This window comes from Anastrepha obliqua, chromosome 6 (assembly GCF_027943255.1).
Source record: "Anastrepha obliqua isolate idAnaObli1 chromosome 6, idAnaObli1_1.0, whole genome shotgun sequence".
In the NCBI taxonomy this organism is placed as follows: Eukaryota; Metazoa; Arthropoda; class Insecta; order Diptera; family Tephritidae; genus Anastrepha; species Anastrepha obliqua.
Genome location: NC_072897.1, coordinates 51,396,951 through 51,541,129, shown reverse-complemented (window position 1 = coordinate 51,541,129; position 144,179 = coordinate 51,396,951). Strand labels below are relative to the sequence as shown.

The window sequence follows — 144,179 nt, the reverse complement described above, 5'->3', positions numbered from 1 at the left end:
AGACCTTGATAAAATCACCACAAAAGAAGAAGTACGTGAGGTGATAACAAAACAGTTCAAGGAACTTCACGTACCTGCCTCAGCGATTCCGGGTCTACGAAAAGCATACGGAGGAACACAAACAGCCACACTAAGAGTAACGCCGGTGACCGCTACCAAGCTGCTTGAAGCAAACAAAATCCGAATAGGCCTTGTAATTTGTCGCATACGAGAGAAAATAGAACCGAAAAGATGCTTCAAATGTGTGGAGTATGGGCATGTGGCAGGAAGTTGCAAAAGCCCAGCTGACTACACTAGCGTCTGCTTTAAATGCGGCAACAAAGACCATCAGGCCAAAAACTGCACACAAGCAGCAAACTGCATAATATGCAAGAAGAAAAATGTAAGTGACACAGGACATGCGATGACCAGCAGTAAGTGCCCAGAATACCAGAGAGCTCTGAAAGAAATACGACAGATATGAAGATCTTACAACTAAACCTTAACCACTGCGAAAGCGCCCAAGACCTACCCATGCAGTCTATACGGGAACACAAAATAGACGTTGCTGTACTCAGTGAACCCTATAAACACCAAGAAGGCAATGGCTGGGCCTCTGATATTACTGGCAAGTCGTCAATCTGGAACTGTGGGACAAATAGCTCTCGACTTATGAGCGTGAAGGCAGCTCGCGGATTTTTACGAGCGCGTATTGGGGACACATACGTCTATAGCTACTACCTACCACCCAGCTTAACTCTGACTGAAGCTACCAGCATCCTAGAGAATCGCGCCCAAGATATTAAAGACCATACACCTGTGGTCGTAACTGGTGATTTTAACGCTTGGACTGTGAACTGAGGATGTCCGCGAACAAGTCCAAGAGGTCAAGCCCTATTGGAAGCTTTCGGCCCTGAAAAAAGCAATTAAAGGCAGTAAACGACAATGTTTCCTCCAACTATGTGACGAATTCCTTGGGGACTCGGGGATAGGCTAGTGATGAAAAAACTGAAAGTTTTCAAGCCACTCCCAACAACGTTCCCGGCCACACTGCGTAATGTAATTAGTTGAAACATTGTTCCCAGCACAAGATGCTCGCTGAGCCTAGGATTTGGAAAAATGTTTTGAGAGGAACCAAAATATGCAGTTGACAGACAAAGACGAGCTCCTGATGATCACTTAACGGATCGAAAACGATAAAGCTCCTGGCCCAGACGGAGTCCCCAACGAGGCACTAAAAGTGGCAATTCCAAGTCATACCAACATTTTTGTAGATCTCTACAATACATGCCTAAAAGAAGGCACATTTCCAACTCAATGGAAGTTACGGAAACTGGTGCTGATTCCAAAAGGATCTAAACCAGCGGAAGATCCTACAGGCTACCGCCCCCTTTGCATGCTCGACACCGCAGATAAAATCCTAGAACGGTTGATCGCTAATCGTCTGGAGGCTGTCATTGATGACGCAGGTGGTCTATCATCCTCGCAATTCGGATTCCGCAAGGCTCGCTCAACCACAGATGATGTGGCTGCGGTTAAAACCATTGCGCAGAAGGCAATCGAAGGAACTCGGTGGTTATAAGGTAGCAAGGAATACTGCCTAATGGCAACGCTAGACGTAAAGAATGCCTTCGCTACCGCGAACTGGAATCAGATCCTGATGGCGCTTGATTGCTTTCCAGGTTCCAACGTATAAACGCAAGATTATCCTCAGTCAGTTCACTGACAGAACCCTACGCTATAATACCGATGCGGGTTTTATGTAATATATAATAAATGACTGGCGGAGTTCCACAAGGCTCAGTCCTAGGCCCCTTGCTGTGGAATATTATGTATAACGGAGTCTAGGGTCGGAATCCAGGGTCAAAAATTCTAGGGTTTGCTGACGATATCGCTGTTATGGTCGTAGCTAAAGTGATCCACCAAGCTGAAGCAACCTGCAATCAGGCTGTCGGCATCGTAAAAGAATGGCTGCGCAAGAACGCTCTTACTCTTGCGGATCATAAGACCGAAGCAGTGCTCATTAGCAGCAGGAAGAAGGTGGAGTCGGCAAATATAGTGGTGGGCGAAAACACCATAGGATCGAAACCGTTCATTAAATACCTGGGCGTAATAATCGACCATAGGCTGAACTTCAGAGATCACCTATCATACGCAAGCAGCAAAACGGCAGAGGCAGTAACAGCGCTGACGCGCATAATGATGAACACTAGAGGCCCTAGGCAAAACCATAGGAGACTACTTAATACCGTGGTCTCATCAATTTTGCTGTATGCAGCTCCAGCATGGGCGGAAGCAACTAATTGCAGCTCATATGTGAGTTGTATGAAATCAGTGTATCGACTGAGTGCCCTCAGAGTGTGCTGCGCGTTTTGAACGGTATCAGAAGACGCCATTATGGTTATTGCAGGACTGCTCCCAATAAATTTAATGGCAAAAGAGTACGCTGAAGTTTACCAAAACAAAGCTACTTCAGAACGACAGACAATACGCAAGGAAGCAAGAGAACGTAGCTTGCGTTCATGGCAGGGAAATTGGAGTTCGTCCCTGAACGGACGCTGGACGGACCGTCTGATTCCCTTAATAGCCAAATGGGTTAACCGTAAGCATGGACAGTTAGACTATTATCTGACCCAAATACTAAGCATACTAAGGTTTAAGCACGAAGACGACCCGTACTGTTCTCATTGTGCACCAGCTGTAGAAGACGCAGAACATGTTTTCTTTGTCTGTCCGCGATTTGTGTTCGAAAGGGAGGAATTAGGCACTAGGGTGGGGAGGCCAATTTCGGCTGATAACCTAGTGGATATTATGTACAGTCAGAAGAACATTGGTCCGCTGTATGTAATATGGCAAAATAGTAATCTCCAAACTGCGTCGCGCTGAACAACAGGGCAGATCTTCATGAAGAGGCAATAGGCCGCTCCCCTTCCCGTCAAGTGATACTTGGCGGTTGACGTCGCTGAACAACACAGCGCAAATTTTCAAGAATTGGCAATATGCCGCTCCCCTTCCCGCAAAGTCATGCCTAACGGTTGTCCCGCGGTGGGAGGGAATCGGAGCTGGGGTGGGGAGGAATATAGCGGTCCTGAGGGGGGACCCAAAATAATACAAATGCAATGACAACAACAAAAACACCAATACCAACAGGAACAGGAACAACAATAACCAAAATAACAGGAGAGGGATAAGAGGGGGTTATCAATCCATTCGCCGGAAATGCGCTCACCCGATCACCCGACAAAACGACAAGTGCACACGATGCCACCAAAACCACAGCAACCCATCGCAGCAGCGCTGGCAAGCTACCTGGACACCAGTGACATAGTAAAGACCTCAATGTTCCTCCTAGGCAAACCGACGCTGCATGAAAAGGTGAAAGAGCTGGGTGTCAAGATTGACACACTCTTGGAGTTCTGGAAAGACAGACTGAATATGCACCACACAATTAAAAATATGGGCTTTGACATAAAGCATACGCACACGGAGGCGATGATAATACTGGATCAAATGGCAGCGGAACAGCTGTAAGCGAACCCAAGGCTACCCAGGCTCTGGAAGTGCAGAAAATTAAGGTCGGGTGGGTGTCGTCTGCGTAAAGTTTCGTCACCGAAGCTCTGTTTCCGCTGCTGGAGATACGATCATATGGCCACACGATGCACAGAAACCGACAGAACAAGCCTTTGCAGAAAGTATGGGGAAGCTGCGGCTTGTGCTTATAAAATGAAGTGCAGCAGGAAGTGCGAAGTGTCCCCAATAACAACAATACCAACAACTACAGCTGCCATTGCCGTTGCAGTTGCTAGAATTAATTCAATATATTTAAGAACTTTTGTATTTCTAAGATTAAGAGTAACATATATTTTTCAATAAAGCTAGTTAGATTCCAGCAGCCAACTTATGCAGTCTTCTAGTTACTCCCTTCTTGGGGCAGTTTATATTGGGATTGTATACGGAGAGCAGCCAGGGACTACTCAACTTATACGCATAATAACCCCCACGCCATCCTCCTTAGCATCAGAGTAGGCCGCGATCATAGACGGTTCAGAAAGCACAACAACGGGGATGGAGGCAACAGAAGTTTGATGAATCCATCTTTAGTTTGGTATGGGACGAAAGAAAGATTGCTCAAACTACAGCTGAACCTATGGCAGTCCAAATGATTGCTGAGTTGGTAAATGTGTGTGACGCATCAATGCCCAGAATACACAAAAGCATCAAAAGGGAGCCTGCATATTGGTGAAATGAACACATAGCGGCAGCTAAAGTCAAATGTCTGAAGCGCGGGGAAAGGTAAAGAAAGCTCGCAACCGATTGACCCTGGAGCCGAAACTAGCGGAGCTCCGGAAATGCAAAGGAGCATTTAAAGCAGCGGTAAGGAGAGTAAACGGAAATGCTTCAAAAACCTACGCGATAGCGCGGGCGAGGATCCCTGGGGTAAATCACACAGGACAGTAATGAAGACGGTCAAAGGAGCCAGTTCAGCACTTCCAACATGTCCAATGCTCATAAAAGCTGTAGTCAATACACTATTCCCTGCTCAAGAGGAACTGGTATGTGACATCAGAGAAGAAACTCAATCTATCCCACTGGTGAGCACGGAAGATTGCCCCACTCAGGACAATAAAGCCCCGGGATACCAAACATTAGCTTCAAAACAGCAGCCAAAATGGGACGTGACGTCTTTGCCAAGCTGTTTTACAACTGTCTCATGGAAGGAGTTCCCGTCATGTTGAAAACGCAGCGGTAAGTACTCTTTCTGAAGCTCGGGAAGCCACCCGATAAACCCTCACGGTACCGTTCACAGTGCATATTGGATACTATCGGTAAAATGCTAGAGCAAATAATCTGCATTAGACTACAGGTGCGCCTGGAGGAACCAGGTGTGCTCCCCCTTTACCAGATTGGGGTTCGAAAAGCTCGGTCGACGGTGAATACCATTAACTTGGTAATGGATATCGCACGCGAAGCCACAAGTGGTAAGAGGCGAAGGACTGGCAAACTGGGCACACATAATGGGTTCACTCTCAGAATTTAAGGTCCTTAGCTACTCACTCGTTCCCTACGTACCGCCGCCGAAGAAGAGTGCGAGGAGCTGGAGATGCTGGCCAAAATGAATAACGCCTGAAAATTCTACCAGAAAGTTCAGTGGCTTTCAGAAGGTTTTAAGACCGGGGCGTTTTCCTGTAAGAACAAAGACGGCGATCTGGCGGCTCACATCCAGAGCAATCTTAAATTATGGAGGGAACACTTCTCGAACCTGTTTAACAGTGACAGCTGCGCATGTCACAGAGAATGTGAAGATCTTGATACCCCAATCGTTGACGACGGAATTGTGGATCCGCTACCCGACCATGACGAGGTCAGAATAGCAATATCACGGCTTAAGAACAACAAAGGCGCGGGCGCCGACCGACTGCCGGCTGAGCTATTCAAACATGGCGGCGAGGAACTGGTAAGGTGCATGCACCAGCTTCTATGCAAATTATGGTCGGATGAAAACATGCCTGCCGATTGGAATTTAAGTGTGCTCTGTTCAATCCATAAGAAGAGCGATCCTGCAATCTGTGCCAACTACCGCGGGATTAGTTTTCTAAATATAAGGTTCTAGCGAGCGTATTGTGTGAAAGGCTGAAGCCCACCACCAACCAACTGATTGGACCTTACCAGTGTGACTTTAGACCTGGAAAGTCTACCATCGACCAAATATTCACAATACGCCAAATCTTGGAAAAGACCCATGAAAGGAGAATCGACACACACCATCTTTTCGTCGACTTCAAAGCTGCATTCGACAGTACGGAAAGGAGTTACCTGTATGCCGCTATGTCTGAATTTGGTATCCCCACAAAACTAATACGGCTATGCAAGATGACGTTGCTCAACACCAGTACAACGTCAGAATTAGGAAGGACCTCTCCGAGCCGTTTGATACCAAACGAGGTTTCAGACAGGGTGACTCGCTGTCGTGTGACTTCTTTATCCTGATGTTGGAGAGCATCGTACGAGCCACAGAACTTAATCGCTCAGGCACAATATTTTATAAGAGCGTACAATTGTTGGCGTATGCCGATGATATCGATATCATCGGCCTTAACAACCGCGCTGTTAGTTCTGCCTTTTCGAAACTATATAAAGAGGCAAAGCGAATGGATTTGGTGGTGAACGAGGATAGAACGAAGTACCTCCTGTCTTTAAACAAACAGTCGGCGCACTCGCGTATCGGCACCCACGTCACTATAGACAGTTATAATTTCGAGGTTGTAAAAGACTTCGTTTATTTAGGAACCAGCATTAACACCGATAACCGGTCAGCCTTGAAATCCAACGTAGAATCTCTCTTGCCAACAAGTGATGATGCAACGCGAGCCATGTGGGATCGCTACAGAGAGCTAAAAAAGGAAGAGAGGCGTATTATCCGAAAGAAGAAACGAGAGGCCGGAACACATGAGTGCGAAGAGCTTGAGATGCTGGCGAACAGGAACAACGCCCGAAAATTTTACCAGAAAGTTCGGCGGCTTAGAGAAGGTTTTAAGACCGGGGCGTTTTCCTGTAAGAACAAAGACGGCGAACTGGTGACTGACGTACAGAGCAATCCTAAATTATGAAGGGAACACTTCTCGAACCTGTTAAACAGTGACAGCTGCGCATGTCACAGAGAATGTGAAGATCCCGATACCCCAATCGTTGACGACGGAATTGTCGTTCCGTTACCCGACCATGACGAGGCTAAAGAACAACAAAGGCGCGGGCGCCGACGGACTACCGGCTGAGCTATTCAAACATGGCGGCGAGGAGCTTTAAAGGTGCATGCATCAGCTTCAGTGCAAAATATGGTCGGATGAAAGCATGCCTGCCGATTGGAATTTAAGTGTGTTCTGCCCAATCCATAAGAAGGGTGATCCTGCAATTTGTGCTAATTACCGCGGGATTAGTTTTCTAAATATCGCCTATAAGATTCTAGCGAGCGTATTGTGTGAAAGGCTGAAGCCCACCGTCAACCAACTGATTGGACCTTATCAATGTGGCTTTAGACGTGGAAAGTCTACCATCGACCAAATATTTAGAATACGCCAAGTCTTGGAAAAGACCCATGAAAGGGGAATCGACACACACCATCTTTTCGTCGATTTCAAAGCTGCATTCCACTGTACAGAAAGGAGTTACTTGTATGCCACGATGTCTGAATTTGGTATCCCCACAAAACTAATACGGCTATGTAAGATGACGTTGTTCAACACCAGTACAACGTCAGAATTGGGAAGGACCTCTCCGAGCCGTTTGATACCAAACGAGGTTTCAGACAGGGTGACTCGCTGTCGTGTGACTTCTTTAACCTGATGTTGGAGAGCATCGTACGAGCCACAGAACTTAATCGCTCAGGCACAATATTTTATACGAGCGTACAATTGTTGGCGTATGCCGATGATATCGATATGGATTTGGTGGTGGACGAGGACAGAATGAAGTACCTCCTGTCTTCAAACAAACAGTCGGCGCACTCGCGAATCAGCACCCACGCCACTGTTGACAGTTATAACTTCGAGGTTGTAAAAGACTTCGTTTATTTAGAAACCAGCATTAACACCGATAACAATGTCAGCCTAGAAATCCAATCTCTCTCTCTTGCCAACAAGAGCTATTTTGTACTAAGTAGGCAACTGAGCAGTAAAGTCCTCTCCTGACGAACAAAACTAACACTCTACAAGGGTCTCATCGTCCTGGCGTATGGCGCAGAAGCTTGGACGATGACAACATCCGATGAAGCGACGCTTGGAGGATTTGAGAGAAAGATTCTGCGTAAGATTTTTGTACCTTTGCACGTTGGCAACGGCGAATATCGCAGGCGATGGAACGATGAGATGTATGAGCTTTACGACGATATAGACATAGCGCAGCGAATAAAGATCCAGCGGCTACGTTGGCTGGGTCATGTCGTCCGAATGGGTACAAACGCTCCGGGTTTGAAAGTATTCGATGCGGTACCAGCTGGTGGTAGCAGAGGAAGAGGAAGGCCTCCTCTGCGTTGGAAAGATCAGGCGGAGAAGGACTTGGCTTCACTGGGTGCTTCCAATAGGCGCCGGTTAGCACGAGAAAGAAACGACTGGCGCGCTTTGTTAAACTCGGCCAAAATCGCGTAAGCGGTTTTCACACCAGTTAAGAAGAAGAAGAGCTACTTAATACGAATTATTGGCAACTAATTTAAAAAGAGGGTCCTGCTCTACGACACGCAAGATGGCATTAAACAGTATGAGGTAACAAGCGGCGTACCGAAAGTTCTGTACTGGACCGACTTTATCGAACGCCATGTACGACGGCGGGCTAAAAATTAGTCTTCTCACTTGTTGGTTATGCAGACGATATAGCGTTTGCGTTCGTTGACAAACGTCTCTAAGAATAAAATGCAATGATGCAATTTCGGTAATAGCTGGAATCAACAAAGATAGAGCTTGCAGTGCAGAAGACCGAAGTGGTCCTGCTTACCGCGATGAATACACGCGAGGAGGTGATCATCACCGTGGGCGAGTGCCACTTAAAATCGCAGGCTTACTTAAAGGATTTGGGAGTTGTCTTTGGCTCCCGAATTACTTTTAAGGATCATCTTACAGCAGTTAGCAAAAAAGTGTAACGAGTACATAGTGCCAAATATCGAAAGGTCACGCGAAGGAAAACGTCAGTTAGTCTCCTTAGTAACCATGTCTGTTACAATGTATGCAGCACCGATGTAGATCATCATCATCTTACAGCAGTTAGCAAAAAAGTGTAACGAGTACATAGTGCCAAATATCGAAAGGTCACGCGAAGGAAAACGTCAGTTAGTCTCCTTAGTAATCATGTCCGTTACAATGTATGCAGCACCGATGTAGATCGATGTGAAAAAATCGTTTATAAAGGAAGTGAAAGCGACACATAGATTTAGCGCGGTGAGAGTCGAGAAAAATACCGCTTGATCTGCTCATAAAGAAGCTGAAGAGGTTGTACAAGCCAACAGCATTAAAAAAGAGGAGCGACAGCATACCATTAGAGTATGGTAACAGCGCTGGGAGCATGCAACAAAGGGGTCGTGGGACCTATAATCTAATACCGGACTTTGCGGAGAGGCGGACTTTTATATAAAACAATTGCTGAGCGGCCATGGCTGTTTCAAAGAATATTTGCTCCGCTTTTATTTGGAAAACGACCCTTTTGTCCTGCCTGCCCTGACGCGCAAGAAAGTGGAAGACACATCCTATTTATTTACCCACGTTTTGACAACAACAACATTATCTCTTTAAGGCCTTCGGTGAATTCCCAACAGAAGGGAATCTAGTAGCGTAAATATGCTCGAGGAGGAATGGGCCCGAAAGGCGGACCTCAGACAACAACTGGCGCGGCGAGAATTTTTGTCATTTCGAATGGTCGCGACTCCGTATATGGATAAGTTTCCACCCATATATGTGTGTAAATATGTCTTCGAAATGCTCGACAGCCGCAGTTGTTGTACGTCAAGTGAGTGCATGAGCGTACAGTAAGATGCGGAAAACCGCAGCAAGTAGCTTATAAAAAAGTCTTGTCCCGGACATTTCGGTACTATAGAAAATTTCGAAACAATTACTTTTTTTTCTCTGATAGTAGGTAAGCACATAAGTAATTGGTATGTGACTTTACGTATGTAAAGGGTTTTTCAATAAGGACGGGTGGATGTTGACATCGTCAATCGTGGCGTTTGCTGTGTGGCACGTAGCGCCGTCCTGCTGGAACCACATGTTGTCTAGGTCCATATGGTTCAATATGGGCCATAAGAAATTGGTTATCATCGTTGTGTAGCGCTCGCTGTTGACGGTGACCGCCTCACCAACGTCGTTTTCAAAAAAGGACGGACCAATGACGCCGCCGGCCCAAAATCCACACCAAACGGCAACTTTTTGAGGATGCATTATCACCTGGTGAACCTCGTGTGGATTGCTGTCATCCCATATACGGCAATTTTGTTTGTTAACCCAGCCATTCATCCAAAAATGCACCTCGTCACTAAAGAAGATTTTTCGCCCAAAACTGGAGTTCTCTTCCAAACGATTCGAAGCCCAGTCAGCGAACAAACGGCGTTGTCTATGGTCATCAATTTTGAGCTCCTGGGTCAGTTGGATCTTGTACGGGTGTAGGCCCAAATCCCGACGCAAAAATCGCCAAGTTGAAGTCTGCGAAAGGCCAAGTTCTTGTGCACGGCGAGGAATAGACTGCCTCGGGTTCTGCTGTACACTTTCACGGACCGCGGCAATGTTCTCGGCTGATCTTGCGTTCCTTGAACGTACGGGTGTGGGCTGATTGTTTACTGACCCGGTCGTCTCAAATTTGGCCACCAAACGTTGAAGAGTCGACTTTGAAGGGCCACCACGTCTACCGAAAAATGGGCGCAATGCGCGCAACGTTGCGTTATGAACACTCATTTTGATAATAAAGTTTTATCATTTGAACGTGCTGTTCAATCGTGTAACTTGCCATGATGATTTGGCATAAACAACTGAATAATAAACAAAAGATTTGACAGATGTCACCAAAACAAAATGGCTGCCACAGGGAGCCAAAATCGACCCGCGCCAATTGAAAAACCCTTTAGTTCGGCAATAAAATGTGCACAAACATACTCTGAAACCGGAGTGCGGCTTATTTAGAGGTTACGGTACATTAGAGTGGGCCGAAAATTTTTTTTAGGATCGAATTCTAATAGTGCGGAGAAGTTGGACTGTTAGACTAATAAAGTGTGTGCCAAATTTCAGCCCAATCGAACGATATCTTCTGTCGCCAGCAGAGGCCTCAAATATTGAAATTTCAGTTGATAATCTGAAAAATTTTATTTTTTCAGGATATTTTTTTTTCTCTATGCAAACATTCCGGAGCACATTTCATACCACAAATAAAGATTATAAACTAATATGACATAAATTTATCCAAGATTAAGCACCTGTACACTATAAAATAATAACAAAACATTATTGATTGTGCAGCTTTTTGCCTGCCATTTATTGCGAAAATACTCGTACGAGTACATAAATATTTTTGCACTTTGGGCTCCTATTTTTTTTTGTGTTTTTTTTTCTTTTGTTTTGTTGTTTTTTTTAATCTTATTTTTTTTAATTTTTACTTTTTTTTAATTTTTATTATTTTTTATTTTATTTATTTATTTTTTAACTTTTTTTCTTTTTTTCGTGTTTTGTAATATTGTAAAAAAATAATAAAATAAAATGTATTTCAAGAAAAGACTGCGGTTTTTAAACTTAAAGCAATAATTCATTTCATGTTTACCAAAGTTTTTTCTTTTTGTCCACATTTTGTAATATTGATAAAAAATTATAAAATAAAAAGTATTTCAAGAAACTCTGCGTTTTTTTAAAGTAAAGTAATAGTCCATTTCATATTTATCAAATCAGAGGGAGTATTGTGCTTTGTTATCACACTGAGGCATAGTTTGACGGGATGCTAAAGTACATCGCTCCACCGAAAGTGTGTGGCATGGATATTTAGAGAACGCCCAATTCTCATACACATTGTTGGATGATAAAATCTCCGTGAGAATTTCATTTGTTACGTTCTTTAGAACGGGGGGAGAGATTATATTTACCAAAGACCAGTTTATCATTTTGTTGTAATCATCAGCGTCAAAATCGAGATTGGGTAGAGTGCGACAAGCATGTAGTAAACTATTTCGCGCTTGCAAAATTTTTGCGAGACCATCGCAGCGAATTTCTCGTCTCTTATCAGTCATCATTGTTAAAAGGATGTTTTCCGGAAGAGCAAAATATACGTTCCGAGTCCCTCTGATAGTTTTAAACGGGAGCCTTGACCCGTTTTCAAGAGAGCTTATATTTCGTATTTTAAACCACATTGGGACATAGACGATCAGTAAATATTTTACAAGATCTTTGAGCTTAGCTAAAGGTCGAACTGTTGAAATATACAAACGTAAAATTCTATTAGCACACGTAAGCCAGCGAGCGTGGTTGATTCGACCAGGATAACAAAATATAGGTTCCGAGGGGCAAGTACCTCTTTGAATCGCCTTTGATATTTTCAGCAAATACTTTTGATCTTTGCTGAGATCCATAGTTAAGATGTCGTGTAATTCACAATTAATAGGTGCATATTTCACCATTTCAAGGTTTTCGCAACCGTTTAGTTTTGAGCCAATTTGACCATTAAATGATTTCGGCCCAGAAGTAACACCATCTATGAACTGGAAAATACTTCGAAACGGTAGTTCATTGAAATTGAGGAGGCATATCAACCACTGAAACGAACGTCCCAGTTTATCTTCCGGACATCTTAAGATCCTTCCTTTTGGTCCGATATTAACTGTAGAACCACAGCCTACTATTGTTAATTCCTCGAAACCATCCCCTTTCATAACCGCTTCATAATTGCTGTCTGTAATATCCTCAGCGCTGCCTGATTTCGGTGTAACGTGAGCTAAATATTGCGATCCAGGCTCAGATAAAATCGAAATATGTTCTGCTTTTATCACCTGACGGTAAAATTTGTTTCCCCTTTTGACTTGAACATACGTGTCGTCTTTTCGACCATCAAAATATAGTGCCTTTGGAGCAACGGCATTGATGCGATCTTTGAGTTGTGTTTCCCACCGCACTAGGTTTTTCTCGCGTCTAATTTTGTTTTTATCTGTTATGAGGTTTCGTGATTCGGAAGAGATCAAACAAACATCTTTAAGTACTGAGTTAACAAGCATTGGCGTTCCCCTATCACCACCGCCATATCGCTGGCTTATAACTGTAGTTTCCTGTAATCTCATACGCATTCGAGAAGTAGAGGGGGAATCAAAACCAATGAATAAGTTGGGCTGACTAATAACAGAATTAGAGGTGTCACTTTCTGAACCATCATTCACTTATATATTCACTTATATCATTCACGATATATTCCAGCCGAACGTAGAGTAAAAGGGATAGTTTTTTGGACCACAGAATTTTTTATTAGTAATTTGCTTGGTCATCTCATCGCGGCGACGTTGTCTTTCTGTAAGTTTCTTTGTTTCAGGTATGTTCACTATTCCGATACGGCTTATACGAGCACATCTTTGGTCTAACAGAAAAGCTTGCTCTTTTTGAGGAACTTTTTTTTCTCTTGAGCATGGGCAAGTTGTAAAATCTTGACACTTACAAGCTAAAATAGCAAAAAGTCGGGAAGCATTCGCTTTAAAATCAGCAGCACGTTTTTCAAAGCAGGGCTTCTATGTGCCCTTTTAATTGCCTTTTTTAACTTCTCTGTACTTTTTACGATACTCATTTATCATGTATATTACGCGTGAATGTGAAATTGTGGGAATAGAAGCCTTGTTATAATACAAATGATTTTCTTGGCAACTTGTCTGGCTATGATCTGTTTCCTTCTGACTCTACTCGCAGTTCGCGCGAAAACCGCTTACGCGATTTTGGCCGAGTTTAACAAAGCGCGCCAGTCGTTTCTTTCTCGTGCTAACCGGCGCCAATTGGACACACCAAGTGAAGCCAAGTCCTTCTCCGCCTGATCTTTCCAACGCAGAGGAGGCCTTCCTCTTCCTCTGCTACCACCAGTTGGTACCACATCGAATACTTTCAAAGCCGGAGCGTTTGTATCCATTCGGACGAAATGAGCCAGCCAACGTAGCCGCTGGATCTTTATTCGCTGCGCTATGTCTATATCGTCGTAAAGCTCATACAGCTCATCGTTCCATCGTCTGCGATATTCGCCGTTGCCAACGTGCAAAGGTACAAAAATCTTACGCAGAATCTTTCTCTCGAACACTCCAAGCGTCGCTTCATCGGATGTTGTCATCGTCCAAGCTTCTGCACCATACGTTAGGACGGGCATGATGAGAGTCTTGTAGAGTGTTAGTTTTGTTCGTCAGGAAAGGACTTTACTGCTCAGTTTACAGTACTTAGTACAAAATAGCACTTGTTGGTAAGAGGGAGAGATTGGATTTCAAGGCTGACATTGTTATCGGTGTTAATGCTGGTTTCTAAATAAACGAAGTCTTTTACAACCTCGAAGTTATAACTGTCAACAGTGGCGTGGGTGTTGATTCGCGAGTGCGCCGACTGTTTGTTTGATGGCAAGAGGTACTTCGTTTTGTACTCGTTCATCACCAAACCCATTCGCTTTGCCTCTTTATCCAGTTTTGACAAGGCAAAACTAACAACACGGTTGTTAAGGCCGATGATGTCAATATCATCGGCATAAGCCAACAATTGTACGCTCTTATAAAATATTGTGCCTGAGCGATTAAGTTCTGTGGCTCGTACGATGCTCTCCAACATCAGGATAAAGAAGTCACACGACAGCGAGTCACCTTGTTTGAAGCCTCGCTTGGTATCAAACGGCTCGGAGAGGTCCTTCCTAATTCTGACGTTGTACTGGTGTTGAGCAATGCCATCTTGCATAGCCGTATTAGTTTTGTGAGGATACCAAATTCAGACATCGCGGCATATAGGTAAATCCTTTTTGTACTTTCGAATGCAGTATTGAAATCGACGAAACGATGGTGTGTGTTGATTCTCCTTTCATTCGTCTTTTCCAAGATTTGGCGTATTGTGAATATCTGATCGATTATTGACTTTCCAGGTCTAAAGTCACACTGGTAAGGTCCAATCAGTTGGTTGGTGGTGGGCTTCAGCCTTTCACACAATACACTCGCTAGAACCTTATAGGCGATATTTAGAAAACTAGTCCCGCGGTAGTTGGCACAGATTGCAGGATCGCCCTTCTTATGGATTGAGCAGAGCACACTTAAATTCCAATCGGCGGGCATGCTTTCATCCGACCATATTTTGCATTGAAGCTGTTGCATGTCCCTTTCCAGCTCCTCGCCGCCGTGTTTGAATAGCTCAGCCGGCAGTCCGTCGGCGCCCGCGCCTTTGTTGTTCTTTAGCCGTGATATTGCTATTCTCACCTCGTCATGGTCGGGTAGCGGATCGACAATTCCGTCGTCAACGATTGGGGTATCGGGATCTTCACATTCTCTGTGACATGCGCAGCTGTCACTGTTTAACAGGTTCGAGAAGTGTTCCCTTCATAATTTAGGATCGCTTTGTACGTCAGTCACCAGTTCGCCGTCTTTGTTCTTACAGGAAAACGCCCCGGTCCTAAAACCTTCTGAAAGCCACTGAACTTTCTGGTAAAATTTTCGGGCGTTGTTCCTGTTCGCCAGCATCTCAAGCTCTTCGCACTCATGTGTTCCGGCCTCTCGGTTCTTCTTTCGGATAATACGCCTCTCTTCCTTTTTTAGCTCTCTGTAGCGATCCCACATGGCTCGCGTTGCGCCCGTTCGCAGCGTGGCTCTATAGGCGGCATCCTTTCTTTCAGCGGCATCATGACATTCCTCGTCGTACCAACTCCTTTTTCGGGCTCGCCGGTATCCGATTTCTTCTTCGGCGGCGGTACGTAGGGAACGAGAAATGTTGCTCCATTGCTCGTGCATGCCGGTTTGTTGGGCAGTGCTCTCTGAGAGCAGGAGTGAGAATCGAGTGGCGAATCTTCTGGCTGTCTGTTGTGAGTGCAGCTTTTCGATGTTGAACATTCATTGCGTAGGTAGATGTACGTTTCTTGCTGCGCAGAGGCATGTGCGCAGTTTGGCTGCAACAAGATAATGATCCGAGTCGATGTTGGGTGCCCGGATCGTACTTACATCTAATACACTAGAAGCGTGTCTTCCATCTATCACAACATGATCGATCTGGTTTCGCATTTTTCGATCAGAAGACAGCCAGGTAGCTTGGTGTATCTTTTTATGCTGGAATCTGGTGCTGCAGACTACCATGTTTCGGGCCCCGCCGAAGTCGATCAGCCTCTGTCCGTTACCGGATGTTTCGTTGTGCAGGCTGAATTTTCCGACTGTGGGACCAAAAATTCCTTCCTTGCCCACCCTGGCGTTGAAGTCGCCAAGCACGATTTTTATGTCGTGGCGGGGGCAGCGCTCATAGGAACGTTCCAAGCGCTCATAGAGGGAATCTTTGGTCGCATCGTCCTTCTCTTCCGTCGGGGCGTGGGCACAAATTAGCGAGATGTTAAAAAATCACGCTTTGTTGCGGATTGCTGCGAGACGCTCATCCACCGGAGTGAACGACAGTACTTGGCGACGAAGTCTCTCTCCCACAACAAATCCGACACCGAATTTCCGCTCCTTGACATGGCAGCTGTAGTAGTGGGTTAGTGGCGGGTCCCAAACCCAGCGCACAACCAGCTATCCTGGAATGCTTCGCCTTCTCATGTTAATTTGTATGTATTTAATAATGTTAATTTTTGTATTTACAATATACCGGTATGTTAACAAATAGTATTTTCAAAAAAGTTAAAATTGTTCATGATTTAAACTGAAATTTCAAAATTTAAGGCCTCTGCTGGCGACAGAAGATATCGCTCAATTGGGCTGTAATTTGGCACACACTTTATTAGTCTAACAGTGCAACTTTTCCGCACTATTAGAATTCGATCCTAAACAAAAATATTTATTCGGCCCACTCTGCTGTACATACATTCAGCGCATGATGGAAATAATAATGAGATGGCGCCTATCGTGGTACCGTTATTTCGCTTTCAGTGAACTTGAAAATAAGTGACGTCATATTAGCACAATTGGTGACCAGTATGGCCAGATTACCATTATCGCAACTTGATTTAGCATTTGTTTGATATTTAGTCTCGGAGTTTTAGTTCTTTCTTCATGACATTTTTCTAGCCGGTTCTAATTACACTGTAATGTTTATAATTTTATAAAATATACATTTTTTTTTCAATTAGTTCAATAATTCCCTCAGTTTTATTTAGCTTTACTTTTTTTAACATCTGGTCACATTGCCCGCGACTGCGGTTGTTTTAGTGTTCTTCTTCTTCCAGCAGTCAAATCTGTCTCTCGCTACTACAGCGTTCCTTGCTGCTTTGGATATACAAACGCACTAAAATGCTCATTTCAAGAAAATAAAACACCAAATTTTTACTGAATTGTATGCGTGAAATGTTTTTAAAATATGCGTTTTTTTAATAAATGTGTTATGGTTATGCATAATTGAATTTGAGTTTTTTTGTCGTTATGGTTTCTTCAGTATTTTCTGATATTTTTTTTGCTTATTTTCACTATGAATACATCTCTCGATGCCCTATGTCCCACTAAGAATTCAGGACCGGAAGAAACGATTGCACTAATTTGCATTCAGTAAATTCAAACGCTTTTTCAAGAGTTTTCAATGTTTAAAAGAGTTAAGAGAAGAAGATTTAATGTTCTTGCGTAACCTTAAAAGGAGCAAAAAATTAAATTTGCACTTTCAGAATATCAAATTTTATAAAAATGAGCAAATTTTCATTAACACTAAAATCTTCTCAGAGTAACCTTCTTTTGTTTAATAATATAGCTTTTTTTAACTTACAGTTTCGATAGCTTTAAAAAAGGAAACAAACACCAAATTAAACAATTTTGGCATTTTGAGTATAAAAAAGCACTAAAGTTATTGCGAAGAGCAAATGGTTGCCAACACCGCACAACTCAGCTAATGTGGCGTCACGCACTCTCTGATTGGCGCAATCTTGTTTCCATCATTCTTGCATTCAGCCTTTGGATGAAGCCTGAAGTCCCAGCGCTGTTCATAACAGCAGGGGCCAAAGGGGCAAATTGGTAAAGTAATATTTTTCACTCATAAATAAAGTACTACTTCATAGTAAAGACATAAAAAGTTGTTGAAGTAAATAATGAAACAGATTTGGTAACACTTCATAATTCACAATTTTTGGCAAAATGCTATGAATTTGCGCTGGATTTCTTGAGAATTTTTTGCGAATCGTAATCCTTTTTTGTGGCAAGGGCACGCAGCAACATACTACGAGCCCAAACCACTATTAATTCGAACAGCATTTTTTTTTTCAGTGCGCAATGTTTAACACATTATATTATCAATACTACTAAATAAAGCGCATACCAATGTGTTTTGTCTTAAAGAGAATTTTATTCTCTTAACGATTGAAAAAAGAGATTTGTTCTATATCCAACAACAACAACAATATGAGTAATTTATTCAAACGGTAGACTTAAGAGATAAGAAAAAAATGACCACTATTAATTCGAACGCTGCGTAATATGATTGCTTATCGTACTTAATACATTAATTTAATTAACATTAGAATTGTGTAATGTCGCCTTTGGCTTGCATTACGCATTTAACCCGTTTTGGCATTGAATTTAACAAATTTTTGCAGTGTTCTTGAGAAATTGAGTCCTACATCTCCTGCAACTTCATTTTTAAGTCAGAAATATTCCTTTGTGGCTCATTTCGAAGCTTGCCCTTCATTAGCCACCAAATATTTTCAATTGGGCTTAGATCTGGGCTGTTTGATGGCCAGTCTAAAACCTCCATTTGATTATATTCCAGCCAATTTTTGGTTCGTTTGGCTGTGTGCGATGATGCTCCGTCCTGCTGAAAAGTGAATTCACCGCAATCTGCCAGTTTTGGTATTGATGACAGCAAACTATCTTCTAAAATATGCATGTATTTTTCAGCATTAAGCGTCCCTTCAATGAAATGCAGTTTTCCCAATCCTTTGGCAGACATACATCCCCATACCATAGTGCTTGCAGGAAACTTTACTGTTCTTTTAAGGCAGTCTTTATGGTATGTTTCTGCCCTCTTACGGATAACGCGTTTTCTCGAATCGCCGACACAAACATCAAATTTAGCTTCATCACTAAATATGATGGTATCCCATTGCCTTTGAGTCCAAGACATCCTTTCCCGAGCCCATTGCAAACGTTTCTTTTTTTGACGAAGCGTAAGCATGGGTTTTTCCTTGGCCTACGAGTAAGATAAGTTATTGAGTACGATGCATACATAGCTAATAACAAAACATACTTTAAGAAAACTATATCCAATATTTTTTAAATGTAGTCGCGTCCATTCTCGCTTTACAGTTTTGCCAATTTTCTGCGACCACTCAGAAGCCAAATTTCTCAAAGATTGGCGACGATCAGCCTTAACAATTTTGGCCAGTTGTCTTTTGTCGCGGGGTGTTATTGCTGATGTTCGGCCTCTATTTTCAATGTTATTTTCAATATTCCCAGTTTTTTTTTAATTTTTATCACTCCATGCACAGATGATTTAGATAAATTTAATTGCTTGCTGATCTCCGTAAGTGTCTTCCCAGATTTAAAATAATCTCTAATCAATACTCTGATTTCGTTGCAAATAGGCTTACCACGTACCATCGTTGCTAAACTTGCACTAAATTGCAGCAATTTTTAAATTTTTTGGATGCTGTATTGTGATATTATTTGCAGATTATAACTGTAGATAGCGATTCCGTTACATTGGTTGCTTTTGTTTTGCTCTTCTTTTGAGATAAAGGTGGGCTTACGCAGCGTTCGAATTAATAGTGGTCATTTTTTTCTTATCTCTTAAGGCTACCGTTTGAATAAATTACTCATATTGTTGTTGTTGTTGGATATAGAACAAATCTCTTTTTTCAATCGTTAAGAGAATAAAATTCTCTTTAAGACAAAATACATTGGTATGCGCTATATTTAGTAGTATTGATAATATAATGTGTTAAACATTGCGCACTGAAAAAAAAACATGCTGTTCGAATTAATAGTGGTTTGGGCTCGTAGTATGTATGTATGGGTTATTCAATAGGTGCGCTTCAACTTTTTTCCGATAGGGAGGGCGAACGACGCAATATTTTTTATTTTTCGCTTGTCATTTGTAAACTTCATTAGTATACATTTCATCATGGAACGCTACACACTTGAGCAACGATTGCAAATCGTGCAAATTTTTTACGAAAATAATCGTTCTGTTGCTGCTACTTTAAGAGCATTACGGCCATTTTACGGTCCATTTAACAAGTTATGTGAAGTCATTGGTCTACAGTAACAAGCCAGCGACAATTTGTGAGCTCAGAGCCAATATTGAACGCGAAATTGCTGGAATTTCGGCCGATTTATGCAAAAGAGTGGTTGAAAATTGGGTTCAACGATTGGACTTCGTAAAACGTATTCGCGGTGGTCATGCAAAAGAAATCGAATTTCATACTTAAATGTATATGTTCAAACTCGATAACAAAAAAAAAAATAGTTAAAAAAGTCAAACCGTTTGTGTTTTATTCAAAAAAGTTCAAAAGTTGAAGCGCTCTTACTGAAAATCCTATATATAAATTCACATATTTATATGTGCACGATATAACGATAATATAAAAAAAATTAGTTAAAAAAGTCAAACCGTTTGTGTTTTATTCAAAAAAGTTCAAAAGTTGAAGCGCTCTTACTGAAAATCCTATACAGTAGGTTCTGTTTTTATGCGGTAGATACGTTCCGCAAGAAACAGCATAAAAAAAAACAGCATAAAAAAAGCTACTAGTTCTATAGTAAAACTATAGATACGTTTCAAAAGTGCTAAAACCGCATAAATCTGAAATAATGTAATAAAATCGCATAAAAAAGGGCACTAGTCTCATATTATAACTATAGATACGTTCCATAGACCGCATGAATCTGAAATAATTAAATAAAATCGCATAAACAAAATATTGTATTTTTGAAAATTATATCTTTATTTAAGAAACGTCAGAATCGAAAAATAAATTTAAGTCAGAAATAGAATCAGACAATACCCATCAGACAATACCCATGTTGCGCATTCGTTTAGGATTTGGCCTAAAATCACTTTCGTCACTTGAGGAAATGTACACGTCTGATCTAGATGGTTATGCAGGCGGTTCCATACTTGTAGGGTTAGCATTTCTGATGTAATCTGTGATGAGTTTTTGCTTAGCTGGTTTAGAATCTTGTTTATATGTACAATTTCCGATAGGTCGACATGCATTTTGTAATTTAAAACCGCATAAAAAAAGCCGGATAAAAACAGAACCTACTGTATATAAATTCACATATTTATATGTGCACGATATAACGATCACGATACACGATTTATACAAAGGAAGAAAATTTAAAAATATTCGTAAAAAATAACATTTTTATTCAATATTTAAGGAAAAAAACTTACAAATTCATTTCTGGAATTGGAGAACTTGGGGTAATAACGAAATAAGGCACAATTTTATGCAAAAGTATTATTCGTATATACCCATATAAAGAATATTTTATCAAAAGAATGGAAGGAACGAGTATTCAGTACTTTTTTTGGCTACTTTTAACTCTAATAACTGTTTCCAAACCTCGATGCATACTTTTAACCAATACTTTGGTTTCATTAGCTGCAATTTTCTCCCACTCAACAATTAAATTTGCATTTAGCGACGTCTTTGATGTTATTTTGTGCTTTCTGATTCTCCTTTCTAAGAGCTCCCAGACATGCTCAGTTGAGTTCAGATCCGGTGATTGAGGTGGAGTTTTAAGCTGCTTACAGTGGTAAATAAGCCATTCTTGCGCGTGATATATTGAGTGTTTGGGTAATTGTCTTGTTAAAACAAGAAACCTTTAGAATCCAGTCCAAGTTTTAGGGCACTATCATTCAAATTACTCTTCAAAATGTTTAAATGCAGACGTTTGTCCACTTTAACATCAATAAAAACCCTTTTTGCTACTCCAGATACAGCTATACTCCCCCAAACCATTACATTTTCCTCCTCCATGCTTAACGGTAGGAATAAGATTTTTTCATTTAGTTCTGTATTTTCTTTCCGCTAAACTTATGGAGGGCCATCTGCTCCGAAAACATTAAATTTCGATTAATCACTGAATATTACGTTTTCCTAAAAAGAATCTGGCACATTTATATAGCGTTTGGCGAACTCCAATCGCTTCTTTCTGTTAATATCCGAAATGTAAGGCTTGCGGCGTACCACTCTGCTATAATAACCAGCATTTTGCAGACAATTACGGACTGTTTGTGGGCTTACTTTTTTATGAAAAGACTCTTGAATATTTCAGCATAATATCGTGGAGGTAGAGTCAATATTTCTCACCTTCCGGCTTGGTGGTGATTAGCTTCCAATTTACTAGTATTAACGTAATTAGCAATAACACTTTGTACCGTAGAATCTGATTTGCCAATTGTTTTGCCGGTTTCGCGCAGAGACTTGTTTTCCAAATACAATTTAATAACAATTTTACGCATTTCTCGTGGTAAATCCGCACTTCGTCCCATTTTGTCGCATTCAATCGAGATATTATGCCCAACTGAAAATGAATCGGCGATAAAAACTAAGAAAAACCAATCTTATTTCGTTTTCAGCAATATTAGTAAAAACACAATAGATTTTTACTGTTACTTTTACAGCAACAATAACATGAGCTGAAGTGTACGGATAAATGTGTTGCGGCATTTTGCTACGTCTGCCTGCTTTCCTTGGAACCCTTCAGTGGGAGTTGAAATAACGGAAGTTTTGAGGCAATTCATTCGGAAAGTGTGCATACGTACATACAAATACATACATATACAATACATTTGCATATGCAAAAGAGAATTGTTTTAGCATATTTTAGGCACGAATTCGATCATTCGGGTATTTACTACCTAATTATTGCATGTATAGTACATATTATATAATAAGGCGATGCCTCGCGAGGTAGGTCATGGTTGCTTCAGTGCATACGAGTGTGTACATATAATACATTTATTAAAGATGCAATTGAACTCAGGTGTCCCATATGTATATTCAAATAGGTTTCTTTTCATTTTTCTTTTATTTATTTTAAAATTCAAAGTTTTATACTATCTAAAAAATGCATGTCTATATCATTCCCTGTAATAAAACGTAAACTGAATAATATTTCGTTTACAAAGGAACAAATAAATGCACCTTCAAATGCCTTGCCAAATGCCGTCGGCAATTTGATTTCATACAGAAGCTAAAAATGTGCAGAACCAATGTACATACTTATACAGAATTAACTATAATCAGCTGTGTTAAGAACTTCCCACTGTCGTAAATAACTGAAGGTTTTAACAAGCCTGCTAAATAATTTCAAAAAACCTATTGAGAATTTATGTGAAAATTAATACAAATTAATACTAATCCCCACAAGTAACTGTACCTCCGTTTCAAACAACAAACATGCAGAATAAGCTTGCAAAGTGTAATAGCCCACAAAGCTAGCTCTTACGACTAGAAGAAAATATTTAAACGCACAAAGAGAGTATCTGTGAGTTATGGGTGCGAAGGTTCTGGGCAGTAGACCGCATGCATGATTTACTTACCACGTGATTTAGTCCTTAACAAACTGGTAAGCCGATTCGGTGGCATATTTTGCCCACCTTGATCCTTTACGAACTTAATATCATTCCGACTTCACTTCTTCAGCGATTGGCACAGAATAAGGAGGCCAGAGATCTAAGAGTGTGTTCAACGTAATGGTCAACATTTAGAGGAAATCATTTTTGAAAACTAAAATCCGCCTTTACCTTATTCGTAATAGTTATTGAAATAAAATTTTACCATTAGTACGAGGGGTGCCTTTTATATGTCGGGATTAGAGAACAAAAACAAATTTTAATCATCGAAAATCACTTTATTCTTTTTCAAAATATTCTCCATGAAGATCTACATACTTTTGCATGCGTTTGAACCAATTGTCGAAGCACTTTTGCCACTCTAAATGAGGTACCTCCAAAACATGCATTCTGAATGCCGCAACCGCTTCTTCAGGTGTCGAAAAACGTTCAGCTCTCAGTTTGTTTTTTAGGTACGGGAATAAAAAGAAATCATTCGGTGCCAAGTCAGGACTATACGGCGGATGACCCATTAATTCGATGTTTTGGGTGCTCAAAACTGCAGTTGTTTGAGCCGATGTGTGAGAGCTCGCATTGTACTGGTGAAGAGTGATCCGTCTTTGGCGATTGGTTTTCCTTATTTCTTCGGAGACAACTGGCAAACAAATGGTTGTGTACCACTCAGAATTTACTGTTCTGCGTTGTTCTAGTGGTACGGTTGCGACATGTCCAGTTTTTCCGAAAAAACAGGCGACCATTTGCTTGGAAGTGCTTCGTGCGCGAACAACTTTTGTTGTATTTGGTTCATCTTGAAACACCCATACAGTCGACTGCTGTTTACTTTCGGGCTCATACGCGTAAATCCATGATTCATCAACTGTCACGATGTCATAGACGTGTTTCGAAACCCCGCGATCGAATTTTTTGAGCATTTCCTTCGACCAATCGACACGAGTCTTTTTTTGAGCGATTGACAAATTGTGTGGGGTCCAACGCGAACAAATTTTTTTGACAGTCAAATGTTTATGCAATATTGAATGTATGCTGGTCCCACTAATGCCTAAGATTGTCTCAATCTCACGATAGGTCACATGACGATCTTGCAATATCAGTTCGCGCACAGCATCAATGGTTTTTGGAACAACAACTGATTTTGGACAACCTTCACGAAATTCGTCTTGGAGTGAACTACGACCATGATTGAATTCACCATACCATCGATAAACACCGGTCCTTGATGGAGCTTCATCGCCAAAAAATGAATTAAGTTCATCCATGCAATGTTGCTGAGTTAATCCACGTCGAAAGTTGTAAAAATAATCGCACGAAAATGTTCACGATTTAATTCTATTTTTGGACCGAGATGAATCTTTTAAGTTACCATAAACAACACAAATAGCGCTAGTATTTCAAAACGTTCTGAGTACGTAAAGGCCAAAAAATGTCAAACTTTGCGATACAGCTCTCAGTTGCCAGATTTCAACACCAGGGTTGCCAAATCCCGAAATATAAAAGGCACCCCTCGTAATTCCTTTTTAATTTAGCTTCTTATTCCTAAATCTCAACACCTTGTACAAAACTGCGTAATGGCGTCGAATTACTAAGTTTAGAAATCCGCGAATGTCAGAATACTGTGGTGTCCCCAGATCTCGTTATATGGGAAATACTCAACACAAAAAATGAGAAACTGACTGAATGTTTTGCTCAGCTCTGTCGCGCTGCGCTCCGCGCCCCAATCGCGAAATCTGCAGTTCGGCACTGAGCTAAGAAGACAAAAGCGGCTGACTTCTGTTTACTCCGTACGTGGGCATGGTATGTTCATTTGCAAACTAGGGATGTCAAATTGGAATCTCGCCATTTTTTGAACACCAAAAATCCCCGGACTAATCAGTCTGAATCTGAGGATCGGTGAGTAAAATTTTGATCAGAAAAATGTCTCCTTTTGAGGAAAGAAAATCTGTGATCGAGCATTAAACGTTGTTAGCAACACTTCATTATAAAGCAGCTGAGTTTCTGTTTGGTGAGGAATTGTGATTTTAAAGTAAAAAAACATTAACATCCCAAAATTACCTACACACACGGCAAGACACGTGTATTTATTTAAATTTATAGAATTTTTTTTAACATATATATATTGTATTTCTTAATATACTGGTTGGTCCCACCATCTTGTACCCAGAGACAAGAGGAATATTGCAAGATGTATAAGTATAAAGTGCAGCCAAATATTATTAACAAAAGAAATATCAACGAAAGGACTACATAACCATTTCAAAATATATAACCATTTCACATACGAACCCCGAAATATTGGAGAATCCTTGTAAGCAGGCAAAGCTGGCAGAATTTTTGAAAGCAACGTTGGCAAAAGTCTTTCAGGAGTTTTAGTGAAAATGACTGCCGTTGACGGCATTACTTTTTCTTATTTTGTAAAGCCCGCAGATATGCGTGCAATGATGAAAATGAGCGGGTATTACGTGCCAGAATAACCTGGTATCATAAGACACAAAGTATTAAATTACCATAAAAAATACGAGATAACCATATAGCTGAAATTGAAGTGCTGAAAAGGCAGGAAAAATGTTTGTTTGGAGTTTGACGTCTTCAAATAAACATTTTCTTAACAAAAAAAATAGGTTGTCTGTAAATTCGGTTTACTGACGATAGTTTAACGTGACAACGTCATAAGAAAATACTGATGGAATGGTTGCATTTTTCAAAAGAAAATTTTAATTTTATTTGTTTGATAGATATTTTGTATGGATATAGAGAAGAAGGTAAATGGAATCGCAATGGAATTGATCAAGTTACATTTACATAAACGTGAAAAATTACGAAACATTTATCAAATTCATGAAAGATATGTTCAATTTCGATTGTGCATCAGACGTTAATAAGTCAACAACCTTAAGAGGCACCATCATCGATTTGACTTTTTCAAAACACTTTACATTCGAAACACTCCCTTTCATTTCCTACTTTTCCTATCATCGCCGTATTTTCAACAGAGAAATGGTTCATTACCATGCACACAGGAAGAAGGCATATGCAAATACAAATGTGTGAATTTATATACATATGCGCATATATGTACATGCATATAAAGGGTCCGCCATATAACTTTACGGAATTAAAAATGCTATAAAAAGAAGCCACTCAATATTTTGTTTTTATTTTTTTGTTGTTTTTTTTTATTTTGAAGTACAATCCTTCCGGTTAATGATGGAACACAACTTCATTCATATGGCTGCTTCGGCTAGCCATGCACCATCCCATACGATCGGTCCAATTTTTCAACACATTTTCGATTGTATGCGGCTGTATTTCAGCTATGACATCGCGTATGCTGGTCTTCAGTGCATCAATTGTTGCTGGTTTGTTGGCATAACTCTGGTCTTTGACGGCACCCCAAAGATAATAATCCAATGGCGTCAAATCGCAGCTCCGAGGCGGCCAAACGATATCAGAATTTCGGCAGATAATGCGATCTTCGAAGACAGTAGCATTCGCTGTGTGGCAAGTAGCGCCATCTTGTTAGAACCAAATGCCACCAATATCCTCCTCTTCAATTTCTCGGAACAAAAATTCGTTCAACATGGCCCGGTAACGCTCTCCATTGGTTACGGCCACTCCTCGCTCATTTTCGAAGAAAAATGGACCAATGATGCCTCTCGACCAAAATCCGCACCAAACAGTGACTCGTTGTGAAAGCATCGGCTTTTCTTCGAGTGCGTGCGGGTTTTCTGAGCCCCAAATGCGGCAGTTTTGCTTGTTAACATATCCGCCAAGATGGAAATGAGCTTCATCCGAAAAGATGACTTTTCGGTAAAAGTCTTCATCTTCTTCAAGTCGATACCATGCCCATGAAGCGAAGCGAAAACGCATTGGGTGGTCGGTCCTTTGAGCGTTTACACAACCATTTTCGTTCAGCGAAAGAATAAAACTAATTTTCTGTAAAATCAGATGACAGCTAGGTGTTACCATTCTTTAATTAATACCTAGTTAAAATCCGTAACGATAGATGGCGGTCCCTGTATATGCTCACTCAAGTAGGAGAGAGCCAGATGTCGATTGTACCTCTTTCTCGTTCGTTCCGCGCTCTCACTTGCAGTTCAAGCAAGGTACATAAGCTTACATTTGCTTGCGTACAGAATAGATTCGTACATTTGATATGTCCATACTCGTATGATTTCTATGCATCTTTACATATAGATTTGTTCTTTTTGTTTGAAAATTGCGCGAAATTATATACATGTATGTTTATATGTATTGGCATAGGACATATGTACATTATATATATTTCCTGATTTTCAATTTATATTTTATATTTACTCAAAAACAAATAGAAAAACAAAAAATATTGTTTATGCCAGAGCGCTTGAAGAAATAAATAATATGAAAACCATATCTTTTCTGTTCTAAACCATATCTATTCTATTTTAGTGTGCTCAGCTTCAGTCGACGATGCCGCAGTCGAGTTTTGTTTCTTTGTATTCCAACAAATTCCAACTTTATATATTTCACCTGAATTTAAACTTTCATAGTCCAATTTATTTGAAAGTGGAGTATTAACTGGATTACAACCATTCATGCCAAATTTTTCCAAGACTTTATTGATATAAGCCGATTGACTAAGTTCAATTTTATTTTTTGTCTACTAACTTTTATTCCGCCCGAAAATTCTACCAGAAAGGAAGGTAGGTATGAAAATTACCCCATATTAAAGCACTTATGAACAGCTTTCATTTGATACCCATATTGTACATACACAACCAAACGTTACCCGGGTCCACGTTTTGACCTATGTCTCGAGACCCTAGTCACGGAGCGGCATGAAAAATACTTTGTACTAAAGCATTCACCAACAGCTTTCATTTGACACCCATATTGTACATACTCGTCCAAAGCTTACCCGGGTCCACGTTTTGACCTATATACCAATAGGTATCCAAACTATACGGAAACCATCTTCAATACCTACTTAACAATGTGTGTAAGTTTGGTTTAATTCGGTGCTAAGACACGGCGGGTCCACGTTTTGGCATATATTTCGAGACCCTAGTCATCAATAGGTATGAAAATGACCCCGTATTAAAGCACTTATAAACAGCTTTCATTTGATACCCATATTGTACATACACAACCAAAGGTTACCCGGGTCCACGTTTTGACCTATATCTCGAGACCCCAGTCACGGAGCGGCATGAAAAATACTCTGTACTAAAGCATTCACCAACAGCTTCAATTTGATATCCATATTGTACAAACACATTCTAGGCTCCACGTGTTGGTCTCTATCTCGAGACCCTAGTCACGGAGCGGCATGAAAAATACTCTGTATTAAAGCATTCACCAACAGCTTCAATTTGATATCCATATTGTACAAACACATTCTAGGGTCCACGCGTTGGTCTCTATCTCGAGACCCTAGTCACGGAGCGGCATGAAAAATACTCTGAACTAAAGCATTCACCAACAGCTTCAATTTAACATCCATATTGTACAAACACATTCTAGGGTCCACGTTTTGGTCTCTATCTCGAGACCCTAGTCACGGAGCGGCATGAAAAATACTCTGAACTAAAGCATTCACCAACAGCTTCCGTTTGATACAAATATAGTACATACACATCCGAAGGTTACCCGGGTCCACGTTTTGACCTATATCTCGAGCCCTATCCACCAATAGGCATCCAAACTATAGGTAAACCATCTTCAATACCCACTTAACAATGTGTGTAAGTTTGGTTTAATTCGGTGCAAAGACACGGCCGGTTAGCGAACACACGCAAAAAGTTGACTTTATTTTATATGTAAGATACTAGCAACCCGCCCAGCTTCGCACGGGTATAAAATATATACCCTATGTCACTCACTGAAAAAATGATTAAAATCGATCCAGTAGTTTTGGCTTATTCATTACTGCCCGTGGCCCGCACGCGTTAAATTTGGAGTAAGACAATTCCCCTTTCTTTATAGCATGAAGATTTCCTGCTATCTTTGGGATATCTAAATTCATACCCTACATTTTTGCATATTAACTTTTTGCATTTTTACATATGTATTTATTTTATTTTTACAACAATTACTATATTACAGAATGTCTTTATATACAACGTTCATAGCCTTCTTGTCATTAGACAATACACACATGTTTTCTTTAGAGGTTACTCTTGAAAGAGCGACATACAGTTGGTCATGTGAAAAACAGTCAACACTCAAATCTAAGCCTGCAACGTTGAAGGTTTGACCCTGAGATTTATTAATGGTCATTGCAAAACATGTCTTTACCGGAAATTGTAAGCGTTTAAATTGGAATGGTAGATCCGATGGTATCAGAGGGATTCGGGGAATCAATACATCTTCTCCGGTACCACATCCTGTGAGTATTGTGCACTCTATTATGAAAGTTTGCAGTGATTTTACCAGCAAACGCGTGTCATTGCAAAGTTTAGGTGGACTTAGGTTTCTTAATAAAATAACAGGACAACCTATTTTCAGCTCCATTTTGTGAGGAGGGAGCCCAGACGGGTTCAAAGAATTTAGAAATTCTGTAGGAAATTGAACAGCTTCTTCCAAATCGAGAACAGTATCGACCGAGTAGTATATTTTCGTCGGCGCATCAATCTTTGAAATAATCAAGTTATTTACTTTATCTACTTGTTCGTTAGTTGGTGACAGAATAGCTCTTTCTTTAAACCAAGATATTGTCTTATAACTTATGTTATCAATGTCAGGATAGACATTTTTGACTAACTCTTGGACGTTGTCTATCCTTCCCTCACTTTGTGTTAATTCTCCATTGCCAACTTTTAGCAGCATCTCTGGAAAGAGCATGTTCTCACGTGAAGATGACGAAACCCTCATATTAGTTTTAAGATCTAATTTATTGACATGCGACCAAAGGTGGGATCTTTTTAGCGAAGCATTTATTTCGTCAGCACGTGTTCCTCGAGTCACAACTGGTAGGATTTGACGGAAATCTCCTGAGAACAGAATTGTTCATCCACCCATAGGTGAATTTTTGTTGCGCAAATCGCGCATTGTCCTATCCAGTGCTTCCACAGACGTTTTGTTTGACATGGTAGCTTCGTCCCAGACTATTAATGAGCAGTCACGCATCAATTTTCCTGTATTGCTCTGTCTAGAAACACTACAGACGCTGTTATCATCATCGGTTGCGATTTTGATTGCTTGATTGTAGAGTGTGTGGTTCGGCCTCTTTCCAAAAGAGTAGCGGCAATGCCGGATGACGCAACAGCTAACGCAATTTTTCCGGTAGATCTCAATTACTAATTACTGATGTAATATCTTGAAAAATATTGTTTTTAATTATATGCTGTAAAGAGCCATATACATAGATCTATATGAAAACAACAATGTATTTAAGGTATTTAATTGGATAAGGATTAATGTTGTACCTATTTGTTGAAATCGCTTCGGAAATAAGCTATTAGTTGTCGTAAAAAGTAAATGACAAAAAATGTTATTGTATGGAATCGATAGCAAACTAAACGCGCTCCGAATCAATAAAAACTATTCAAAAACTGTATTTTAATTATGTGCGATTTACTAATATAGAACGTGAAAATAGCGTTTTATTTCGCTGTAAAATTATATGTACATATTATTACATGGAATTCAGTACATACATAGATACATATGTACATACGTCCGAAATGAAATAATGCGAGCGATTCGTAAATACATGCATACACACGTCACCATACGATGTTATTCAACATTAATGAGGTGTGGTGAGATTATCGCTTAACGCCTGTTGTTTCATTCGGTTGACAGCGAACAAACACACAAACAGCTTTTTTTGGAAAAAGAGCTGCTTTTGTTTAAACAATTTTGGTTAAATAACAAATAAATCAATTATTTTTTTTGATGCAGAACGAAAGTAAATATTTCAAAGTTAAACTTCAAGAAAGTTTCATTTTAATTGGTTGATTCGTTTATGATTTATGGCCGTGAAAACAAAAAATGTATGTTTTTTGCCACATTTTGACCGATTGCCACGCCCCCTTTATATATTTCTTCACATTATATAGATATAAACCTTCCTCTTCAATCAATCTATCTTTGAAAAAAAACCGCATCAAAATCCGTTGCGTAGTTTTAAAGATTTAAGCGTATAAGGGGACATAGGGACAGAAAAAGCGACTTTGTTTTATAATATTTAGTGATAAACTAATAATAAAAACATTAAAACATTAAAACATTAAAACAACAGGTATTATTAACAACTAGTCGTCACTAATTATAAATTCGGTAAGGATGATGATGATACACTTGGTTTTATTTTAAATTCTTCAAGTAAATCAAATTAATAATAATCAATAAGAAGGCATATGCAAATACAAATATGTGAATTTATATAATATACATATGCGCATATACATACATACATATATATGCTCACTCAAGGGGTTAGGTGGGTTTGAAAATTAAAAAAAATAGATTTTTTTTTTTGTCTTATTAAATAGTATAATATGTTTAAAATATTCTCCTAAAATTTCAAATTGATCCGAGTAAAATTCTACGAGAGAGACCCTTCAGAAGTTCCGCCCATCAGGCCATGTCAGTGCAGCGATTCGCAGGTATACGCGTTTATCTCAAAACTCCATTTTTTAAGTCGGTGGACACGATTTCTCGAAAAGTTATGAAGCGATTTTGTTCAAATTTTGCACACATCTTTGGAATAACATTATCAAGTTATTGAACGAAGGATTTTTTTTTTATTACAACTAATTTTTTCGAGCCAACACATGACGAAAATTTGACCAAAAAAGGTGTTTTTTTGTTCAAAGTCTGTCAAAAATTCAAATTAAATTTTTTTTTTCCTTCGTCCAGTAACGAGATTTATCCATGTACTAACGAAATATTTTTGGTTTTTTGATTTTAGATGAACCAATAATGAGTTATGCTGTCCACGGCAAGAGCATTTTTTTGTGAGACGTTAAGGGAGATGAGGTACCAACGGCTGAGTTTTCGGAATTTTTAAATAAAAATTTCACAAAATACTGTTTAAATATGTATCTTTGATATGCTGAATTGTTTAAATAAAATATATGATTGTATATATTAAAAAAAAATAGTAAAAATACCCTTTTTTTGAACCTCTGTAACTCACCTAACCCCTCAAGTGGGAGAGAGCCAGACGCAGGGACCGATTGTGCTCTTTGTCGTTCGTTCCGCACTCTCACTTGCAGTTCAAGCAAGGTAACGTCGCATTAGCAAGATAACGGCGCATTTTTTAGTGCGTGCAGGCGGCTACATCGAATTATAAGACGTTATCACGTCAAAAGCTATTTTCTGAAGCCAATTTGTGGAATTTAGGACAATACCGCTACAAAACATCGGTGCTGAAGTGTGTGTGAAAATTTAGGTTGAGAACTTAAAAGACATAAAGCTCAGCTTATCAAAAGGCATTGTCGCTATCACAAACTTTTTAGTAATTGTGTTTTGCACATGGCCTACAGTTAGCAGTTGTTGATGTTTTGTATAAAACTTTGGCAGTCATTCTCGTTATTTTACTCTCTGTTAATTTTTTATACTTCAAGTTTACATATTAAAATAACTTTCAGAAAATGACGATTTCGAAGACAATGAATCAGCAATCGAAAGCTTGGATGATGAAGAGTTAGAAAATAGTTCGTATGTTTAGTAAGCCGCCTAAAACAACGAAATGTTGCAATATTACCTTAAATTTACGTAATGGAAAGAGTTACGCATAATAAAGAGGTAATGTTTTTATTAGACTACAGAACAAGATCGAATAGGCTGCTAGACATGTTACAACGGCTTATTCTACTTGAAAACAGCATAAAAAAGGCTACAATTGATTTCTAAGCCACTTTGTTGCATGACCAAGATTATTAAAAGTAAATCTAATTTGTGCAATCATTTTGTTTTTTACAGTTTATTAGGGTTGTTCACTTTTTTAATTAATCCAAATAACATACAGTATGTCAATTAATTGTTTGCAACATGATAAAAGCTTCTTAAATATATTTTAATAACTTTATTTTACCAACTTAAATAACATTTTCGAAATTTTAAATACACATTATTTTTGTAACTTTTATTTTTAACATATTTATGGCAGCAAAACTCAAAACTTCAGGACAATAAGGAGAAAAAACATAAAAATCTGTAAAAAGGTTCATTCTGTGCTGTCAATTAATTGTTTACATTTTCAAATATTATGTGACTTTTGTAAGGAAAATAAAGGTGTGTGATTTTAGTATTTAGTGTGACGGCCTTCAGCTCCCATTACAGAATGCAGACGACGGGGCATGGAATGTATAAGGTTCTTTAGGTCGTAAGTCTCTGGTATTTTCTGCCATTCAACCTGAATTGCGTTGATGAGAGCGGTTTTATTAGATGGGCCGTGTTTGCTCACTTTCTTCTTTAAGTACGCCCACAAATTCTCTATTGGGTTCAAGTCGGGACTCTGGGCTGGAGTATCAATGACTTTACTGCAATTATAAAGCAGCCAGGTCCTGCAAAGCAACGACTTGTGTTTAGGGTCGTTATCCTGGTATAACTTGTACTTTAGTTTATTAGGGTTTTCTAGGTCAACAAATCCAAACTTCATCGCGCTTCTTGTCAACTCATTTTTGAGAATGTCAAGGTAATACTCCTTTGCCATTATATCATTAAAAATTCGCAGCTCATCCACACCATTCGACGAAATGCAACACCATACCATCACTGAAAGTTTGCCAAATTTTACTGTGGGTATTATATTTTTTTGTTGCAGAGCTGTACTTGGCTTTCTCCAAACTTTACTGGGTCCATCATGACTATACAGCATAATTTTTGTCTCGTCACAAAAAATTACGTCATCCCAATATTCCAATGGCTTGTCTATATGGGCAACAGAAAAACTAAGCCGCTTTTTTATATTTTTTCTGGCTATTTGCGAAGAATATTTGTGCAGTCTTAAAACTTTCCGGACAGTCTCATAACTTACAGTTTTTCCACAGTCATTTTTTATATCAGATGTCAACTGCCTCAGACTCATTTGAGGGGATTCGCTGATATTTTTTAAAATTTTTGAGTGATCTCGTCTAGAGAGCTTTGGTGGTCTGCCTCCTGAGTGCTTTAATTCAAGCCTGTTTTCTTTTTCTGCGCGTTCAATAATATTATAAATAGTTCTGAGCTTAATTGAAAACATTTCCGCCAACTCTTTAGCCGACTTCCTCTTATAATAGTTAAAATAAACTAACTCAATCACATTTTCATTAATTCGTTTGCCCGGCATTGCTCAACTGATTAAAATGTTCACTTTTTAAAAGCATAAGTCATACTAAATGTGCCTCCTGAGTGCTTTAATTCAAGCCTGTTTTCTTTTTCTGCGCGTTCAATAATATTATAAATAGTTCTGAGCTTAATTGAAAACATTTCCGCCAACTCTTTAGCCGACTTCCCCTTATAATAGTTAAAATAAACTAACTCAATCACATTTTCATTAATTCGTTTGCCCGGCATTGCTTAACTGATTAAAATGTTCACTTTTTAAAAGCATAAGTCATACTAAATGTGGGCTAACAATGAATGACTACGACACGCGTTTATTTGCGTTCAAAATAAAAGTACCGTTAGCTAGCTTCAGTTTAATTTCAAGTTGTTTTTGCATTTTGCAAAGAATTATTGACAACGCAATATTTGCCGAATTGTAATGCTGCTTGTTTATTTTACTGTTATATTTTGGTTTTTGTATATGTTGTACGTAAAACGGGTAACGAATATTGCCTTTATTAATATTGTAAAAAAATTGTCTAAGAAAAGACATTTTAGATGATAAGGAATAAGCCTAAATATGAGCTTATAGAATTTTTTTCATTTTGCAAACAATTTATTGACATACTGTATATGTTAAGCACACAAACAGCTGTGCACCTTACTGTGTTCATTGCGTTAGCTTATTCAAATTGTGTATTACTATTCATATGTAGACATATGTTACATACATAAATGCCTTTTATTGGTTAATAAAATCTCTTGTTGTTGTTGTTGTAGCAGCATAAACATTACCCGTGCATATACGAGGAAAGCTGTTGAAGTGACAGTCCTTGGCCGGATATAAATCCGGGTCGTTTCGATTCCGTAGAACCGACTGTCGTGGGAACGGAAAATCTCTCATTTCTGTTGCTTATATGAAAGCTAGACTTATATAATATTTTTTACTCTCAGCATGTTGTAGCACCATAAACATTACCCGTGCATATACGAGGAAAGCTGTTGAAGTGACAGTCCTTGGCCGGATATAAATCCGGGTCGTTTCGATTCCGTAGAACCGACTGTCGTGGGAACGGAAAATCTGTTGCTTATATGAAAGCTAGACTTATATAATATTTTTTACTCTCAGCTACAGGTTATGAGCCCAGCGCATGGGAAGTAAAATTAAAATTTTTCAATATTAATATAAATTTCTGGGATAATGGATGAAAGATGTCGCGAAGGCGCAGTAGGGAAGTTATATTATTATTTATATGGTCACTAGAAGAAAATTTGTTATCAAAGATACCGCCATGATCCTTAAACTCGCTAACGCACTGCAGGATACATGTCGAGATACTGTACTTACTGCACAAAATGTTAGATGTTTTCGAATAAAATATGATATTTGAAAGCACTTAGATAAGTTCAGCGAAAGACGTGAATTCTTCATCCTCTTGAGTCTTTATCGCTGAGACGATCTTAAGGTCATCAGCATAAAGCAAAAATTTAGCAAATGAGAAACAACCTTTGATGTCATTAATAAATAACACAAATAAAAGTGGTCCCAAGCTAAAAAACAGGAACACCAGAGGTGGCAGCAAAAGGAGTAGATGGAATACCATCAATTGTTACAACACAACGTCTATTGCTCAAATAAGAGTTTATCCATTGGAAAAATGCAGAATGAGAGCCAAAACAAGCTAATTTTTTAATAAAGATTCTATGAGAAACTGTGTAAATACAGTCGACCTGGAAACCAGCCAAGAAAAAATCAATGCCAGATTAGATACTGTAGATCTGTTAGCAACAAACCCATGCTGATTTGGGCAAATTAGAGATTTAACCGAAAAGCTCAGCTTTGCTTTGACCGCGTGCTCAAAAATTTTGGAAATAATCGATAGCTTTGAAATAGGCCTATAATTTTTAACGTCATTTTTATTTCCACTCTTAAAGAAGAGTGTAATGAAAGACAGCTTCCATGCGTCAATGAAACACTCCGACGATAAAGATTTGTTGAAAATAATTTTCAGGGGATAGACCAAGGCCAGAAAATTTGTTTATCAAAACTACTGAAAGTCCATCAGCATCAATTTGAGAGGATGATTTCAATTTAAATAAAGCATTACTTATATCCTCAGGAGAGAGGCAAAGAGCTCCAAAGTTCAGGGCATAAACTAAGTCAAAAGAAAAGTCGGACTGAAGATAAAGTTCTTCGTCAACAAAATTAGACACTACTCCTTACAGATTTTATGTATTTCCAAAAGGTTTCGGGGTTTGCTTTAATGTTCAACTCCTTGTTATTAATATAGATATTATAGAGAAATTTATTTAAATCCCTTCACGTTTGGTTACATATAACGAAATACAAATAATTCTTAGTAGATTCAATCTTCTTGAAATAATTATTTTTAAGATTTTGAAACACTCCGACGATAAAGATTTGTTGAAAATAATTTTCAGGGGATAGACCAAGGCCAGAAAATTTGTTTATCAAAACTACTGAAAGTCCATCAGCATCAATTTGAGAGGATGATTTCAATTTAAATAAAGCATTACTTATATCCTCAGGAGAGAGGCAAAGAGCTCCAAAGTTCAGGGCATAAACTAAGTCAAAAGAAAAGTCGGACTGAAGATAAAGTTCTTCGTCAACAAAATTAGACACTACTCCTTACAGATTTTATGTATTTCCAAAAGGTTTCGGGGTTTGCTTTAATGTTCAACTCCTTGTTATTAATATAGATATTATAGAGAGATTTATTTAAATCCCTTCACGTTTGGTTACATATAACGAAATACAAATAATTCTTAGTAGATTCAATCTTCTTGAAATAATTATTTTTAAGATTTTTAAGCTTTTTCAAAGTCTTAGAATACCAGGGTAATTTAGAAGATTTTTTTCTGAGAGGAATATTATCCAAACAGAGTTTAGACAAAATGGACTTAAAGGCAGAAAAACTACTAGATGTGTCAATTTCAGCACATAAATTTACCCAATTTTTTTTTCTTGTTCAGTCCTCTCGGGAGCATAGGGCCTCGACAAGACTTGTCTTGCGTTGGTTTCGTTAAAGTATTTCATTTCTGACAGAGTAGGTGAATAACCTGCTGCTATCAGTCCTAAGTAGCGGAAATGCCCATCTGTCATTGCTTAGAAACAACGCCTTCTTACAGCTTGGAGCGCCATCTGTGTGTCACATTTTTCTGGCAGAAAGATCGCACAGATGATTGAGGACTTCGGCCAAAGTGGTGTGTCTGCGCTATTACCGCAGCTGCCCACCTCCTCTTGCTGGCGCCACTTGATGCATGTGCAACTGTGTACTTTTTTTTGTTTTTAGCAGCCACAATGCAAATAATGCGCAGAGTATTGTGCGGGAGTAAGGAAGGAAAGAATAAGTTTTTTTTTTTGGGTTAGAGGAATGAGATGAGAAAAAGGAAAAGTAGGTCAATTTGTAAAAGTGCGACGACCGTGCTTTACGTGGGATTCGAACCCACAACCTCTGGGATGGAAGGCTAGTGCACTTATGCTAGACTACCGAGACCACAATTATCCCAATTAATGTTAAGTAATAAGTCATTGAAATTGGCAAAATCACATAATGAATAATTAAATAATAACCTGGCATCAGACGGAACAGTAGCAAAACAGTAAACGTCGAGTTTGACAACTAAGGGTAAATGAGGCTCATCTTAGGAGTTATGTTATCACTTCTATTCCTATGAAGCTTCTATTCAGAGATTAAGAAAATTATTAATTTGAAATAAATTAAGACTAAAAATTTACTTGGTGTGAGAAAGATTTCATTTTCCATTAAGGCATTTAACTTTTCAACCGTTTTCTTATTATCATTTTAGCAACAGCACCGACTAACTTTGCCATTACTGCGCTATTCTCCGAAAATTTTTTTAAATAACCGTATTTTATGGCTTTATACAGTTAGTAACAGAAGTAAGTATACACCGGACACGTTTTCAATTTTCCCCCAATCGATTCCTTCAAACAACCTAAGTTATAGCAAAACTGTGTTTTATTTACATGAAAGAAATACAAAAATCATATTTAATCGAAATAATGGGAACATTTTAAAAGGCAACAAAATTATAGCTTTTTATATTAAACTTTATAAAACTTCATGTCTCAAAAGTAAGTATACAGTTCATCATATTATTAATTTGTGAAATCAAAAACATAACTAAAATCAAATGCCAGTATTTGGTAGGATAACCATTAGACTTTACAATCGCTTTAAGTCGTGATGGCATTGATTTCACCAAGTTTCCAGTTACAGCTGGTGGTATTTTATTCCTCTTGAAGGACGTTTCTCAGTTGTTCCTTATTTCTAATCGGATGTTTACGTATTTGCCGCTTTAAATGTTCCTATAAATGGTTAATATCCGGGGACTGTGGGGGTGTTTTCAGCTGTTTTCGCACATTATATAAAGCCATTCTCGTATAATGTTGGATGTGTGCTTGGGGTCATTATCCTGCTGGAAGATAAACGTTCATCCAAGGCCCAATTTCGTAGCGTTTTCTTTTAAAATATTTTTCAAAATATTTAAGTAATATTTAAGTAACCATATCGGTCCATAATATTTTCGATAAATATGAAGTTTCCAACGCAACCATACATTCCTAAACCATCACAGAGCCCCTCCATGCTTCACAGTGCCGGGCATATTGTTTGGATCCAATTCCACGTTAACTTTTCTCCAAACTTTTTCACGGCCATCAGATCCTCAAATACTGAACTTACACTCATCAGAAAATATGACTTGGTTCCAAAACGTTTGGTAATATTTTTCATGATCTTTTGCGAATGAAATCCGTTTACTCCGATTAACACTACTCAAGGACTATTTCCTAACACTGCACCCATGATAACCAGCACTTTGCAAAACCCGGCGAATAGTTTGGGTGCTTAATTGTTTTCCAGTCTCATTTTCAACTTCAGATTTCAATTTGGGGGCACTTATATTGTGGTTTGTCCTGATTTTTCGTACGACTAAGCTTTTTTCTCTGGGACTTAAGAGCGGCGAACGCCCACAACGCTCTTTGTTAGTGGTGCTTCCCGCACTTTCATATTTATTCGCAATCCTTTGAACTGTATCAAAACTCATATCTACCAAACGACCGATTTCTCGCAATGATTTATGTTCCTTGTGATATTTTATAATCAGGTTTTTTAAATCATCAGAAAGCTTTTTTCCTCTTGGTGCCATTACTAAAAATGTCGCAAAAATTAATACAAAACCTACTTCCCTAAATTTATACATATATATACATATATATATATAATTGGCGCGTACACTCTTTTTGGGTGTTTGGCCGAGCTCCTCCTCCTATTTGTGGTGTGCTTGTCGATGTTGTTCCACAAATGGATTTTATACTCACTTTAATTATTTCCTTTTAATAGCTTTAACTTTTTTAATCAATACGTAAATGTAAATGTTATGCTAACTGAACAATCGTTTGCTGTATACTAACTTTTGTGACATAAATTTCGCTGGCATCAAAGACAAAGCGAAGCGTGGATAAAGGCACCTAAATCTTACAGCTAAATTAAGGGGTAACACCACTGTAGAAATTTCAAAAAATTGATTTTTTTTTATAAGCTTAAAAAATTCTTTGAACCTTTTAAAATACAGAACAAAAAGTTTTATACGTTACCGAAGTCTATTTCATAAATATTTTAAGCTTTTAACCAAGCGTTAGTGACTGCTACCTAACGACTTCTCCAAATTTCCAAACTTTAAGCGCGTTTTTCTTAAAACACGTTTTCTGAAATTGGCACGCAGCATAACTCAAACAATTTTAAATATTTTTAATCAGGTTTTTCACTACGTTTGTATAATAACCTTCTTAAGAGAAGAGCGTAGGGGATTTTCGATAGATTAATTTAAACGATTGTTATAATTATTTAAGTGCCGTTTTTTTAGTCCAAAATAGAGTTTTTTCCTTCAAATGCTTGCTAATTCCACAAAAATAAATATTTTTTAAATCCCCTACGTGTTTCTCTAGCTATTCTTATCTATATTAAGAAAAAAAATGTTTCTTTGTTCCAGATTAAAATTTGCACCCTCTGTGCTGCGTGCCGCGAAGCTCCTTCAAGAGAAACCACATTACAAAAATGTCTCCAATGCCACCATTTTGTAAATTTTTTCGATCAAGCTTTGTAGTTTTGTATTTTAGTATATAAGTAATAACTTCCCAAATCAGAGTGATTGTTTCCCCTTTCCTTCTATACAAAAAAATTCTTTAAAAATCGTGTTTATTTTACGCGTGTACAGTGGTGTTACCCCTTAAGGCGCATATGAAAGCTTATCCCAGTACACAATTATCATGTGTGAAATATTTTGATTACATATTAAGGAAAGTGTTAGCGTCAAACAAATGGCATGTGAAATGTTTTCATAATTTACTTAAGGGTTTCACATTTACGAAATGGGACGCTATACGCATAAACCAAATTGGGAAATATTGAAAACCTATTTCCAAAGTGGTGAGTCTTTTTCTTCTTTTCTGATTTTCACATCGGTGGCTACGTCAATAAGCAAAATTGTCGGATTTGGGGCTCAGAAAATCCACACGTTACTGTAGAGAAGCAAATGCATCCACAACGGTTCACTGTTTGGTGCGGTTTTTGGTCTGGCGGCATCATCGGGCCATTTTTTTCGAAAATGAGCGAGGAGCCGCGGTTACAGTAAATGGCGAGCGTTACCGTGACATGCTCAACGAGTTGTTTCCAAAAATTGAAGAGGATGACATGGACGATATTTGGTTTCAACAGGACGGTGCAACTTGTCACACTGCCAAAGTTACACTCGAACTTTTGGCTACCGTTTTCGAGAACCGAATAATCAGCCGAAATTCCGATATCAATTGGCCGCCTCGGAGCTGTGATTTGTGCCCGTTGGACTATTTTTTGTGGGGAGCCGTTAAGGACAAATGCTATGCGAACCATCCAGAGACGATTGATGCTTTAAAACACGAAATCGAAGTTGCCATTCATGAAATTGGAGCCCAAACAATCGAAAATGTGCTTAAAAATTGGGTTGATCGAATGGCCTACTGTAAAACCAGTCGTGGCAATCATTTCAACGATATTATTTTTCATTCATAAAAGACAATGTTCAATCTTCTAAATAAAAAAAAAGTTTGAAAAAATATTGATTAGTATTTTTTTATAGCCGAATCCAAAACAAATTTTACGTGGCCCACCCTGTAATTGGCGCGTACACTCTTTTCGGGTGTTTGGCCGAGCTCCTCCTCCTATTTGTGGTGTGCGTCTTGATGTTGTTCCACAAATGGCTTTACCAATTGAGATAAAAAATTTAGGTTAGTTCTGAAACATACCACACATTATGTAAAACTAAGTTTATGAAGTCCATTTTTAATCTCACTGTACCTATTCCTTCTAGGCTCAATGGCATTGTTTCAAACACATGTGTGAACTAGCACCACTATCTAAAATCCACGTGTACCGATCATTCTTCCGTTCTTCAAACAAACAACATGCCTTTTCATTTATATTTTCTTTATGCAATGAAACTATACACTGGGCAGGTATATGCCCCTTTTGACGCATTTAAAACACACTATTTTTGATCGACTATTTTCTACGATTCTCTTTGAACCGAACCCTTTGGACTTCTTTTCATAACGAGCTGAAAATTTTTTGCTTGGCGTATTTCACTCTCCAAAATCTTTGACACCAACGCATCGAGTTTCGACAAGGTATCCCGACTTTTAATAGCCACTATGAAACTTTCCATCTCATCAGAGAAACTACAGAGAAGGAAATTAAAGATGAAATCGTCTGGCACCATAATTCCGATTTCTCTAAGATCATCAAAAATTGAGCGAAACTCACTAACACGCGCTGCGAACTTGTCCTTTATGAAAATTTTGAAGCGCATTAACTTCTTAAATGGGGCAACCTCGGCCGGCACTGTCCGTGCAAAAAATTGAGCTTAGGACCCGTCTCGCTTCTTTCGAAGTTACATACATAACTTTTTGTGTGTCTTAATTCACTAGGTTTCACGCGCAACGTAAAAGCTCCTCAAAAGATCATTACCATTCGGAGTCGGCTTAAAACTGTAGGTTTCTCCAATATCAACAAACATCCCACAAATAGGAGGAGGAGCTCGGCCAAACACCTAACAGAAGTCTACGCGCCAATTATTTATTTATTTTTTATTCTTATTTCTGTCAGTTAAAAAAAATAAATTTTAATAGTATTTGGAAGTCCCCAAATCACCCAAAGCTTCCATGTATTGTACATAAAAAAAGCAATTATTAAGTTGCCATATTCCTTACTAGTCATTTGAACAGTAATATATTGTATAACAAAGTATGTTGCGCCAATTATATATATATGTATGTATTTTGATACATATGATATTAGGGTGGCCGTTATTATTAAAATTATTGATATCTTTCGGGACACCCTCTACAAATATAAAAACACATAAAATACTACCGAATATTAAATTTCAAGCCAATCTGAGTTGATTTAGAGGTTCCGACTTGAGCCTAAACTTAAGAAAATCGTCGATTTTCAAAAAGTACGATCACATAATATAAAAAAATTTGTTATATTTTTTTTTCATTTCAACCATCATTGCAATCATTCGATTAGATTTAAGTGTTTTTACAAACTACTGATGATCAGAATTGCTTGAAAATAATTATTTTATCACAGTATTGTGAAGGTTAAACATAAAAAAATTAAGCAAAGAGGAGCTAAGCTTTAATTCTCTAAAAATCAGTATCTTACATTAAAAAAATAAGTAAGTGTAAACACTTCAGTAAGTGCTCATATAACTTCTTGCAATGATTTAGTTTTCTGATATTGTTTGGCTATAACTAGGTTTTCCATTTATATTTTGTTTTTTTTGCAAAGTACAAGTGCGCACTCACAAACGAATCTTATTGTTTTGATTGTTCTTAAAAAAATGAAGTTCAAAACAAATTGTTTTTTTTTTGAAGTGAAAACTTCTTTAGAATCGTTGGGAGTGATTTGAGAAAAAGTGAAACGAAAAAGCGACACCAAAAAGAAGAAGAAAAAAGATATACGTATATATATGTATGTATAGAAAATGCTTCATTACCAGGCACACAGAAGGATGGCATAAGCAAATTTAAATTTGTGAATTTATATATGTATGTATATGTGCGGATATACATATGTATATATGTTGTGTATATGTATATATGTGCCTCGCCACAGCAAAACATACGGTAAAATTTCTCAAGAAATCCAGCGCGCATTCATAGGCACAGCGCACATTCATAGGCACAGCATTGCATGTACAGTAGGGCGGGTCGATTTAAAAATCGCTCATTGCTCTATCTAAATCGTATTCTAGGGATCAAAATAAGAAACTTTGCCGAATTAACCATACCTCTAAAACGAATTCTGATGTCCCCCAATTTCAAAATATCACCATTTTTAGCCTTTACATGAAGAAATCAGCTAAATGGCTATGTTTTTTCTTTATTTTTATTTATTTATAATATTATCTATTTTTTCTCTTAAGAAATTTATTTAGTCAGAACATATGTAAATGAATGAATGTGAATAGAAAGAAACTAAAAAGTTCGACCCATATTGGGGGACATCAGAAATCGTTTTAGAGGTATGGTTCCTTCGGCAAAATTTCTTATTCTGATCCCTAGAATATGATTTTCACAGAGCAATGGGCGATTTTTTTGCCTTCCCACAAATCGACCCGGCCTAATGTACAGTAACCTTGAACAGGCAGCTGCGGTTGTCGAGCATTTAGAAACATATATTTACATACATATATATATGGGTGCAAACATATTTACGGAGCCGCGGGCACTCGACTTGACAAAAATTCAAGATTTATCAAATATTGGCAAATAATTCTACGCGAAATATTCCAATATTGACTATTTTCGAATTGTCGAGAAAATTAGCATATGGGCGGCTCGTTTTATGAATAAAAGTACTTGCTCTTAGAACTATGAGCTCGAATTTATAAATCAATTTTTTGATGATGAGTTTTTGTTGCACAGTACAATAGTTGAAACTGTTCGGCGCCGCCGCGACTGCTCAGCGCTATGTCAACTAGGATGATGGCCGCTACGCCTGCGCCTATTAATGCATTTTGTTCTTGTAGTCGCTAGGCATAGAATTTTAGCTTTGGATGATATACGCATTTACAGGAATAAAGTGAGTGGCCTGTGTGTGAGGTTGTATGTAGATGCATATGTGTATAGTAATAAGCATTGTTTTGCTGGAAGTAAAGAACACAAATATGTATGTATGTACGTACATAGGCTAGGCCATAGTATAGCATACATACATATGTATAAAAAATTCAAACCAAGCGTCCTACGAATGTTTGTGTGTATGTTAGTACGTCTGTGTAATATACGCGCTACGACGCTCATAATAGCAACCACGTGTGCTGTATTGCGTCCGTATTTTTATATTCGTAAATATTTTCATTTTTAAATGTTTACCGCAATTATGCCGAAAAATAATGCAGAGAAGTGTCGTGAATATCGACAGAAAAAAACAACAATTGACACGGTATTTCAAAGATATGTTGACAACATCGAAACCAAAGCATTTGTATCATATTTTAGCTATCATAAGCCACTCATATCATTTGTTGAAATTGAAAACATTGAGGATGAATAAAATATGAACTTTACAGCAATATTATAATGAACCTATAATTATCCCGCTCCTAATACTGCCTTCGTCTCATTCTCTCTCAGTTTGTTTTACGGAAGGTTTCACTTCTATCGCGTCTAACCGTTAAACTGGTATTTTTTTTTTGTTTTTTGCAACTCTCTTAGCCTTAAGTGTTGCACTTTCTTAATATTGCTGTACGCTGATTACATTGATATCACTAAGCTGGATAGCTGGATGCTTGTGAAATTCGATCATTGGTCGGATACTTGATCGTTTCATTTTATTTTAAGTTAATTTCTTAATGAATGTTCGATTTTGATTATACTTTCCGGGTTTTTGTGGTTGTAGTTTGCAGGTATCGTCTGCAAACATAACATTTGTAAGCATTGAGTTCCGTGTTTTCACGTTCGCGGAATCGTTCATTGCTTTTTTCCACTGTTCTACTGACTGATTGTGTTTATAAAGTGCAATTTACGTTCTAATGTTTCTTGTGTTCTACTTAAAGCGGAAAATATAATTATTAAATGGCGCAGTTACGTTCTACTTTGGAAATTTATGTATTGAGATCCGAGAATCTACAAATACTTGGCTCCAAACTACCATCAAAAAAACCAACATTGTCCGTTTTTTTCCTCAATCATCGTACTGTAAAATTAACTATTCGTGCAAGTGCAAAGTTAGCTATAAAAGAAGTGTGCACATTTTGGGAAAAGGCACACATTCCAGATCGAAAAGAACAATATTTTATAGAAAAAGTGAAAAATCTTTATCAAGAATGTCAAAATCTTTGAAAGAATAAAAATAAAAATTTGGAGGTTTTTCGTAAAAGAGAGATGGAGTTTGTTAATGAACTGGATGATCTTTTCGATATCGCACACATTGATGCTCTAACTATGATGAAGGATGAAACTGATAAATCTTTTCTTCTTTCACAACGTGAGAAAGGGCGTCCAGGATGTATGCTCGGAATTAATAAAACAGCAATTCTAAAAGATGATGAAAGATGGCGGCCGCCGTAGCCGAATGGGTTGGTGCGTGATCACCATTCGGAATTCACTGAGAGGTCGTTGGTTCGAATCTCGGTGAAAGCAAAATTAATAAAAACATTTTTCTAATAGCGGTCGCCCCTCGGCAGGCAATGGCAAACCTCCGAGTGTATTTCTGCCATGAAAAAGCTCCTCATAAAAATATCTGCCGTTCGGAGTCGGCTTGAAACTGTAGGTCCCTCCATTTGTGGAACAACATCAAGACGCACACCACAAATAGGAGGAGGAGCTCGGCCAAACACCTAACAGAAGTGTACGCGCCAATTATTTATTTTTTTAATTCTAAAAGATAAACAAAATTTAGATCGATTGAATGCAGAAGAAAGCCGGAAGCGAAAGCATATTGATGAAAATAATAAGTCAATAGGAATCAGTTTTCCAGGTTTGAAAAATTAGTATTTAATTTAATTTCCTAAATTTAATGTTAAAAGTAAATTTTGATTAGATCAAGAAATTTTTCCTTCATCGGAAAGTGATATCGGAACACAAGATAATCCGAAACTTGAAATGATGGATGCGAAAGTACTAAGGCCATTGAGAAGAGGCAAAAATAAATTCCTTACGCCGCGACTTCTTGAAGCTTTGGACAAGTAGAAAATTTCTGATAGGTCGGCTATTCATTTAATTGTTGCAGTCGCAGAAGCACTTGGACATCCCGTTGATACAGTTGTAATAAATCGCACAACATTACAGGAGGAACGTAAAAAAAACCGATTGAAAATATCTACATGTGTTGAAAATAATTTCAAGGTATGGAAGAATTGAATTTTTAAATTGTTTGTATTTTGTATTATTCAATTTAAAAAAATATTTTTTTTTTATAGGTTGCAGCTGGAGTAATACACAGGGATGGGAAAATGCTTCCAGAATTAACAGGACTAGAGAAAGTAAATCGTTTATCAGTCATTATCTCTCATGCAAATGGTGAACAACTATTAGAAGTTCCAAAATTAATTACTTCAACTGGCCTAGAAATTGCCGAGGTTCACGAACTGTTGGTTGATTGGAATGTTGAAAAAACAATTGTCGCGGCCTGCTTTGATACGACCTCTGCAAATACTAAAAGAGTGCAAGGAGCTGCTACTTTATTAGAGAATATGCTAGATGTCGAACCATGCAAACGTATACAATTGAAAGTGACTGATGTTGGGACATTTGTGAAAAAACAATTTTCAGATTTTATAACGCCACATACTTGGAGTTTTTTTGAACGTTTCGGTATTTCCCAAGAGTTTTTAAAGAATGATCCAGATTTTTGGGACCTGGACGAGAATTTCAAAAAAGGATTGGAAATTATTAGCAAAATTAAAGTTGTTAATGACACTGCTGAGCGTGGTGTTAAACTTATTCAAACGTACAATAAAAAACTTACGAAAAATGAAGAAGATCTACAAAACTTACTGCAAGGCGAGAAAATTGTTATTGAAACATAATATTTGTTTACTTTTTTTAATTTTTAGATTACTATAAAATCATTATTCCTTAGAAACTAACATAGTTTTAAGAACACAATATTTTAATTCTACAAGTGCAATATTTCGAATAGTAAATACACATAAACTATTTTTATTTTACTTAACTTGAGAATAATTTAAAAAAATACCAATTTTTCTTTATTTTTCAACTTTAGGCTCTAGTCGAAACTTCTCAATTTTTTTCGATTGGCTCGATGATCTCATAATTTGCAGTTTTTTAGGTAACCTCACATTTCTAGAGGGTGTCCCGCAAAAAATAAAGGTGTTTTATTTTTTCCACATGAATAACGGTCACCCTAATGTACAATTTTGCTTTATTTTTCAACTTTAGGCTCTAGTCGAAACTTCTAAATTTTTTTCGATTGGCTTAAGATCTCATAATTTGCAGTTTTTTAGGTAACCTCACATTTCTAGAGGGTGTCCCGCAAAAAATAAAGGTGTTTTATTTTTTCCACATGAATAACGGTCACCCTAATGTACATATATAGGTATAGCTGCAATTGAATAATATTTCAAATGGCGTTACGATTTTATTTTAATGAAAAAATTATATTTTATAACAAAATTTAATTAGAGGTTAAATATGGGTATCAAACCAAATGTTAAAAAATAAAAAAAATTAAGTTAAATATAGGGTTTTTCAGTAAGAGCGCTTCAACTTTTGAACTTTTTTGAATAAAACACAAACGGTTTGACTTTTTTAACTAATTTTTTTTTATTATCGAGTTTGAACATATACATTTAAGTATGAAATTCGATTTCTTTTGCATGACCACCGCGTGCACGTTTTACGAAGTCCAATTGTTGAACCCAATTTGCGACCACTCTTTTGCATAAATCGGCCGAAATTCCAGCAATTTCGCGTTCAATATTGGCTCTGAGCTCACAAATTGTCGCCGGCTTGTTACTGTAGACCAATGACTTCACATAACCCCAAAACGGGACGGCTTGTTAAATGGACCGTAAAATGACCGTAATGCTCTTAAAGTAGCAGCAACAGAACGATTATTTTCGTAAAAAATTTGCACGATTTGCAATCGTTGCTCAAGTGTGTAGCGTTCCATGATGAAATGTATACTAATGAAGTTTACAAACGACAAAGTCTACAAACGACGTTCACCCTCCCTATCGGAAAAAAGTTGAAGCGCACCTATTGAACGCCTCAGCCGAGCTCCTGCTCAATATAGAGGGAGTCGGCTACGATGTGGCTCTAGTCCAGGAACCATGGATAGCATCGGGCAACATAGTCTCCGGTCTAAGGTCACACAACTACAACACATACATCCCGATTGTAAAAAATAAGGTGAGAACAGTTATAATGGTCAAAAGAAGTATATGTTCTTATAATGATCATAATCTCTCTTCAGACGATCTGACAGTGGTGGCGCTGGAGGGCTGGAAGGATGAGACACTACTCTTTGGGTCCTGCTATATGCCACATGATGAAGAAGCACCACAGACGGAACTTCGGAAGCTGGTAAAAACAGCTGCCAGAAAAAAGCATGCTCTGGTGGTAGGAACGGACGCAAACGCACATCACACGGTCTGGGGAAGTGCAGACATAAACGACCGAAGTGAGTCACTATTTACCTATATTCTTCAGAGTAGCCTAGAAATAGCGAATAGAGGTGAAGAACCAACATATGTGGGACCAACCTCGAAGAATGTACTCAATATATCACTCTACACAAGCAGGCATGTTATGGTTCAGGAATGGGAAGTGTTGAGTAGGCCCTCATTCTCTGATCACAGATACATAAGCTTTCAGGTTATATTCCGCTCAAAAAACAAGCTTACATCCTTTAGAAAACCTAAGAATACGAACTGGGACTTGTATAGGGATATACTATCAAGAACACCAATGATACCCCGGAACTACAAGTCACACGTCGCACTTGAGAAAGGGGTTGAACTGTTTGCAACTACTCTTGTCAAAGCCTTTAAAAGATCCTGCCCTCCAACACGTAATAGACGCAAGGTGAAGCCTCCTTAGTGGAACAGGGAATTAGGAGCACAAAGACGTAGAGTACATGAATTCTATAGGTTAGCCAAAGTTGCTGACAATGAGTTCTGTTGAAATGAGTATAAGGATCTACTAAAAGTATACAAGAAAGAGATACGTAAAGCCAAGAGAGAATCTTGGAAAGACTTCTGTAGTATGGAAGACACTAACGATGTGGCTAGACTCAGGAAACTGCTATCCAGGAATCCGTCTATGCCAAGAACAATACGAAAAATTAACGGGGAGTGGGCTGACAGCTGTGAGGACTCTCTAGAAGACCTAGTCGGTACACACAGTGCGGACACTGCAGATCTCGAACCTAGAGTAGATATTGTGCACGTAATCCCGACGAACTTAATTACAACCAACAAGATAGAATGGGCTATACAAAGTTTCGACCCATATAAATCGCCAGGACTGGATGGAATCTTTCCAGCCATGCTCCAAAAGGTAAGCCATCTTGTGGTACCATGGTTAAGAACGATATTCAGGGGATACCAGAGGTTCAGCTATGTTCCTGTATTGTGGAGAGAAGCGTGAGTTGTGTTTATTCCAAAAGCAGGAAAAGGCAACCCTCTATACTCAAAAGAATACAGGCCTATTAGTTTGACTTCATTTCTCCTGAAAACGTTAGAGAAGATTCTAGATACATACATTAGAGACACAATTGCGCCGGACGAATTATCCAAGGCGCAGCATGCTTACACTAAAGGCAGATCCACTGAAACTGCACTTCACTCACTTGTACTAAACATAGAAAAGGCGTTAGAATATAAGGATTATGCTCTAGGAGTATTTCTAGATATATCAGGGGCCTTTAACAACGTGACAAAAGATGCTATTTTAAATAGCATAGAGTCACTTAATGTGCAACCCGCGGTTTATCTATGGATAAGGCAGCTATTAGCTAGCAGAAAGATAAGAGCGGAGTGGAACATTGCGAGCGTCACCAAATATGCACGCAGAGGTACTCCGCAAGGTGGGGTACTATCGCCGCTATTATAGTTACTTGTAGCAAATGAAATTCTTAAGAAACTTGACAGAAGGGCACCTAAACTAGTGGCATATGCCGATGACATAGCTATAGTAGTTACGGGAAAGTACCTAGACACCATCAGTAATGTGATGAAAAACACTCTCAAAGCGATACACTAATGGGCATCTCGCGCAGGGCTAGGGATAAACGCGGGAAAAAACGGCTAGGGATAAACCAGGAAGTACAAAGTTCCGGCGTGGAACCTCCCGGAGCTAGGCAACATAGGAAAGTGGAGCTCAGGTGGCACAGACTACATGACTCCGTACTTTAATTGGGAGAGAAGGTTTCGCACTACAATTGAAGAGGAGGGATGGCAGAAAGGCATGAAGCCTGGCCATAGAACCTTTCACATCTATACAGACGGCTCGAAAACTCCAGACGGAGTGGGAGCGAGTATTTACTGCTCAAAACTAGGAATAAGGCAGTCTATCAAGCTGCCAGGCCACAGCAGTATTTTCCAAGCGGAAGTTTTTGCTGTGGGGAAGGCCGCGGAGCTAGCCTACACTAGAACAAGAAAGAACTCAAAAATTAATATATACGTGGATAGTCAAGCAGCAATAAGAGCAATAAGCTCATATTGTATTAAGTCCAAAAATGTTCGACGGAGCAGAGAGGCCATAGAAAGGCTAGCCGCAAACATTACTGGGTACCTGGTCACAAAAACGTTATGGGGAACGAACTAGTAGATGAGGTAGTGGAAAGTGCTGTTAGACTACATTTTGAACAAGAGAACGACATACCAAGACCGCTAAACACAATATACAATGAAATGGACGACCACATGAAAAGGCAAGGGGAAGCTAGGTGGACTAACCTGACCACATGCAAAACAGCAAAAGTCATGTGTAGAACTAACGACAAAAAACTTACTCAATTCGTACTTGCGCTCTCGCGAAAGGAATGCAGAACTATCATAGGTATGCTAACAGGTCACAATCTATTGGCTGCACATGCGTACAAGATAGGGATTGCTAACACGGACAAATGCAGAAAATGCAGAGAGGATGTTGAGGAGACTTGAGAACACCTTCTGTGCGTTTGTCCGGCATTATCAAAAACGCAACTAAGATGCCTGGAAGCCCCACTGTTTGAGGGTCTGGAAGACGTCTCAAAAGCGGAGCTCCCAGCCCTACTTAGATTCGCCTATAGCGCTGACATCCTACATGATGTCTACTTTAGGTATTCATAGAGGTCGGTCACCATCTGGTATCGCTAGGGACCAAAGGGTCTATGCGTGGCTTATTGCCAACCAGGCTAACCTAACCTAACCTATTGAACAACCCTATATTTGTACATGGCGTTGCCAGCTAACTATTAAGACGGAAAATATAAATTACAGTACAAGTAAATTAAGTATTAGGTCGTAGACATAACCCAAATTATGATTAAGAACGATATGAGAGACGAAAGGAAGAGCTCATGCAGAAAACTGAGAAGTAATAAACCAGTAAATTCTGAAAAAAAAAATGTGATAAAGAAACTTTTAATTCCAGTCTCCGACTATCACTCGCAACGTCCAGATAGTAGTTTTACTCTTTGCGCTAGTAGTTCGGTTAAACAGCGAATTTTCATCCTTCCTTTTAGTTTCTGCTTCTTACATTCGTACACGTGTTCATTTGATTTTGCTTTATTAATCTATACTAATATTATAAAGAGGAAAACTTTATTCGTTTGTTTGTTTGTTTGTTTGGTTGTAATGAATAGGCTCAAAAACTACTGGACTCGATTTTAAAAATTCTTTCACCATTCGAAAGCTACATCATCCACGAGTACCATGGATTATATTTTATTTTGGAAATAGGGCTCGAGATATAGGTCAAAACGTGGACCTGGGTAACCTTCGGATGTGTATGTACAATATGGGTATCAAATGAAAGCTGTTGGTGAATGCTTTAGTCCAGAGTATTTTTCATGCCGCTCCGTGACTAGGGTCTCGAGATAGAGACCAAAACGTGGACCCTAGAATGTGTTTGTACAATATGGATATCAAATTGAAGCTGTTGGTGAATGCTTTAGTACAGAGTATTTTTCATGCCGCTCCGTGACTAGGTTCTCGATATATAGGTCAAAACGTGGACCCGGGTAACCTTCGGATGTGTATGTACAGTATGGGTATCAAATGGAAGCTGTTGGTGAATGATTTAGTTAAAAGTATTTCCATCCGCTCCGTGACTGGGGTCTCGAGATAGAGACCAAAACGTGGACCCTAGAATGTGTTTGTACAATATGGATATCAAATGAAAGCTGTTGATAAGTGCTTTAATACGGGGTAATTTTCATACCTATTGATGACTAGGGTCTCGAAATATATGCCAAAACGTGGACCCGCCGTGTCTTTGAACCGAATTAAACCAAACTTACACACATTGTTAAGTAGGTATTGAAGATGATTTCCGTATAGTTTGAATACCTATTGGTAGATAGGGTCTCGAGATATAGGTCAAAACGTGGACCCGGGTAACCTTCGGACGTGTATGTACAATATGGGTATCGAATGAAAGCTGTTGGTGAATGCTTTATTACAGAGTATTTTTCATGCCGCTCCGTGACTAGGGTCTCGAGATATAGGTCAAAACGTGGACCCGGGTAACCTTTGGTTGTGTATGTACAATATGGGTATCAAACGAAAGCTGTTGATAAGTGCTTTAATACGGGGTAATTTTCATACCTATTGATGACTAGGGTCTCGAAATATATGCCAAAACGTGGACCCGCCGTGTCTTTGCACCGAATTAAACCAAACTTACGCACATTGTTAAGTAAGTATTGAAAATGGGTTTCGTAAAGTTTGGTTGTAATTCGGAGCACTGGCAACGGGTACAGCGTTCTTTTGAACCAGCCATAATGTCGTTTACTTTTTTAACGCTTGGGGCGGAACTGAACTGTCAAATTGACAGTGTGAGTTACAATGTGTCAATATTTCTTTCTGATTTGGATGCCATAAGGAAAAAACGTAAGTGCAACATGTAAAAATTGTTTGTGTATTTTTTTGGAGTGGATTTTGGAACAGTGAATAATTTCTTACGAAAGTTGAGAATTTAATGTGAAATCCGAATGAAATTATGTGTTCGTGCTCCAATGCTTAATAAAACATATAAATTGAAACGAAAAATTCATGGATGATCAGGAAAAAAGACGATTGGTTCTTAGTTATTCAAATGCGTTGATTTGAAATTTAAAAACAATCTTCTTTTTTCCTGATTTTCAATTTATATTTTATATTTACTCAATTTACTCAAAAACAAATAGAAAAACAAAAAATATTGTTTATGCCACAGCGCTTGAATAAAGAATAAAGAAATAAATAATATGAAATTCATATATTTTCTGTTCTAAACCATATCTATTCTATTTTAGTGTGCCCAGCGAAGGGGGCCGGGTTTGCTAGTTCTCTATATAGTCCACAGGTGTCGCAGTGATGGCCCCCGGTCCCCGCGAAAAAAACGTTTCTCCCTACTAACTGAAAGCCCGAAAGCCTAAAAGAAAAGGTCTACATATTTAAAGCTTCACAGTTATTTTCTTGAACTACCAACTATCCACAAACAAGCACCGAAATTTGTAGTTGTTGCGTCAAGCGACTCCGGCAAACCCATTTCCGCATACTCGTGCTTCACAGTTCAGAGAGGGCTTAATGCTATAAGTAATAAATTATATCAATCTCAAATTTAAAAGACAGTAATCTCCTCTTATTGCTAAAAACGCAGTCAATAGCAAAACGACTTATAAAGACCAATAATCTAACAGGTATTTGCCAAATTACTTCCAAATGACATGATCAGCTTAACTATGTGAAGGGTACCATTTTCGCCCCCTGCCTCAATAATATTCCTGAAAACGAAATTGTTAAAGAACTCAAATCTAATAATGTGGTGTCAGTTTACAAATTTACAAAAACCGTGGGCGGTGTAACCAAACCAACAGGAGTTTTCCCGCTGACTTTCGACCTTTACAACTTACCAAACAGAATAGATATATCCTAGCGTAACGTAAAAATACATGAATATATTCCCAACCCGATAAAATAAAAACCAGAAACGCACTACGAAATTCAAGGCCCTATGCACCATTCACTGAGTTCTCATTCAAATCTCAATTCACATGCAAATAACAACTCTGCAATAAATTCCCACCTATCGCCAATCTCTTCTCACACTCTTTACACTACGCCAAACAAATCAAATATCCCTCATTCGCTCGTTAATCTTCCCATTGAAGCAACAAATACGGCACTGTTAACTTCTCTCTCTAATCTTGAACGATTACACTCTCCGGAAACAGTTAGATCCATAAATTCAATTACGCATCAATCGAGCATATCCGATTATAATAGCGCTCTTAAATAATAAACCAATATGAACACCTATTTACCGCTCTTTTTTCTTTCACCTATCTTACCTTTTGTATGTCTCTTAAAATAGTTCAATGGAATATGAAAGGCTATTATAATAATTTTAATGAGCTATGTTTCCTTTTAATGACCATATTCCATTTCTCACGTCCAACTCACATGCATGTAGTTATCCCAAACCTATATTGGTTACTTCTCTAATTTATCCAATACTCAGTCGTCAAAGTAAGGAGTTGGCATCCATATAAAACCTCACATCCCACACAAACTAATCACCATAAATTTTAACATTGCATCTATAGCATTAGAAATCTACTTAAACTTAAAACTCACATTAATCAATATTTATATACCCTCGATTCAAGACTTCTCGAGTGAAGAATTAATATTATACATATTCCAAGTAAATTCTCAGTTAATAATAACAGGGGATTTCAACACTTGGAACCCTCTCAGGGGCTTGAGTATCACCAATAGAAGAGGGACCAAAATCGAAAATCTATTTTTCTGTGAAGACTTAGTTGTCTTCAATGATGGAACTGCTACGCACTTCACTACGCACAATACATTTACGCACATGGACCTAACATTAGTTTCATCGCAGATCAGCCCAAGTCGTAGCTGGAATGTCAGTGACTCGTTGAATACCTGAATATTGCTCAAAAAAGGACGATATTATTTCTAGTAATTATATATGGACCAAGTCATGTATTCCGAGAAGCAAGGCACTTGGAAACTGAATTTACATTAATTGAACTAGAATTTGCATTAACTCATGCGAAAGGCAAAACCCCAGGTGCTAATCGAATTGCGTCTCCCATGATGAAGTATCTATCGATATTTGCAAAAAATAGATTATTGTATCTACATATGTACATATATAACAATATTTGGCTAAACGGAGTTTACTTCCTTGTGCGGAAGTCAGCCGTTGTTCTACCTATACTAAAGCATAATAAAGCTCTACTTGACATCAGTTACCAACCGATCTCTTCAATTTCTTCCATCAGTAAGACTTTGAACAAAATGTTGGCCAAACGGCTTATGTGGTACATAACGAAGTGCAAACTAATTAGCCATAATCAAGTAGCCTTTAAAAACAAGCATAGCACAACAGACGCACTGCTTCATCTCCAACATTACGTGTCTAATGCACTTTCAACCAAAAGTCACGTCTCTGTGCGAGCGACAGACTTCGAAAGGCTAACTATATACTATGATTTAATATACAATAATTTGCTAATAATAACACAGACTATCTAACTATCGACGGGGAGGATGGTTCCATGTGTAGAAGTCCACACAAGTGGGGAAAGTTACTGGAGGATGGTTCCATGTGTAGAAGTCCACGCAAGTGGGGAAAGTTACTGATCGCCATTCACTTGGGAGTGGCCACGACGATTCCTCTACATATGGTTCAACCAGCTCACAACGTCCGAGATTAGCCTACGTATCCTCTGGGTAGCTTCCGAACACCCGTTTGGGAGTGAGCTAACGTGAGAAGGCGAAGCATTCCAGGATAGCTGGTTGTGCGCTGGGTTTGGGACGCGCCACTTAAAAATCCCCCGAATGAAAAGAACTGCAAAGCCTCGGATGAGAATTGCCTTTACTGATGATGACCCTTGCAAACGAAATAAGGAATATGATTTGAGGGCATGCACCTGGAATGTCCGGTCCCTTAATGGGGAAGGTGCCTCTGCCCGGCTGGTTGATGTCCTCGTGAGAGTAAAGGCTGACATCACTGCCATCCAAAAGATGCGATGGACGGGGCAAGGTAAGAAAAACATAGGAACTTGCGGTGTCTACTACAGCTGCCATGTAAAGGAGCGCAAATTCGGTGTCGGATTTGCTGCGGGAGAGAGACTTCGTCGCCAAGTACAGTCGTTCACTCCGGTGGATGAGCGTCTCGCAATAATCCGCATCAAAGCGCGATTTTTTAACATCTCGCTAATTTGCGCCCACGCCCCGACGGAAGAGAAGGACGATGCGACCAAAGATTCCCTCTATGAGCGCTTGGAACGTTCCTATGAGCGCTCCCCCGCCACGACATAAAAATCGTGCTTGGCGACTTCAACGCCAGAGTGGGCAAAGAGGGAATTCTTGGTCCCACAGTCGGAAAATTCAGCCTGCACAACGAAACATCCGGTAACGGACAGAGGCTGATCGACTTCGCCGGGGCCCGAAACATGGTAGTCTGGAGCACCAGATTCCAGCATAAAAAGATACACCAAGCCACCTGGCTGTCTTCTGATCGAAAAACGCGAAACCAGATCGATCATGTTGTGATAGATGGAAGACACGCTTCTAGTGTATTAGATGTAAGTACGATCCGAGCACCCAACATCGACTCGGATCATTATCTTGTTGCAGCCAAACTGCGCACATGCCGCTGCGCAGCAAGAAACGTACATCTACCTACGCAATGAATGTTCAACATCGAAAAGCTGCACTCACAACAGACAGCCAGAAGATTTGCCACTCGACTCTCACTCCTGCTCTCAGAGAGCACTGCCCAACAAACCGGCATGCACGAGCAATGGAGCAACATTTCTCGTTCCCTACGTACCGCCGCCGAAGAAGAAATCGGATACCGGCGAGCCCGAAAAAGAAGTTGGTACGACGAGGAATGTCATGCTGCCGCTGAAAGAAAGGATGCCGCCTATAGAGCCACGCTGCGAACGGGCGCAACGCGAGCCATGTGGGATCGCTACAGACAGCTAAAAAAGGAAGAGAGGCGTATTATCCGAAAGAAGAACCGAGAGGCCGGAACACATGAGTGCGAAGAGCTTGAGATGCTGGTGAACAGGAACAACGCCCGAAAATTTTACCAGAAAGTTCGGCGGCTTACAGAAGGTTTTAAGACCGGGGCGTTTTCCTGTAAGAACAAAGACGGCGAACTAGTGACTGACGTACAGAGCAATCTTAAATTATGGGGGGAACACTTCTCAAACCTGTTAAACAGTGACAGCTGCGCATGTCACAGAGAATGTGAAGATCCCGATACCCCAATCTTTGACGACGGAATTGTCGATCCGCTACGCGACCATGACGAGGTGAGAATAGCAATATCACGGCTAAAGAACAACAAAGGCGCGGGCGCCGACGGACTGCCGGCTGAGCTATTCAAACATGGCGGCGAGGAGCTGGAAAGGGACATGCATCAGCTCCTATGCAAAATATGGTCGGATGAAAGCATGCCTGCCGATTGGAAATTAAGTGTGCTCTGCCCAATCCATAAGAAGGGTGATCCTGCAATTTGTGCCAATTACCGCGGGATTAGTTTTCTAAATATCGCCTATAAGATTCTAGCGAGCGTATTGTGTGAAAGGCTGAAGCCCACCGTCAACCAACTGATTGGACCTTATCAATGTGGCTTTAGACGTGGAAAGTCTACCATCGACCAAATATTTAGAATACGCCAAATCTTGGAAAAGACCCATGAAAGGAGAATCGACACACACCATCTTTTCGTCGACTTCAAAGCTGCATTCGACAGTACGGAAAGGAGTTACCTGTATGCCGCGATGTCTGAATTTGGTATCCCCACAAAACTAATATGGCTATGCAAGATGACGTTGCTCAACACCAGTACAACGTCAGAATTAGGAAGGACCTCTCCGAGCTGTTTGATACCAAACGAGGTTTCAGACAGGGTGACTCGCTGTCGTGTGACTTCTTTATCCTGATGTTGGAGAGCATCGTACGAGCCACAGAACTTAATCGCTCAGGCACAATATTTTATACGAGCGTACAAGTGTTGGCGTATGCCGATGATATCGATATCATCGGCCTTAACAACCGCGCTGTTAGTTCTGCCTTTTCGAAACTGGATAAAGAGGCAAAGCGAATGGATTTGGTGGTGAACGAGGATAGAACGAAGTACCTCCTGTCTTCAAACAAACAGTCGGCGCACTCGCGTATCGGCACCCACGTCACTATAGACAGTTATAATTTCGAGGTTGTAAAAGACTTCGTTTATTTAGGAACCAGCATTAACACCGATAACCGGTCAGCCTTGAAATCCAACGTAGAATCTCTCTTGCCAACAAGTGATACTTTGGACTAAGTAGCCAACTGAGCAGTAAAGTCCTCTCTCGACGAAGAAAACTAACACTCTACAAGACTCTTATCATGCCCGTCCTAACGTATGGCGCAGAAGCTTGGACGAAGACAACATCATATTGCGTCATAGCACTCGTATTAGTCAGTGGAAAATATTTCGTGGTGCATGACGGTTTATTTTGTCGTAATCACATAATTATTTTAGTTAAGTTGTCTTATAATTCAGTGTTTTATTAGTGTTTTGTTTAAATAAACACATGGACAATGTCTTTAGAAGTGATAAATATAAAGAAACGAAAACTATACGAAATTTCGTGTTTGTTTTGTGATGAAACGGGTAATTTAGTGATGAATCCAAAACCACAATCATTTATAAATATTCAGAGAGCAGCAGATCGGAGAAAAGATGACATTAGTGAGAAAATTAAAAATAATGCACACTTTACTGATTACAAATGTACTTGGCATGGAACTTGTTTGGCAAGACGAAGAGAAGATAAGACGTCGAGAATTGGCACTACAAAAGCAGGAGAATGTTTCTATTTCTACCTGCTCTGCAGAAGCTAGTGTGTCAGGTACTCAAGGCACTCGAAGGTCATCAAGAACAAATTTAATCTGTGGTAAACAAACAAGAAATAAAAACAAAACACTTTATTTGTGCTCCGAAATGTCAGCAGCGGAACAAATCTTAAATACTGCCCGAAAAAGACAAGATGATGTTTTTACACAAATTGACACTTGCGAATATCCAGCCGATTTATTTGCAATGGAAGTAAAGTATCATAAACACTGTTATCGTGATTATCTACGACTACCAAGAAACTCAGCAACTCCAGCAGGTAGACCTCCAAATAAAATACCACATGACATTCTTATAGAGACATTTGAGAAGCTGATTAATGAAATAAAACATAAATTAACTCTTTTGAAGTGTCATCATTAGCTAAGCGACTAGCTGAACTCACTGACATAGAAGATGCAGTTGTAAAAAATCGTGATATTAAATCACTACTAATAGATAAGTATGGTGAAAACGTTTTATTTTCATATCCAAATGATCGATCGAAATCATCATTAGTGTTTATGGGCAACATACCACTGAATGAAGTCATTGAACATATTCGTACCATAACTTCAATAAACTCCATTGTTCAAGTGGCAAAACAACTTCGTAAAGAAATATTAAGTACTGAAGTAATACCAAATGGGTTTTTATGTGATGAAATTTTAATTGAACAATTTTTAAAGATAAGTATGGTGAAAACGTTTTATTTTCATATCCAAATGATCGATCGAAATCATCATTAGTGTTTATGGGCAACATACCACTGAATGAAGTCATTGAACATATTCGTACCATAACTTCAATAAACTCCATTGTTCAAGTGGCAAAACAACTTCGTAAAGAAATATTAAGTACTGAAGTAATACCAAATGGGTTTTTATGTGATGAAATTTTAATTGAACAATTTTTAAAGAAAAATCATTTACCGAATAATTGGCAAAATTTTATGCAAGCTTTGTTCAGTGCTAAAAATAAAAAATTAAGTGAAAATTACAATCGACGAGCGTTATCAGTGTTTCATGATATATACTTCGCGATTACTGAGAAACCGACTCCAAAGCATATTGCTTTAGCTCAATTTATTCATCATTTGACTCGATCGAAAAATATATTCAATGTGATGAATAAATTTGGTCATTGCATTAATTACAAAGCATTAAAAAACTTCGATAAAGAAGTACTACCGTCAATTGGTTGAGATTCGACTAGCAGATTGTGCTGAAAAAAAGTAGTTTAAAAGCTGCATCGTTGGATTTTGTGCAAAATGGTCTAAGGCATTTAGGAAATCCATACCTAACAGTCGAACAGTTAACGGAATTAGAAACCATTTGCACCTATCTTTTCTCAAAAAAAAAACATTAACTGCTGATGAACTTCGCTGTAAATTAATTTGTCAAAATATCGGCTTCGGCTTAAATTTATTAAAAGTAATTTGCACATCAGATGCTTTACACTTACATTTGTTAAGAGCTTCAGCACAAACATATATATGGATAAATTCTGACCAAACAGTACTACAGCCTATTGATTACACCTTATTAGGCTATGAAAAAAAAGATGGTAAATTGTATCCACGACAATTGACGAAGCGACCATTACCGGAATTGTTAATTCAACCCTGCAAATGTACATCTAATTGTCAAACAAAGGCTTGTTCTTGCAAAAAGTTACAACTAAATTGTATTTCGTTGTGCACATGTATTAATAATAACTGCCAAAATAAAAAGATTAATTATTTGTATTTTTTTGTATGACTTATGTTAAAATGTTCTTTTTCCTATTAAATCATTTTTATCAAAAATATGTGTTTTATTTTTTACTTTTTTTTATTGACTAACTAAAATTATCTTTAATCATAAGAAATAATTTAATTTTATCACTAAAACAAACATTGAAATGGTTTCAAAGCACTTGTTCAGTCCATTTACTTAAATACTAAGGGGGTGGGCCATCAAATCTCCCGGCAACATCCAGAATCATAACCAGCAGGCTTTTCTGAGTTCAAAACTATTTATAGAATGCGGTCCTCACATTTTGCACACTCAACTCCATACAGCCCCCGCTCTATAACTTATAATTTGATAGATTCGGCTGCGGAAGAAGACCAATAACCTTTACATCCGATCAAATTATGAAAGTCAGTACACCAAATCACATTAAAACCTCTAAAAATATTGTATACATATGTACAATCTTAAAAAAAAGGTAATTAAAGGCAGAAATTGTGTGCTCTTTCATTTCAAGAATTTATTTTTAATTTTATACGCAAGCGAAGACGCGTATGGGATGTTTATTTTACAATATTCATAAGCATTTCTAGCTTGCTGAAAGAATTAAATTACTCATTAAGTTCCCGCAGTGTACGATAAATAGGTGTATTACTAGCAAATAAATTGTTAAAGTTGCCCAATAAAAAGGGTAACACTAGACAATCAATGATTTTATTATATTTAAAGAGAAGGGACTGTCTTTCTCTTCTCAAAAGAATCCAGATTAATTTGCATAAGTCGGAAATTATAAGATGGAACAATAATTTCAAACCCTAAGGAACACAAAGAACGTTTAAGAAATATTTTTGAACACGCTAAATAAAAGGTAAATACATTTGCTAATGTCATTGATAAAAGGGATGAAAAGTGGTGGAACTAAGATGCTTCCTTGAAAACACCTGAAGCACCAATAAATTGATTTAACAAACAGTCGATAGATACAACGCAACATAATACTAATATATGTGTAAGATATAACTTAATCCATCGCAGAAAGGTGGAGTGGAAGCCAAAGCAAGCTAACTTCAAAATTAGAATTTTTTGCAACACTCTGTCAAATGCTTTAGAGAAGTCTGTACGTAGTCCTGCCATAAGTTCTGTTACAAGTTAAGTCCGGTAAAGATTTGAAATCATAACACTTTTTTAATCAAGTTAGTTTTATTTAATAATTAATCATGCTTTCTTTTCACAAGCTTTAGAACAATTAACAACAATTAACAACAAACTGTAGTCTAATGGATTCAGATCTGATCTTCCAGACGGCCAATCTTTTGTGACTATAAACCCAGTATATTGTTTTGTTGCCACTGCTGGGTAGTTTTTACCTTATGTGTTGGAGCGAAGAGAGTACTGCCAACTGCTTCACCACGCCTTCTAAGATATCCTCCTGGTACACTTTTGCCCAGTCTTAAGCCCTTTTTCGCAAAAGTGAAGAGATGTAACGCCTTTAGAAGACACTCCTCACCAAACCATTACGGAGGTTCGATGGTGGCCACGCTGAACCCTTGGAACAACATTTTTTATTTCTTCGGAAGTTTTAGCATATATTTTGTCGTTTTGCTTGTTAAATAAAAACTTCTTCAACAGTGAAAATTTCTTCATCTGTGAAAATAATATTTTCATGGCCGTTGACCACGTGCCAAGAAGTTGAGTTGAGTCGAGTCAAATTTTCTTCAAGCGCGTTGTCAAAAGATGAGCAGTTGAGCAACGGAAGACTTTCATGTGGAGATCATCTCTAATTAGCTTTAACATGGATTTACGCTATACATTAATTTCCCTGGTCACGATTTTCTGCTTTCTAAGGGGGTTTCTGCGAATTCTTTCTCGAACGGTTTTTGTGGCTGCACTGATTCGAATCACGCGAGGACGACTACTTCATTTTATTTCTGTCACTTCAGATGTTTGGGAAAAACGATTGATCGTGCGGTAAACAAACATTCCCGAAATATTAAGTTTTTGCTTCCACCAACCACAAAACCTTTAAAGTTTCGAATAACTGAAGGAGTTGTGCATACGTCAGAAATCGCTGAAGGCTCACCCTCTTTTTGCATTTCAGCATGCCTATGAAGGTAAAAATTCGGCGAGTCGGCACTGCAAAACCTTGTTGTTAAGCTAGCCATCGACAGGAGGGACTACGCTATGGGCATTTTGAGAGTATGTGCAGCTCTGCTAGAAGGCATGGCGTAGACCGGACCTAAATAATCGTTACGGTGCGAGCAGAGAAAGATCTGCTGATGTGATCCGGAGTTAATAGAGGCTGCCCTCAAGGTGGTGTGCTGTCTCCACTGCTCTGGAGCATGGTGATCGACCCTCTACTCACCACCTTAAATGATGCATGAGTCTACGCACAAGCAAATGTGGACGACGTTGCCTGTTTGGTAACAGGCCCCTCGCTTATGAACATCTATAGAAAAGTGCAGAAAACTCTGGATATGATTGACACTTGGTGCTGTGCGAAAGGACAATCGGCAAACTCTACCAAGACTTGTATTGTCTTCCTTACAAGAAGGTAAGGTGTCTTTGGGAAAACGTGGGGTCTTTCTCCTAGCAAGATTCAATGGATCTATACGGTGAACTGAGAACGTACCTTAAGGCCTGCCATGGTCTTACCGGGACGGGGGCAGCTGCGGCGATATCTATACCCCAGTTTCTGTGGGATTTCAATCAACATGATAATGGCACAGTCCCTACAGTTACCCGCTCACATAATCAATTCAAGTCGCTTTCCAGTGGCACAATACCTGAATCCTACTGGACTCAGAATCCAGTATACATTGTTGTAGCAAGAGGTCGTCAACTGCCCGTTTTGACTACCCTTAGTCAACCTTCCGGGGTGGTTCAGCCGCTCACTCTGAGTGAAACATTGGCTTATTATAAGACAGTCGTTGATGGGATTTCGCAACTAAGTGCATACATTTAGCATTTTTCTTGGTTTAAATACACCTCCAAGCAGGTGTTTGACTGTTTTGGTCCGCGAGTGGTATTTTGTTTCCCACCTGTGCTACATGTCTGCCGAGAATTCCCCTATCCGCCACTTGGGGATGCGTCCGATGGGAGACAGGCATGCTTTCCATATTGCTCCAGGATACTATATTTTCTAACATTATTCACCAAACAGTGACACCGTAGAAGATGATGAGCCTGTATTATTATGCGAGAATTTTAAGCCCCATATTTTGCCTATAGCATGCTTATAGAGTAGTATCCATATAACTTTAATGGAATCATTTTGGGGGACTGCGGCTGCGAAATGACTTTCGTTCATTGGATACAAGATGACTTCTATAGAGGACTCACTGTCTGTGAATATAATGAACTTCGCTTAAAGTAACTGCTTCAATGTCAATACCGAGCAGTATGTGGGCAAAATAACGGCATAAATGGTAGAACCTGATTTGTTTGTGATAGCAAACATAGTATACATAATTTCCCAACCTTCATTGTATGGCTATAAGGCTATACTTGGTCTCGCCATAAATTCTGTGACAAATTTTACAATACTGCGTCGAGAACAAATTCACAGAAAAAAATACGTTATTTTTGCTTTTGTTAGTATGCAATGTCTAGTCATAAATTATACACAGTTTCGTGGCAAATTTCGCTTATTAACAATAGAGGGAGAGCTAAAGAAAATCGCATTGTAGTGATTGCATTGCATAAGTATGATAAAAGTACAAGTGAGATTTCCGAATTGCTGGAAAAACCTAATATTTCGAAAATGTTTGTTTACCGCACGATCAATCGTTTTTCCCAAACGTCTGAAGTGACAGACAGAAAAAGAAGTGGTCGTTCTCACATGGTTCGAACCAGTGCACCCCTAAATGTCGAGAAATAATTCGCAAAAATCCCCTTAGAAAGCAGAAAATCATGACTAGGCAAATTAAATCCATGTCAAGACTAATTAGAGATGGTCTCCACATGAAAGTCTTCCGTCGCTCAACTGGTCATCTTTCGACGATTCGCTTGATGCAAACAACTCTTCGATGGCACGTAGTCAGCGGTCATGAAAATATTCTTTTCACAGATGAGAACATTTTCATTGTTGAAGAAGTGTTTTATAAACAAAACGACAAAATCTGTGCTAAAACTTTTAAAGACGCAAAAAATGTTGTTCTAAGGGTTCAGCGTGGCCACCATCGGGCCTCCGTAATGATTTGGTGAGGAGTGACTTGTAAAGGTGTTACATCTCTTCATTTCTGCGCAAACAAAAGTTAAGACCAGGGAAAAAGTGTACCAGGAGGATATCTTAGAAAGTGTGGTCAATCAGTTGAGCAGTACTCTCTTCAAGAGAGAACGTTAGATCTTCCAGCGAGATTCCCTTCCTGCCCATGGGGTAAAAACCACCCAGCTAAAAAACAAACAGGAGTAATAGGTTCATAGCCGCAGAAGATCGGCCGTCTGGATGTCCAGATATAAACCCATTGGACTACAGTTTGTGGTCCGAATTAGAGAACATGATCAGTCGAAGGTCTCACAGAAATTTGGAGAGTCTCAAACAATCCTTGGTTCGAGCAGCGACGTCAATATCCATGGAAATCGTACGCGCTGCAATAGCTAACTGATCTAATCGTTTGAGGGCTTGTGTAAAAGAAATTGGTGACCATTTCGAGTGAAAATTAAATTTTTGTTTATAAATTTACATGATGAAATAAAACTAACATCATTAAAAAAAAGTATTATAATTTCATATCTATAACGGACTTAATTTGTAACAGAATTTATGGCAGGACTAAGTAGTTCCACAAAAGGAGCTACCTACAGTTTTAAGCAGGCAAATGGCAAGCAAATAATATTCGATTTGCTTAAGAAGCCCTGCAAATTATCAATAATTTAGAAAGAAATTGTTTATTTGTAACAATGAGCTTTAACGAGATCCTTTAGAAATATAGCAAAAGAAAAGAGTTAATTGCAAAACTAATTTTATTATAACCGCAAAATGTCAGCTGAAAACCGGTGTTTTCCGTCTTCGTCCCAATTGTGTTTAACCAACCGATTTTTCCGACAACAGGGGATCAGCTGATCACCATTGCAATCTGTGCGACTGAAAATTTCGCTAAACTGAAGTACTTTTAAGATTTTACGGCGCGGAATTCAGATAAACAGTACTACAATTAGGCCCGGAATAGAATTGAAGTGGGACAGCTGGTGACGGGTTGACGGATGGTGATCAGCTGATCCCCTGTTGTCGGAAAAATCGGTTGGTTAAACACAATTGGGACGAAGACGGAAAACACCGGTTTTCAGCTGACATTTTGCGGTTATAATAAAATTAGTTTTGCAATTAACTCTTTTCTTTTGCTATATTTCTAAAGGATCTCGTTAAAGCTCATTGTTACAAATAAACAATTTCTTTCTAAATTATTGATAATTTGCAGGGCTTCTTAAGCAAATCGAATATTATTTGCTTGCCATTTGCCTGCTTAAAACTGTAGGTAGCTCCTTTTGTGGAACTACTTAGTCCTGCCATAAATTCTGTTACAAATTAAGTCCGTTATAGATATGAAATTATAATACTTTTTTTTAATGATGTTAGTTTTATTTCATCATGTAAATTTATAAACAAAAATTTAATTTTCACTCGAAATGGTCACCAATTTCTTTTACACAAGCCCTCAAACGATTAGATCAGTTAGCTATTGCAGCGCGTACGATTTCCATGGATATTGACGTCGCTGCTCGAACCAAGGATTGTTTGAGACTCTCCAAATTTCTGTGAGACCTTCGACTGATCATGTTCTCTAATTCGGACCACAAACTGTAGTCCAATGGGTTTATATCTGGACATCCAGACGGCCGATCTTCTGCGGCTATGAACCTATTACTCCTGTTTGTTTTTTAGCTGGGTGGTTTTTACCCCATGGGCAGGAAGGGAATCTCGCTGGAAGATCTAACGTTCTCTCTTGAAGAGAGTACTGCTCAACTGATTGACCACACTTTCTAAGATATCCTCCTGGTACACTTTTTCCCTGGTCTTAACTTTTGTTTGCGCAGAAATGAAGAGATGTAACACCTTTACAAGTCACTCCTCACCAAATCATTACGGAGGCCCGATGGTGGCCACGCTGAACCCTTAGAACAACATTTTTTGCGTCTTTAAAAGTTTTAGCACAGATTTTGTCGTTTTGTTTATAAAACACTTCTTCAACAATGAAAATGTTCTCATCTGTGAAAAGAATATTTTCATGACCGCTGACTACGTGCCATCGAAGAGTTGTTTGCATCAAGCGAATCGTCGAAAGATGACCAGTTGAGCGACGGAAGACTTTCATGTGGAGACCATCTCTAATTAGTCTTGACATGGATTTAATTTGCCTAGTCATGATTTTCTGCTTTCTAAGGGGATTTTTGCGAATTATTTCTCGACATTTAGGGGTGCACTGGTTCGAACCATGTGAGAACGACCACTTCTTTTTCTGTCTGTCACTTCAGACGTTTGGGAAAAACGATTGATCGTGCGGTAAACAAACATTTTCGAAATATTAGGTTTTTCCAGCAATTCGGAAATCTCACTTGTACTTTTATCATACTTATGCAATGCAATCACTACAATGCGATTTTCTTTAGCTCTCCCTCTATTGTTAATAAGCGAAATTTGCCACGAAACTGTGTATAATTTATGACTAGACATTGCATACTAACAAAAGCAAAAATAACGTATTTTTTTCTGTGAATTTGTTCTCGACGCAGTATTGTAAAATTTGTCACAGAATTTATGGCGAGACCAAGTATAGCCTTATAGCCATACAATGAAGGTTGGGAAATTATGTATACTATGTTTGCTATCACAAACAAATCAGGTTCTACCATTTATGCCGTTATTTTGCCCACATACTGCTCGGTATTGACATTGAAGCAGTTACTTTAAGCGAAGTTCATTATATTCACAGACAGTGAGTCCTCTATAGAAGTCATCTTGTATCCAATGAACGAAAGTCATTTCGCAGCCGCAGTCCCCCAAAATGATTCCATTAAAGTTATATGGATACTACTCTATAAGCATGCTATAGGCAAAATATGGGGCTTAAAATTCTCGCATAATAATACAGGCTCATCATCTTCTACGGTGTCACTGTTTGGTGAATAATGTTAGAAAATATAGTATCCTGGAGCAATATGGAAAGCATGCCTGTCTCCCATCGGACGCATCCCCAAGTGGCGGATAGGGGAATTCTCGGCAGACATGTAGCACAGGTGGGAAACAAAATACCACTCGCGGACCAAAACAGTCAAACACCTGCTTGGAGGTGTATTTAAACCAAGAAAAATGCTAAATGTATGCACTTAGTTGCGAAATCCCATCAACGACTGTCTTATAATAAGCCAATGTTTCACTCAGAGTGAGCGGCTGAACCACCCCGGAAGGTTGACTAAGGGTAGTCAAAACGGGCAGTTGACGACCTCTTGCTACAACAATGTATACTGGATTCTGAGTCCAGTAGGATTCAGGTATTGTGCCACTGGAAAGCGACTTGAATTGATTATGTGAGCGGGTAACTGTAGGGACTGTGCCATTATCATGTTGATTGAAATCCCACAGAAACTGGGGTATAGATATCGCCGCAGCTGCCCCCGTCCCGGTAAGACCATGGCAGGCCTTAAGGTACGTTCTCAGTTCACCGTATAGATCCATTGAATCTTGCTAGGAGAAAGACCCCACGTTTCCACAGATTGCAATCAAGTGCGTTCGACTGTGTTGTTTGTGGATATAATACGAGTATATATGTATGTATGTACTCCTGAAATTTGGCTCTCGACAAGACTGCGTATTTTTTTCAAATAGTAATTTTTTTTAATTAGAATTAAAGTACTTAAAACTATTAAAAGATTTTACCTATATTTTTCTCATTATTAGTTTGAATGGCGGGCACATATGGGTTTTCATGTGGATGCTGCGATTGCAAATGAGCTAAATGTGAATGATGATGCGCCGATGTTGCCGCCAAGGTCCCAGCGGATGAGGAATGTAAGTGAAGTGCAGATACAGTGTTCGATGTGTGTGCCGTTGCTTGATGTTCCAACTGCTGATGATGATGATGAGAGCTCGAAAGTAGACTATGACTAGGTCCGGTAATACTATGATGAGTTATTACTTCCGATAATGATGTGGTACCATGGCTGGCATGTGATGTTGGCATTTCCATGCTGAGAATATCATTGAACCCTGTAATAATAGTAATGGTGTAAGAAATTTGTTCGATGCCGCAAAACGTCAAAAGATTAAATAAAACTGATATATTTTGGCCTTATTAAGTTCGCAAATTTTATAACACTTACTGTTTATGAATTATAATAAATACCAATTTTGTTAGATTTGTCCAGCTTAGCCGAACTTTTACAATTATAATGTGAACTTTCTATGGTATTTTAGTAACATGCAAAGTTCTATTCAGTGCAAAAAGAAATAATCTATACTAAACTTTGTTTGTTTGTAATGAATAGGCTCAAAAACTACTGGACCGATTTTAAAAATTCTTTCACCATTCGAAAGCTACATTATCCACGAGTAAAATGGATTATATTTTATTTTGGAAATAGGGTTCGAGATATAGGTCAAAACGTGGACCTGGGTAACCTTCGGATGTGTATGTACAATATGGGTATCAAACAGAAGCTGTTGGCGAATGCTTTAATTCAGAGTATTTTTCATGCCGCTCCGTGACTGGGGTCTCGAGATATAGGTCAAAACGTGGACCCGGGTAACCTTCGGATGTGTATGTACAATATGGGTATCAAATGGAAGCTGCTGGTGAATGCTTTAGTCCAGAGTATTTTTCATGCCGCTCCGTGACTAGGGTCTCGAGATAGAGACCAAAACGTGGACCCTAGAATGTGTTTGTACAATATGGATATCAAATTGAAGCTGTTGGTGAATGCTTTAGTACAGAGTATTTTTCATGCCGCTCCGTGACTGGGGTCTCGAGATAGAGACCAAAACGTGGACCCTAGAATGTGTTTGTACAATATGGATATCAAATGAAAGCTGTTGATAAGTGCTTTAATACGGGGTAATTTGCATACCTATTGATGACTAGGGTCTCGAAATATATGCCAAAACGTGGACCCGCCGTGTCTTTGAACCGAATTAAACCAAACTTACACACATTGTTAAGTAGGTATTGAAGATGATTTCCGTATAGTTTGAATACCTATTGGTAGATAGGGTCTCGAGATATAGGTCAAAACGTGGACCCGGGTAACCTTCGGACGTGTATGTACAATATGGGTATCGAATGAAAGCTGTTGGTGAATGCTTTATTACAGAGTATTTTTCATGCCGCTCCGAGACTGGGGTCTCGAGATATAGGTCAAAACGTGGACCCGGGTAACCTTTGGTTGTGTATGTACAATATGGGTATCAAATGAAAGCTGTTGATAAGTGCTTTAATACGGGGTAATTTTCATACCTATTGATGACTAGGGTCTGGAAATATATGCCAAAACGTGGACCCGCCGTGTCTTTGCACCGAATTAAACCAAACTTACGCACATTGTTAAGTAAATATTGAAAAATGGTTTCGTAAAGTTTGGTTGTAATTCGGAGCACTGGCAACGGGTACAGCGTTCTTTTGAACCAGCCATAATGTCGTTTACTTTTTTAACGCTTGGGGCGGAACTGAACTGTCAAATTGACAGTGTGAGTTACAATGTGTCAATATTTCTTTCTGATTTGGATGCCAAAAGGAAAAAACGTAAGTGCAACATGTAAAAATTGTTTGTGAATTTTTTTGGAGTGGATTTTGGAACAGTGAATAATTTCTTACGAAATTTGAGAATTTAATGTGAAATCCGAATGAAATTATGTGTTCGTGGGAAAAAAATTTTTTTTCGTTTTTTTTTTTTGAAAAATATAAATGGATAAAGGTTAAAAAAGCTCCAATGCTTAATCACTACATATTATAAAACAAAGTCGCTTTTTCTGTCCCTATGTCCCCTTATACGCTTAAATCTTTAAAACTACGCAACGGATTTTGATGCGGTTTTTTTTCAAAGATAGATTGATTGAAGAGGAAGGTTTATATCTATATAATGTGAAGAAATATTTAAAGGGGGCGTGGCAATCGGTCAAAATGTGGCAAAAAAACATAAATTTTTTGTTTTCACGGCCATAAATCATAAACGAATCAACCAATTAAAATGAAACTTTCTTGAAGTTTAACTTTGAAATATTTACTTTCGTTCTGCATCAAAAAAAATAATTGATTTATTTGTTATTTAACCAAAATTGTTTAAACAAAAGCAGCTCTTTTTCCAAAAAAAGCTGTTTGTGTGTTTGTTCGCTGTCAACCGAATGAAACAACAGGCGTTAAGCGATAATCTCACCACACCTCATTAATGTTGAATAACATCGTATGGTGACGTGTGTATGCATGTATTTACGAATCGCTCGCATTATTTCATTTCGGACGTATGTACATATGTATCTATGTATGTACTGAATTCCATGTAATAATATGTACATATAATTTTACAGCGAAATAAAACGCTATTTTCACGTTCTATATTAGTAAATCGCACATAATTAAAATACAGTTTTTGAATAGTTTTTATTGATTCGGAGCGCGTTTGGTTTGCTATCGATTCCATACAATAACATTTTTTGTCATTTACTTTTTACGACAACTAATAGCTTATTTCCGAAGCGATTTCATCAAATAGGTACAACATTAATCCTTATCCAATTAAATACCTTAAATACATTGTTGTTTTCATATAGATCTATGTATATGGCTCTTTACAGCATATAATTAAAAACAATATTTTTCAAGATATTACATCAGTAATTAGTAATTGAGATCTACCGGAAAAATTGCGTTAGCTGTTGCGTCATCCGGCATTGCCGCTACTCTTTTGGAAAGAGGCCGAACCACACACTCTACAATCAAGCAATCAAAATCGCAACCGATGATGATAACAGGGTCTGTAGTGTTTCTAGACTGAACAATACAGGAAAATTGATGCGTGACTGCTCATTAATAGTCTGGGACGAAGCTACCATGTCAAACAAAACGTCTGTGGAAGCACTGGATAGGACAATGCGCGATTTGCGCAACAAAAATTCACCTATGGGTGGATGAACAATTCTGTTCTCAGGAGATTTCCGTCAAATCCTACCAGTTGTGACTCGAGGAACACGTGCTGACGAAATAAATGCTTCGCTAAAAAGATCCCACCTTTGGTCGCATGTCAATAAATTAGATCTTAAAACTAATATGAGGGTTTCGTCATCTTCACGTGAGAACATGCTATTTCCAGAGATGCTGCTAAAAGTTGGCAATGGAGAATTAACACAAAGTGAGGGAAGGATTAACCTAGAAAACCTTTGTGTTTTGATAGACAACGTCCAAGAGTTAGTCAACAATGTCTATCCTGACATTGATAACATAAGTTATAAGACAATATCTTGGTTTAAAGAAAGAGCTATTCTGTCACCAACTAACGAACAAGTAGATAAAGTAAATAACTTGATTATTTCAAAGATTGATGCGCCGACGAAAATATACTACTCGGTCGATACTGTTCTCGATTTGGAAGAAGCTGTTCAATTTCCTACAGAATTTCTAAATTCTTTGAACCCGTCTGGGCTCCCTCCTCACAAAATGGAGCTGAAAATAGGTTGTCCTGTTATTTTATTAAGAAACCTAAGTCCACCTAAACTTTGCAATGGCACGCGTTTGCTGGTAAAATCACTGCAAACTTTCATAATAGAGTGCACAATACTCACAGGATGTGGTACCGGAGAAAATGTATTGATTCCCCGAATCCCTCTGATACCATCGGATCTACCATTCCAATTTAAACGCTTACAATTTCCGGTAAAGACATGTTTTGCAATGACCATTAATAAATCTCAGGGTCAAACCTTCAACGTTGCAGGCTTAGATTTGAGTGTTGACTGTTTTTCACATGACCAACTGTATGTCGCTCTTTCAAGAGTAACCTCTAAAGAAAACATGTGTGTATTGTCTAATGACAAGAAGGCTATGAACGTTGTATATAAAGACATTCTGTAATATAGTAATTGTTGTAAAAATAAAATAAATACATATGTAAAAATGCAAAAAGTTAATATGCAAAAATGTAGGGTATGAATTTAGACATCCCAAAGATAGCAGGAAATCTTCATGCTATAAAGAAAGGGGAATTGTCTTACTCCAAATTTAACGCGTGCGGGCCACGGGCAGTAATGAATAAGCCAAAACTACTGGATCGATTTTAATCATTTTTTCAGTGAGTGACATAGGGTATATATTTTATACCCGTGCGAAGCTGGGCGGGTTGCTAGTATCTTACATATAAAATAAAGTCAACTTTTTGTGTGTGTTCGCTAACCGGCCGTGTCTTTGCACCGAATTAAACCAAACTTACACACATTGTTAAGTGGGTATTGAAGATGGTTTACCTATAGTTTGGATGACTATTGGTGGATAGGGCTCGAGATATAGGTCAAAACGTGGACCCGGGTAACCTTCGGATGTGTATGTACTATATTTGTATCAAACGGAAGCTGTTGGTGAATGCTTTAGTTCAGAGTATTTTTCATGCCGCTCCGTGACTAGGATCTCGAGATAGAGACCAAAACGTGGACCCTAGAATGTGTTTGTACAATATGGATATCAAATTGAAGCTGTTAGTACAGAGTATTTTTCATGCCGCTCCGTGACTGGGGTCTCGAGATATAGGTCAAAACGTGGACCCGGGTAACCTTTGGTTGTGTATGTACAATATGGATATCAAATGGAAGCTGTTGGTGAATGCTTTAGTTCAGAGTATTTTTCATGCCGCTCCGTGGCTAGGGTCAAATCCTACCAGTTGTGACTCGAGGAACACGTGCTGACGAAATAAATGCTTCGCTAAAAAGATCCCACCTTTGGTCGCATGTCAATAAATTAGATCTTAAAACTAATATGAGGGTTTCGTCATCTTCACGTGAGAACAGGCTATTTCCAGAGATGCTGCTAAAAGTTGGCAATGGAGAATTAACACAAAGTGAGGGAAGGATTAACCTAGAAAACCTTTGTGTTTTGATAGACAACGTCCAAGAGTTAGTCAACAATGTCTATCCTGACATTGATAACATAAGTTATAAGACAATATCTTGGTTTAAAGAAAGAGCTATTCTGTCAGCAACTAACGAACAAGTAGATAAAGTAAATAACTTGATTATTTCAAAGATTGATGCGCCGACGAAAATATACTACTCGGTCGATACTGTTCTCGATTTGGAAGAAGCTGTTCAATTTCCTACAGAATTTCTAAATTCTTTGAACCCGTCTGGGCTCCCTCCTCACAAAATGGAGCTGAAAATAGGTTGTCCTGTTATTTTATTAAGAAACCTAAGTCCACCTAAACTTTGCAATGGCACGCGTTTGCTGGTAAAATCACTGCAAACTTTCATAATAGAGTGCACAATACTCACAGGATGTGGTACCGGAGAAGATGTATTGATTCCCCGAATCCCTCTGATACCATCGGATCTACCATTCCAATTTAAACGCTTACAATTTCCGGTAAAGACATCTTTTGCAATGACCATTAATAAATCTCAGGGTCAAACATTCAACGTTGCAGGCTTAGATTTGAGTGTTGACTGTTTTTCTTATGACCAACTGTATGTCGCTCTTTCAAGAGTAACCTCTAGAGAAAACATGTGTGTATTGTCTAATGACAAGAAAGCTATGAACGTTGTATATAAAGACATTCTGTAATATAGTAATTGTTGTAAAAATAAAATAAATACATATGTAAAAATGCAAAAAGTTAATATGCAAAAATGTAGGGTATGAATTTAGACATCCCAAAGATAGCAGGAAATCTTCATGCTATAAAGAAAGGGGAATTGTCTTACTCCAAATTTAACGCGTGCGGGCCACGGGCAGTAATGAATAAGCCAAAACTACTGGATCGATTTTAATCATTTTTTCAGTGAGTGACATAGGGTATATATTTTATACCCGTGCGAAGCTGGGCGGGTTGCTAGTATCTTATGTATCGTCCCCTTAGTATAACAATAGCCTATGTGCTCATAGGCTATTATTCGTTTATTGAATTTTTGGATTCTCCATCGTCGATTTTAGATGTGGTCAAAATTTTGTCAAATTCTAGTTCAAAAAGTGGGTCAAAACGTCAGTCAAAAAATAATAAATATTTACAGATATAACGAGATTTGAGTGAGAGCTACTTTCGACAAAAAGTTTGAAATTCATTTTCTCAAAACATCAAAAAATTTATAGGCTATTTTAATACTAAGGGGACGATATAAAATAAAGTCAACTTTTTGTGTGTGTTCGCTAACCGGCCGTGTCTTTGCACCGAATTAAACCAAACTTACACACATTGTTAAGTGGGTATTGAAGATGGTTTACCTATAGTTTGGATGCCTATTGGTGGATAGGGCTCGAGATATAGGTCAAAACGTGGACCCGGGTAACCTTCGGATGTGTATGTACTATATTTGTATCAAACGGAAGCTGTTGGTGAATGCTTTAGTTAAGAGTATTTCCATCCGCTCTGTGACTAGGGTCTCGAGATAGAGACCAAAACGTGGACCCTAGAATGTGTTTGTACAATATGGATGTTAAATTGAAGCTGTTGGTGAATGCTTTAGTTCAGAGTATTTTTCATGCCGCTCCGTGACTAGGGTCTCGAGATAGAGACCAACGCGTGGACCCTAGAATGTGTTTGTACAATATGGATATCAAATTGAAGCTGTTGGTGAATGCTTTAATACAGAGTATTTTTCATGCCGGTCCGTGACTAGGGTCTCGAGATAGAGACCAAAACGTGGACCCTAGAATGTGTTTGTACAATATGGATATCAAATTGAAGCTGTTAGTACAGAGTATTTTTCATGCCGCTCCGTGACTGGGGTCTCGAGATATAGGTCAAAACGTGGACCCGGGTAACCTTTGGTTGCGTATGTACAATATGGGTATCAAATGAAAGCTGTTTATAAGTGCTTTAATACGGGGTCATTTTCATACCTATTGATGACTAGGGTCTCGAAATATATGCCAAAACCTGGACCCGCCGTGTCTTTGCACCGAGTTAAACCAAACTTACACACATTGTTAAGGAGGTATTGAAGATGGTTTCCGTATAGTTTGGATACCTATTGGTGGATAGGGCTCGATATATAGGTCAAAACGTGGACCCGGGTAACCTTCGGATGTGTATGTACAATATGGGTATCAAATGGAAGCTGTTGGTGAATGCTTTAGTTAAGAGTATTTCCATCCGCTCTGTGACTAGGGTCTCGAGATAGAGACCAAAACGTGGACCCTAGAATGTGTTTGTACAATATGGATGTTAAATTGAAGCTGTTGGTGAATGCTTTAGTTCAGAGTATTTTTCATGCCGCTCCGTGACTAGGGTCTCGAGATAGAGACCAACGCGTGGACCCTAGAATGTGTTTGTACAATATGGATATCAAATTGAAGCTGTTGGTGAATGCTTTAGTTCAGAGTATTTTTCATGCCGCTCCGTGACTAGGGTCTCGAGATAGAGACCAAAACGTGGACCCTAGAATGTGTTTGTACAATATGGATATCAAATTGAAGCTGTTAGTACAGAGTATTTTTCATGCCGCTCCGTGACTGGGGTCTCGAGATATAGGTCAAAACGTGGACCCGGGTAACCTTTGGTTGTGTATGTACAATATGGGTATCAAATGAAAGCTGTTGATAAGTGCTTTAATACGGGGTCATTTTCATACCTATTGATGACTAGGGTCTCGAAATATATGCCAAAACGTGGACCCGCCGTGTCTTAGCACCGAATTAAACCAAACTTACACACATTGTTAAGTAGGTATTGAAGATGGTTTCCGTATAGTTGGGATACCTATTGGTATATAGGTCAAAACGTGGACCCGGGTAACCTTTGGAAGAGTATGTACAATATGGGTATCAAATGAAAGCTGTTGGTGAATGCTTTAGTACAAAGTATTTTTCATGCTGCTCCGTGACTGGGGTCTCGAGACATAGGTCAAAACGTGGACCCGGGTAACGTTTGGTTGTGTATGTACAATATGGGTATCAAATGAAAGCTGTTCATAAGTGCTTTAATATGGTGTAATTTTCATACCTACCTTCCTTTCTGGTAGAATTTTCGGGCGGAATAAAAGTTAGTAGACAAAAAATAAAATTGAACTTAGTCAATCGGCTTATATCAATAAAGTCTTGGAAAAATTTGGCATGAATGGTTGTAATCCAGTTAATACTCCACTTTCAAGTAAATTGGACTATGAAAGTTTAAATTCAGGTGAAATATATAAAGTTGGAATTTGTTGGAATACAAAGAAACACAACTCGATTGCGGCATCGTCGACTGAAGCTGAGCACACTAAAATAGAATAGATATGGTTTAGAACAGAAAAGATATGGTTTTCATATTATTTATTTCTTTATTCTTTATTCAAGCGCTCTGGCATAAACAATATTTTTTGTTTTTCCATTTGTTTTTGAGTAAATATAAAATATAAATTGAAAATCAGGAAAACAGAAGATTGTTTTTAAATTTCAAATCAACGCAAAAGAATAACTAAGAAACAATCGTCTTTTTTCCTGATCATCCATGAATTTTTCGTGTGCCCAGCGAAGCGGGCCGGGTTTGCTAGTAAAACATATAAATTGAAACGAAAAATTCATGGATGATCAGGAAAAAAGACGATTGTTTCTTAGTTATTCATATGCGTTGATTTGAAATTTAAAAACAATCTTCTTTTTTCCTGATTTTCAATTTATATTTTATATTTACTCAATTTACTCAAAAACAAATAGAAAAACAAAAAATATTGTTTATGCCAAAGCGCTTGAATAAAGAATAAAGAAATAAATAATATGAAAATCATATATTTTCTGTTCTAAACCATATCTATTCTATTTTAGTGTGCCCAGCGAAGGGGGCCGGGTTTGCTAGTTATTATATAAGACCAAAAGCGTTTACCTTAATTGTACAATATCCACATGTTTATACGTTAAAATTATTATATCATAAGTGCTTTTGATCACTTTACTATATCCCGTTCAATAATATACATGCACATATGTGGTTGTTTTGGTTAGGAAACAAAAAATATGCCACGCGGAAAAGATTTGTCTAATTTGATCAGGGACACATTTTATCATGGAGAGAGATTTTGGCCTGCTTCAAAACTAAAACGAAACAAAACTGTGATTTTACATTAAACCTAAGTTGCACCTTGCATAACGTTTGCAAAAAAGTACCGATTTTGAGAAAATGAATGGGAAACAGTAATTTGTTCCGATAAAAAATATTCAATTTGGAGGGACCAGATCTTTTCCAAATGTATTGGCATGATGAACGGAAGAAAAAGGAGGATAGGATAGCTCGCAATTTCGGAGGCGGTTCTGTCATAGTTTGGGCAGCCATTAGTGTCAAAGGCAAAACGCCTTTATGTTTAATATCCATAAAAATTAATAGTGTCAAGTACTATACATACAAGGTGAAATCCAAAATAAACAAGACTGAGCTGAAATAGAAACGACAGGAGCTTTGTTCTGATAACTTCGACGATTCTTTCTCACCACCTATTGATCACGCTACAACAACGTCTATTGATATCCCAACCACATTCCCACACATTTCAAATCTGTTGTTACACCTCAACAATCCCCCCGCTACCTTTTTACCTACAGTTATCCAAACACAAAATAGATCATACGAATTTTTCAGTGGAATTTAAAGGGTATATACAACAACTACATTGGTTTAAATCTACTAACGGGGGCTATTAAAAAACCTCTTTATCCTCAACGACCTAACCCCAATCCACTTTTCCGCCAACAATTCTTTCACTCACGTAAGTGTTGCCTTTTCTCCAGCATCCATAGTTCCTAAACTCTCTTTAAACACATTAAATGCTCTCCGCAATAGCTACCATTCCCCCATTATAACTACCCTCACTACCCCTAACACATATATCTTCAAACCGAAACCTAAATTTCTTACGAAAAAAGATGATTGGCCCAAAAACTGTTCTCTAGTTACCACGTTAGCAAGTGCAAAAGCCATATCCAAAAATTTAAATGCCGGAGCTTAAAAAAAAGGGTAGAGCGGTTCGCTACCCACATACCCATACTCGTACCACAATCAAACACTAGAAAATTCAAAAACTTCCGTATTGAATGAATTTACTAGCTTTTTTAAGAAACACAAAGCAGTCACTTTGGAGCACGTTTAAACACAATAGAGCAACAGGGAATTTAATCAAGTAAAAAAGCTTACCCAAATTTTAGAAGAGAGTTAAAGTCTGCAAGAAATCAATCGTTTAAAAAACTCACAGGTAGCATAAAACCCATTTCAAAATATGGTGTGACATAAAAGCCCTCTCAGGAGGAAATAAATGAAATAGAATCGACTTTATTCACTTTGCACAAGGACGTGTATACCATTCCCAAAACATTGCGTAAAAATTTGCGCCTACATGGTCAAACAGCTCCAACTTCCACAGTAATTTCACTACTCTGTCAAAAAAATGCATTTCTGATTCGTATCACAATCCCACATCATATCCTGGAATGTGACTGGAAAAACACCTGGTTCAGACAAAATATCATATCCCCTGCTAAAAACCTCTCCCATACATTGAAATCTAGGCTTGTAATTCTATATAATAGTACACTAGACCAAAGCGTATTTCCTCAAAACTAGAAAAATCCACTGCCATCCCTTCCCAAAACATAATAAATTAAAGTCCTCTGTCCAAATTTGAAACCTATATCCCTAATGCCCTGTATGTCAAAGTTTCTTGAAAAAATTTGTTCCAAGAAGATATTGAAGTATGCCAAATAAAAATAATTGATAACTCGCAACCAATTCGCATTTCAACCGCGTTTGGGTGTTATCGATCGAGCCCACGTCGTACTACAGGAATTAAAGAAATGAGAATAAAATTCACACTTTTATCAAAGTATTTCTTTCTAACCGAAAATTATCTTAGTGAAAACAATCAGAACTCCCCTTTTTATTATAGCGTTTAATTAGCTCAGCTACTTATTATCCTTCAATCCATATGTATACCATTTAATTTACGGTGACGATGTTTGTCAACTTTTAACGACTTGACCTTAGGTCCTTACTGGGATCCTAATCGATATTACCGACAAGAGTAAGACATCAGGAACTCAAATTTCCGCAAATAAAAGCGCAACCTGCAACATTTGCAAAAAAGAAAGTGTCCCTTCCCTAGCCCCTAACCCCATTATTGATAATACACAAATCCCACATACTAACTCATTAAGAAAACACGGTATAATTCTTTATAAAAAGCTCACTTATGAAGACCATTTCAAACATCTTAGAATAAGCTTACTCACAACAAGAGCAAGCTTACAACAAGATGTATTTATATACACGCGCCTTTCCTACATCTCCTGCTAAAACAGTGTTAACCGAAGCAGGCCTACCAGACATCCACCACAGAACAACACAATAACGCTTACTTATTAAATCCCTCATTGTAAAAACAAACTCCTGTTTGATGCAGTGAAAGCACCACATATGCATGAAACAAGCCATCAGCAATCATGAGAAGCATGGCACTTGTTAATCAATTCGATATAATAACAACGCTACAGTTAATAAAGGAGAGCACTCATCCGCAGTGGCTGACGCTAAAATCTTCCAACGTAGATAGTCGTACAATCATCGAAAACCAAAAAGCAACGCTGACCAATACTTTCAGCTATTCAACGACGCTATTATAAACCAGAGTGAGGAATCATATACACCGATTGCCCAAAACCAGACACCCACACAACGTTAGCAGTGACAAATGAAATAGTATGCAGTAAGTGAAAGTAAATAATATGCAGTAATAGTAAGTGGACAATTGACGCACTATTGAACACCAACAATAATACGGAGTTGATAAATCGTATAAGAGAAGTTTTGCACCAACATAGAAACACAATCAAAATCATGTGGAACCTTGGTCATAAAAAAAAATTATTAACGCGTACACTTCTGTTAGATGTTTGGCGTGCATCTTGATGTTGTTCCATAAATGGATAGACCTACAGTTTTAAGCCGACTCCGAACGGCAAACGGTTTTTATGAGGAGTTTTTCATAGCAGAAGTACACCCGGAGGTTTGCCATTGCCTACCGAAGGGCGATCGCTATTAGAAAAAACTTTTTCTATTATTTGATAAAGCCTGTACACAACATGCATTAGAAGCTAAGTTTTTCCTGTGAAATGGAAACAACAGCGACTAGTCCTACTGCCGAAGCCTGAAAACCTTCCGGCAAAGTGCTAGAAGAAATAATCTGTTACCGCCATACAGGTCTGTCAGCTCGCTTATACGGCTTCAGAAAGCATCGCAATGCAGTAGATGCAATAATAGAAGTATGCGAAGTATGCGGAGTATGAATGTGCCGAACTATCTGATAAAGTTAATTGCTTCATACTTTGATAACAGAACCCTTTGGTATAATACAGACGGGGAGGAGTTCCTCAAGGCACTGTACTAGGCCCTTCCCTGTGAAATATCAGGTATGATGGAGTGCTACGCGTTGAACAGCACGAACAAACAAGCATTGTTGGGTATGCAGATAACCTAGCTGTGGTACTCGTAGGGAAAAGGCTAAAAGAGGTCTCATGAATGGTAGAGGACACCATCAATAAAATTAAGCAATGGTTACAATCGTCTGGGCTAAGACTAGGCGAGGTGAAATATCCCAGCTGCTTGAGACAGGCTAAATGGGTGTACAGATTACGCAATGTTAGAATCATTGGAGGCTACAAGACCATAGCAGGGGACATTTGTTTTTTTATTAACGCATCTTAAAGTATAAACAGAATAACGTTTAGAAAATACAACTAGTACTACTAAATAAAGATACTAACGAGCAATTTTTATTGAACATATATATTAAAAAAGGAAAAACTAAGATGCCTCAATATTCATAAATTCATTATGAATGTATAAATATTATATACAAGGTACAGCTGCTACTGGGTGCCCATCTGGTCTAAAACTGTTTTACGCTTGAGCCGCCGACGATGAGTATTTGGCTGAAGCAAAGCCAATACTTCAGCGTTGACATGTGTACTTAAACGTTGTCTGTGAGCCATGGCATACTTTTTCGCCACGTCAGTGACGAGTAGCATACCAAGATCACGATGGAGGTCGAGATTTTTCACATAGTATGGAGCATTGACGATGTTGCGCAACACTTTATTTTGGAATCGTTGGATAATAGTCATGCAAGTTTCGCTTGAGTATTCCTGAATGCCATGCGTCCAGACCGGTTTAAGAATTTGATTATATAGCAGTAGTTTGTTGTTCATTGACAGAATAGAGTGTCTACCAATAAGATAAAGAAGGCTTTTTGTTTTTAATTCCAGCTCTTCCCACTTTTTCTTGACATGCGCCTTCCAATGCAGTTTAGCATCAAAGGTTATTCCAAGATATTTTGCCTACGTTACGATACGAGTATACTGTATTACGCTGTTATGTAGACAAGATCACGATGGAGGTATACTGTATTTACGCTGTTTATGTAGACTGGCTTGTAAATTGTTTTTTTTTTTCAGACCGAATACAATGTGCACTGATTTTGAATTATTTAGTTTGATACGCCATTCTTTTGCCCATGTTGCAATAGAACTCACCGATGATTGCAATTTCGTCGTTGTAGTCTCGATTAATTCTCCAACTGCTAGGATAGCCGTCTCATCTGCAAAGGTTGCGGTAACGTGGTGCTCGTGAACCGGTAAGTCATACGTATACAAGAGATACAGGAGAGGGCTTAGGATGCTTCCTTGAGGTACCCCCGCGCTTGCTTTTTGTAATGAAGAATAGGCGTTGTCAAGTCTGACACGAAAGTTTCTGCCATCAAGGTAGGAAGAAAGGATTTCGCAATAATTCCTGGGCAAAATCAATTTTAGTTTGTGGTTAGTAAGATATCGATTGAAATTATCATTTTTGAAGGTATGAATTTGAACGTGTAGTTGTTTTGTTGTTTGGTTGAATTTCAATTTGTCCTCAGGACATCTGGTTTGCTGCCAACGACGTTTATGTTTTAGTTTTTTATTTATCAGCAACTTGATATATGATGGGTAGTTTTTCTTATTTTCTTGTTGGGGCGTACTGTTCCATGCTGCGTTTTCAGTTATTTGCGAGAATTGAAGCACGACATCATCAAGATCATCAATGGTCACGATACGGTCGGTGTCTACCACTACAGCTTGTAATTGCAGTTGGAAGTACTGCCAGTCGGTGAAGTTATTATTTCATTATTATTTACTATTTAGTATTTATTTAGTACCACATTTCCTGATATTTCGAAAAAAGGATCGGTAAGTGGTCAGAGTTCAGATCAAAGTCTTCGGAAATAGAAAGATGATTTGCGGGAATATTTTTGAAGACAAAAAAGTCAATGAAATCAGGTACTTTGTTGGAGTCTGAAGGCCAATATGTTGGCTTGCCAGTTGAAATTATTTCGCAACCTCTTTGTCATACGTCTTTCAACATTTCGTGACCTTTTGTCGTTGTAAGCCTGGACCCCCAATGTGCTTAGCGTTGAAATCGCCTCCTATAATAAAACGTCCTTTGTATCTTTCGATGAGAGATACATAATCTTCAGATTTTAGTTGGTGTCTGGGTGGGCTTTATAAAGCTGTTAGTAATATTTGTTGCTCGAAGGCCTCGACAGAAACGCAAGTTGTTTGAAATTCGTCGGCGCTGAGTTGGTCTTCCAAGTGGTGAGTTACATTATTTTTTATGAGAACGGCGCTGCCACCTCTTGCACAATTGTTGGGGTGAATAGTATGGTGTAGGGAATAATGTTTAAAATTCAAATATGAATGTCTTGTGAAGTGTGTTTCCGCTTTTAGGCAAACGTCAATTTGGTCGTTGTTTAACAGAACTTCTATTTGCAGTGTTTGGTGTTTAGCTAGACCGTTGGCATTCCATAATATTATTTTTAGTGTTTTGTTCATAGTCAAAAAATTGCATGTTTTGTTTAAGGGCACACAAGCGTTGTTCAATTGATTTGAAGATTTGGCCTTATTCATTTAATTTGCTTAATATAGCTGAAAGGGGATTTTGCACAATAAGTTCGTTCGGTAATGAATTTTTGGTAATTTGTGCGTATGTAGCCGGTTTATTTATTATAGGGATTTTTGTTGGATTATTTGTAAGGCTTGTAGTAGCCCGTTTTGGGATTGTGTGTTTTTTGTTTGTACTGTTTACTGGTTTTGAATGTTGGGATCGCTTTTTCGTTCTAATTTTTTGGAGTTCTTTCGCCACTATACAGCCTCTGTAATTTGCAGGGTGGGACTCTCCGCAGTTACAACACTTTGGGCTTTCTAGTTCAGTTTTTTTGCTATCAATTGTTGCATGCTTCCCTGCACACTTGACGCATCGTGAGGGTTTCCCGCAAAAGTTTTTAGTATGGCCAAAATATTGGCATTTTTTACACTGCGGTATCAGATTTGTAGATTTAACAGGTTCAACTTTTACTATGGTATTCAATATATTTTTAATTCCGTAAATTTTTTTCACATCTTCAGACGGATCGAAAGAGATGAGAAACATTTCAAGTGATTCCTTTGTTTTCCCATTGAGTTTGTTTATGGCGCTTAAAGCATTTAGCCCTTGTGATTTTAAGTCATTCACTATAAAATCACTGTCTCAGGAATGGTGAAGATTTTTAACCATTACCTTGATAGGTCTATTTTGCTTATTCTCATAGCTGTGCCAAGGAATATTTTCATTTGACAATAATTTTGTTTGTTTTGGGGGTGAAGTGTAAGTTGCTTCTTGGGGGAATGCACACAGAGGCGTATGGCAGTTGCGCTAGTAGCCTAAAGATCGACCATTGTGCTTGAATGCCACTCCTGCACGAGGTGCCCCTGCTTTTAACTAAAAATGGCGGATCTAGAGAGGCAAAACTCGAAAGAACCCGTAATCCTAGGTGTAATTCAAACCGCGCTTATAGGATGAATGGACGTAGTGTGTCTTATAACGGTGATCTCTAGATATCGGGCACCCTCTGGTTGTTATTAGCCTTACCGCGACACCGGGGCACTGTCGTGGCTCGACCTTCCCTTCCCCTTTACTCGCGGGAACACATGGCAGAGTCAAACAATAATTAATTAAAAAGGGCAGGAGTGCCTAATATAAACCAGGTCGATAACGACCTTTCGGTAAACAATGCCGAACTACCAACAACATCGCAGGCAGCTAAGGGCAACCAATGCCTTCCAACTGCCAGCGATATCAAGGATATGGAAGTTGACGACATGGCCCTGGAGCCAGATGGCAAAGCTTCTTCAATATACCCAGAGGAAGAGGAGAAACTAGTAGCTTCTCCCACTCGTGACTCAGGAAGAAAGGATGAAAACAAGGTGCGGCTGTGTGGTGCCGCCAGAAAGCGTCTGAAGTGCTTCCTGAGAAAGGGTCACAGCATTGACGAGGCAAGAGAGCTGGCTCAAAAACCAGCTGATCTAAAGCGACAACGCTCCAGTAGCACCACGCCAAAGCAAAGCTCCCCTAAGCGTGCCAATTTACAGGGGAGCTCTAGCGTTGGAAGAAAGGCAGACGAGACTACCGAAACGGAAGGACCAAAGGCAGCAGTGCCTGAAGTTGGGAATAATACCTCCTGACTATCCAACTAGAATATGGTCGACGGAAAAACTAACGGCCATACAACATGCTATCCTGGAGGCTATAAGGAAAAAGCAGACTGGTGCTTCAAAGCCCAAATTTATTAGCTGCACCTTTCGCCGAGGATACATAGTTATCCCATGCGGCTGCAATGATACGGCTAGTTGGCTAAAGGAAGCAGTTCCTAAGCTGAAGCCGTGGAAAGATGCACAGCTGAAGATTGTACAGGAGGCAGATATACCGCGCCCACAAATCTTCCTTGGTCACTTTCCAGAATTGGACAGCACCTCAACTGACTACATTATTAGCCTCCTTGATGGCCAAACGAGGACCTCAACACGAATGACTGGCGGGTGCTCAACAGAGTGGATGTAGCTTTCATTCAAGAACCATGGGTACGTAAAGGAGTCGTTCTGGGACTCCAGAGCGTAAACGGTAAGTTGATATATGCTGCTAACAAAGACCGTCCCAGAGCAACGTTGATAATAAATAATCAACTAACCTTTATCCCAAGTTCACAGTTTATTACAGAAGACCAGGTGGCGATTTGTGTAAAAGTGCCAACGAGCAAAGGTGAACATGGGGTAGTACTTGCTTCCGCTTACCTTCCAGGAGATGAGGTTACTGCTCCAACAAGGGAGGTTATAGCCCTGGTGGAATACTGTCAACAAAAACGTCTCCGGTGGATCCTCTGCTGTGATGCAAATGCACACCACACAGCGTGGGGGAGCACAAACATAAATCCAAGAGGTGAGTACCTTCTTGAATTTCTACTTAGGTATAATATATCTATCCCAAATCGAGGCAACGAACCGACTTTCATTAATGCAACCAGGGGAGAAGTCCTTGACATCACTCTCTCTAGTCATAATGCTTTGTCCGAAGTCTCAAATTGGCAGACATATTAGATTTGACATAGGTGCGACCAAACCACAAATGACAATTTACAGAAACCCCAGAAAAACTAATTGGGACTACTTTCACTTTTGTTTAGAACAAAGTGTTAACTGCTCTACACAAGCTGGAAGCTACACAAGGAATCCAGAGGAAACCAGTCAACTTCTGCTGGACACTCACTTCCCTGAATCACTTGTGCTAGACGAGATCTCTGTGCCGGCAGAAACTACTACATCTGCGAGTGCTGAGAACTTAAAACTAGCAAACAAGCTATTCCATGAAAAGCGGGTACAATGGGCAATATCAACATTCAGCCCATATAAATCTCCTGGACCTGATGGGATATTCCCCTGTCTTTTACAGCAGGGTGCTCACCACATTATCCCTGATTTGACCAGACTAAACAAAGCAAGCTTACTGCTAGGATATTTACCTACAAAATGGGCTGAGGTTAAGGTTGTATTTATTCCAAAGGTAGGGAAAAAACCCGAACAACTACCTAAATCATACAGACCAATTAGTCTCAGCTCATTTTTCCTTAAAACAATGGAAAAGATAGTTGATCAGTATATTAGGGAAAACAATCTAGCTAACTTCTCACTGCATCGACTTCAATTTGCCTATCAACAGGGAAAAACTGAGACTGCAATACACAGCCTGGTAACAGTTATTGAAAAGGCTATTGAGTCAAAACAGATAGCTCTGTGTGCATTTATTGATATATCAGAGGCTTTTGATAACACTTCCTATGATGCAATCTATAATGACCTATATCTCAAGGAGGTACCTGAACCCATCACTAGATGGATAACACTGTGTGACAAAAAAAAATTAAATATACTTTTATGGAGACCTAGCACAACTTGTGGCTATAGAAAAACTAAACAAAATGGTATAGGAGAAATTTCCAATACACCCCCAAAATCTCATTTTATGGCCATAAAACCGTTTTTCAGTAGGTTGATGTGAAGAATCACTCCTAACTTTGCCAATTTCCATCCGATTTCGAATTTGTTTTTTTAGTTCGAAAGAACAAAAACAAGCCTTTTTGACAGTGTGTTGACAATTTTTCTGAAATGACAACTGACGAGATTGTAGGCGGAAGTATTTGGATTTTTTTAATTTTTTCTCTATTTTTTCAACTTTGACATAATTAACACACTTTTATTAGGTCGGGTTGTATGTATGTATGTATGTATGTATGTATGTATGTATGTAACGGAATCTTTGAGCTTAATTTTCACTGGCTTCTAAACATCTGATCGACTTGAAATTTTGCACACCTATCAAGGACCGATGACAATGCAATAATTTGATAAAAGTTTTCCATTGTCCTTATTGGGATTGCCAGGATTAATATTTTCTTTTTTTACCTGTGGGCAAAAAGTAGGATGAATTTGAATCTTTGAATCTTCTTTTAACACACTTTTATTAGGTCGGGTTGGTTGTATGTATTTATGTATGTATGTATGTATGTATGTATGTATGTATGTAACGGAATCTTTGAGCTTAATTTTCACTGGCTTCTAAACATCTGATCGACTTGAAATTTTGCACACCTATCAAGGACCGATGACAATGCAATAATTTGATAAAAGTTTTCCATTATCCTTATTGGGATTGCCAGGACTAATATTTTCTTTTTTTACCTGTGGGCAAAAAGTAAGGTGAATTTGAATATTTGAATCTTTTTTAACACACTTTTATTAGGTCGGGTTGTATGTATGTATGTATGTATGTATGTATGTATGTAACGGAATCTTTGAGGACCGATGACAATGCAATAATTTGATAAAAGTTTTCCATTATCCTTATTGGGATTGCCAGGATTAATATTTTCTTTTTTTACCTGTGGGCAAAAAGTAAGGTGAATTTGAATCTTTGAATCTTTTTTAACACACTTTTATTAGGTTTGGTTGTATGTATGTATGTATGTAACGGAATCTTTGAGCTTAATTTTCACTGGCTTCTAAACATCTGATCGACTTGAAATTTTGCACACCTATCAAGGACCGATGACAATGCAATAATTTGATAAAAGTTTTCCATTATCCTTATTGGGATTGCCAGGATTAATATTTTCTTTTTTTACCTGTGGGCAAAAATTAAGGTGAATTTGAATCTTTGAATCGTTTTTTTATTCTTGTAAATCAGTTTCATCCCCTTCAAAATATTGCCCTCTCGATGAAATACACTTATGCCAACGATTTTTCCAATCCCCGAAACATGCCAAATAGTCCAGTATAGACAATTGTGTGGTACCGTTGGCCTGCCTACCAAGCATGCCAACCATGTGTTGCTATGCAGAGGGGGGTTAGTTGGGCCAGACAACAATTGTTGTGTTTTGGTCTGCCTGCCTAACATGCTGTTGCCAAGCCAAGCGCAAGTAGTGATGACTGTTTGTTGTTATGCAGTGGGTTGTTTTGTGAGGTCAGGCGAGAGTCTTTCTATTTGCGCTGCCTGCCCAGCATGCTGTTGCTAAGGTAAGCGCAGGTAGTGATCATCATGTTTATTGGTGTTGGGCTGCATATCAAACTCGAGCATTGATGTTGATATGCTGTGATAATTTGTTGTTATTATAAAAGGCAACAATATCACAATGAATTTTGTTAGGCAGGTGGCGAGCATATTGCGGCTGTTGGCAATGGGGTTTTTGTAGGAAAGTGATCACATCATACTAGTCTGTTGTCAGGCTGCATCGACTGAGCTTATATAATCTATGCAATACAGATTTCACGTGACAACTATTCGTGGGAATAAAAATGACGCTTGAAACTACAACGCAAAATAAGAGGAGATTGGCGGAAAAAAGAACACTTGAAACTGCAACACAAAGAAAGAGGAGATTAGCGAAAAAGAGACTAAAATTGAAAGAAAAATGTTCAGGATGGACGAATGACGAAATCGTCGAGAGGAAAACCACAAGGCGACTATATATGAAACAATATAGAGCCTCACAGTCAGAAGAGGACAGAGTTGCCCGATTACAGCAAATGAGGCAACATAACGCTGAATATCGAGCCTCACAGTCTGAAGAGGACAAAGCGGCTCGACTAAAGCACATGCGGCAACATAGCGCTAAATTACGAGCCTCACAGTCTGAAGAGGACAGAGCGGCTCGACTAAAGCACATGCGGCAACATAGCGCTGAATTACGAGCCTCACAGTCTGAAGAGGACAGAGCGGCCCGATTACAGCACATGCGGCAACATAGCGCTGAATATCGAGCCTCACAGTCTGAAGAGGACAGAGCGGCCCGACTACAGCACATGCGGCAACATAGCGCTGAACCACGAGCCTCACAGTCTGAAAAGGACAGAGCGGCTCGACTACAGCACATGCGGCAACATAGCGCTGAATATCGAGCCTCACAGTCTGAAGAGGACAGAGCGGCCCGACTACAGGACATGCGGCAACATAGCGCTGAACTACGAGGCTCACAGTCTGAAGAGGACAGAGCGGCTCGACTACAGCACATGCGGCAACATAGCGCTGAATATCGAGCCTCACAGTCTGAAGAGGACAGAGCGGCTCGACTACAGCACATGCGGCAACATAGCGCTGAACTACGAGCTTCACAGTCTGAAGAGGACAGAGCGGCTCACAGTCAGAAAGAGACAGATTAATTCGTTTGCTGCAAATGCGTCAACGAAACGCAGAGGCGAGGAGATTAAATAGAGCCAGCATAACCGGCTTCATGCAGTCAATTAACATGTTTTGTGACAAGATCTGTGAGATTTGCACTAAACGGTGCTATCAAAATCAGATCTCTAAGTGGATTGTAGACACCAAATCAGCACCATATTTGCCTAGCGAATTAAAACAAACAAATTGCTTGATGGTTTGTAAACGGTGTAAGACCCATTTGAGTTCAAAGAAAAATTTTGCACCGTCCAGATCTTATTGGAACAATTTGGACCCAGGATCCGTTCCAAATGTAATAGCGCAATTATCACACGCCGAACAACGGCTGATTTCACGCATTATTCCATTTGTAAAAGTTATCAAGCTAAGTGGCGTATTCGGGCAATATAGTTTTCGTGGCCAAGCGGTATTGTTCGCACAAGATGTTTTTGAGGTTACCGAAAACCTTGCAAACATGTTACCCAGAGCCGCAAATAATGCTGGAATAGTCGTCATTACTGAGCGTTTAGAGAATATTAGCATAACACGACAGTTTTCGATATCTAAACAAAAAGTATACGATGCACTCAATTGGCTAATTTTGAACAATCCACTTTACAAAGATGTTACAGTCGATCAGAACGTCGTTATTGAAGAAAATGATATATTAGAGTAGAAGATGCACCTGCTGAGATTGCTGTAGAGACCGATGATGAACCTACTGAGGATGCTAGTGCTTACATGAAAATTAGTGACTCTTCGAGAATCGTACGTGCATCATGGCATCAAAGCAACGATCTCATATTCACATCAAGATTCGCAGGAGTTCAATGTTGTGCGATGGCATTAGCTAACATTCTCCGGGCTAGCATTCTTTCACCACAACATTGGTCTACAAACATTCTTAATTTAAAAATGATAACAGGTGACCAAATCTATAGCAATATAAGATTTCAAACGGAGAGGAAATTTGCGGCGCATCCTATAGAAAATGATGGCTACCTATTAGTAAGAAACTTCACAGTCATCCAAGATGACTTGTTCGCATTCGGCAAAAGATTTCAGATCACTTTTGACGAAGAACCAGGTATATTTGGATGCTTGAATGACAAGTTAAATGAAAGAAATATTGGAAGTACTCTTCGCCAAGGTTTGGAGGATATGTTCATGGCATATAACGCAGGCATACTAATAACAGAGGGTTATTCATTTGGAGTAATGCATTATAATAACAAATATTACTTCAGCAACTCACATTCTTGTGGCCAAAAGGGAGCTAAAGCAAAGGGCAATAATGGAAAAGCTTGCGTTATTGAATGTGATAATTTGGACGAGTTCGTAAGGATATGTAAACGAACAACAGGCAGCAAAAATGTACAGTTTACTCTTGATTACATCAATGTTGAAGTCTTGGATATACATGATGGTTCTAAAGAGGTAGAAACACGTGAGAGTAGTGAGATGGTAGCAGCAGTATCCCAAATAATCACTTTTCAACAGAATTCAACTGATCAAACTATTCCACTGCAGACATCAATGATGGCACCGATTGATGTAATGCCTCCTAATGTCGAAGATGAAGTACAGGTCTCACGAAACCTTAATGAAATTACCCGCAAGACGAAAGATAACATCGTCAATGTGGGCCATGAACTTAAAGCAGAAGAATTTGCCTGGTACTTTCTGTTTCCCTATGGGAAGAATGGTTTCGCAGAACAGAGGCCTGTTAAAATTACAGCATTAGACTACTATCAGTCTAGAATTTTGGGAAGTGACACAAGATTCCAACGTAACGATTATCTTTTTTACGCTTTATCGTTCTTTGAATATTATCGAATCAAAAGCACGATATCAGCATGTGGCAAGAAAATTGTAAATCAAGAAGGTTCTGTTGAAGATGTCCACCTTTATCTCAAAAATTTGAGAGGTTCTGCAGCTTATTGGAGATCAGCTTTAAATGAACTATTGGCCCAAATTAGATGTATAGGAGCCCCAACCTATTTTGTGACATTTAGCTCAAATGATCTCCACTGGTTAGACCAACGAAAGGCTTTATTAATAGCCGACGGTAGACTTGATGTTGATCCAAGTACAATTGACATTTATGAGACCCAACGTCTTATCGAAAAGTACCCAGTGATTTTGAGTCGACATTTTATGATCAGAGTCAATGCTCTAATGAAATTCATTCAAAATAATGATGAAGTATTTGGAGGAAAAGTAAAAGACTTCTGGTGGCGTATTGAGTTTCAGAATCGTGGTAGTCCTCACCTCCATATGGTAGTTTGGATTGAGAATCATCCAGCATTTGATACAGAAGAAGGAATACTTCTACTTGATCGTAACTGCTGGTGTAAAATTCCAACAGAAGAAGAAGATCCAGAGCTCTTCGAGCTTGTGAAAAAATGTCAAATTCATCGGCATACACAAACTTGTACAAAGAATATTACCTCTCTAAGATGTCGACTCAATTTTCCACGTCAAGAATGTCATGAGACACGAATAATATCACATTCTTCAGACGATTTTCTCCGCAATGGGGGCAGAATTTCCTTACTTAAGCGTCGTAAAGAAGATGCTTGGGTAAATAATTACCACCCAGAGTTATTGAGACTGTGGACAGATAATATGGATATTCAACCGTGCGGATCGAACGAAGCGATAGCTTACTATATTGCAAAGTATCTGTCGAAAGCAGAACCAGAGGGTGTCGATGCTGGAATTGCACAGGCAATACAACAAATCCAACGCGAAGAGACTGACCTTTCACGCAAACTCTTCAAGATATCTATGAAGATTCTTCATGAACGACAAGTATCAGCTGCCGAATGTGCATATCGGCTTTGTCATATCCCATTACGAAACAGTTCGCGACATTGTGTCTTCCTAAACACAAGAAAGCCAGAACAGCGTTACAGAGTATTGCAATTCGATAGAAGCGGACACGCAATTGGTTACTACAGCAATATCTTTGAAAGATATGAAAAACGTCCATTACAACATCCTGACTACGATTTTACGAACATGAGCCTTATAGAGTTTGCTAAGTTGTTTGAACCACACTTTCCGAAAAAGTTAAGCGATACCGAGGAAAGTGTAGACCATGATGCCTATGAGGAACAAACAAATATGCGTCGCCCACTCATCACTCTGTTGGATAAAAGCAAAATGGTTGTGAGAAATGTTCCTGCAGTTGTCAGAGTGCCATATTTTATAGCAGCTTCGGATCCAGAAAACTTTTCCTACAGCTTACTTCTTCAATATATGCCTTATCGTTCGGAAACTGAAATACTTGAAGGCTTCGATAATGCCAAAGAAGCTTTTGTAGCTCGAGAGAGTCGTTTAAGGGAAACAAGTAGACATATGTGCCAACATCGAGAGCGGGACCAAAAGCTTGAAAATGCATTCAATCAGATACATGCTTTCGAAATTTTGGAGCAGCCAGAGATTATAGATCCTGAACTTGAAGAGGAAGAGTTACCAGAGAAAGAAATGAGCAATGATCAATTCCAAAGAGCGCAAAATGCGATGAATGTTGATCAAAGACAATTAGTTGTTCTTGTCACAGAGAGTATTAAGAAGCAACTCAATGGTGATATGAAACGGGAGAAAATTTTCGTAACTGGTGGAGCAGGCACCGGGAAAACATTCCTCTTTAATCTTTTGAAAAACCATGTCAACCGATGTTATGGAAAACCGGTGGTAAAAGTCGGTGCTCTCACTGGAGTTGCAGCACGGTTAATCGGTGGTACAACGCTACACCGGCTGTTAAAACTACCAGTACAAAAAGATGGAGTAATTGTAAGCATGCCACTTCTTACCGGTAATTATTTGAGAGGAATGCGTCAATTATGGCAAAATATTGAGTTTCTGTTCATAGATGAAATTTCTATGATACCCTATGAGATGCTTTGTATGATCGACTCTCGTTTGCGACAACTGAAAATCGCAGACGCTTGTTTTGGTGGCATAAACGTGATACTCTTTGGAGATCTAATGCAGTTACCACCTGTTAGAGGACATCAAGTTTTTCAACAACCAGATCATATGAAGCCAGCTACACATTTGTGGCGACAGTTCGGTCTGGTTGAACTTAAACAAAACATGCGTCAACAAGGAGACACAACATTTATAGATGTACTTAATGCCCTACGAGTTGGAGAAATGACGTCTAGACAACTTGAAATCCTTCTGGAAAAAGTTTCAACGGATGCGACTAATGAATTTTCGATTGAGAAAGCATTAAGAATTTACCCAACGAATGATCAAGTTGCTAGACACAATGAAAAAGTTCTCCAGAGTTTTGAGAATAAAGGAACAGTTATTTATACAATAAAAGCACAAGACCAACTTATTGATGCCACTCGTAATTTAGGTAACAAGGACTTAAATTCTGTGATACCTAATGATATTAATAAAACAGGAGGTCTTCCGAAAGAACTGAAAATATTCGTAGGGGCTAAAGTGATGTTGAGGTCGAACATTGACGTGTCAAAAGGTTTAGTGAATGGCAATATGGGTTTTATCACTGAAATCATCTGGCCAAATTTTCGCAGAGACCAACTATACGCGGAAGACATCCCGTCAGTCCGTATCGACTTCGGTTCTGATGGTGTGCACATGATTAAACCGATATCGATACAGTTCCCAGCGAAATATAGCTATGGAACTGCTGAGAGACGGATGTTGCGCTTAATCCTGAGTTGGACTTCGACCGTTCACAAGATGCAAGGTTGTACAGTTGATCATGCAGTCATTTATCTAGGCTCGCGACTGTTTGCTGCTGGACAGGCCTATGTAGCACTTAGTCGTGTAAGATCTTTAGACGGTATGCGGATCGAAGAACTTGATTGCTCTAAGCTAACTGGAAAAACTCCATGCAACAGTGAGGCTTTAAATGAAATGATTAGATTACGAAATGATTCGTAAGACATTTCAATACCACATGTCCACCATAAGACGGATTGATAAATCAAACTAAATACATAATAGTGTAAAAAACTAAAAAAGCACGTTGTTACTGCTAATCAAACTGAAAATTAGAAAATAAAAAATAGTCAAAAAAAAAAAAAACTAAAACACACGCTTTTATTGCTAATCGAACTAAAAAGTATATTAGAAAATAAAAAGTAGTTTAAAAAAACTAAAAAACACGCTTTTATTGCTAATCGAACTAAAAAGTAGAAAATAAATTTTAATGACAAAGGGACCTATAATGAAGTAATAGCAAATCGAACGGTCAGTCATAGTCAACTACCTCAGAACAGAATTATAACGAAAATTAAGATACAAATAGAGTAATTCAAATTAGAGTTAAAAGCGTGGGATGCTTGATATAGTAAATATTACAATCATTCTATTGGCAACTACCTATGTACAGAGGGTTATGAAAGTGAAGCAAAATGCATCCTACGCTTTTAACTCTAATTTGAATTACTCTATTTGTATCTTAATTTTCGTTATAATTCTGTTCTGAGGTAGTTGACTATGACTGATCGTTCGATTTGCTATTACTTCATTATAGGTCCCTTTGTCATTAAAATTTATTTTCTACTTTTTAGTTCGATTAGCAATAAAAGCGTGTTTTTTAGTTTTTTTAAACTACTTTTTATTTTTACGATATTATCCGATATTGAGGATTTTTTTTAGTACACTACTGTTATAGTAAATTTAATTTTGAGTCGAATGAGCTATATTTGACTGTAATTGAAATAAAATTAATAGAGTTGTGTGAGTTTTAAAATTATATTTTTTTTTTACTAATTTGGTATGTAGGCATCGAAGCATGAAAATGATAACAAGTGTCATTATAAACACATAATATTTATTGGAGTATTGTGCAGTGCAGCACTGTACGGTATGGTACGGTGCGGTACGGTGCAGTACACAACGGAACTGGTTCCAAACTTAAAAATGCATTGGAAACGGCCCTTTGGAGTTTAGTATGGTACGGTACACTTGTCATTCTCTTCATCAGTTTTGAATACTTCTCTGTAAGAAATTCGATCATCACCATTAATCTGAAGTCGTAATCACCTAAATTCCATTGTTTAAATCGAGAAGCGAGCGTTTCAGATTGTCTTCCCGATAGAAGTAAATCACGAGAAAGATCCTGAAAATCTGAATTTGATACAATGTATCGTTGAAGACTTAGAACCAGACGGAAAGTACTCTTCATCATCAGGTTTATTGTTATCAGTTTGATCATCATCAGCAATGAGTTGAACTTCCTTCAGTTCCTGCAGTTGAGTCAATCATATCGTCCAAGACTACGGGGTTCTTAACAGTTGCAACATCAACATACTTTATGTGCTTTCGAGCTTTATAATGATGACCGTTTACGTCCGTTTTATAAAAATAACAATCATCTGGTTTATGATAAGGCTGATGATCCACATCATCGGAGAATATTGAGAAATTCGACTTTTCTGGCAACGTTTTGATTTATATCTCTTGAAGTTCAATGAAACAAACAATAAAACTTTGACGTTTTAATAAGGTTAAATTATAATAACAAACTTCTTTTGTTAATCAATGTACAGTGTGAACTTTGGTACACTTGGGAGCTTTTTCATATTTCCATTGAAAAAAAAAGTGCTATAATATATTATGTCAGATATTTTCGTAAGTTCTAACCAGTTCTGTTGTATGCAGTACAGTGTACTCTTATGCATACATATATACTCCAATAAATATTACGTATCTACAATAACGCATCAAAACACGTCCTTATTCCCATTTAGCGTAAGTTATACCTACATACCAAATAAGTAAAAAAAAAATAAAATCTTAAAACCCACACAACTCTATTAATTTTTATTCAATTACAGTAAAATATAGCACATTCGACGCAAAATTAAATTTACTATAACAGTAGTGCACTAAAAAAAATCCTCAATATCGGATAATATCGTAAAAATTATGTCAAAGTTGAAAAAATAGTGAAAAAATAAAAAAATTCCGAATACTTCCGCCTACAGTCTCGTCAGTTGTCATTTCAAAAAAATTGTCAACACACTGTCAAAAAGGCTTGTTTTTGTTCTTTCGAACTAAAAAAACAAATTCGAAATCGGATGGAAATTGGCGAAGTTAGGAGTGATTCTCCACATCAACCTACTGAAAAACGGTTTTATGGCCATAAAACTAGATTTTGGGGGTGTATTGGAAATTTCTCCTATACCATTTTGTTTAGTTTTTCTATACCTACAAGTTGTACTAGGTCTCCATAAAAGTATAAAATCACTGTCGCACAGTGTAATATTCCTGCTGAAATCTAGGACGATCAGCACCGAACTAGGAGGAACAATCAAATCTGTCAAAGCCGCAAGAGGTTGCCCTCAAGGAGGCGTACTCTCTCCTCTTTTGTGGACTCTAGTCATAGATGAACTTCTCCACAAACTGAACCACCTAGGTTTTCACACTCAAGGCTACGCTGATGACCTAGTAGTTTATGTATACCATTGGCAGTTATTGGAGGCGGCCGCCGTAGCCGAATGGCTTGGTGCGTGACTACCATTTGGAATTCACAGAGAGAACGTAGGTTCGAATCTCGGTGAAGCACCAAAATTTAGAAAAACCTTTTTCTAATAGCGGTCGTCCCTCGGCAGGCAATGGCAAACCTCCGAGTGCATTTCTGCCATGAAAAAGCTCTTCTTCGTCAGTTTCATAAACTTCAAAACATGTTTTTTTGTTATGTTTATATCAGTTTTATTATCATCAGCACATATAGCAGATTTAAGTTTGCCATTTTCTAATTTAAGATGAGATATCTCATTTTGTAGAGCAGAGCGAAATTTTTCTAAGCAGGGGTAATAGCAGGTAGAGCCCCCTCGATATAAAGGAAAAAAAGACCCTGTCCATCATACATATACTGCTGACGAATGCCATGCTTTACACCTAAACAGGGAAATCACATTTGATAATGTGAACCCGACCAACCTACAGAAGACACCGAACATCAGTGCTATCAACAAATTCGTAAAACTGTGTAACATCTTAAAAATAAATAAATAATTGGCGCGTACACTTCTGTTAGGTGTTTGGCCGAGCTCTTCCTCCTATTTGTGGTGTGCGTCTTGATGTTGTTCCACAAATGGAGGGACCTACAGTTTCAAGCCGACTCCGAACAGCAGATATTTTTATGAGGAGCTTTTTCATGGCAGAAATACACTCGGAGGTTTGCCATTGCCTGCCGAGGGGCGACCGCTATTAGAAAACTGTTTTTATTAATTTTGCTTTCACCGAGATTCGAACCAACGATCTCTCTGTGAATTCCGAATGGTAATCACGCACCAACCCATTCAGCTACGGCGGCCGCCAATGTAACATCTTAGACATATTAATTAAAATTAAACTATGTAGATGTAAGATAGTTTGTAGTAACTCTTTACATATGTATTTTTTAATTTGTAGTAACATGAGCCGAAGGCCCTAGTATCCAGCACTTATCTTTAGTGAATTGATTATTCATAATTATTTCCCATGTAAATAAAATAAAAATAAAAAATATAAACTAACTGCAAGAATTTTATTTCTTTATTTTAAATATGATAACGTTCGTTTATACTTTTTTCGTTCTACAGATTTTACTTTTCCTAATAATTAATTTATGTTTCGTGAAATGTATGCTTATTTCAGGATATTTTTACAAAATTTATCATTAAAAGTTTAAATATTAAAAACATAAATTGTTAGCCCTAAACTGATAATAAAAATACAAGAAATTTATTTGATCTTATTATTTTTTCGTGTGGTGTATAGCCTAGACAGCTAATGAGATGATACGGTCACCAAAAGTTCGTTTCAATAAAGTGATGAAAAATTGCACAGTCTTGCTGGAACTTCAGTTTTTTAAACTTTGATCTCTACAGCCTTGTAATAATTTTACTCACTACAAATACCGTATTTTTGCCCACTCATATACACTCACTGAGATTTTGTATTTACTTAAGGGATTTTGTCTAAGATCCAAAAGCAAACGTCAGGCTCTGACTATTTTCGAAAGAGTTCAACATATTACATATAATGTATTGAATTGTAATAAAATGAAAGATTTCTTTTTAATGCACTAATAAAATTAAACAGAAACCCTTTCTAACCCAATTATTGTCTAGTTAGAAAAGTTTTGCTGAGGTCAAAACAAAGCTTTTATAATTAAATTGGTCTTAATATAAGGCATCTAAACTGAAGTCAGTACTGGAGGGGATTGCATTTGTAAACTTTCTCTCGGACTGAAACTAAACTCCAGACCACAAAACATGATTTTCCGGAACTCCCGTAAACAGATTCTTCTAGCGGATGATACATTGTACTCTACTGGCTTAAAATAATAATACCAATACCAATAACACTGTTGGTATTAGAAAGTTTCATAATTTACATTTAATGATATTTTATTGATATTTTTACCTGATTGCTGTAGCTCCCGTGGTGTTAAAAATATCTGATTAAAGATCTACACAGATTTTCTCGTACATGCATACTAGGATGACTCAAAAAAACATTTTTTTCTTGATGCTACTCCATAAATTTGCTCTATAGCCTGAAAATTAGACATCTACTTTTTACTTTACTTTATTTTACACCATTTGTAAATATTTTATACCAAATTGACGGAAAAATGCTTTTGCCCATGGGAATTCAATAGTAATTTCCGTAACATTGGCGGCACATGTAATACTAAATAAACTAAACAAAAAGTGTATCATTTGTTTTTTGGCTGGAGAACATACCTATATGGGGTAGCATCAAAAAAATATTTTTCATAATGCATACATTCAAAGAGCGGTAGAATATACTTCTAACTATATGTATGTGACTATTTATTTGTGTGCACCACACTAAAAATTATACTTTTTTAAAAGGTGAAATAGAAACCATAGACAAATTCAAATGGTAAACATTTATGGAAATACCTACAATAGATTGTAACATAAGGCATGACAACAAAAGTGCATAGGAGAACTACATAAGTAACTAAGAAAGATATAAATAAAAATTGAGACGAAGTACTGAGGACAGAAAGAAACATGTATAATGGGCGCAAAAAGTGCAAATCGTTTATTGCATGTAATAACTGGCTCGATGATGATGGTTGAAAATCGACATTGCTGTTTGAGTATGCGGTTTCGGTTGTCCTCGTCGTTTTTACCTGATTTGCTACTGCAGGTGCCTTTGCTGACTATTTCTATTACTAATGTTATTATGTATACCATTATCTTTGTTGTTGGAGATGTTTCACTGTTGCGCTGTAGCTTCCTAGCCTCGCTTCAAGCACGTACTATTCAACATCAACTGATTTGCAGTGGTGATCAACAAGTAAGAGGCTGTTAGAGAGAGCACGCGCCAATATTCCCATTCGTTATAAAGCTTACTAGACTTCTAGCTTAAATAACACATCTTGTGCATTATGTACCATGCAATGACGATGATAACAATAAAGAATATGAAAACAACACTTGGTGCTAAAGTGAACTACCGGAACAAAACCGTTGCCTCTTTACAATAAGTCGCACTTGTTCTTAGTGTATTGTGTTTTTCCTTCATGCGGCACATGAACCTTATCCATCGCCTAGCTATAAATTCATAGCTGAAAGCTTGGCTGGTGTCTGCTGCACCAAAAAGGGCACTTAAATCTAAAATCTATTTTCCGCATATTATGTAACAAGCTTCGGAAGCGAATCGAAACTGTACTTACCAACAAATAAAAAGTTTAAAAGCAACCGTTCCATGAGGATATGCAACAAAAAATAAGTATTATAAGATTATATTTGAAATTATATGCTTAATGGAGCCATACACGTTATTAGCATTTGAGATACGGCAGACGAAGGGACTTTAGGACTTATCTGTTAATTTGTATCGGTAGTTGGCTAAAGTTTTCGTACAAGTACTTGTGCATTTCTGCTTAATATCTAAACAATATCGTTTTTGACTACTGTATGTTATATATAGTATGTATGTATGCATACATAGCACGCCACATTGGTGGCATTCAAAAGATAAATTCCTCCTTCCAATTTTTTTACAAGTATGGATTAAACACACAAAATAAGCGTTACATTTTGTTGTCGTAGCTTCATTTTCGTAATGCTCCGCGATAATTCGTCTAATTATAAACCATGCAATTTATGAAAGACGCAATCCTAAAGGTAGAGTTTTAAAAACTTATACTCTAGCAGAATGGTGGCAATTGAAACACAGAGCGTTAAAAAAATAACCGACTTTCAGTGATTTTGAAGGAATCAGCTGATTGGCTGACGAAACTGGGGTCATGAAAACTGTTTATTAACGAAAAAACTGCGATTGTATTGGTGGTATACAAAACAAATCAACACGGTCTCCGTTCATGTTATTTCGTTGCAGTCTGGCTACCGACTGATTGGACGAGTGTGTGAATACGTATGAAATTACCGGGCTTAATGCCCCAGGTTTTTATGATCAAAAGATGTTTACAGATGTGGCTATTATAAGTCCGTTAACTGGCTCTCAGCGAATTTAACAGATTTCTGGCCGGTCGTTTTACACATTCGTCTCATCAGTCATTGTTCAGGCAGCAGCGAAGCAATATGAACGTAGACTGTGTTGATTTGTTTCGTATATCACCAATACAATTTGTTTCGTACACAACCTGTTGTCATGCTGATTCTTTCGAATTCGCTGAAAGCCGGGTAACTGTCTAATCTTGGCCACACCTTTAAAATCTTTGCATCCCACTTAGCGCCAACCATTAATAACAGTTTTGAGTGTCCTTCAAATATTTTATTCACCATTCAAAAATAATTTTACATTCAACGATTTGAACGGTTTTTTTATGGCTTTTTTTCTAACTCAGAATGAACTGACGTACATTCTATGTATGATCGTTTTAGTAGGATCCCTACCGTAGAATCTTTCATATTCAAAACGCCAGGTCGCCATTGAGGGGATTTTAGAAAGGATTCGAACATCCTTCAGGGGTTCAGAGGGTACTTTGATCATCTTATATAACATTTTTTATTTTTGCTTTATTTGTTTCCTTGTACAGGGTGAGCCAAATAAGACGTACTAATGTTAAGCCCAAATAACTTTTTTATTTTTTGACATATTTATTTTTCTCTTTTTGTAGGTTATGTTGGAAATTTATTATGGAACTCTATAGTACAACACAACGCGTTAAAATTATCGAGTTTTTCTATTCTTGTCAACGATCAATTGTTTTAACGCAGCGTAAATATCGGCATATGTCGGATGAACCGCATTTCCATTTAAATGGTTGTGTCAACAAACAAAACTGTACATTGTTGCGCTCTGAAAATCCAAGGGCAACACACCAACATCAGTTGCACCCATCTAAATGTACTGTTTGGTGCGGTGTTATGGCCACTAGAGTTATCGATCCATATTTCTTCGAAAATGAAAATGAAACGCCGGAATCGATTTCAGAAGCTTCTTAGAGAATATTGATTGAAAACTTTTTGCGGCCAATGGCGGAGCAGTATCCTAATTTGTGGTTTCAACAAGATGGAAACTATGGACCTGCTGCGTAAAAATTTTTGGCGAACGTCTGATTTCCAAAAATTCAGATTTCCCTTGGCCACCTCGTTCGCCAGATTTGACTGCGCCCGACTTCTTTTTATGGGGATATTTAAAAGACAAAGTGTATCTTAATAAACCAGAGACTATTAGACAGCTGAAGCAAAATATTCGAGACGAAATACTGAGCCTTCAACGAGACACATTATGTGGTGTAATGGAAAACGCGTTAAAAAGAGCCAATCTTTGTGTCGCGAAAAATGGTGGACATTGGTCTAATGTAATAATTCATACATAATTTCCATAAAATATATGCAATGTATAAAAACAATTAACCAAAATAAATGATTATTGCAAAAGTTATTTGTGTTTAACATTAGTACGTCTTATTTGGCCCACCCTGTACATAGTAAATAAAAATAAAAAAATGGGGATGTTTAAAATTTTCGTAGCAGTATTATATTCACGCACACTTTATATTATATATATAGAGATATGTATATATATATGTATATATATGTATATATGTATATAATTGGCGCGTACACCTTTTTGGGTGTTTGGCCGAGCTCCTCTTCCTATTTGTGGTGTGCGTCTTGATGTTGATCCACAAATGGAGGGACCTATAGTTTCAAGCCGACTCCGAACGGCAAATATTTTTATGAGGAGCTTTTTCATGGCAGAAATACACTCGGAGGGTTGCCATTGCCTGCCGAGGGGCGACCGCTATTAGAAAAATGTTTTTTACTAATTTTGCTTTCACCGAGATTCGAACCAACGACCTCTCTGTGAATTCCGAATGGTAATCACGCACCAACCCATTCAGCTACGGCGGCCGCCTTTACAATTTATATTACATATGATATATATAAATAAATAAATAAATATTAGTCACGTACACTTTGCTGATGTTGTTTCACAAAAGAAGGGACCTACAGTTTTAAGCTTACTCTGAACGGCAAATGGTTTTCAATAGTAGCTTTTTCATGGCAAAAATACACTCGGAGGATTGCCATTGACTACCGAAGGCCGTTGCAGCCGCTATTATAGAAAACTTTTTTTGTTATTTGATGTTCATTCGCGGAGATTCGAGCCTGCGCGCTCCCGAATGGTAGTCACGCACCAAGCCATTCAGTTACGTCGGCCAAATACATATATATTTATTAATATTTATTTTAACCTTAACGCGCTCTTTACTTGTCTCTTTTTGTTCCTACAGTTGTCCAGTTCACGAGTGTCAAATATGATTGACTTACTTGAAAAATTATAAATCTTCGGATAGGGTGATTAATTTTTCGCAACTCTGCCTCTCTTACCCAAGTATACTTACATTAAACTGTAGGCAAAGAACGCAAAATCGTTCTCTGCTGTAGATAAGTTATCTGGAATGTTTTTTTTTCTTTTACACAAACGAGTAGTCCAATTTAGGTTTAACTTTTCATTGTTGCTCGACCCAAAGATTGTTTGAAACTCTCCAATTCTGACCACAACTGTAGTCAAATGAATTCGGATCTGGGGTTCCAGAAATATAAGCCCAGGAATATTGTTTTTAGCCACTGCTGGGTGGCTTTTACCTTATGGGCAGAAAAGGAATCTTGCTGGAAGATCCAACGCTCTCCATTGAAGAGAGTACTGCTCCACTGATTCACCACACTTTCTAAGATATCCTCCTGGTACAATTTTTCCCCAGTCTTTACTTTCTTCGCAGAAATGAAGAGATGTCACGCCTTTACAAGACACTCCCATAAAACCATTACAGAGGCTGGATGGTGGCCACGTTGAACCCTTGGAACACGATTTTTTGCCTCGTTAGAAGTTTTAGCATAGTTTTTGTCGTTTTGCTTATTAAACACTTCTTCAACAATGAAAATGTTCTCACCTATGAAAAGAATATTTTCATGACCGCTGCCCACGTGCCCCCGAAGAGTTGCTTGCATCTGTCAAGTCTAATTTTCTTCAAGCGAATTGTCGAAAGATGACCAGTTGAGCGACGGAAGGATTTCATGTGGAGATCATCTCTAATTAGTCTTGACATGGATCTAGTCTATACATTAATTTCCCTTATCATGATTTTCTGCTTTCTTAGGGGATTTTTGCGAGTTCTGTCTCGACATTTATAGGTGTACTGGTTCGAACCACGCGCGGACAACCATTTCTTTTTCTGTCTGTCACTTTAGACGTTTTGGAAAAACGATTGATCTTGCGGTAAACCAACATTTTCGAACTATTAAGTTTTTCCAGCAATTCGGAAATCTCATTTACACTTTTACACACTTATGTAATGCAATCACTAGAATGCAATTTTCCTTAGCCCTCCCTTCCATTGTTAACAACCGAAATTTGCCACGAAACTGTGTATAATTTATGAGTAGACAATGCATACGAACAAAAGCACAAATAACGTAACTTCTTTCTGCGAATTTGTTCTCGCCGTAGTATTGTAAAATTTGTCACAGAACTTAGTACTCGACTAAGTACTCGTACAATATATAAATATCTTTTTGAGGGGAAGCATACGCATCTACATATTTGAACAATTAGCTAAACTTTTTTAATGCGAGAATCCCTACTCGTATAGAGTTCATTTACAGGACAACTGTGTTTTTTAAACTTTCAAATTTTCTTTAGTATCTTTCTTCTCCAAAAACTTCACGTAAAGCCTTCATAGATATTTTTAAGGCTTAGATGTGAAGACTTGACAGGCACTTCAAAACAATAATAAAACCATTTGACCTGTCTATTTGGAAGCATTATCCTGTTGATGCATGCAAAATTTGGTTCAGAAGTGTAAATGGAATATATATATGTCAAATTAATCTTCATACAATTTTTCATATCAAAATAAAATAGGTTAACTCGAGCCTCGTTATTCATCTCCGTGCTGTTTTTCGTTTCAACCCTCTTCAGCTATTATTATATGCATATAAAATGTGTCTGAAAATATAGTAAGCTATTGCCGGTTTCTGCGCTTTTTAGAGGGTCAATTATTACCAAGGCTCACCTGTTCATAATTGACGTTTTCGTTATACTGTATGCTACTTCTCCCTTCTGTTCATAGGCACTATTTTCTTTTTTATTTAATTTGAAAAAGGTTGTAATTTAAAGTTACCATCTCCTCCACTATCAGAGGCATTGCTATTAAAAAGTGGAAATTCCACCGTTTTAACCACCACCAATACTATTTATTAAACATATAGCAGTAAGACTTCTAGCAACCACTTGTTACATGACGCAAACGTTTTGTATATTAGCATGTGTGCGTGCCAAAAATTAGGAAGGGGAAATGCAATGTAACCAAATGTGTATATGCTTTTGTACATCTTGGATCGACACCTGTAGATTTTCCTCATCTTTGCATTTTGTCTACTTTCTGACTCTCATGTGAAAATAAGACAAGTGTTCTGCCATATGTTGATATTACAAATGTTTTATTTTACGGACGGTTTCCCATAAAGAGGAAGGGAAAACAAAAAAGGTTATTGTCCTGTTCAAATAGACTTATCTTTTACTTATTATAAGTAGGTTAGATAGTGCTGGCTGATCTGTAAAAAGGTCTCACTTAGACATCTAGGGTCCATTGTATTGCCAGCTAATATTATAAGTAATTTATATATTTATTAAACTTATTATAAACGTATACTATATAACATTTATTTTCAAACATTTTCAAAACCAAGAAGGTTTTTATATGGTAATGCAGATTTGAAACCTTTATATTCTGAGGCTTGTATTACCACAGCTTTAAAACACTGCAGGGAAGACCTGGACTGGTGATAATATAACGGGTGTTGAGAACTATCGATATCGATAACTATGGTTTGACAGTTGAGAATGGCAAAATGTGTTGACATTTCTGTTCAGTAAGGTAAGCAAGTCATCATGAATAGCTTAACGCCGGAACAACGCTTTAATATTGTGGAAATTTACTTTAAATAAAATAAATCTGTTCGCGAAATTCATAGAGCTGCCGTGAATGGCGAGCGCTATCGAGCCATGCTAACTGAATTTTTGTTTCCAAAAATTAATCAGCTAAACATCGACGGCATTTGGTTCCAACAAGACGGCACAACTTGCCATAGAGCGCGCATAAGAATCAATGTAAAGCAATATTCAATACACCATTGACGCCATACGGCTAGATTTATTGGAAAAAGTAGTCAAGCGTTGGACTGACCGAATGAACTATGTAACTCGTTCAAAAAATAAATGCCAAGTTATCTACCAGATTATATAATAATAAAAAACATTCCCACAATATTTCTCTTTTGTTTCTGATATTTGGTCAATATTAGTTTCTTTTACCCGATCCAATTTGGTAGTGCAAATTTGCAGATGTGTTCTTGTATTCTTCTAATGTAATGTATTCTTTTCAATGTGAATTGAGAAATCTCTTTTATTTATATTATTTAATATAGGGTCTGTCAAGTACAAATTTACTTTTTAAATTCAAATTCAAATTCAACAACAATTTTAAATGGAAGAGCATTTTTATTTGCTAACATATGTAGTAGATAATCTAAAATTTATGAATGATAAATAGTGTTTTCCGAATTTATCCAGCAAGCATGCTTAACGAAATTTTCGAAGTAGATATAAAAGGGGTTCTATCTCGAAAATTGCGCGTCTAACGTTATCTTTCAGAGCTATACTTGTTTTGGGATTATTCACATAAACTCTATTTTTGAAATGAGTTCATAAAAAATAGTCCAAAAACGTTAAATCAGACGAAATTTACGGCCCAGGAGTTTCGATTGAACCAAGTTACCACAAGTGGACTTCCCATTTTCATTGTTCTCAAAGATATTTATAAAAAACTTGAAATAATTTCTTTTGTTTTAATATTCCACATTTCTATAAATGGACTAAAAATTAGAAAATAATTTTCCCTAGACCTGTATTTAAATGTGATATTAATATTAATATTCAACAATATTTATTTAATGTGCTGGATAAAATTATGTGAACATTTAGATAAGAAAGGATATTTATTCAAAAGAATTGAAAATACTGTATTGACTGATCATAGACGTTAGGCAGCGTAGAACGATGTGTGTCGACTACACCTATCGTTGCCTCTTTATTTTAGGATATTTATTCAATACAGTTTATATTTGGTATATAACATTTTTTTCCATTTTCATTTTCTGCTTTTTAGACTTGTCTAAACATTTACCCACTTCACAAGTTTATAAATATTTACGTATTTGCTTCTCCAATTCACAAAAAATATCAGCAGCAATCATTTTGAACACTTACAGTTGGCAACAATAAAGAGCTTAAAGCGAAAGCTAGATTCGTTGGGTACCATATTTCAATGCGCCGTAATAGTGATGCAGCAGTAGTAAACATCGTCGAAAAATTAGAAAGTTGTTTTCACACCCTGTGCCACTATAAAACATCTTACCATCATCTTCAATCGTTTTATAAAAGTGAATCATTTATATCTTTTAGACAAGCGACGTGATATAATAGTGGTAAGTAAAAACATATGTAGTATATTCTTTTATTGACAATATTTCAGCATAAAAACCACAATCCTTGAAGAAGAAACAAAAATTTTACTGATATCTTATAAGAAAAACAAACAATTTGCTAACTTCTCATAATTCTGGAACGAAAAATTTAAAAAGTGTTATGTCAAAAGCATTATATTTATATACAGTCTGTCAAACAGAATCGTGACCGCCATAACTTGGAAATAATTTGACTAATTCGATTCTAACTAACTACATTGTATGGGCTTATAATATTTATTATACGCAATCGGTATAGTAATGCAGGTATAGTCACCACCATTAGCTATAATGGCTTCACATCTTCAAGTAATCATATCATTATATAAATTAGTATATATTTTTTATTATATGTCAATCACCATTAAACAGGCGTTCATTTATAAAATATAATATTATATTATGAAGTGCAATGTAGTTATAAGCTCATTTTATGATTTTAATTGCTCCTGTACGTTCGCTAATCATTCGAAATAGAATATGCAAATAAAGAAGAAGAAGTGCAAAAACACCATTTTCCAGATCGTGCGGACTTTAAGTGCAAAAACCAATTCAATTTTGCTAGCTTATTGCAATCTGAAAATTAATTCAGATTCAAATGGGAGTGACATTTTTTGCGTAACTTTCCATGGAAGGACCTTTGTGTAACAGAATCGGGAGATGCGCCAAAAATGCAACTCAATTTACAACAATTAAAAAATAATAGGTCAAAAATACGCTGTTAACATATCTCGAAGGAAAGTTGCCCAATGATACCACCACACCGTAATGCGCACCAAACAGTAAAATGTAAAGCTGGAATACCGTACCTAGCATTCCAGGCGTTAAGACATTCAGTGCTTTTTTCAGCTAAACGATTTTTCAGCTATAAGCCACAACTGCGCGAAAGGCTTATAAAGAGTAAAAATTAATAGGATACAAGATTGCGCCAAAGTGCATCTATTCAAGAAGGTGGCTCTTGAGCAACCATAACATTTACATATATATTTTTTTTTGTCGAAAAGATTCTTAATATCAAAATTTCCATGAGAATGTAAATAACCAAACAAAAAAGCAGGTCACTTAACTTGAATAGCTCCATCTTTAGACCATTTCGTCAGCGCAGAAAAAAAACGAAAAGGAAGAAAATGTGAAAGCAAGTGGAGAGTAAAGAAAAATTGCATGGAGGCTTTATTAACACGTGGCATTTGATATTTACTCTTTTGCTTAATTTAAAAATCACAATATTTATTGAATTTTCAGAAACAAATAACACACAAAAGTCGCTATTCAAGTCATACGAATTAATTCATAAGCACAGATTCGGACCAGTGTGGTCACTATGGTATGCCAGTCACTATGGACGTATTGGATATTATCATCTCTTGTGGTTTAGAAATAAAACATGACGGATAATTTGAATAAATCCGTGTATACATTAAAATTTCTCCAAGTACATATACATATATGCAGGTTATTTCCTTTTTTATGAAATAAGTGTCAATAATTTTTGATATAAATGTGTATGTAGCAATGAAACATGAGTTTTGTATTGTACTTTTAATAATATATTAAAGACACGATAAACTTAAACATTTCAGCTTTTAATACTTATATCATATATGTAAATCTACCACATTGTTTTGGAATTTCCCACAATTTCTAAGAGTTATCTCCCACTAGAAAATGTGACATATGACGGTTTTATTTCTGCTTCAAATTTCAAAAAGTTTTTGCGATTGAAAGAAAAAGCAGACATCTTAAATGGTCTGAAACAGGAACTAGTATTACCAACATAGTAAGAAGAAATAATCTCGCTAAGTCAACAATATGCAGTGATAAAAATAAAAAAGACTCCATTCCCAAATATATAAAATAGGAATATTTTTTGCTTTATGCAGACTGACTGGAAGAGCGTAAAAATATGTATCTTATGAAATAAGCGATCATAATTCTTCTGCCGAATTCCCTATTTTGTGGCAACATAAGTTATTCTCACAATTTGGCTTCGTATGGCCACTTCTAGTAATTTATCACTTTTGCCAAAAACGCCAACACAGGTGACAGCAGACGGTATGATGACCATTAGAAAATTAATCAAATAAAGAGAATCATTTAGTTAATTAGCGAATCCAATACTTAGAACTGTTTTTGAAAATTAACAAAATAGTGACTTCTAAAAGTTTTCAACGAAAACAAAAATCTTTCACAATGTATTATACAAAATATAAAGGTGACACCTGCCGAAAACCGCTATCTCATTTCTTGCGATTTTGACAACCGATGACTCAGTGCTGCGATTACACAAACAAAATAAGAGAAGTTACTTGTTCGTGAATATTTAGTGAATGGAGTGGTGAATATTGTTATTATAGATATATGATTTTTAAATTAAACAAAAAATAAAAATGAATGGTTGCATGTTAAATTGTGAAAGCATGAATTATAACAATACCTTCAAATGCAGTTCTTTGCCGATGATGGCACGGCAAGAAAGTATGTGTGTTTGTATATATATAATTTTTTTGTTTTTTGCCGTTTCCATTGCTTTTGCTTATGTAGGCTACATACATACGATGAGCATGTGCGCGAGCGGCTCGCAGCGGTGGTGGTGTTGTGCGCGAACATTACATTGAAAACAAAAACTATCACATTTTGTGTTGATGCTTGAGGCGGAAAAAAATGAGATTGAGCCAGAAATTAATAGCGCAGCTAGTTAGGTGCCTAAAAAACGACCCAGCATTATGGCAAATAAAAAATGAGATGTTTAAAAAAATGAAGAAATCAGAGCATGTGGTAGGGTTAAATGGCTTTAGTGCAGGAATTCTACTACTACTAAGCCGAGGGCCTGAGGTGAAATATTTGTCAAGAATTTTGTCGTTTGGCGTAATCGCGTATCGCATTTTTAACTGTTGCAGGCGTTACCAATTCGTAAATGTATAAGTAGTAGTCTCCATATCCATACGCAACAAAAATTTATAATTTCTAGAATCCGACAATTCAAGACGATTTAATAGCTTTACACGGCATATTTCTTCTTCTTCTATTAGCCAATCATTTACCCAACCTAGAATCCGACAATTCAAGACGATTTAATAGCTTTACACGTTATCTTTCTTCTTCTTCTATTAGCCCATACTTTTCTGCGTTTTGCTTTTCGTTTTGCAATCGCATTATCCGCATTTTTGGTATCATCTTTACGCTATTCACACATGAGCCGCTCGCAGTCTGTAGCAAACAACAGTGAGCATGTTCGCGAGCATGTCCGTCCACTGACAGCAAATTTTAATCTTGTGTTATATCATTCTTGGTATTCTAATTTCATTAGTAATTTCAGTATAAATAGCGATTCCATCGCCGAATGTATCGGAGCATTAATATTTTCAAGTGTATGATCTTAATGAACCCGCCGTTAATAACCCATTTGTCATCTTTACGTACAGAGAGATATTCGACACATGCTTTAATCTCCCTTATTACATACTAAGAAAAGATGTTTGCGACGAATTTCAACAGTTTAAGGCCAGTGCTGAAGAGCAATTGCATAAAAGTCACTTGGAAGAAAAACATTTACGGCAGTTTATGCACCATCACCCGAAAATTGAAAAAATTGTGCAAAATTTCAGCGAATCTAGACTAGAATTGAAAACTTTTTGCGAATCGCTGAGTCTCCACCAATTGTTTTTAATTCGGCTGCTTAAAACGGATATTTACCCAACGTCAAGTCAGAATTTTTGAACGATTTTGATTTTAAATGTTTTTCGATATATATATAAATACATATATATACATATACATATATAATTGGCGCATACACCCTTTTTGGGTGTTTGGCCGAGCTCCTCCTCCTATTTGCACTGTGCGTCTTGATGTTGTTCCACAAATGGGGGGACCTACAGTTTCAAGCCGACTCCGAACGGCAGATATTTTCATAAAGAGCTTTTTCATGGCAGAAATACACTCGGATGTTTTCCATTGCCTGCCGAGGGGCGACCGCTATTAGAAAAATGTTTTTCTTAATTTCGGTGATTCACCGAGATTCGAACCTACGTTCTATCTGTGAATTCCGAATGGTAATCACGCACCAACCCATTCAGCTACGGCGGCCGATAAATACAGAGATTTTGGATTTGAGAAAAGTAAGATTTTCAAGAGTAAGTCTTCAATCTTCCAGTTTTTATCAATTGCCCAAAAATGGACTCGTGTCGGTTGGTGTAAAAAATGTTTCAGCGATTTAGCAGAGGTGGTTCTAAGCACCTCTATGACATCGTAACGGAAACAAAATAGCAATCGACAGCATGGCTGTTCCAGTCCCAGCTTAATCCAACAAAAGTTGTTGAAGAAGTTGAAGAGCTTGTTGAAGCCTTTAAACAACTCGTTTCGAAGGTATCCACAACAATAAAGCCATTTTTGCTATTATTTTACAATGACAAAAGAATTCCGAGAAAAACTCGTAACAACTTATAACCGAAATTATATACAGTGGTCACATAATTTATTCGTACACCCCGCGTAGTATGTAAAAAATTTAGGTTTGCGCAAAATATTTGCCGTGACAATATACATATTACATTCCGAAAGAATTGCCTTAAACAAAACTCCCGTTATTTCAACTCCCACTAATGGGTTCCAAGGAAAGCAGGCAGACGTAGCAAAATGCCGCAACACATTTATCCGTACACTTGACATTGTTGCTACAAAAGTATCAGTAAAACTCGTTTGTGCTTTTAATAATAATGCTGAAAACGAAATAAGATTGGTTTTTCTTAGTTTGTATCGCAGATTAATTTTCAGTTGCTCGTAATATCTCGATTGAAAGTGAAAAAATGGGACGAAGTGCGGATTTACCAATAGAAATGCGTAAAATTGGAGAATTAGAAAAAGAAATCGGCAAAACAATTGGCAAATCGTATTCTATGGAACAAAGTGTTATTGCTAATTACGTTAATACTGGTAAATTCGAAGCTAATGACCACCACCAAGCCGGAAGGCGAAAAATATTGACTCCACATGAGGAACGCAAAAAAAATAGAGTCCGAAAATCCAAAAATAACCCCCACGTTACTATGCCGAAATATTCAAGAGTCTTTAGATAAAAAAGTAAGCCCATAAACAGTCCGTAATTGTCTGCATAACACTGGTTATCATAGCAGAGTGACACGCCGCATGCCCTACATTTCAGATATCAACAGAAAAAGGAGATTGGAGTGCCAAACTGTTTTTGGGAAAACGTCATATTCATTAGTCGAAATTTAGTGTTTTCGGAACAGATGGCCCTACAAAAGTTTGGCGAAAGGAAAATACAGAACAGATTGAAAAAAAATGTATTCCTACCGTTAAGCATGGACGAGGAAATGCTATGGTTTGGGTGTGCATAGTTGCATCTGGAATGGGAAAAGTGGTTTTTATTGATGATAAAACGGTCAAACATCTGCATTCATATATATTGAAGAATAATTTGCATGATAGTGCCCTTGGACTGGATGCTAAAGGGTTCTTGTTTCAACAAGACAATGACCCAAACACTCATTCTATCTCGTGCAAGAATGGCTTATTTACCACTGTAAGCAGCTTAAAACTCCACCTCAATCACCTGATCTGAATCCAATTGAGCATGTCTGGGAGCTCTTAGAAAGGAGAATCAGAAAGCACAAAATAACTTTAAAGACGTCACTAAAGGCAGATTTAAGTGTTGAGTGGGAGAAAATTGCAGCTAATGAAACCAAGTTATTTTTAAAAATTATGCATCGACGTTTAGAAACAGTTATTAAAGCTAAAGGCAGCCCAACAAAGTACGGAATACTGGTGTTTTCTATATTTTTTTATTAAAATATTCTTTATGTACGAATAATATATATATATAAAATTGTGGCTTATTTAAATCAAAAGATTTGTCCAGAGCACAGAAAATAAGAATGTACAAAGTACTGATACGACCCGTCCTTACATATGGTGCAGAAATATGGACGCTGAAAACAAATGACATTCATCAGCTGATGTGCTTCGAAAGACGTATCATAAGGAAAATATATGGTCCGGTTGCAACAATAGATGGCAGCTACCGCATTCGCTACAATAATGAAATCGAAGAAATCGTTCAAGGACAAAATATAATACGTTTTATCAAAGCCCAACGAATTAGATGGATTGGGCACGTACTGCGCATGCCGAAAGAGCGAAATGCTAGGAAAGCTTTTATTTTAACACCAATTGGAGGAAGAAAAAGAGGACGCCCACGAAAGCGATGGTTAGATGACGTCGAATCAGATCTTAAGCAAATGAACGTACACAACTGGAGAGATGTAGCCATGGATAGAATAAAGTGGAGAAAAATTGTTGATGAAGCTATGGTCCACCACGGACTGTGAGGCTAAGAAGAAGAAGAAAATTGTGGCTTATTTCGTTATAGCCTTAAGTTCTGTAATTCCAGAACTGAATTTGGAAGCTTTTGTTCCTTAAATATTGAATAAAAATGTTATTTTTTACGAATATATTTAAACTTTGTTCTTTTGTATAAATCGTGTTAAGTACCAGGTGTACACATATGTTTATAAACTGTGAGTGTACGAATAAATTGTGTGATCACTGTATAAAAATGATCCGGTTGACTTGGTTAGAGGCAATAATTTTTATGGGATAAAATTGTTGTTAAAGCAACCGTATTTGATCTAGTAACTCAAGGTTTTCTGATAATTCAAGTTAAGAAAATAAACATGCATGCAAGTATTATTTCACCTAACGGTAATTCGCAGCAGTAACACTTCAACAGCTGTACTACTGTGCTTGATTTATTGGTTCACCTTAATAGAGGCACTAACTAAATGAGAAAATAATATTTATAAATACAGGAAATTTGTTTTTGTTTCATTTATTATTTAAAGCTTAGTAATTGGTGCTGTCACTTAATTCATAGTATAAGTTACGTAAATACGATGAGGAAGGAATTTGTTTGAATGATTCGAATTGAAGATTTTTTGTCTTCAAATTGTTGCCCATTCTCATTAGCCTTACCAGCAAGCCATACCCATAGATTTTCAATAATGTTCAGAACTGAAAGAATATGGTGGCCATGCTGAAGTTTTAACGCTTTGTGACTCAAGAAAAGATGATTCCACCTTTTCTCCTTTCTTAAGTCATGGAAGCAGTAACATAATTGTATATATCCGGCCCATCCAAACTGAACTTATTTTTGTCACTAAATGTTACTTTTTCCATTCACCGGGGTCGTTATTTCTAACAGAACTCCAAGCCATACATGTCTAGTCTCGAGCAAAACCCATCCTTAACCTGAATTATTAGAAAACCTTGAGTTACTGGATCAAATACGGTTGCTATTCCCTAAAACTGCCATAACAAGAACTCCGAAATTATTTATACACCCTTAATGCGATAATATTTTTAAAACTAAAAATATTGAACATTGCTTTGTTTTTTTTTTTTCGTTTAAAAAAAAAATCTGTACATCTAAAACCACTCATTACATAGATGATGGGCGTAGAGAAACGCTATTGAGTATGTAGATTCTAGAAAATTGTGTGCTGAAACACAACTAGAGATAAGCAAATGCCCTTTTGCTCGGGAGACGAAGAGCAAAATCTGGAAAAGGCACATGTGTTTGTACTAACTAGCACTTTTCCTTTTAATTCTTAAACTCCGGAGAGACTGTCATTGACATTGCCACTGTGTCTAAGGCAGACAACTTAGTAATGTATTCACATAGACTACCCATTTCACCGTGGGAGTATTTCTTAGTATTGAAATGAATAAAGCTTTCCGCTTCATGAAAAATGCAAGCCTACAAAAAACATGTAAGCGGGTGGGAAAATACATAACAAAGTTCCCATTCAAAACAAACAAAGTGTAGTAGTTAAGACGGTAGACACACTACAATTCAAGTGAAATCGCGAAAATCAGTTCAAGGTCAGGTACGGAAATAGATGTTTAAAAAGGTATACACATACAGTTTGTCAAGAATGACTTTTGACACAGAAAATAAATTCAATTTTTCGACTTCATTAGCAAAAACTAGCACTCTTTATTTATCTTTGAGTTCTTTTTTGTACTGATTCATATTTATTCACAGCATTTGAAGGGAATTAATAAAAAAAACTTTAAATTCCTTGGAATAGCAACAAAAACAAATAACACACTATTTCGACACTGGTAATAAACTGTTTTCACATTTTGCTTTTTCAATTTCATTAGAATGTGTTACGCGATTAACTTCGATTTACCGTTATCTCCGCTTTGGAATGATCACTTTGATGCTTTCGTTTATAATAAACTTAAATTATATAATGAACAAATAATTAAATAAAAACTTCTCTACGTTCGTCCTATTTCGACTATGAAATTAACACCTAATACATGTAATTATAGTTATCCTTATGCAAATGATTCCAAGCAGTTTTCTGTCTAATCTTCAAATCCAAGGCAATGTACATAGTAAGATATTTAATGTGCCCACAATAGGTATTGAACTCAGGGCAACCGAATATCAGAAACACAAAACCACTCGGCTTCGTCGGCCACCGGCAAGCGTCTATGAGATATTATAATTAATTTACGCAAGGAGGATGTTCCCATCGCAGCCTCTCCTGCTTCGAACTCGCTCACTGCAAGAGTGTCATACTCCAAAAAATCAAAATATCTATAAAAACGGTTTAAAATTTTTGAATTTACTATGCAAAAGTCTCTGCTGCATGCATATACCATATGTACATATGTAGTTACTACACAATACCAAACGTGATAGAATATAAGGTTGCGCCTTCCGAATTCGCTGTGCCATCAGAATCCATTCATAAGCAAACAAAAGGAAGAGAAATTATTTTTTTGAAAAGAAGAAGAATAGGTGAAAGCAATAGAAACTACCAAACACAAGAACACATTTTCACACACACACATTTTCTTGCCGCCCCGGCGTCTTCCGCATAAAAACGCAAACAACTGTATTTCGAAGCTTTATCTCAATTTGTACTTTCACAATTTAACACACGGCACTTCGTTTTCATTACTTTGTTGAGTTTGAATCTGACAAATCACAATATGCCAAGCTATTCACTGAATTCCGATAATGACGAAAAATAATGTAATTATTTTGGGAAGACGCGACCTTTAATATTCGATTCACCAATTCTTTGTTTCATATATTTATTATATTCTGTAGTCTGTAAAATTGCAATTCCTTGGACTAAATAAACGATTTTACTTAGGTGCTCCATTGTGCTCAATTCGAACCAGTAATAAAAACTCGTTTAGCTCATTTTGTGATATTGGTTTCCAATCAAATTATATATTATAATTGGAGCTTACATCCTTTTTGGTTGTTTGGCCTTTCTCTTCCAATTTGTTGTGTGCGCCTTGACGCCTTCCAACAAATGAAGGGGCCTACAGTTTTATACTTCCTCTCATAAAAGCTTTTTCATGTCTCCGAGCTTTTTCATAGTAGAAAAAACCTTTTCTATTATTTGGTGTATCATGACAATAGTGTATTTCGATATAACCGATACTAACTGTATAAGTAAATATATATGCAATAGAAATTAGCTCCATTTTGTTTAAAATGTCGTATAAAATACTGCAAATCCGCTAAAGTCTCTAATGTTTTCTGTGTCAGAAAAAAGGAACCGCGGTTATTCATATAAAAGATATATATTTGAAATTTTTTTACATGAAAGTATGTATGTATGTACAAAACTACGAGTCGCAATTACTTAATAAGCCGTGTAGTCTCCATCGTTGTCGGGTATAGCCTGGCATCTTCTTCATGCCCTGAACCAGCTTTTCTTCGTAGCTCGTCGACAGCAGGACTAGTTTTTGCGAACTTGAGGGACGAGTTGCTTTAAATCAGGGACTGGCTTTCCGGCAAGATGCGTTTTCATAGTTCTCCACACATTTTCAATGGGGTTGCCGTCTGGGGACTGGGAAGGCCAGTTCAATACTGTGACGCCATTTTCTTATTTTATTGTTTCTCAATGTGTTTTTCTGAGGGCAGTGGTTTTGATGATGTGGGACGGTAAGATATGTTCGTCTCCTTCAGTCGACGTTCGATGGTGTTGATACTGCCATCTTTTCCCTTTTTAGCAAGAACTGATCGTGCTTGGCGTAGTCACAAAGAAGGGTCCCCCTTTTTTCCTCACTCGTTTCAAGCTGCGCAGGGAAAAGTCATCAACATTTTTGTACACCTTATACCGCTAATTCCACATCACAACAAACTTTTTTGATTTTTTAATTACTTTTGCAGCCGGGCTTTTCGAATGCGTGCATAAAAATACTGCCTCAAAACGCTTCGTGTACTTCTCACTCATTTTTGTTTGGTTGCATTTACGGGAAAGTTTCGAACGACACTAACCTGAGTTAGCACTAGCGACGTATCCCTTGAGTAGGACTATTATGCAGCAAAAAGCAGAACAAAATAAATCTTGAAGTTACAAGAGAAACACCGGTTCTTTTCTTCTGACACAGACTGTATATTAAAAAAAAGACAGAAACATGAAACAAAGAAAAATTATTCGAATTTGGTAGGTCTCTTTTTATGCGGATTATTTTTATGCGATTTTTAAGTTGTGCGGTTTGTATTTCATACAAAAATTTTTTGGAAAAACATACATATAGGCTTGTTTAGGAAGCCCGCGTATAGAGTCTCCAAAAATCGTGGAACCAGTATAACGTTTATGAATGTAAAGGACAGTGAGATCTACCTTAACTCATCACATCTAGATGTCCGTAATTTATTTTTACAGTGAGAGTTTACAATTCGGAGTTTCTTCTTCACTGAAAGATTAGTTCGAGAAAGTCTTCAACTTTGCAGTAAATTAGAAAGTCATTTTCTTATTAACGGCCCAAATTCTGTACGAGCCTCATAAAAAATTAGGATCATTTTGAAGTGCACCGAAACTCGCAACAATCGCCGAAAATGATTTGGAGAAGAAATTTTACCCACAGACATTTAGAAATATACTCTATTAGGCTGATTTCAACGGCAGAAGAGCAAGACATAAACCCCTTATCAACAAACGTAATCATAAAGCAAGGCTGTGGTTTGCCAAGGAACATCAATCAAAAGGTTTATCATTTTAGCGGAACGTTCTATTCACCTTTTCGGTCCAGATGGCAGACCCTATGTATGTATGGTGAAGATCAAATGAAGCGATGGTGGGTAAGTAATGGTGTGGGGTAAATTTCTGCATCTGGCCCAGAGAATTGCATTTCATTGAGTGTATTATAAATCAGACTGTGTATTTTAACATTTTAAAAGAAAATTTGCCACTTTATAGAAGTACTTGGTCTAGTAGAAGATTTGCACTTTTATCAGGACAATGACCCAAAGCATAAGGCGTATAATGTGCGATCGTGGTTGCTATATATTTAATAGTGCGCATGTCATACATTCACCGGCCCAGAGTCCAGATTTAAACCCCATTGAGAACTTGTGGAGCTATCCCGATGAGAAAGTTCGCCAACTAGCATAAGTTCAAAGGACGACATGAAGGGGGTCCTTCAAGACGAATGGCAAAAAATTGAGGCCAACTTTTGTACAAAGCATGTTAAAAGTGTGCCAAATAGTTTACAAATGGTTAGCAAAAACAGAGGCATGCATACGAAAGATTTATATTTATGTACATTAACTTTATATAATGTACGAGTTCTACTTTTGCATTAATTATTAATTATTTTTTCACTTAAAATGTAATTGAATTAAAAATTTGAGTTTGATTATATTGGTAGTAGTAATAAAATATGCTATAACTTTTTTGAACCGTGTGTTTTACTTATGATTTATGAGAAGATTTTTTTTTGAGCTGTATGAGTTTCGCTTGTGGCTACTGTAAATATTATTGAGATCTGATATTGAAATTTTCTATGACTACTTTTTTAACTCTGTATGAGAACATTCATAACTCTGTTATAAACAAAGAAAAATTATTCGAATTTGGTACAATGCACATGTAGCATCTCGTTTAGATTGGACATAAATATTATTGAGATCGGATAAAAACCTTACCCTCTTTTTACGCGTTGAAACTAAATTTCCGTCCGTCAATCTGATATTGCAATTGTCTATGAGTATATTTGATACAAAAATTAACATCCAAGCAAATTTAAATTTTAGTTAAATGTGGGCGGGTTATAAAATTCGGTACGGACCTTCCTTAAAATTGAAAACTTATCTCTAAAATATGTAATGTGTGGATATTTTAGTTTGAAGTACATGTTCTCTATTAAAGCATTAAAGAAAGCGCGAATAGATCAGTCATTAGTCAACTTTAGCCATATCGTAATTTTTAGAAGTATTTATTTATTTATTGAAATTGAATGTAGTTATAAATAATTATACTACACATAAAGTTTAACATCACTAGCTACAAGACATTCGGCTGTTTTCCAAAGGTGGATCTCCCTAATGTTCAAGGAATTACAAATGTATGTGCATTTCTATGTCAATAAAGTAAAAGATTGTGCAACAATTTAAAAATTTCACATTACCAGTCTTTAAAAATAAAAATATACCAATATATGTAGCTTTATTTCTTAATTGTAATATTATTTTCATAAAATGAAACCATTTGTGCAAATACTGTCTTTCCTTTCACGAATGGCCTAATTTTAGCGAATGTTCTAATTTTAAGAAAATTTGCATAAATTTAAAGACAGATCATATCCAAAAAACTGTTAGAGTAAGCAAAATATAGATTAAACCTTTTGTTAAAAAAACCCTACGTCGTTTCATTTAATTGAATTTCGCACTTCAAATCATGCAAATTATTATACAATAAATCTCATAAATTTTTCAGTTGATAACTGTTATATCCACTCAAAGAGTTTTTACAAGATTGTACTAAATTATTATACAATAAATCTCGTAAATTTTTCAGTTGATAACTGTTATATCCACTCAAAGAGTTTTTGCAAGATTGTACTAAATTTGGCTTTATACAATTTTTTTTGTTTCTGTTGCGGTAGATCGAGAAGTTTTGTTTTGCTTCACAACATTTTGAAGGTATGCATTGGTTAGTTTAAGTTATTGGATTTAAATTTCACTTCTATATACATCATTTCTGTGTTACTATGTACGAGAAATAAAATTAAATTATAATTTAAATAAACTCTTGCGCTGAATGAGTTTTTTATTATATACTAATCCAAACGTTTAATTATATTAGATTGGATTTTAAATTGTTATAAGATTTTGTTTATATTGTTACACATATCACACCTTAAATTCGATAAATACTGAATTTTTTAATGCGGTTCGCGATTGAGGTACGCATACAATTATATTAGTTAATAACTTTTTTGTGACACTTTAACGGTTTTGCTGCGCTGATTATTGCGCGCTTAACTGGTGCAGAGTATCAAAAAATGAGCATTCTAATTTAACGTATATAATTTTGTTATATCTATATACACACTTTAAAGCCTCGTATAGTTTAGTTTTCTTAAGAGAAAATTCTGCATTCCGTGCCATCCGCAAACACGAAGATCTCGAGTTAAACTACCTTTGTAACAAAAATCATCATACCTGGTGTAGAGCAGAACAACACACAGTGGAGTTGAGTCTCGTTACGCTTCGTTCACTCCGTTCGATCGTTAGTTTTCGGCCATGCTTTTGTTTATTCATTTGCCTCGTTTCGTTTCGTTTTTACTAGGATCCGTGGCCAGTGGTTGGATATTTTTGCGTCTTCTGCGATCGAAGGCAATATGCGCCGTTGTATGGCATTATTCATTTCGATTGGTGTTGAGCGCCCTTCCACTAGCAAGCCACCGCAAATGAATACAAGTGTTAGTAGAAACTAACTCTCATTAACATAGTATTTGAACATGTACAAGCATATACGCGTAAATACCTACAGTTTTGCGCAAAAGCCAAAGAACTTCATATACCATTTTTGGGATTGAATTTTATTTTCAATTCTTAAATCAAATAGCTCTTTTCACAGAAGCGATATATGTATATTTTTTAACTTACCGGTTGTGACAGCTAAAGTACCCGAAATTGATATAGAAAAACACTAGGGGGAATCGATATGGCCTTGTCTGTATATCCATCCCTCCGTGCACACGATAACTCAAGTCAAAATTGAGATATATGAACGTAATATATACACTTAAGCTCATATATATAAATGCCGCCGTAGTACAACAGTAAATCCGGCAAGAACGCGCATTTTATTAAAAACAACAGCAAACAAGTTGAAAAAATAAAGTAATAAGAGTTATATACAATTTATTGCTATGATTTTTTTTAAGTTCATCTATAAACTTTTAAGAGCAAAATAATATATTACATTACATATTTTGTGCTCATATAATTAAGTCATCTGGAAAATAATACATATTTTGATCAACTCCATACCTTGCCTGCTAATATTTTGTAGGAAGCCCCATATGCCGTATAACTCTAAAAATTTATTTTCATTAGGTTTACGTCGAGCTATACGTTCATTCATACAATTCTCTTGAAGTCGTCTCTGGACAATTAGGGCGGATAAACATATTTACTTCATAATTCGTTTCCATTTGTTCTTGCTCTTTTTTTATGAAAATATTGGATTGAATGATCAACTTTTTCTCTAAAAAATGCCAAAACTTCCGTTCGCTACCGTTTTAAGTTTTTGGAATAAATCCCATATGATCTTATTTTTTCTGGGATCAGTGCTTCTATTGATGTTGTTGTTGTAACAGTTTCATAAACCCTGCCAGTACGGCGTAGTCTCCTGTCATCATCGTCTATTTCATCTAACGATAGGCTCAGAAAACATGCTCCTGTTTTTACCCATTCATTAATAATTATAAAATTCTTCTTCGAAAGTTAAAACTATAGGTGCAAAAAGCCAATTTACCGTTTTCAAAGAGGATGACTTACTAATGTGAGATGTATATTAAATAATGTTAAAAGTGCGCCTTCTAAGAACACCATTAAACGTTTGTACGAAAGGTTTTCGACTGGTGATGCTCTTTCTAATCCAAAGAGGCCAAATCAAAACCGACCAAGGTGTGCCAAGGACATCCAAAAATCGCCGTTCTCAGCAGTTGGGCATTGCTCGGACCACTTTACAACGAATTATCCGCATTGATTTGCATTTATTTCCGTATAAGATTCAATTGACGCAAAGATTGTTGCCTGCGGACAAGCCTCGTCGATTGGAATGGGCCCAAAGAGTCGCTGATCTTAGGTTTCCCTATCCTTTTTACCATAGAAATGCACTCTTTAAGGAAAAATACTCACTAAAAATACTTAGGTTCTATTCAAAATATGTATATATGGACGTGTGTAAATGAATTTTCCCGAATGAACGAAAGCACACCGTTACGTACTTGCACGTACATTTGCAGCTCTCTTAAACGAACATCGGTAACAGAGTTCCAGACAGATTTCATTTGATGCTTTCATTATCATTCAGTGAAAAATGTTCGTTTTATTCGCCAGCCATACTATACCACAAATAGATGTACGAAATAGATCATCGAGATCAGCATGGGACGACATTATATTTTGCGACGAGACAAAGATAATGCTGTATTACAGTATTCCAATATTGTGTTATTTGTTCTTTTTGTTTTAGTTGTTGTTTTTCTTCGAGAGCTTCTACACTGCATACTTGTTCTTTTTTAGGTATCAAATTAGTTTATAAAGGTTTCATTTCCTTATTACTATTTTAAGAAGTGTCGAAATAGGAATAGGTAATAATGAACAAACAATATTATAATATGAAAGGTACAAAAAATGGAATGATGTCAATGAACACTAATCAGCGAAAGAAGATTATTCCTTTTGTAAGACACTTTCAGCAGCATCATTGTGGCAACATCATTACTGTAAAGATCGGTTGTAAGTTTATCAGTATTTAATATTATGCTAAAATTTTCGTGGACATAAAGCAAATAAAGCGAAGTATGTATTTTGTAAAAGTACGCGAAAATAGCTTGAGATCTGTTTTTGATTCAAAGTTTGAAAGTTTGAATCTTTTTCTGATTCAAAGCTTAAAAGTTTGAATTTTTTTCTTACTCAAAGACGAAGTGGTTGGAACGAGCCCAATACATAAGTATATGTGGCATATTGTCATATATGGCAAAAGATTTGGAACTCGATTACACAAGAATCTTCCTCAAAAGTTGACAGTCAAATGAAGCTCGAGGCTTGGTTTATCTCGAAGGATGTACTGATTTCAATTTCTCTCGTCCTTACCTAAATTTCCTAATAGTTTTTTGAACTTTGATCATTCACAATAATTTGTCTCCTTGGTCGGTGAAAAAGGCTTAGAAAATCTTGTCAGCTCTTAATGTTGATAGCCAAACTGAAACAATGTGCATCGAAAGGATTGATTATATATATACATATATAATTGGCGCGTACACCCTTTGTGGGTGTTTGGCCGAGCTCCTACTCCTATTTGTGGTGTGCGCTTTGATGTTGATCCACAAGTGGAGGGACCTACAGTTTCAAGCCGATTCCGAACGGCAGATATTTTTTATGAGGAGCTTTTTCATGGCAGGCATGAGACAATGTGCATCGAAAGTATTGATTGCTACAGAATAATATGTCATAAATAATAATGTCATTCTTTCAAAAATAATGCCACGAATTACCACGAAATAATATTGACTAGCGATCTTTTACGGAAGGCCTCGGATCGTGTCCATGTGTTATGACTCCTACGTATATGATTCATTGGGCATTTATTTGGAATAATTCATAACTAGAATTCATAAAGAAGGTTATTTGCAAAACGCGCAAAATTATTTAAACTATCCGTATACCAATTCTAAATCTTTGATTGGCCCTGACCTCGGCCCTTATAAAACAATACAATACAATAATGTTCTTACCTGTTGATATTTTATTTGTCATTCGCGGAGGGCTATACGCTATTGTCGAATCAACCACATATGTAAATAGACAAAATATCTTGTTATATTTATGTACGTGCTTATGTATTTATTTACGTGTGTATGCGTATATGTACAAGTAGTAGTGTACATATGCACGTCAAAATAGTCACACAACGAACGCATGTGTATGAACATTAAACTCACGTTAATATATTCACTCAACCAATAAAGCTACTTACGGCTTGCTAGATCACACCCTCTTGTTTATAATGTATGGTACAAATTATTTCTTCCTCTCTCTTTCTTTCTTTGATAAATACAGATAAATGTAGGTATATTAATTCTGTATTTATTTTCGAGTATTTCCGCTTTTTTGCCAAGAGAATTAAGTCATATACACATTTAATGCACGACTTTGCCATAGGGACACAATTGACCTAACAATTTTTAAGCACATTCTTATTAATGTTTATTTAAAAATTCTGTACAATTTTAATTTTTTCCTGTCGTAACCTAAGATATTATTATTATTATTTATGTGACAAGCTGATTCAAAAACCAATTTACCTACTAATATAGCTCGCGTGTGGCACGGGTTAAAATTAATTTACCATTTAAACGTATTTGTAGACTTTTGACAAAACAACTTATTTGAGCGCAGCTGTGTTTTTAGGATCGTAACTACGGATCTTTCATAGAGTTATAAAGCATTAAAATTCAACTTTTACTAAGACGGACTCTTAGCTACGGATAAAAATAATTTTATCCTTTGTTGGGTGTTAAGCCTTTTTCCACAAATGGAAGGATCTTCAGTTTTTTACGGTCTCTGAACAGAAAATGTTTTTTAGGAGGAGCTTTTGCATGGCAGGAGTACACTAGACAAATCTATTTCTATCATTTGGTGTTTCATTACCGAATGGTAGTGTGGCACAAATACAAAATACGGCTACGGCGGCCGCTCACTGGCATATATCAAAACGGGTTGCTCATATCCTTAAAGCATTTTTGTGGAAGTATCGCAAGTTTTTTTAGATTCATTAAAACTGTCGATATCGATAACTATGGTTTGACAGCTGAGAATGGCAACCTGTGTTGGCACTTCTATTCAGTAAGGTTTGGCAAATTATCATGAATAGTTGCACGCCAAAGCAATACTTCCAAGTTGTGGAAATTGACTTTGAAAAAAAAAATGTGTTCGCGAAGTTCATAGAGCACTTTTTCTTCTCATATAGCGCGATTAACAATCGATTTATTGCAAATTCAATTTGGGGATAACTTTCCTTCCAGAAGTAGTCAAAAATTTACCGAGATACGTACACATAGCCCATAAAGTCTGCATACTCCTTACAAATATTTTTAAATTCATTAAAAGCACAATATACATTTATAGTTGAAAACATATTTTATTTATTTATTCCTTCATTACATTTTCAAGTTGGAAGAGCAAAAGAAAATAGCAACATGTAAATATAGCAACCAGAAAGTCAACGTATAGTTTTAAAATACATGGAAAAAGCTTTATAAATAAAATTAATATCTTGTGCTTGTGGATAGGCACGATGTTTTAGGACCACATTCAATCTATTTGGCCTTGAGTTTACTAACTTATAAGTTTCCTCAATTGTAATCGTCGCCCATTCTGCCCGCACAACACTTCACAAAGTCTTCTTACTTTTTATTACATCCCCATCCTCCATACAGCCATGCATCCCCACACCACAACTCCACCACTGCCATGTTTGACTGTAGGAACAAAATTTTGTTTCTCAAGAGCAGTGCCTGATTTGCCCCAAACAATTTGACGACCTCTTATCCCAAAAATACAAAATTTACTTTCATCTGGTTAGGTTAGGTTAGCCTAGTTGGCAATAAGCCACGCACAGACTTTTTGGTCCCTAGCGATACCAGATGGAGACCGACCTCTATGAATACCTATAGTAGACATCATGTAGGATGTCAGCGCTTTTGGCGAATCTAAGTAGAGCTGGGAGCTCCGCTTTTCAGACGTCCTCCAGACCCTCAAACAGTGGGGCTCCCAGGCATTTAAGTCGCGTTTTTAATAATGCCGGACAAACGCACCGAATATGTTCTAAAGTTTCCTCAACATCCTCTATGCATTTCCTGCATTTGTCCGTATTAGCAATACCTACCTTGTACGCATGTGCAGCCAACAGCATACCTATGATAGTTCTGCAGTCCTTTCGCGAGAGCGTAAGTACAAATTGAGTCAGTTTTTTGACATTAGTTCTACACATGACTTTTGCTGTTTTGCATGTGGTCAGATTAGTCCACCTAGCATCCACTCGCCTTTTCATGTAGTCGCCCATTTCATTGTATATTGTGTTTAGCGGTTTTGGTATGTCGTTCTCTTGCTCAAAATGTAGTCTAACAGCACTTTCCACTACCTCATCTACTAGTTCGTTCCCCATAACGTTTTTGTGACCAGGTACCCAGTACTGTTTGCGGCTAGCCTTTCTATGGCCTCCCTGCTCCGTCGAACATTTTTGGACTTAATACAATATGAGCTTATTGCTCTTATTGCTGCTTGACTGTCCACGTATATATGAATTGTTGAGTTCTTTCTTGTTCCAGTGTAGGTTAGCTCCGCGGTTTTCCCCACAGCAAAAACTTCCGCTTGGAAAATACTGCTGTGGTCTGGCAGCTTGATAGACTGCCTTATTCCTAGTTTTGAACAGTAAATACCCGCTCCCACTCCGTCTAAAGCTTAGAGCCGTCTGTATAGATGTGAAAAGCTCTATGGCCAGGCTTCATGCCTTTGTGTCATCCCTCCTCTTCAATTGTAGTGCGAAACCTTCTATCCCAATAAAAGTACGGAGTCGTGTAGTCCGTGTAATCTGAACTCCACTTTCCTATTGAGCTGTGACCGAAGGTTCTGCAGATGAGTACCCCCGCAGCCACTAGCCTCCTCGCGGCTTTCGCTGCCAGATTTTCCGTCATAAGGTCAATAGGTGGCATGCTGAGTATCATTTCCAGCGCCGCCGTTGGAGTGGTTTTATCGCTCCTGTTTTGCACAGAGCAGCGAGTCCTTGAATCCTTTTCAGTGGCATTAAGTATGTCAGTTTTCTTGTCGCAGTCCACGATACTAAGACCCCATAAAGCAATATCGGTCTAACTACTGCCGTGTAGCACCAATGCATCAGAGAGGGTGATTGACCCCAAGTAACACCCAGCATTCTTTTACATGCGTACAACGCATTACTGGCCTTTTTCACCCTCTCCTCAACATTGGAGGATGGTTCCATGTGTAGAAGTCCACGCACGTGGGGAAAGTTACTGATCGCCATTCACTTGGGAGTGGCCAGGACGATTCTTCTACATATGGTTCAAGCAGCTCACAACGGCCGGGATTAGCCCACGTATCCTCTGGGTAGCTTCCGAACACCCGTTTGGGAGTGAGCTAACGTGAGAAGGCGAAGCATTAGAGGATAGCTGGTTGTGCGCTGGGTTTGGGACTCGCCACTTACAAATCCCCCCCCAATGAAAAGAATTAACAAGCCTCGGATGAGAACTGCTTTTACTGATGACGACCCCTCCAAACGAAATAAGGAATATGATTTGAGGGCATGCACCTGGAATGTCCGGTCCCTTAGTGGGGAAGGTGCCTCTGCCCGGCTGGTTGATGTCCTCGTGAGAGTAAAGGCTGACATCACTGCCATCCAAAAGATGCGATGGACGGGGCAAGAAAGAAAACCATAGGACCTTGCGACGTCTACTACAGCTGCCATGTAAAGGAGCGCAAATTCGGTGTCGGATTTGTTGTGGGAGAGAGACTTCGTCGCCAAGTACTGTCGTTCACTCCGGTGGATGAGCGTCTCGCAATAATCCGCATCAAAGCGCGATTTTTTAACATCTCGCTAATTTGTGCCCACGCCCCGACGGAAGAGAAGGACGATGCGACCAAAGATTCCCTCTATGAGCGCTTGGAACGTTCCTATGAGCGCTGCCCCCGCCACGACATAAAAATCGTGCTTGGCGACTTCAACGCCAGGGTGGGCAAGGAAGGAATTTTTGGTCCCACAGTCGGAAAATTCAGCCTGCACAACGAAACATCCGGTAACGGACAGAGGCTGATCGACTTCGCCGGCGCCCGAAACATGGTAGTCTGCAGCACCAGATTCCAGCATAAAAAGATACACCAAGCTACCTGGCTGTCTCCTGATCGAAAAACGCGAAACCAGATCGATCATGTTGTGATAGATGGAAGACACGCTTCTAGTGTATTAGATGTAAGTACGATCCGAGCACCCAACATCGACTCGGATCATTACCTTGTTGCAGCCAACCTGCGCACCCGCCTCTGTGCAGCAAGAAACGTACATCTACCTACGCAAAGAATGTTCGACATCGAAAAGCTGCAATCACAACAGACAGCCAGAAGATTCGCCACTCGACTCTCACTCCTGCTCTCGGAGAGCACTGCCCAACAAACCGGCATGCGCGAGTAATGGAGCAACATTTCTCGTTCCCTACGTACCGCCGCCGAAGAAGAAATCGGATTCCGGCGAGCTCGAAAAAACAATTGGTACGACGAGGAATGTCATGCTGCCGCTGAAAGAAAGGATACCGCCTATAGAGCCACGCTGCGAACGGGCGCAACGCGAGCCATGTGGGATCGCTACAGAGAGCTGAAAAAGGAAAAGAGACGTATTATCCGACAGAAGAAACGAGAGGCCGAAATACGTGAGTGCGAGGAGCTTGAGATGCTGGCCAATAGGAACAACGCCCGAAAATTTTACCAGAAAGTTCGGCGGCTTACAGAAGGTTTTAAGACCGGGGCGTTGTCCTGTAAGAACAAAGACGGCGAACTGGTGACTGACGTACAGAGCAATCCTAAATTATGAAGGGAACACTTCTCGAACCTGTTAAACAGTGACAGCTGCGCATGTCACAGAGAATGTGAAGATCCCGATACCCCAATCGTTGACGACGGAATTGTCGATCCGCTACCCGACCATGACGAGGTGAGAATAGCAATATCACGGCTAAAGAACAACAAAGGCGCGGGCGCCGACGGACTGCCGGCTGAGCTATTCAAACATGGCGGCGAGGAGCTGGTAAGGTGCATGCATCAGCTCCTATGTAGAATATGGTCGGATGAAAGCATGCCTGCCGATTGGAATTTAAGTGTGCTCTGCCCAATCCATAAGAAGGGCGATCCTGCAATTTGTGCCAATTACCGTGGGATTAGTCTTCTAAATATCGCCTATAAGGTTCTAGCGAGCGTATTGTGTGAAAGGCTGAAGCCCACCGTCAACCAACTGATTGGACCTTATCAGTGTGGCTTCAGACGTGGAAAGTCTACCATCGACCAAATATTGACAATACACCAAATCTTGGGAAAGACCCATGAAAGGAGAATCGACACACACCATCTTTTCGTCGACTTCAAAGCTGCATTCGACAGTACGGAAAGGAGTTACTTGTATGCCGCTATGTCTGAATTTGGTATCCCCGCAAAACTAATACGGCTATGTAAGATGACGTTGCTCAACACCAGCAGCCGTCAGAATTGGGAAGGACCTCTCCGAGCCGTTTGATACCAAACGAGGTTTCAGACAGGGTGACTCGCTGTCGTGTAACTTCTTTAACCTGATGTTGGAGAGCATCGTACGAGCCGCAGATTTTTTATACGAGCGTACAATTGCTGGCGTATACCGATGATATCGATATCATCGGCCTTAACAATCGCGCTGTTAGTTCTGCCTTTTCGAAACTATATAAAGAGGTAAAGCGAATGGGTTTGGTGGTGAACGAGGACGAAACGAAGCACCTCCTGTCTTCAAACAAACAGTCGGCGCACTCGCGTATCGGCACCCACGTCACTGTTGACAGTTATAATTTTGAGGTTGTAAAAAACTTCGTGTATTTAGGAGCCAGCATTAACACCGATAACAATGTCAGCCTTGAAATCCAACGTAGAATCTCTCTTGCCAACAAATGCTACTTTGGACTAAGTAGGCAATTGAGCAGTAAAGTCCTCTCTCGTCGAACAAAACTAACACTCTACAAGACTCTCATCATGACCGTCCTAACGTATGGCGCAGAAGCTTGGACGATGACAACATCCGATGAAGCGACGCTTGGAGTGTTCGAGAGAAAGATTCTGCGTAAGATTTTTGTACCTTTGCACGTTGGCAACGGCGAATATCGTAGACGATGGAACGATGAGCTGTATGAGCTTTACGACGATATAAACATAGCGCAGCGAATAAAGATCCAGCGGCTTCGTTGGCTGGGTCATGTCGTCCGAATGGATACAAACGCTCCGGCTTTGAAAGTATTCGATGCGGTACCAGCTGGTGGTAGCAGAGGAAGAGGAAGGCCTCCTCTGCGTTGGAAAGATCAGGTGGAGAAGGACTTGGCTTCACTTGGTGTGTCCAATTGGCGCCGGTTAGCACGAGAAAGAAACGACTGGCGCGCTTTGTTAATCTCGGCCAAAATCGCGTAAGCGGTTATCGCGCCAATTAAGAAGAAGAAGCAATTTGCTGTCTAGTATTACTTCGAGCTACTTCGCGTGATCTTTAAGAAGTAGGTCGTTGTTGCCTTGCTTCGGGAGGTTCCACGCCGAGACCTTGTACTTCCTGGTAAAAAGTACCATGTCTGTTTTTCCTGCGTTTATCCCTAGCCCTGCGCGAGATGCCCATTGGTGTACCGTTTTAAGAGTGTTTTTCATCACATTACTGATAGTGTCCAGGTACTTTACCGTAACTACCATAGCTATGTCATCGGCATATGCCACTAGTTTTGGTGCAGCTCCGTCAAGTTTCTTGCGCATTTCATTTGCTACAAGTAACCATAATAGCGGCGATAGTACCCCACCTTGCGGAGTAGATCTGCATGCATATTTGGTGACGCTCGCATCGTTCCACTCCGCTCTTATCTTTCTGCTAGCTAATAGCTGCCTTATCCATAGATAAACCGCGGGTTGCACACTAAGTGACTCTATGCTATTTAAAATAGCATATTTCGTCACGTTGTTGAAGGCTCGTGATATATCTGGAAATACTCCAAGAGCGTACTCCTTATATTCTAACGCCTTTTCTATGTTTAGTACAAGTGAGTGAAGTGCAGTTTCAGTAGATCTGCCTTTGGTGTAGGCGTGCTGCGCCTTCGATAATACGTCCGGCGTAATTGTATCTCTAATGTATGCGTCTAGAATCTTCTCTAACGTTTTCAGGAGAAAAGAGGTCAGACTAATGGGTCGGTATTCCTTCGAGTACAGAGGGTTGCTTTTTTCAGCTTTTGGAATAAACACAACTCTCGCTTCTCTCCACAATACGGGAACATAGCTGAACCTCAAGCATCCCCTGAATATCGTTCTTAACCATGGTACCACAAGATGGCTTACCTTTTGGAGCATGACTTGGAAGGTTCCATCCCGTCCTGGCGATTTATATGGGTCGAAACTTTGTATAGCCCATTCTATCTTGTTGGTCGTAATTACTTACGTCGAGATGTCGCACAATAACTCCTCTAAGTTCGAGATCTGTAGTGTCCGCACACCCTGGAAAATGTGTGTTGACTAGGTCTTCTAGAGAGTCCTCACAACTGTCAGCCCACTCTCCGTTAAATTTTCGTATTGTTCTTGGCATGGACGGATTTTTGGATAACAGCTTCCTAAGTTTACCCACTTCGTTAGTGTCTTCCATACTGCTACAGAAGTCTTTCCAAGATTCTCTCTTCGCTTTACGTATCTCTTTCTTGTATACTTTTAGTAGATCCTTATACTCCCTCCAACAGAACTGATTGTCAGCAACTTTGGCTAACCTATAAAATTCATGTACCCTACGCCTTTGTGCTCCTAATTCCTTGTTCCACCAAGGAGGTTTCACCTTGCATCTATTACGTGTTGGGGGGCAGGATCGTTGGAAGGCTTTGACGAGAGTAGTTGCAAACAATTCAACCCCTTTCTCAAGTGCGACGTATTTTTCGTATTGTTCTTGGCATGGACGGATTTTTGGATAACAGCTTCCTAAGTTTACCCACTTCGTTAGTGTCTTCCATACTGCTACAGAAGTCTTTCCAAGTTTCTCTCTTCGCTTTACGTATCTCTTTCTTGTATACTTTTAGTAGATCCTTATACTCCCTCCAACAGAACTGATTGTCAGCAACTTTGGCTAACCTATAAAATTCATGTACCCTACGCCTTTGTGCTCCTAATTCCTTGTTCCACCAAGGAGGTTTCACCTTGCGTCTATTACGTGTTGGGGGGCAGGATCGTTGGAAGGCTTTGACGAGAGTAGTTGCAAACAATTCAACCCCTTTCTCAAGTGCGACGTATGACCTGTATTTCCGGGGTATCATTGGTGATTTTGATATGATATCTCTATACAAGTCCCAGTTCGTATTCTTAGGATTTCTAAAAGATATAAGTTTATTTTTTGAGCGGAATATAACCTGAAAGCTTATGTATCGGTGATCAAAGAATGAGGACCTACTCAACACCTCCCATTCCTGAACCATAACATGCCTGCTTGTGTAGAGTGTTATATTGAGTACGTTCTTCGAGGTTGGTCCAACATATGTTTGTTCTTCACCTCTATTAGCTATTTCTGGCTACTCTGAAGAATATACTTAAATAGTGACTCACCTCGGTCGTTTATGTCTGCCTATTCCTACCACCAGAGCGTTCTTCTTTCTGGCAGCTGTTTCTACCAGATTTCGAAGTTCTATCTGTGGTGCTTTTTCATCATGTGGCATGTAGCAAGACATGTATTTACATATGTTCATATTCATGTATCATATATGAATATGATATGGTGTTAATAGAAGTTATTAGCAGAAATTTCCAGTTCTGATATTAAAAAAAAAAAAATGTTCACTTAATTTTTAAATTTAAAACCGATCGCGAGGTGTCGCCAATATGAAGCTATTACGTTACCTAAGCAAAATAGGGTCATAATGAATTCTTTCATAGAAAAAACGGACTTATCATAAATTTAATAGACTAAAAACAAACTTTGAACATATTTACAGCTTATTTTCTTACGCTTTGCCCTATCTCATTATTCTCCCTGTTGTAACTCTATCGGAAATGCTAGCTATTTGCAAAACATGGATTCCTTCAAAATCACCACATCATAAGAAATTTTAAATTCTCCATTAATGTATCGATTTCGCTGCCTCAATTAGGTTAGGCTAGGTTAGGTTGAAGCGGTTGTCCGCTGTAGGATACACTCAAGGTACTGGCCCATTGTGATGCCGCGTGGGGAACTAGCCCTTATCCTTCCTAAAACCAATGTGTACTTTTCAAAAATTTCGTAAGATCCTGAATTTCAACAGCGCCGAGATCTTCTAATTCATTTAAGAATTGCCCGCCCAAAATGGAAAGTTTACGTCTAGAAAGAGCAGGACAGTGGCACAGAAGGTGCGGGATCGTCTCTTCCTCGTGTAGACAACTTCTGCAGAAGTCATGTATTTCTGGGCGTGCCTACCGATTAGGCAGTGCCCCGTAATAACTGAAATCAGTGTGTTAAGACTGTGCTTATCTCTTCTTAGTAGCGTTGTAGTGCGTTTAGCATTGAGAGTCGGCCACAGCTGTCGAGCGATTTTGCAAGTGGCTTCATTATGTCATCTTTCATTCGCTACTCTTACAATTTCCTCGCGGATACGTAGTTTACATGTTACAGGGTATACCTATATCGTTATTTATGTACTCATCAGTCAATTTGGTACCGATTTTCGCTAGTTCATCGGCTCTGCAGTTCTCGTCAATGTCACAATGGCCTAGAACCCATGTCATCATTAGGTGAAATGACTCAGCCATCTCAGTAAGTTTAATATCACACATAGTCCTTTGATGGTGTGGTTGACATTGCACCGGTTATGAGAGCAGATGCAAGTTTTTGGACCCTGTCAACTCTTTTAATGTGTATGCCCAGGGCATTCCACCATATTGCAAAACCGTAGTGGAGAATTGGTCTAATTACTTCTGTGTACAACCAATGTATCATTATGAGTTTCAAACCCCATTTTTTTCCAATGAGCCTTCCGCAGGAGTATAGCGCAGTCGTAGCTTTGCGTACTCTATCTGCGACTGTGAGCACCCAATTTAGCTTCCTATCCAGTACGAGTCCTAGATATTTAACGTTTTCTGTTATTTTAAGGGGTTTTCCCCCTAAAAGTATTTTCTGAAGAACAGGTGTTTTATGTTTTCTGCCGAATAGTATCAGTTCCGTTTTTTCTGGACTTACTTCTAGTCCTCGACTCTTGCACCATAGTGATAGTTTGTTGAGAGCTCTTTGTTGAAGATCACACAGTGTCGGAAGGTGTTTGCCAGAGATTGCTATTACAATATCATCGGCATATGAAATTATTCTACCTCACATTTTTCCCTGTTCCTGAAGGTGATAATTGACGGTCAGGTTCCACAGAAATGGAGAGATTACCCCACCCTGAAGTGTACCCCTGATCGAAAATTTCTTAATGGATGTTTCACCAAAATCTGCGCGTATCGTCCGCCCGACTAGCATTCGTTCTATGAGCGGGACGAGCGCTCTGTTTACTCCCATTTCCGTTAGCGATTTGGTAATTGCTTCCGGGTGTATGTTATTGAAAGCACCCTCGATGTCCAGAAAGACAGCAAGAGTGTATTCCTTATAGTGAAGTGAATTCTCAATCGTATCGACTAGCGACTGAAGCGCAAATTTTATATTGTCCTCCGTTATTAAATCTACTGGTGGACGTTCATTGTTAACTATAGGATGAGTTCTACCGTCTTCATTGCATAGACAACCTGGAAAGTGAGTCTGCATAAATAATTCTAGTGTTTCTTTACTATTAGTTGTCCAATTGCCGTCCTCTTTCATTAGGTAACTAGGGCTGTTGGGGCTCATTGATACGACTTCCTGAGTCTGCTGGTCTCAGAAGTGCTTTCTATCTTTTGACAGAAATCACTACAAGACGCTGTTTTTGCTGCCCTAATTGCATACTTTAATACTCGTTGACAGTCTTTGTATCCGTCCCCAGAATTGGTTCTCCTCGCTTCATTATACTTAGTGCTGTATTCCCTTCATAGATTTGCTATGTCAGTGGACCCCCATGGTGGTTAATTTGGTATGTCATCCCAGAGAGGTTACTGGCTAATATGCTTTCAAACATTCCCCAACTTGTGCGTCTGCGGTTCACGACCGGTTTGTACATTTTGGTTGGTAATACAATACCGTACGTTAAGTGCCTGCCCTCCATTCGTTGACACACGTAATGTCCAGAACTTCCCTCCAAGTAGCTGTTACAAAAGTCGGGGTGCCGCCTATATTGTTAATATAAAAATTGTTACACATGATGAATCCAAAAATGTACGTTCGTAGGTGTCTGAACTACCCCAAACATGATGGTGAGCATTGGCATCTGCACCCAGTATAAACGGGATACCACGTCTCGCGGCTTCTTGGCTGCACCTCTTAGGAGTGATGATGGAGATGGTTGCATCGCGTCATGTGCCATGTAGGACAAGGCTAACCATATTGTCCTTCCGCAGGACTCCACTGATATTATCCGCACCGCTAAATTGTGGTCTCCTCCGCAGACGAGGTCATGTTCTCTGCGGAGTTACTTTTACTGTCTACATCCTGTCTGTAGACATGGAGTGTCAGCACTTGGAAGCCGTAATTAATCTTCTATTTCTGGTTGGCGAGTGGATCCAGTGATTCCTCATTCAAGATGATCACCGCTAGCCTTCTCTTGCCATCCACTTCACCAATCTTTGCTACTTTTTAATCGCTGGTAGGTAGCTCAGGGTTGCTTAGTTTGAGCAGTTCCAACACTTCCTCTGGGTCGGTGTGGAAGTCTGGTATCCAGGCTCTAGATCTTGGCCGATTGGGGATGTCTTCTCAGAGGACCACATCAAGGCGGCCCCCCGGCAGAGGCTCCCATATGCGCTTTTTACCAGGGTATATAGGTCCACCGATCGTTGGTCAGCGCATCTAATTAATTTGACGCGGGATTGAAACCAACCTACGTCCGAGCAACTGGGTGGGGGTCCTGGATTTTCTTGCAGCATGTCTCGGTAAACTTTCCAGAGACTCCTGTTTATCAGGCCCCAGTTTGCTTGCGTGATCGCACCGTCACGGGACCTGCGATCAATCAACGCCTTTATGTGGCTTTCTTTCGCTACTTCCGCAAAAGATTTCTTCGTGGTGTTAGTTGTTTGCATGGCGGACACCTTAGTTCTTTTGGCTTTACCCGATGTCCTCTCACTCGATCGTTTGCGCTTCCTTTGTGCAGAATCCATTTTAGCCTTCTCCCGGTGTTCGGCTATGAAGGCTTCAGCCCACGCCTTGGAGTCTGACTGTTCCTCCGTCAGATCCTCTAGTTTGGTGTCCTTCACTCTCTCCAGGATTCTGAAGGCTGAACGCATGGTACGGTAGTACCTTTCTGAAACACCAATTTGCTTCAGGGGTGGGTACTACCCGGGGTAGTGATTGTGTCAGAAGGGCGACCTCCAGAAACCATTAGCTGAGCCATGTGGTACGATGCCGCCAACGTTGTCAGGAGTGTTACTCCTTCTAGAGTTCCCGTGTCACCTGGAGTAACGGAGACAGCAAGCTCGGCTTGTCTTAGAACAGGACCATCCTTGCTTTCTGAGGGTTTAATTGCAAGGGGGGGGGGGGGGGGGGGGGGGGTCTACTACTGACACCAGACGTTGATGGAATGTCATCACCAACTTTTGTTTTTTCAATCAGTCCCCTCTACCAGGGCATGGTCATTCTACCTCCTGAGGTGACTCGGTATCAGGAGAGTGCCGTTAAAATACAGCCGGATACCCTTGGCTGCAAACCATCCAGTGGGCACAGGATATGGGTGTTAAATCAGCACTTAAGCCTCTTCACAGCGGCAAGGAGACCAATATGATGAGGTAATAGGAGCTAACTTATGCAGCGAACTATCAAAAATTAATATTTTTTTAATCTCGTACCAGGAAAGAATTTGCGTATTTGCTGTTATTTATTGAGTTATACACATATATTTCCCATAATATTTCTTTTCATCTGCAGAAAGTGTGTCATCACACGTGTTTTCATATATCGATGGCAAGTGAACAGCGAAAGATGCATGGGATGCACTTGAAAAAAGTCGAAGTGAAACATGTCTAAGCCGTAGAGTAGCATTGCTAAAACAATAAACTCACCGTACTCTCTGACTTCAGTACCATGTAGCAGTATGTCACTGAAATGCTCCCGTTATTGTCACGGGTAAAAAGTGCGGGTTTGTCACTGAATGAAGAAGTGGTAGCCTCAATCATGATTGCTGGTTTGCCAGCTGAATTTGATACTTTCGTTAAGACCATCGAAAATACTCAAAATACTTTAACAATTGAGTATATCAAAACTACGTTGTTGCAAGAATCAAGGCTAGATCCAAAGAGCAGCACTTCAAGCGACAATGCAATGTTCGCAAAAAATAAGAAATTTTCATGCCACCTTTGTCAGCAAATCGGGCATTTTGCGAAGGTATGTCTAAAGAAAAAAAGAAACCGACCAAGAACAAACTCAAACATGATAATTTATTGTTTGCTTCGCTTCTCGCGTGTAATGTAAATTCAACAGACCGGTACGTTGATAGCGGTACCACGTCCCGCATGTCAAAGGCCAGCTCGCTTTTCTTAGACAAAGTTCAGCTATATAAAAGAATGTTATTATTGCTAATAATTCAAGTCTTAAAGCGGAATGTATTGGTGACCTAAACACGTTTCTCAAGAGGAGTGGCAATCTAAAGCAACAATTACTAATGTCACAATTGTTTACTAACCTTCTATGAGTGAGTCAAATGGCATCCAAAGGGAATAGAAGTCTTTGAAAATACGGATTGTGAAATTTATAATTAAAGTTCTTAATTGATTGGTACAACATCACTTGTGAATGGGTTATATCGACTGAATTGTATACCTGTGCACAACGTAGGTATTAGTAGACACAAAGCGATGGCTGCGAGTGATGACCATGAGTTATGACATCGGCGTCTCGGTCACATCTGTGACATAAATTTAATTAAAGTGCAAAAGTCAACGCAAGGTCTAAAGTTATCGTAGAATAAAGGAAAAAACTAATCGGAGCATTGTTGAAGGTTGGGCTGAAGCTTCTGCCACAGCAGCATATTTGTTGAACAGAATTCCGTGCAGCGGTGGACAAACTTGAAACCAGATTTATCCCACTTAAGAGAATTGGGTTGTAGAGCAATGGTTCACGCACCAAAACAAAAGCGGCTCAAATTGGATGAGAAATCGGTTGAATGTGTATTGATGGGATATAGAAACGAATCTAGCGTACCGGCTATACAATAAAATGACTAAGAAGATCGTAATCTGTAGATATATAGTGTTCTTTGAAGACAAAATTGAGATTAATGAAAGAAATATGAATGGCATGAACTATTTCTTGCAATCATCAGTGTTACAAAATGAGACCGAAATCGATATATATTCTGAAGATGTCAATTCCAGAGGGGAAATTGTCGTTAAAATTGGCGATCAGTTAACAAACCCACGTGAACTTGCTAATACTTCATCCTTTATCTGACGAGAAGGCACCAGAAGCGTCAACTGAAGAACCGGCTACAAACGAGATCGCTAATCAACCTGACGTAAGTTCATTAGAAAGTTCCAGTGTTTACGCCGATGATTTACACGCCTTTTACTATACTCCTGATGAAGACGCTTCTACATTGGAGCGTATTCGATTTTGGATTCGGCAACAAGGCAGGAATAAATCTAATTACTTGCCACCAAAGTATAGCTTCATGGCAATTGAAGAACAGAAATGTGATACATTGTCATACAAGGTGGCTATGGTTAGCGCTGAGGCCAAGTATTGGAAAGAAGCAATGAAAACAGAGCTTGATGCATTAAAGGCATGCGGAACATGGGTGTTAGTCAATCTTCATTGGCTTAAAATCGGTCTTCAAGGTGAGGCAAGATGCAGATGGTAACGTGTGTAAGTACAAAGCACGAGTTGTTACGAAGGAGTACACGCAAATTGAAGGCATCGACTACTAGGAAACTTACGCCCCCGTTTTGCGATACATCTCAATTCGCATACTCATTGCCATGGCTGCAAAACTTAGCTTACGAATAACGCAAATTGGTGCAGTAACAGCATTCCTCAATGGCAAACTAGAAAAGGACATTTACATGATGCAACCAGAGGGATGTGATGATGGGAAGAAACACGTTTGTAAATTACAGAGGTCTTTATATGGACTAAAGCAATACAGTAGAGTTTGGAATGAACGGGGTTCGTTCGGGTTTGTAGTAAAATCGATCAATCCTTCAACTGAAACGAAAACCTTGATTGTGAAACGAAAACCTATTTATGTCGACGACGTACTCATCCTAAGCAACGACAATGTATTGGATGACAAGATAAAATCAAATTTTTGCCATAATTTTCGAATGAAGGACATAGCTGATGCCAGCTCAATACTGGGAATTAGAATAACGCGTAATGAAGATCAAAGTACTTTCTCACTAGATCAAAAGCATTACTTACTTGATTCATTGAACTGCTTCAATATGTTAGACTGCAATCCAATCTCGACGCCACTGGACGTGAACCAAAATTTGACGAAAAGTAAATGCCCAACGGAAACAGCTGATATTGAAGAAATGTCTCAAATGCCAAAAACCAGGTCGGATACAGCGTACGCTGTCAACATGTTGAGTCGTTTTGGAACCAGCCCAGGAAAAGCGCATTGGGCAGCCGTTAAACGTATGCTACCAAAAAATAAAGGAACAACTGATAAGAGATTAACCTACTTTTTTAATAGCAGCTAACATATCTTAGCTAAAATAAACTTCCTTCTTCTTCGCTTTTGGATAACCGAACAGATGTTTAGTAATTCTTTATTTCACTAAATCCTAAAACATCAATATTCTGTGTTGCAAGGATGATAGATTACCAGGTTTTCTATTTAGGATGGTTCCATATGTAGAAGTCCACGATAGTGGGGAAAGTTACTTATCGCCATTCACTTGGGAGTGGCCAGGACGCTTCTTCTGCATATGGTTCAAGTAGCTCACAACTCCCGGGATTAGCCCAAGTATCCTCTGGGTAGCTTCCGAACACGCGCTCGGGAGTGAGCTAACGTGAGAAGGTGAAACATTCCAGGATAGCTGGGTTTGGGACCCGCCACTTAACCCACTACTACAGCTGCCATGTAAAGGAGCGCAAATTCGGTGTCTGATTTGTTATGGGAGAGAGACTTCGTTGCCAAGTACTGTTGGTCACTCCGGTGGATGAGCGTCTTGCAACAATCTGCATCAAAGCGCGATTTTTTAATATCTCGCTAATTTGCGCCCACGCCTCGACAGAAGAAACGAGAGGCCGAAATACGTGAAGGCGAGGAGCTTAAGATGCTGGCGAACAGGAACAACGCCCGAAAATTCTATCAGAAAGTTCGGCGGCTTGCAGAACGTTTCAAGGCCGGGGCGTTTTCCTGTAAGAACAAAGAACGGCGATCTGGTCACTGACATCTAGAGCATTCTTAAATTATGGAGGGAACACTTCTCGAACCTGTTAAACGGTGACAGCTGCGCAGGTCATAGAGAATGTGAAGATCCCGATACCCCAATCGTTGAGGACGGAATTGTCGTTCCGCTACCCGATCATGACGAGGTGAGAATAGCGATAATGCGGCTAAAGAACAACAAAGCCGCGGGCGCCGACGGACTACCGGGTGAGCTATTCAAACATGGCGGCGAGGAGCTGGTAAGGTGCATGCATCAGCTTCTGTGCAAAATATGGTTGGATGAAAGTATGCCTGCCGATTGGAATTTAAGTGTGCTCTGTCCGATCCATAAGAAGGGCGATCCTGTCATTTGTGCTAATTACCGCGGGACTAGTTTTCTAAATATCGCCTATGGTTCTAGCGAGCGTATTGTGTGAAAGGCTGAAGCCCACCGTCAACCAACTGATTGGACCTTATCAGTGTGACTTCAGACCTGGAAAGTCTACCATCGACCAAATATTCACAATACGCCAAATCTTGGAAAAGACCCATGAAAGGAGAATCGACACACACCATCTTTTCGTCGACTTCAAAGCTGCATTCGACAGTACGGAAAGGAGTTACCTGTATGCCGCTATGTCTGAATTTGGTATCCCCGCAAAACTAATACGACTATGTAATATGACGTTGTTCAACACCAGCAGCGCCGTCAGAATTGGAAAGGACCTCTCCGAGCCGTTTGATACCAAACGAGGTTTCAGACAGGGTGACTCGCTGTCGTGTAACTTCTTTAACCTGATGTTGGAGAGGATCGTACGAGCCGCAGAATTTAATCGCTCAGGAACAATTTTTTATAAGAGCGTACAATTGTTGGTGTATGCCGCGCTGTTAGTTCTGCCTTCTCCAAACTGGATAAAGAGGCAAAGCGAATGTGTCTGGTCGTGAACGAGGACAAAACGAAGTACCTCTTGTCATCAAACAAACAGCTGGCGCACTCGCGTATCGGCCCCCACGTCACTGTTAACAGTTATGATTTTGAGGTTGCAAAGGACTTCGTATACTTAGGAACCAGCATTAGCACCGATAACAATGTCAGCCTTGAAATCCAACGTAGAATGTCTCTTGCCAACAAGTGCTACTTTGAACTAAGTAGGCAATTGAGTAGTAAAGTCCTCTCTCGACGAACAAAACTAACACTCTACAAGACTCTCATCATGACCGTCCTAACGTATGGCGCAGAAGCTTGGACGATGACAACATCCGATGAAGCGACGCTTGGAGTGTTTGAGAGAAAGATTATGCGTAAGATTTTTATACCTTTGCACGTTGGCAACGGCGAATATCGCAGGCGATGAAACGATGAGCTGTATGAGCTTTACGACGACATAGACATAGGGCCACGAATAAAGATCCAGCGGCTCCGTTGGCTGGGTCATGTCGTCCGAATGGATACAAACCCTCCGGCTCTGAAAGAATTCGATGCGGTATCAGCTGGTGGTAGCAGAGGAAGAGGAAGGCCTCCTCTGCGTTGGAAAGATCAGGTGGGGAAGGACTTGGAATTGGAAGGGGAACTTTGGCTGCCACGTCATTTGGGAGAGGCGAATGAAATGATAACAAAATGTGTAAAGTGTGGTAAGTTGAATACAAGGCAAAACAAATAAATAACGCACAATTAAAATAACGTAGATTTGTATTCACCGTCTTCGTAAACAAACCTCTAACACTAACACAAGCTTAATTTTGTTAAATACATCCCAAGTGACGTCAGCCCATCAGCTAATTCCGTCAACTTCACTCAGAGCCGAATAACGGTCTGCTACATAGCACATCTCTAAAAAGAGTTTCCCCATACGTGTGTTGAGTGTACTGCTCGCACGGGTAAGCTTTGCCCACCTCTGTTCTATAATAGATACTTAAGAACACTATTAATTATTATTTTTGCTTTTACGCCCACTTTTTTTAAATGTTAATGGAAGGGCCCTACTTCTTTCTGTTTTTAGTAAAGGGGTATGTAGATTTTTAAAAAAGATGAATAAAATGTGTACCAAGCCAGTTAAAAATGGAATTTGAATCCATGATTTTTCACTAAGTGTTCATACATACAACTATTCTGCAAACTACTTTAAAAACCAGTACCCAAATAGGTATAATATTCTAAGAATAATTTAATTTCAATGATCCACAGGAGACCCAACACTACTTGTTTATTATCAGGCATAATTTATACATCAAAGAAGGTCGATGAAATTTTTCTTGCGGTCGAAATACCATTTATGTATCGCAAATGTGTATACCTCACTGTTTTTTAACCCATTCCGGAAATTTTTACAATATATTGTACGTTTAAATTGAGTAACTT

The 144,179-nt window shown here is 38.3% G+C and overlaps 1 protein-coding gene across 1 annotated transcript; it reads right to left on the bottom strand.

Annotated features, from left to right (window-relative positions):
* Positions 1-68,974: 68,974 nt before the first annotated feature.
* Positions 68,975-122,124, bottom strand: LOC129250521 (uncharacterized). Its single transcript, XM_054890141.1, has 3 exons — positions 122,046-122,124; positions 69,193-69,522; positions 68,975-69,120 (listed from the first exon to the last, which is right to left on the bottom strand). The coding sequence occupies exons 2-3, from the start codon at positions 69,500-69,502 to the stop codon at positions 68,975-68,977; spliced, it is 456 nt and encodes a 151-aa protein (XP_054746116.1). The 5' UTR covers positions 69,503-69,522; positions 122,046-122,124.
* Positions 122,125-144,179: the final 22,055 nt, after the last annotated feature.

Bases quoted from the DNA above. Each gene is read 5' to 3' on its own strand.
- LOC129250521 (XM_054890141.1), bottom strand. From the start codon at position 69,502: ATGGAAATGCCAACATCACATGCCAGCCATGGTACCACATCATTATCG. The intron at 69,121-69,192 runs GTAAAATCTTTT...AAAAATACGCAG, and splicing joins TAATAATGAGAAAAATATAG to TCTTGTCGAGAGCCAAATTT.